We start from the raw sequence: 144,179 nt of genomic DNA on the forward strand, positions 1-144,179 counted from the left end.
CCTTCTCTAATTATCTTGTTTAAATTCGGTTCTTCTAAGGGACTCTAATATCCCACATTCCAAGAACCTCGTTTTTTTTGTACCATGAAGCTTTTTCTGTCCACTTTGGTATCTGCGTGCTTACCTGCAGTATAAATGGTAGGGGCTTGGCTTTGCAGGGTTACTGTGCCTTCAGTGCCTGTGCACAACAGCGCGTGAAAGGAAAACTGCCATAGGTCACAATAACACTGACACTGGACGGTCTCCCACAGGTGGCCGCCACAAACCCCGGGGAGGGGCAGTAACAGGACCTCACCGAGTTCTGCGACGGGGGGAATGGTTACTTTCACGTGAAAGCGTCTGTCTACCCGTCGCGGCGGTAAAGAAGCGAAGAATTCCACCTGAGAATAAGGCACGAATTTCTTCGCGAGGCTCAGGCCCCTTGGGGGCCAGGTGAGCTGAGCCACCGCCCAGACTCCCTCACGTGACCGCCGGCGGCGCGCCCAGGGCGCCTGCGCGGGAGCTCCCGGAAGTGGCCGGACCGAAGCTCAAGCCGAGCGCTCGTCCGTCCGCTGGTGGGTCCGCCGGTAAGCCTGCCCGGTACCCCTGCGGTCCCCGGCCTCGTCGCTGTCCTGCAGTTTGTTGGGCCGGAACGGCGACCGAGGTGCTCGCCATGTCTTCGTTCATCTCGGTACAGCTGAAAAAGACCTCGGAGGTGGACCTGGCCAAGCCGCTGGTGAAGTTCATCCAGCAGACCTACCCGAGCGGCGGGGAGGAGCAGGCCCAGTACTGCCGGGCGGCGGAGGAGCTCAGCAAGCTGCGCCGCGCCGCCCTCGGCCGCCCGCTGGACAAACATGAGGGCGCGCTGGAGACGCTGCTGAGGTGGGCCGGGGCGGGCGCGGGGCCGGAGTCTGCAGCCTGCCGACTCCTTCCTTCCCTCGCCTTTCCTGCTTCCCTCCCTCACAGCCAAGGCCGGGTCCTGGCCGCCCCGCCCTGGCCCGGCCGGGTGCGTAGGTGCGGTCTGCATTCCTTCCTCGTGAGCAGAAGCGGCCTCGCTGGCTGCCGCTGACTGCCCGCGGGTCCTGCCGGCTTGCAGTAGCCGGTGGTCCGCCCGGCTCGGTGGACCGGATACCAGGGATGGGCCGTCTGAACGTTACTGATCTCTTTTTGCCACATTTCTTTTTTGGGGGGGTGGGGGGATCTTTAACTGAGACTTCCCTCCCCTGTGTTTTGTATTTCTTGGCCAGATTTAGATTTTAACTTAGTAGTTGCTTAAGGGAAGTGGGAGAATTGGGACACTGGAACAAACGCTGTTACTTATTATATTGTCCAGTTGAAATTAGCCATCTTCCTAAGTTCATCATAATTTAATGACAGAGAATTCCGAGGGTTAGGAACTTCAGTGATCTGAAATGAAATTTGAGGGACATAATAGAAGGTTCAGAACAAATGGCCTAAAGTCATTTTGGAGTACATTTGTTATTTTACAAATGTTTATTGAGCTCATGCTGGTACTTTCCGTTTAGAAAGACAGAACATTTTTATAGCACTTCATAATGTAAAAATTTTATTTTGCCTACCTTGTCGATGATTTCGTTTCCTGCATGTAACTAATTCTCCTTGTTTAACAGGAGAGACATAGCTGTTTTAGGACGTAAGTAGGAGAAACCCACGTTAAGCTAGCTTATTTGTCCCGGTAACTGAAAAGTTTAGGTAATAACTGCTGCTTCAGATTTTGGCGTCCCTGGATATCCTCTTGCCTCGATGTTGTTCCCTCTTAGTTTTGTATTGGGAGAGATGGCCACCGGCAGGTCGTCTACAATTACAGTGGTCATAACCCTCATAAGTAAGAGAGTGCTGCTTTCCACGTAGCTCATGGCAGGCCTCTGATTGGGTTGGCTGGTGCCCATTTATGATGGTGGAAAATGTGCTAATGTAGTTGCCCTTGTCTGAGTCACTCAGCTGGTTTTTCTGCATCCCCGGTGGATCGAGGCAATGTGGATGGATTGTGAAAGATCTGGTTCCCCAAAAGGAGGATATTGAATAGGTTGCTTAGAGAGATTAAGATCTCTTTGGTATCAGTTTTAAAGATAAGACTGTTGGGTTGTAAAAATCGATTGAGCATTTTTTAAAAAGTTAACCTAGGAATGCGTAGGCATTCTTTAGAATTAACACACTTGACAGAAATCTCCAAAGCAGTTTTTATGTAAACACGAATAGTGTTCAGTGAGGATTTCTCACTAGTGGTACTAAGAAAGCATGGTATAATGAACACTATGATACATGATAACAATCTTGCTGACTAGGGTGTTTGTTTTGGTTCCAACCCTCAAGGTGCTTGGGCTCTTCATTGACATTTGGTGCATGGGTTTAAGGCTAACAAACGAGAGAGAATAGTGGATGGTGGTGCTGTTAGGGCTTTGCTGTGAACTTTGACATTTCATTCATTTGTTCATCCCTTTAATCTGTGCTACAGAGGTCAATTCTGTATTATCATCTCCTAGATCATTATCAACTACATCCCCCCCCCCCCTTCCTACCCTTCTAGTGGAGTTAGGGTAAGCTAACAGATGTACTATAGTCTATTAAATTTTATAATGGGTATATGTGCTGTAAAAATGAAATATTTGTGAGATGTTTGTTCCATTCAAGCAAAATATTTCTTTTTTTTTTTAAACTTAGATTTTTAATATTGAAAAGACTGGTTTTTTCTTTTTTTTTTTTTATTTTATTTATTTTTCTTAGAGGGGAAGGGAAGGAGAGAGAGAGAAATATCAATGTATGGTTGCCTCTCATTCGTTCCCTGCAGGGAACCGGGAACTGGCCTGCAACCCAGGCATGTGCCCTGACTGGGAATCGAACCGCGATCGTGTGGTTCGCAGGCCCGCGCTCAATCCACTGAGCTACACCAGCCAGGGCATAATATTTCTTTTTAAAGGATTCCATTTATTTATTTTTAGAGAGAGGGGAAGGGAGGGAGAAAGGGAGAGAAACGTTGATAAGGTGCCTCTCGTGTGCCCCTTAACTGGGGACAAACTCACAACTGCGGCTGTGCCCTGACCCAGAATCAAACTGACTACTCTTGGCCTTGTGGGATGACTTCCAACCAACTGACCCACACTGGTGGGGGCAAGCAGAATATCTTTAATAATTATGTTGAATAATTGTGTAAACTGAATGTTAATTTAGATATTTTCAACTTAATGAACTGTTAAATAAAATTTCAAAAAGGGGAGGTTAGATAATTCCTAATGAATAGAAGTTAGTGCCTGAGCTGAGTAGCTCAGTTGGTTAGAGCGTCTTCCCTACATGGCAAGGGTGTGGGTTGAATCTCTGTTCAGGGCAAATGGAAGAGTCAGCCAGTGAATGTGCAAATGAGTGGAATGACACAGCCAATATTTCTTTCAAAGCAATAAATAAAGTTTTTCCTAATACCTGTTGATTAATAACTCCAATTACTGCTTTTTGTTAAACTGATGGATGAGAGATAGTACCTTATTTTAGGTTGCAGTGCCTTGATTTCTTCATTCACTTGTCACTTAGCTTCTTTTTTTCTGTGAGTTGTTTGTTCTTTTTCTTTGCCCATTTTCCAGGTTGCTAGTTTTTTCCTTACTGATTTTTAGGAGTTAATTTACCTTTCCTGGCATTATCCCTTTTTCTTATGTATATTGCAAGTATCATCTTTAAATCTGTTTCTTGTCTCTCAGTTGTGTTTATGGTGTTTGTTGCACAGAAGTCCTAGTGAAATGTTTTATTCTTGAAATCTGTATTTACAATTTTTTTCTTATTCCTAATGTTGTGCATGTGTTATGTATGGCTTTCCCCTTTGATCAGATTTGCTAAAGGTTTGCAGCCACCTCTTTCTGTTTTTCTTTCTTAAAATATCTATTTATTTTTTAGAGCAAGGGGAAGGGAGGGAGAAAGAGGGAAAGAAAGATGAATGTAAGAGAGAAACATGGATAGGTTGCCTCTTGTACGTGTCCTGGTCTGGAGGAACACCTGTTATCTAGGCTTGTGCCCTGACTGGGAATTGAACTGGCATCCTTTGGCTTTGTGGGAGGACGCCCAACCAACTGAGCCTCATCAGTCAGGGTGCTACCGCTTTCTTTTTAGAAACTAGGTCTAGTTTTATTTTAGGGTTTTAGGACTGTATGTTTTTCTGAGTCTGCTTTTGGCTGCATGCAGGTGGTGTATTGGGGTGACACTCTAACCAATTGAGCGACCGGGCTAGGGCCACAAGGGCACACATATTTTAAAGTGTTTGTTTACTGCTGAACTCCTATGTCTTACAACTGTGTTTTTTGCACAGTAAGCTATCAGTATATATTTGTTGAATGGATGAATGCATGAATGAATGAGGAGAGGCTTATTTGATGACTTGTTAGCCTAGACAAGAAAGGTGGGAAATAGTGATGAGAAAAATTTCCAGGTACCGATAAAAAAATGTGTGCAGGCCAAGGCTAGGAGAGAGCATACTTTAGACTAGAATATGTAGAGAATATTCTGAGATGAGGCTTGGAGAGTTAATTAATGGCCAGGTAATGCCAGATTTTGTCAACATTTTTAGATATGGTTTAAAGAATCATGGGAATCCGTTATAGGTTTTGAGCACTTAATACTTCAGTGTTTGTTTCCTAAATACAAGAATACTCTCCTACATAACTACAGTACAACTTTGAAAATCATGACATTAACATTGATTGAATCCATTTAATCCATAGAGTTCATTAAAGTTTTGTTGATTCTCCTAGTAATGCTTATAGACTTGGGATCCATTCCAGGATCCTGTGTTGCCTTTAATTGTTATCTTTTTAGTTTCCTTCAATCTGGAATAGTTTCTTATTCCTCATCTTTCACGACCTTGACATATTTGAAGAGTACAGGGTAGTTACTTTGTAGAATGTTTTTCAATAAGGATTTGTTTCATATTTTCTTGTGATTTATGCATTTTGGGGCAGTAGTACCACTAAAGCAGGGTGTCGAACTCATTTTCATCGGGGACCACATCAGCCTCGTGGTTGCCTTCAAAGGGCTGAATGTAATTTTAGGACTGTATAAATGTAACTGTTCCTTAAGTAGGGGCGAGAAGCTTGGAGCTGCTGCTGGGTAGAAACAAGGTGCTGGGTGGATAAAATAAGGTGGGGGCCAGATTTGGCCTCTGGGCCTAATGTTTGCCACCTGTGCTCTGAAGTGGTGCTGTGTTCTTTTTAGTGCATATCAAGAACATTTGATTTGCTCCGTTGCTGGTAAGGTTAACTTTTACCACTTGATTAAGATGGCGTCTCCCAGGTTTCCTAACTTCACAGTTAATTAATATGTTATACTAATTAGCAGTTATTTTGTGGGAGTATACTTAGAGATTATGTGTAATCCCGTTTCCATCAGACTTTTATGTTTTGTTATCCATTGATGAATCTCACCTGAATCAGCTGTTATACTCTAAAAGGTGCCAAATGCTGATCTTTCTACGTTCTTCTAGATTTATTAGTTGACATTGTAACAGTAGGGTGGAGCTTTCCTTATTCACCTGTTTGTTTTATTTACTTCAGGATGATGTTCTTATTTTCCCAACTGGGTTATGATTTATCTTATTTAAATTTTTCTAGGCTTGGTTAGTGGGAGCTCCTTAAAGCTAGTTCCTGTGTCCTTTTGATATATTCTCATCAATTTTTGAATACTTCCTTAACTTTCTGGTGTAGCAAGATGTTTTAGGCTTGAAATCTTCATTTTTCTCAGTCTGAGCCATGAGGTTACTCATATCTGTAAGGAGCACTGGCTCCTTTTAATGCAGAGGGTCATTTATCTGGATACAAGGTTCACTTTTTGCTACCTAGGTGTTACTGCTTCTGGAGCCTTTCAACAGACACATTTATGACACACAGACACACCCCTATATCTGTTTTTGTAACTTTCTACTATATTAAAACATGAGTTCACATTGATACCTCTAATTCCAAAGGTCCAAAGCCACAGAATTTATTCTTCCCTGATTAGTAATTCCTTTCTCTGCCGGTTCCCATTGTCTTCAGTGTATTTACTTATCTGCTGAGTTCTTCCTGTTTGTAACCAAACTCATGGCCGTGCCAGCAGAAACTGGATCTCAGGCATGTTGCCCCTTCCCCAGGAACTTGGCCTCAGACATCACCATTGGGAAGATAGCCCTGATGAGGGAGTGGGGCGCTGGGAGATGATGAGGGAAGGAGGAAATAGTAGAGGCCAGTTGGAAAGCTTGGCCTTGGATGGATACCTCCTCTCCCCTTGCTAGCTCAAAGGTCATCCTGGTGAGGGGGAAGACTGCTTCATGTTTGAAGGTCATTCTGGCTGCTCTGTGAAAAACATATGGGAAGAATGAGAAAGGAGAAAGTAGGGCAGGCTGACCAGGAAACTTGGGTTAGTTTACCTTAGAGGGAGGATAGTAGCTTTGGTGACCGCTGTGGCAGTGGTGACTGACAGAAGTGGGGGTACCCAAAACGTATCTGAAAGTTGGCAGACCTGTTTCAATGAGCAGTTTCCCAGAAATACTAATTTACTCAATGGATCAACCGTTACTCTAATAAGAAATAGTATTTTAAGAAATATTTTGGTTTTCTTGGGTAGATCCTTGCATTTAAGTAATAATAGTTGACAGATATTTTTTTTTTCAGTGAGAGCATGTATTTTTGTGTGACAGTTTTTTTATTGCATGCATTTTGTTTCTGGTGTACACATTCAACATGTATGTTCACTAACTTCAAAATGGCTAGTTGATTTGAGGGTCACTCAAAGAAAGCACGCATGATTTTAGTGTGTTCTCTTTAACCAGTTGTATTTACATAAATGTGTATAGTGTTTAGCTCTGTTAATTTTTACTTTTGCTCTTTGTTTTAGATACTATGATCAGGTCTGCTCCATTGAACCCAAGTTCCCATTTTCTGAAAATCAAGTAAGTCATTTATTTAATTTGTGTAGTTATATGACAATGGCAAGTCATCCATTTCCTCCTGCTCGTGGTATCATTTTATGAAAATAAATGGTGCCTCTTCTTCAGGTTTTTATGAGACTTTTTTAAAAAAAGATTTTATTTATTTATCTTTAGATAAGAAGGGAAGGAGAGAGGGGGAGAAACATCAATATGTGGTTGCTTTTCATGTGTCCCCTGCTGGGAACTGGCCTGCAACCCAGGCATGTGCCCTGACTGGGAATCAAACTGCGATCCTTTGGTTCGCAGGCCCGTGCTCAATCCACTGAGCTACACCAGCCAGGGCATTTTATGAGACTTTTTAATACAAATTAGAAGCTTTAAGCCCATCTGATATGAATCTTTGTCTGTTTGAAGGATGTCTCCTGTAATTCTGTTCCTGTTGTTCCTCAGGAGCTTCTGGGCTCATGTAGAGCACTGGACTGCATGCATATATACAAACACAATTTTTTAAAATAGCATTGTATATATTGATAGGGCTTATTGATTGATTAATCTATACTGTTCTACCATTTGGCTTTACAGATTAAGAAGGAAACTTTATAATTCAGGAAGTATGTTCTGGTTTGTGTACTTTATAAAAATTTTCACAAGTTATGTTGCATGTATTGCAGATGCTGTTATGATTGGATGTTATACTTTTGAATGTCAACTTTACTTTTTATAAAAGGCTGATGATTTCTTACAGTTTTATTTACTGGACTTTTTGACAGTTTTTAATTTTTGTGACATTTCTACATTTTAAAATAGTTAATGAAAAATACTCGAAACATTCCTGTACTAAAGCTTTTACAGTATGTTGAGATTTACTTTAAAATACTTTAGGAAAAAAAGTATGTGAGTGTTTAGGGTGGGAGGTGGGCAAAAGGCTAAAAACTGGTGATTAGGTATCTGTGGGTTCCTTATGATATTCTCCCTGGTTTTGTGCCTATTGAAAATTTCTCTAGAGTTAAAAAATTTGATTGCAACACATGATTTAAAAAAGACTAAGTTCTTTTAAGTCTTCATGTATGGAATATTTTGGAAGTAAAAGATTCGATTTATTAAAATTAAACCTTTTATTCATGTATAGAATACGCAAAACTGAATGTATGTGTATAGCTTGAATCTTCATAAAACAAGTATGCGAGTATAACCACGACCCAAATCAAGAAATAAACCATCTTATTCTGTTCACCAAGATAAGCATTCTTTTACTTTTGTCTTCATGGAATAGTTTTTATTTCATCTTCTGGGGAAACCTGGAGTGCTTCATTTTCTACTACAAAGTGCTTCTCTTGGCTTATTTGACAATTAAGTTCCTAGTCTGTTCAGTTCATTGTATGTTTATAAAGATGAATAAGATCATGTGTTCTGAAGAAGACAGAATATGTACAATTACTGAAGCAGAGTGACCAATCTGAATTAACTTAGTGCCAGTATTTTACTTTAAAAAAAGAGAAAAGAAACAAAATGTGTGGCCAGGAAAAGAATTGGATTGGTTGGTTGGAGAAGAGAATGTTTTAAATAGGTTGAAGCTTTTGTCTGTTTTAGCATTGGGAATTTTTTTTTTGAAAGAGACTTAATATTTAATGAGATCCAAGAAGGTAACGTAACTTGTTATTTTTTCTCTACTCAAGATCTGCTTGACATTTACCTGGAAGGATGCTTTTGATAAAGGCTCCCTTTTTGGAGGATCTGTAAAGTTGGGTATGTAATTTTTAAATAAAAATGGTAGGAAACTTGGTCTAAGCACTTTATTTTAGTTCGGTTTTTTAGAATTGCTCTCCATGCCTCTTTTTAAATAGTGAAGTTCTTTACATTTTATTTTCTTTTTAACTTCAACTTTAATGCCATTTCCAAATATTCGTAGAGAGCCGATGCCTTGCCAGGCACTGTCCTAGTTGTAAACGTGAGTAAGACAGCTTTATTTAGGCTGGTTGGGGAGGAGGTGGGTCAGTGGATGGATGGACTGAGGGGAGCATGGGTGATCGAATGCAAGCAGTGTCTGAGTTAGCCCTTGAAGGAAGAATTTTGTTTTTCCCAGTAGAAAATAACATTAAAGGCAGAACACTATGACCAGAGGTCAAAAGATTGAAGCTCTTTTTAGCTACTAGCTTGGCACGTGACTTCTCTGTGCCTTATTTTCTTATCTGTGTGAAGTGGGGAATAGTACTGTGAGGTACTATTTACCTTCTGGGTTCTTGTGTGTATTAAGTGAGTGAATACATGTACGGTCCTTAGAATAGTACTTGGTAAATATTAGCTGCAATGAATAATATTAGTATTATAAATAACCATATTTGTTATATGTGCTCCATATGTATTATAGAATATATTACATACTGTTACATTACAATATTCAGTATAAATTATATATAGTACATGTTCAAATAATATTAATTATTGTTAAGGCTTGAAACCATAGGTCGAATTGGTGGTTATGGAGGGTGAATACAGTGGGAAGTAGTTTGTGAAGAGTTGTAAATAGTGTATTCATGACTTTTGTCCCCTTCCCTCGTACATGTTAATAGCTGACATTTATTGAGTACGTATTCCATCCAGGTACTGTGGAAGGGGCTTTACCCATACCGTCTTACTGAACTCCCCAATAGCCTGATGCACAAAGGCACTGTTTTTGACAGCTGAGCAAACTGATTTAGAAAGATTAGTGACTATATAGGCCATGTGGAAGGGATTTAATGAAGCCAGGTATGAATCCAGAGAGCCCAACTCCAGAGACTAGGGAGAAGCAGGCCAGTCAGGAGATGTGTGAGATTTATGGATGAAATTAGACAAGGAGCATTGTGGGTCGGAGGAGAAGGGGCGGGACTGAGACGTTTCAGAGGTGAAACTGGTCAGTTCTGCTGTCAGTCAGAGGGAAGAGAAGAGTTGAGGGTGGACTTCAAGGTTTATGACGTGGTTTGACCTGTTGGATATTTATTCCTTTCAATAGACAGGTTGAGTTTGAGTTTTCTGTGGTACATCTGGGTAGAAATGTTTCTTTGGCATTTGGAAATAATGGATTTATAGTTCAAAAGAGGTAGAGACATAGATTTGGGAACAGTTATCATTAAATGATAATAAATTTATGTCTTCTGGTGGAGTAGATTGGGAGAAGTGTGAAAGCCAGAGCTAAAGAATACAACATTTGGGGAAACAGTGGAAGAGATTCCTGGGAATGAGGCTGAGAAAAAGCTTTCAGATCTCTGAGGAACCAGGGGAAAATAGAGACATGATATTGAATGCAGGAAGAGTTTCAGAGACCACGTGGCCCAGTCGTTCCTGAACCTGGCTCCATATTAGAATTACCTGGGGAAGTGTTAAAGGTACAGCTCTATCTTGAAGGTAAATTTACAGAATGCCAGATGCGATAGGAAGAAACTTCAGGACGATGCACTGGTATTAGTGTCTCTGAAAATATCTCCAGGTGACTCTGATGTTCATCCAGGTTGGAACATTATTGACAGAGTCATTAGGGCAGAGGACAGGTCATGTAAAGTAGCAGAGGTCACTGGATTTGGTAATGAAAGAGGTTTCACTAGGGGCATGCTGAAGAAGCCAGATTGCATCAGGTTAAGGAGTGGACCAGAAGTAATGAAATGGAAACAGCCAATGTGGATTGTTTATTTTGGAAAACTTGAAGTAAAGATTTGGGGGTAAAGGGCACATTATGATGAGAGAAAGGCAAGGTCAAGAAAAGGATTTGTAGTGCTGTTGTGACAAGCAGATGTAGGCTGGAATAAGGAGCAGGTGGCAGCAGAACTAAATGACACTTACGTGAGATGGGTTAGAGGATGAAGCTCCGGGAAGAGGTGGGCAAGAGGTGGGCGGCAAACAAACAAAAAAAACTTGAAGAAGGAGGTAGTTTATCAACACATTTCTAGTAGCAAATTTTGGGAATTAAATGTCCTTTAGTAATGTCTTACTTAATGCATGAGCTACTCATTCATTAGAATATTGTGTAATTTTAGAATACTAAGAAGGATAATGTAAATATATATTTGGCATTTAAAGCTGTCTCTGTAGAATATTGAATAAAAGGCCTATTGCAAGCCAGAGCTGTTGCATTATTATTAACAGTGAACAACTCTGGGAGGTGTAGCCTGTTGGGTGATTTCGGCTTTCTTTTGTAGTTTTTTTAAACAATTATTTAAATTCTAGAAAAACTATATAATCAAGCTATTTTCATTTTGAAAAGCTTACTGTTAAAAAGAAGAGCTCAGGTAGCAATAGGGAGGAGTTAAATATTAAGAAAAGAGTCTGTTGAAAGGAGAATTGAATATTTGTTTTATTATTTTTAAAAAATTTTGATATGAGAGAGTAAGAGGGAAGGAGGAGGGGAGGGAGAGGGAGAGAGATATTGATTTGTTGTTCCACTTTTTTATGCATTAATTGGTTGCTACTTGTATGCCCTGACTGGTAATCGAACCTGCAACCTTGTGTACCGGGACAATACTCTAAACAATTGAGCTACCAGGCCAGGGCAAATATTTACTTTTTTAAGAAAACTGTTTAAGTTTAGATCTGATAGAAGAGATCATAAAGGAAAAGAGGTAAGATTTAATTGTATGAAAAAAAGTTTCCGCACAGTCTTTTGTAAATGAGAAATTTCAATAAAAATCCAGACTATAGCCTGAGTTGATAATGTTTATGGGAAATACAGTGTTTATGGAAATATAATAATAGATCTGGTTCTTGCATCTAAAAGGTTTACCCTTATCTGTTGCTTGGAATAGATTTCATTCATCCTGAAGTTCGCAGACTCCTTGTTAATACAGTGGGACCAGTTGCTTTGTATTTAACCATGACTTTCTTATATTGCCCTGTGTGTGTGGAAGTTGATCCACCACCTTAGACATTCTGTGCTTTTATCATATTCTCGAGATTTTTCCAAACTCTCAGTCTCATTATTTATTTCTCTGTCATTCCTTTCCTGAGAGTCTCACTTACGGCCTCTTTTATTTTCTTTTTCTTTTTTTTTTAAAAATATTTTATTTATTTATTTTTAGAGAGAGGGGAAGGGAAGGAGAAACAGAGAGAGAGAAACATCAATGTGTGGTTGCCTCTCATGCTTCCCCTACTGGGGACCTGGCCTGCAACCCAGGCATGTGCCCTGACTGGGAATCAAACCAGTGAACCTTTGCTTCACAGGCCCGTGCTCAATCCACTGAGCTACACCAGCCAGGGCGGCTCTTTTATTTTCTTACTTGAGTCTAGATGTGATAGGAAGTCACATCCAGTCACATCCATCAGTTCCATAGGAAGTCTGGACTCTTTGTCCTCCAGATTTGCTCCATAACTAGCATCCTGTATGGTTACTGCTTCCTGAGTGAGAGCTTTTGTTTTCTGGATAGAAAATATGTTCTCAGGTAGCTTTTGGAGAAAAGGTCAGAAGATCCCTCTCAGCACATCTGCTCCTGCCTTCCTAGTTGGAGACACCGCCCCCTCCGCACCTGACTGCAGAGGTTCCTCCCTCCTTTCACCAGCGTGGCTTCCTGGGCGGTCCGCTGCCCACGGGTGGGCTGAGTGAATCTCCGTTCAAAACTCGGTTGACGTCACATTGCACTCAGGGAAAGCTAAAAGCTTGACAGCACGAGTTGTCTCTCTTCTACCTCCTTGACATGATTGACTGCGTTTTGTCCCCCGCTCTCTTTTTTCTAGCCACGCTGGCCTTAATATATATTTGTTGAATTGGAATGATGTCTATTCAGAATTTGAAGTCATTGTTTCTTTGCCTTTTACTATCGGGTGTTACTGGTGAAAAGTCTGATTCTTCTTTTGTACACAACCTGTTTCTGTTTTCTTGGGGAGATTTTTACAATTTTTTCTTTATCATTTGTGTTTAGAAATCTCAAAAGATCTAGTAATTCTCATTTTGTTCCTTCTGTACGGCATTGTTGCCCCTTTCAATTTGAAGACTCATAACTTCCTTTATCCCTGGAAAATTTCTGTTCTTTTCTTTGAGAATTTCCTCTTCTTTGGAATGCTGAGTTGGCTGTCATTCTGAGCAGCTCATAACTCTGACATTGTCCAGTTCTTTGACTTTGTGGGCTACCTAGATGTTGCTTTCCAACATTTCTTTTGAAAAATTTTGAGCAGTCAGGTTTTTAATTTTACTAGCTTTTTCTTATTTATGGATTTTCCTTTCTAAGTAACATCCTGTTCTTGTTTTATGGAGGTACCACCTTTGACTCTCTTGGAGGATGCTAATTAGGATGTTTGAAGTGTTTTTTATTACTGGAATCATCTTTGTTTGCACTGGGCACAATTTTTCAGTTTACTTTCATCTTTATTTTCTTGCAGGGTTTCCTCACATCCTGGTTATTTTGGGTTTTTCATATGTTCAAGAAAGTAGGTTAGAGTAACTGGTGTGTAACTGCTTTACTGTAGGGTGAGGAGGCTAGAACAGGGTTGGAGGTTAGGTGGGAATTGGCGCTTCTCTGTGGCACAGGCAGCTATAGTGTTGTGATTCTTCTTGGTGGTTTCTTCAGAGGGTTTTTTTTTTTTTTTGGTAAGGAGACTTCTCATTTTGCTTGGTGCTCAGTGTCTGGCACATTCCTTGAAATATCACTGTGATTGAATTTTCTTTTTATTATGGTAAAAAAACACATGAAATTTACTATCTTAACCAATTTTAAGTTCAGTAGTGTTAAGTATATCCACATTGTTGTGAAACAGATCTCTAGAACTATTGATCTGACAAAACTAAGCCTCTGTACTTTTTAATAACAACTCTTCACCTTTTCCTCTAGTTTTTGGTAATCGCCAGTCTGTTTCTGCTTTTTATGAATTTGACTTTAAGTACCTCATATAAGTGGAACCATTTAGAATTTGTTTTATTTCACTTAGCATAATGTCTTCAAGGTCCATCCATGCATGTGGCAGCATGTGACAGGGTTTCCTTCCTTTTTAATGCCGAATAATAGTCCATTGTGTGTATGTATCGCCTGGGTTCTGTCTTTGGACTATTGTGAATGATACTGCAATTAACAAGGGTGTACAGATACTGCTGTGAGACCATACTTGCAGTTCTTTGGGGTGGATACCTAGAAGTGGAATTATTGTATCACATGGCATTTTATTTCTGATTTGGGGGGAACTGCCGTACTGTTTTCCACGGCAGCTAACCCACCAGCATTGTACAATGGTTCCAGCTTCTCCACATGCTTGCCAACAATTATTCTTTTTTCTTCTTCTTTTTTTAAAATAGCAGTTCTCTGAGTAGATGTGAGGTGTGTAGATTCTTGACCAGAGTTGTATTTTAAGCAAACAAATAATTTGTTAGCTCCTGAGAGGTGTATTGGCATAAGCGAGTGAGGCATGGAAGGCCATCTTGGAGCTTCCGGCATTGGTTTAGGATTGTAGTAGTGAGGAATTGGTTTAAATGTGGTGGGAGGATATAATTTTGAGAGAAGTGATGGAAAAATAGAAATAATTTATTTGAAATTAAGTGAAATATGATGTGAGAATGACTTTTCATTTTGAACCTGATTAATAACAGTGTGGATATAAAGGGAAGGAAAGAGTAATATATTAATCTGCTGAATTTTAGATGACGGGACTGTCACTTTGGCAGTAAATGCCTGCTAGTGGGGCTAGAAATACGGAAGCGTGTTATGGGTGAGAAAACGGGTCTGGAAACTTGTTTTTGTGAGAGGCAGTGGTATAGTGGTTATAGTATTTCTCTTTGAAAAATTAATTTTTTTTAGAAAAAATAATCTGATCAATTTTTTCTTCTCAATTTTTTACAGCTCTTGCAAGCTTAGGATATGAAAAGAGCTGTGTGTTGTTCAATTGTGCAGCCTTAGCTAGCCAGATTGCAGCAGAGCAGAACCTGGATAATGATGAAGGATTGAAAATCGCTGCTAAGCATTACCAGGTATGCAGAACAGTGGCTACTACATAATTATCAACACCAAGTTGGATTGAATTGAAAATAATTTGCATTTAGGTTTATAGATGTTTCTGTACACACAGATATTTTCTTGAAAAGTAATATACTTTTTAATGAGTTGATTTATATTTTTGAGACCCTTAGGTAAACCAGTTACCTGTAAACCAGCTCTGTTTTTCCTCACCATTGTGTACCCAGCACCTAGCACAGTGCCTGGCACATAGTAAAGGCTCAGCAAACGTTGGGAGAAATTACGGAGTGTGTGAGATGAAATCTTTGGTAAATCCCTTTTAAATGAATGACTTCATTAAAAAATGTGTACATTATTTTCATATATGTTTTTCCTTACAGTGAGATACACATAAAATTTCATCAGAGTCATAAAAATTAAGACTTCTTAGCAACGAAAGTTTAACTCTGACACATTTTGAGAGGCCATATTTAAATATGGTCAGATATGTAACGTTATACTGTCACTTACTAGTATGGCATATGCTTTTTGTGACAGTTCTATTATTCAGCTTTCAGTTTTTGTTTCAGTTTAAAGAACAGTGATTTTTGTTCAGTGATAACATCTATAGTCATGTTTTTATATTTTATGCTGCCTTATAATTTACAGAGTTCTTTCGTATACATTATTTGACTCTCAGATAAGCCTTGCGATGCCTGTTATATAATGTCATTCTCATGTTATAGACAAGGAGACTTAAGGCAGAAGTGTTAATAAAGTGGTCCATTAGGGTTTTAGGTGCCTTGATTCCAAATTTAATGGAATTCCAAATGGACCTACCACTCTCTCCAATGGCTCTGGAATCTGATTGTCTCAGAGGTGGAGTCTGATTTTTCCCATTGTGTAGGGGAGGGGTGAGGAATACTGTTTCAGGAAAGTGGGAGGAAAACATACTCGAAGACTAAGCAGACAATGTACTGCATGTTGTTGCTTGCTATACAATCAGATGACAAACATGATGCATATATGCCTTTTCAAGACCACAAATAGCACATATTTTAAAATGTGGTGAAGTAGACTTTTATTTAGTTGTCTGTTAACTGTAATTGTTAATTGGCATGTGAGATCTTAGCAGGCATTCTGAATTATTGAGGACACATTCTAGTCTGTGAGTCATCGCTGTGATTCACAGCAGGTTGTCTGCTGTGGTAGAGAGAGAACTTGGTGGTTTTACAAGACATAGATGCTTGTCTGGGCTGTTTGCCACCCAGAAGCCACGTGCCCCTGTGTAAGGTCCTTGAGCCTCTGTAGGCCTTCAGCTTCACTTCTGTGATCGAGAGGCTGGATCCCTTGCTTCATTCTTTTATGATACTTCACAACTGCAGAAAACATTCTGTTCACTGTGTAATTTTTTTTATCCTCATCTGAGGCTATTTTTTCATTGCTTTTAGAGAGAGAGTAAGGGAGAGGTGGAGGGAGGGAGGGAGGAAATAAGAGAGGGAGAGAGAAACATGGATTGGTTGCCCCTGTACGCATCCCAAATGGGGACCGAACCAACCACCTAGGTATGTGCCCTGAGGGAGGAGTGAACCCACAACTTTTTGTTTTGAGGGATGACACTCCTGTCAACTGAGCCACACCAGCCAGGGCATCACATGTTCGTTTTAAATAGTTAACGTTGTGTTAACTCTGCGTAGCTTATCTGTATAACCCACAACACCTTTTAACCCCAGGCAGACTGCTTTCTTTTTTCTAGTGTCGTTTGTTTCACAAAAGCCAAGTTATTTTAAGGCTAATCTTAGAAAACTGTAATTGGGAAGGCAGATCTGATGGGTAACGTTTCATTAAGGAGCTCTGAAAGTCAAATTGAAGTCATTAGCGATGGATGGTAATGTTGTTCTTAGAGAACTAGGTATCTGTACTGTGGTATTTGAGGTTCCCCTGGTATGGTGTATTTAATTATTTGAGAGACCATTTTCTGGAACCAAACCAGGATCATTTTAGAACTAAAAACATTGAATATTTTATCCCTGCCTCTGTTCTCATGTTAGTTTTGAGGAAGTATATCTAAAAATGAGCTATCTCTAGACTTATGCCAAGATGGAGGCATAGGTGGAAACACTGTGCCTTCTCCCACAACCAAGTTTGAGTACAACTAAGGTTTGGAGAACAAAGACACAGCCAAAGGACAGAAAATTGAATTATACGGAAGTCCGACTACATCTAACCATTCAACGGGGACGGTAAGAGGGACGGAGCCAGCAGCGGAGCAGGGTCAGGCAGGACAGGTCCCCCGACCTAGGCGCGCAGGCAGCCTGGAACCAGTCGGGGTGCGGGGTAGACTGACCACGGTCGCACATTCGCGCACAGTGAGACAGACCACGCAGGCCCCAGGGGGCAAGGGCTGACAGCAGTGGCGCACTCCCGTGCAGTGGGACGGAACGCGTGGGCCCAGTGACGGTGGCAGCTACGGCTCCAGTGGGGGCCGTGGCGGCAGGCGGCAGACGGAACGCCATTGCTACTCTTTGACCCCGCCCCCACATACAACATCACAACCCAGTGACTTAGTTGCCCTGCTCTAGTGAACACCTTAGGACTGCGATCCTGCTACAGAACAGGCACGAACAGCCCAAAAGATGGCGTAAGAAGAACTCAAAGTCCCAGAGCCAATAACTCTAAGCATCCGAGAAATTGCCAGCCTCTCAGAAGCACAATTTAAGGCACTGTTTATCAGGATGCTCACAGAACTGGTTGATTATAGTCACAAATTAGAGGAACATATGAAGGCTAAACTAATTGAAATGAAGGGAGATGCACAGGAAACCAATAGTGATGGAAAGGAAACTGGGACTCAGATCAATGGAATGGACCAGAAGGAAGAACAAAACATCCTACCAGAAAGGAATGAAGAAATGAGAATTCAAAAAAACTACGAGAGGCTTAGGAACCTCCAGGACATCTTTAAATGTTCCAACATCCGGATTATAGGGGTACCAGGAGGGGGAAAGAAACAGCCACAAGTGGAAAACTTATTTGAACAAATAATAAAGGAGAACTTCCCCAGTCTGGCAAAGGAAATAGACTTCCAGGAAATCCAGGAAGCTCAGAGAGTGCCAAAGAAGTTGGACCAAGAAGGAACACACCAAGGCACATCATAATTACATTAGCCAAGACTAAAATGAAGGAGAGAATCCTAGAAGCAGCAAGAGATAAGGGGACAGTCACCTACAAAGGAGTACCCATCAGACTGTCAGCAGATTTCTCAAAAGAGTCCTTACAGGCAAGAAGGGGCTGGAAAGAAGTATTCCAAGTCATGAAATCCAAAGACCTACAGCCAAGATTGCTTTATCCAGCAAAACTTTCATTTAGAATGGAAGGACAGATAAAGTGCTTCTCAGATAAGGTCAAGTTCAAGGAGTTCATCATCACCAAGACTTTTATTATATGAAATGCTAAAGGGACTTATATAAGAAAAAGAAGATGAAAAATATTAACAGTGAAAGGACAGCAAACACACAGTTATTAACAACCACACCTAAAACAAAAGCAAACCAAGAGGACAGCTAGATCAGGAGTGGAACCATAGAAATGAAGAACACATGGAGGGTTAGCAACAGGGGAGTGGGAGGAGGAGAAGTGGGGAGAAGGTACAGAAAATAGCATAGATGGTAGGTAGAAAATAGATAGGGGGAGGGCGAGAATAGTGGGGGAAACACAGAATCTAAAGAACTTGAGACACGTGGTTATAAACTAAGGTGGGGGAGAATGGTGGGGAGGGAGTGTGCGGGTGGAGGGGAATGAAGAGGGGGAATAGAACAACTGTAATGGTATAATCAATAAAATATATTAAAAAAATAAAAGTAAGCTTTCTCAGTTTGTCTCATTAATATACTTTTTTGTTGCAACTGACTTTTAATCTTTGTTAAATTTCCTATTACTCTATAGTGTTTTAGAAAAATACCTTTACTGTCTATATGTCAGATGTTTTAGATCTGTTTTTGCACAATATAAAATTTTAAATATAACTGTTCAATTAAGTTAGCAGTTGGAGTGATTGTGTGTGTACCAGTAGAAAATTAAGTCTTTCTGAGTTCCTATAAATTTTAAAGAAATTCTTTTTTCCCCCCTCTAGTTTGCTAGTGGTGCCTTTTTGCATATTAAAGAGACGGTTTTATCTGCCTTAAATCGAGAGCCGACTGTGGACATATCTCCAGACACTGTTGGGACCCTCAGCCTTGTCATGCTGGCACAGGCCCAAGAAGTATTTTTTTTAAAGGCCACAAGAGGTAATTTCAGTTTGTCCTCCATTTTGTTGCATGTGAAAAGAAGTGATAGGTTTTTAAAATTAGAAGGTGATTAGAATGTAACATGTTTGGTGTAGAGCTTTTCTCTTTGAACTTGACACATGCGTTATTGAAAATTTTCAGCTTTCCTTTTCTGAACTTAAGGTGGTACAAATGCCCATTTAAGAATGTAAGCTGTATTTGAAGTCTTTTATAAAATGGATACTTAGCTATTTCTTGAAACACTGAACTCTGGAATAATATTTACATAGGTTTGTAATATGTCAGAAATACATTCAGTTAGCAAATATTTATTGGGTACTTTCTGTGTTCTAGTCACTGTTCTAGGCTCTAGATAAATAGACTTTGGAGACAAACAAGTGTTCTTATTTCTGGAGGCTTGTATTTTAGTGTGGGGAGGCAGTAAGAAAGAAATTAAATAGCTAAGGTAATTTTAGAGAGAGATTATTTCTATAAAGAAAATAAGATGGGTTGTGTGATAATGGCTGGGGGTCTGGTCTGGCTGAGGGATAAGGATACAGGGGGAGTCACGCCAACTTAGATTCATTAGTCAGGGTGAGTATTTTTGAGAAACTCTCATTTCATCCAGACCTAACTGACAAGACTGAGCCGTCTAGGCAGAGTCTCTGGCTCTGTGAACGAGGAGAAAGATCAATTCTGTAAGTCATGTAAGTTAGTGTGACAGATTAGAATATGGGCTGAATATGTAAGTGCAGAGAAGTTGGAAATAAGGGAACAGTCATCGTGTGGGAGCAGTAGGAACTGGAGTAATTTTTTCTTTCAAAGTAACACATATTGAGATAGAATGCCTATACAGTAAAATGCACCCTTTATAGTATACACTTCATTGTTTTAATATATCCAGAGTTGTTTTAACCATTACTACTATCTTAGTTTAGAACATTATCATCATCTCAGAAAGAAACCTCATACCTATTGGCGGTTACCCTCTGCTCCCCTGTTTCCTGGCTCCTGGCAACGCTAAGCTATTTTCTGACTCTTTGTGTTTGCCTGAGGAATAATTAAGTTTCATGCAGATGAACTGATTTCATTGATAAGGATTTTTTAAAGACAGATGGACAATCATGATGTATCAGATTAATTACATTTATTTTAATTATAATGGTCAATTTACTATTTCATTTCAGACAAAATGAAAGATGCCATCATAGCTAAATTGGCTAATCAAGCTGCAGATTATTTTGGTGATGCTTTCAAGCAGTGTCAGTATAAAGATATTTTCCCCAAGGTCAGTTATTGTTTTCATATACACTTGACTGTTTTGCATGTGGAAATACTTGGATATTTTGGTGCACAAGAAGCAAGTTGAAAGTTATGTTTCATAAAGATTTTTGGAATTTTAGGAGAGGCATTTGAAGAATATATATGTAGAATTTTTTTTTTTTAAATATAAGATGCATGAAAATTTACTTTATATTTAGGGGATGCCTTTGCCTCTGCCCTTCACTAAACCTGTTTTTCCAAGCTAAATCTCTTTCTGGAAATTTTTGAGTATTTGTCTCTAGTGACTTTATCAAGTCAAGGTACTATGTAGTTCTGAATCATTGGTGATTTGGTACAAGCATGAATACTTGAGCATGTTGATTATTCACACTTTTAATTATTGTCCTGTTTTCTTAAAGATGAGTCTTAAAGCGCCAGAACAGACTTAAAGAAAAAGGAAAAGGAAACTTAACAAATTCATCCAGTACTTTGATTAGAATTAAATTTTGTCAGCAGGAATTAAAAATTGGGCTGCCATTGGACAGCTAAGGAAACAACCATCTTTAACTCACATATCACAGGAAGTATTAATTATTTTAATGTAAACTTTTCTGAAGTGGCATTTGAAATGACTAGTCAGTGACGATTATTTATAAATGGCAAAGCAAAGGATTAGACTAATAAGTACATTTAGAATGATTAGAAAGGGAAACAGTGATTGAATGGAAAGTAGTACAGGTCAGCTACTCTTTCAGAAATGTTTGAGGAATGATTTTCATCTGTATGATAGCAGGTGGTGTTTGTCACATGATCTTTTGTAGGGGCATTTATCGATTAAGTCATTCAGGAATTTTTTTAAAATTACGAAATTGCAGACAGTTTTGTGGTGGACTAAAAAAACATGTCAGTGTAGCAACAGAACATGTTAGTTTAGTCAGAAAATGTACAATGTGAAGATTCCTGGAGATTTAGAATACACCTAGAGATTAGTTGATATTTGCCAAGGACTCTTGAGTGTATTAATAGTGTAACTTTTTAAAAAGAGACTTGGAATTTCCTCTCTGCTCTTTCATCTGAAAGGCCTCACGGTCAGCGGCACCGTGTGCTGTTCCATACCGTTGGCCCATTAGTTCAGTCTTGTCACGGAGAGAAGGATGTCACCTGCGAAGACCTGGAAGCCCCCTCTGCAGCATTCCTTGAACACCTCCTGTTTAAGCACCAGGTTGCTTCAGCCTTAACTTGAGAACTTGCATGAGTGCAGTTTGAGATTTGGGGGTCTTTTATTTTTGCCTTTTTGCTATAAGCTCATAAGATATTTTCATATTTTAGTTATAAAACTGAAATTTCTGCAAGTAGTGATCCAGGAAGCTAGGATATTATTCACTGGGAGACATGAAAGCACACAGGTAGTAATTTAGTTTTTGATTCTCTCTCTCTCTTTTTTTTGTCTGGACAGTGATTTCATGGTGTATTTCTTGGATTTCATATGACATATACTTCCTAAAAACAATGAGGTTGCAGGCCAGGATTTGACATTTTGAAAGAGCCTCTACCCATATAACTGCTTTCCTGGTTCATGTTTTTGGGTCTTTTAAAATTAATTTTGACTGGGATTTTTATCGAAACAGATTAGGGCAAAATAACACTGAATCATATTAGTTATTCAGTGCATTTGTTTGCTATGTGCTTTTGAGTATTTGATATGATGTGTTTTTATATGTTACTTAATTTTTATGTGGCTAAACATCATCTTTATTAAAAAGTCTCAGGATGTGAATGTCAGTGGGACTTACTTTGCTGTCTTTTGTCTTTTACACGTGATGAAACAGTCAGCTCTAGAGCAGTTTCTTTAGTGTCTGTGAGTAATGGCTCCAGTTAACTCGAAGGGCTGGATAAGGGCTCATAAGAAAGCTGCTAAAGACTTGTGCTTGGTATTCCTCCGTGTCCTTTCTACTTCTCGTTCTAATGCATGCTTTCCTTTCTTCTTTGTAAACAAAACGTTGACTTCATGGCCCAATTAAGAGAATCATAGACATTTTAATTGACTTCACTTAAAAGTTAAAAAAAAAACCCTTTAATTGGAAGGAAAAAATGGAAATTATTCAGTTCCACCCATGCAAAATCATGTGGTCTTCTCTGTTTACACTTAATCACTAACCTCTCTCTAAACCATTAATGGGGTAATTCTAATTTCTGTCTTTTTTCCTTTTCCTTCCTGCATCCCGTGTTGTCTGTGGTGGTTTGTGTCATTGGACTCCCCCCTGGTCAGTATTTTTATTTCCAGGAGGTGTTCCCAATCCTGGCTGCGAAGCACTGTATCATGCAGGCCTATGCCGAGTACCATCAGTCTATCCTGGCAAAACAGCAAAAGAAATTTGGAGAAGAGATTGCAAGGCTACAGGTGGGTATCTGAGAAATAAATGCTAAGTCACTTAGATCTCCTTTTTTTTTTGTTGTTCTTAGTGAGGTTCCCAGGCTTACTTATGAAGGCCTTTCTTACTCGCTGCCTCATCAGTGGAGATGAGTGATTGCTTTTATCTTTAGGTTTTACCTGCTGCATGCTTTTTAAGTCTCGTATTTTATTTAAACAGTCTTTGCAAAATTTACATTCAGTTTTCTTTTATTTAGCCATATTCATTTTAATATAAAATATTCTAAATTACCAAGCTCCTGAAAGGATGTACAGTGTTTAATATGTGGCTTAGGCTTGGTCTGAATTGGAGCATATAAGTCTAGCTTGAGAAGGACAGTGGTAAAATATTAGGTACATCTGTATACAGCAGAGTGAGAACTTTCTGTGCAGTTGTATCTGTACAGTAGGCATTGAGGTTGTCAGAGACTTACTGTGACTTCCAGTGCAACTCTGCAGCAGGGTAAGGGCTGTTTCTGAGTTGTTTATATGTTTGAGTATTGGTAAGCAGAGGGGAGGAGGAAGACTGTTAAAATTTTAAAATGGCCTGGATACTAGAAGATACTATGAGAGTTTCATTTAGGAAGTTCACATTAATTAGTCTTTTCATGAGAAAAGAAACCCAAGTCTTGTAAAAGTAAAATGTATGCTGGTATTACACCCCAGCCTGACATAATCAGAGGAAAGCATACTTTTTCATATTTCATAATTCCCAGATTATTAAATCTCTCTCTTTTGTCCAGGGATTCACTTTGATCACAGTAGCTTATATTCTTAAGTGAAAATGCTTCTAAGAACAAGGTTTCTGGGGAAAGATTTTTTTAGGCTAGCATATTTAAAGTATTAAAGTTTAGATTCTTTATTTTCTGGTGATTCTGGGACTATTCGATTCAGGCAGGCCCTTATTTAGTCTCTCTAAACCAGTCAGAGAGGAGATCCTTTTGAAATTTTAATGTGATTTTAAAAGTCCTCTGTGGTGAAAGGAAACTCCTTTGGACTCCCACAGTGAAAGGCGAGGACTGTGTGACAGTTGTAGACACATAAGGGTTTGTGGCTTCAGTTTTACAGCTTTAATCACAGGCCCAAAGTTGATGTAGAACATAAACATTTACTAATGTACATCTCAAGGGGCTGTTCCTCTGTCTAGTAGGCATGAAATATATTTTTAATTGACTTAGAAATTATTAGAAAGAGGTAAACAGACTGAAAAAGGTGACCAACAAATCATACGCTTTGTAGCCTCTTACTCAGTAGTGAAGAGTACCCCGTGAATCTGATAGAGATCATTTGATGACCAAACCACTAAACCAGCTTTCCAGTCCTTACTGTCAGCAGTGGGGAAAAAAACTTACGTTATGAGCAAACCAGAAACAAAAACAAAATCAGAGTCAGGAAAATCAAAACAGTGGGAAAAATAGTAGCAAAGGTAAAATTCTTGCTTGGAATTCACTTCTGGAGCCATAGCTCATGAATTGTGCTTCTGGGACAGTGCAGTTTACTTGGCTGTAGAGGGTGGGTCCACCTCATCTTGGTGGAATTTCTAAAGCTGCCAAAGTACAATTTTCAAAAAGACCTAAGAATACTTAGATGTAAAAATGTGACTTCTAAGGAATGAATACATGTCAGGTTTATTTAACTCATTAATGATGGGCCTTATGAGATAAGAAAACTGATTCTGTGAAAGTATTGTTTCCTCAGTTATGATAGTAGCTTGTAGGTATTAAAGAAATTGTTCTTGTTTTAAAAAAAAGATTGTATTTATTTTTTAGAGAGACAGGAAGGGGGGAGGGAGGAGGAGAGGGAGAGAAACGTTGGTGCGCGAGAGGAGCATCAGTGGGTTGCCTCTAATATGTGCCCTAGCGGGGGATGGAACCCACAACCCAGGCATGTTCCTTGACCGGAAATGGCGCTGGAGACCTTTTGCTTTGTGGAATGGTGCTGGACCAACTGAGCCACACTAGTCAGGAATAAAGAAATTGTTCTTATTAGGGCATACATGCTGAGGTGTTTAGGGATGCAAGGTCTTGATGTGTGAACTTAATACTTTGAAACAGTTCTGTAAGGGATGGGGGAAGCCAAAACAAAAAAAACATGTATATGTGTGTATTTGAGGAAGGGAATGATAAAACAGACATGGCAAAATGGTTACAAGTGTTGAACCTAGGTAGAGGGTCTGTTTTGTTCATTTTTCTGTGGGCCTGAAAATTTTCAAAATAAAAATTGGGAAACATACGTATATATAAAAGTGTATATTCCCTCTACCTTTTCCTGTTGTCTGGTTCCTTCCATCCTTTTTACCCACTGCACCATAGGTAATTTCTATTAGTTTCTTCTTTAATCCTTTCAAAGTTATTTTTCTTTGAAATATAAGCAAATATATACAATGCATACACACAAACAGTACACATTCTTAGCTCTCCCCATTCTTATATAAGAAGGAAGTATGAAAGCAAGTTGTGTTTCTTGCTTTTCTCATAATTTATCCTGAAGATCTCTTCATTTTAATATAGCAACAGGGAGATCTTTCTCATCTTCCTCCCTCCCTTTCCCTCTCCCTCCCTCCCTCCTTCCTTTCCTTCCTTCCTCTTCTTTCCTTCCTTCCTTCCCTTTCTTCCTTCCTTCCTTCCCTTCCTTCCTTCCTCCGTTCCTTTCCCTCTCCCTCCCTCCCTCCCTCCCTCCCTCCTTCCTTCCTTTCCTTCCTTCCTTCCTTTATCCTGATCTGACAATATGTCTTTATTGATTTTAGAGAGAGAGGAGTGGGGAGAGAGAGAGGGAAGCATTGATGTGAGAGAGCACCATTGGTTGGATGGCTCCTGTATATACCCTGACCTGGGGATTGAACCTGCAACCTAGGTATGTGCCCTGACTGGGAACTGCACCACAACCTTTTGGTGTGGATGATGCTCTAACCAACTGAGCCACCTGGCCAGGGCTCTCATTCATTCATTCATTTTTTTAGAGCTGCATTGTACTCATATAAACCAGTTGCTGAATACTTACATGTTTCCAAGATTCACTACTGCAAACAGTATGCAGTGAGTAATTATGTACACTTGGCGTTTTGTATCTTAGCAGGTGTCTCAGCTTGGGCTTTCATAACAAAATACTACAGACTGGGTGGTTTAAACAACAGAAATTTGTTTTTTCACAATTCTGGAGTGTTGAAGGCTGAGACCAGGGTGCCAACACGGTCAGGTTCTGATGATAGTTCTCCTCTGCCTGAGTCTTCACATGGTGGGGGACTGAGAGCAAGCTGTCTGGTGTCTGTTTTTACAAGGGCCCTGTCCTCATAACCTCAGCTGAGCATAATCTCTCTCAGAAGCCCTGTCTCCATGTCCCATCGCTTTGGGAGTTAGAGTGTCAGCTTTTGAATTTTGGGGAGGACACTGTTTAGTCCACAATGGTTGGTGTATCTTAAATTCCTAGAAATAGGATTGCTGATATCAAAGTATAAATATATCTATAATTTATTATATATTCTACTTTGATATACTATATCAAAAATCCACTTGGAGCTTATCCTGATATGCGATGGGAAGTATGGATCTAATTTTTGTTTTTCTAGATGGCTACCTGGTTGTCCCCAACCATTCATTATGGTTTTCTTTCCTCCACTGATTTGAGATTCTGACATTATCACATCCTAAATTTTTCATAAATATTGGGGTCTGTTTCTGAACCCTTTGTTCTCTCTCTCTGACCTCTTTATCTCTTCATGTTTCAGTTTCACACCATTTAGGCCAGACACATTGGAATCTTTTAATGCCTGATAGGTATTGTCATCATTTTATGAACTTTCCTGATTGTTGTTGCTTGTTTAGGATTCTAGATGAAATTTATTTTATTAAACCATTTATTATGAAAATTTTTTAACATTTATGTATGAATTACTAAATATCCATTACCCAGCTTAAATTATTATTAATATTGTACTACCTGCTTTTCATTGATTCCCCCTTCCCTTCTTATGCTTTTAGAGTATATTATAACTATTGCATATCATTTTATCCTTAAGTATGTGAGTATGTGTCTCTAATAGGCAAGGATTAAAAAAATTTGAAATGATAGTGCCATCATATCCAGCAAAATTAATACTAGTTAATACAAATTAATAATTAGTACCAGTAAGTTAATATTCAGACCTAGTTTAGTTTTTCCTTATTATTCCTAAAGTGTCCTTTTATAGTTTGTTCAAATCAGGATTCTTACAAGATCCTCACATTTCATGTGGTTGGTATGTCTCATAAATTTTTAATTCCTAATGGCCTCCCCTTCCCCAACTGCTTTGCTGAATTGTCCTCACTTTTTCTTGTTTTGTGTTTCTTACAATGATTTATTTCTCTGACGTCTATTCCTTTTCTGTTCCTCGTATAAATATTCCAGTCTTTTTTTTCTTAAATGATTTCATCTTTCACTTTCCTGAGTTCTGTCAGTTTTTGTTCCATATTCCTTTACTGTCTGGTCATCACTCACTGTTATCTGGGCCAGTTGGTACTCTGTTCACATTTTGTAGTTTTTTTGGTTCTGTGATTGTGCCTTTAGGTTTTTTTAGTGTGTCCACCCCCCCCCCCCGCCCCCCATGCTATTTTCATCTGCTTTGTGGCTGCATTTCTTGGAGAGTTTTCATGATCTATTGGAAAGTTACATTGCCCATTTTCATCCTTTTCCTTATGGTTTCTCTGTGTTCAGTCAGATGGGGTGCCCTTACAGTTACTTGTGTTTGAATGAGATTGATTTTAGTAGGGAAAGAGCAAGAGGCGTTTGAGTGTGGTTTTGCAGCTGTCTAAGAAAGAGGTTTCTCCCTTTACTTCCCAAAGCCTAGCCTGGGCTTAGGAAGGATTCCACTCCTACACCTCTATTTCCCTGACTTCCTCACAGAGTTTGCTTGGATCTTTGTTGCTCTTGGAGTTTGTACCTTGAGAAGGTGATGCCTCTGCTTTTAGAATTTGTATTTTTCAGACCTTATCTGAGTGCTGCCCCACTTCTTTCTTCCCGCTTTTCAGTCCTCCTCTTTTCTGCTTCTCCCAGCATCCCTGCCCTTGTAATGAATTTGCCTTCTGCTCTCAGCAGCTCCCTCTTGGGATAAGCCCCTCAGCACTCCGTTTTTTTAAAAATTTTTTTTATTTTAGTGACCCCTTGGTGGCTCAGCATATGGGCCATTTGGCTTTGCCTTTGTCATCAGCTGGCAGTTGGTACCTTGTTCCATTTCATGGCTTTCGGGTTGCTTAGAGTGCTTCCCACTCCAGGTGGGGCCCTTAGCAGTCCCCTTTTTCTCCTGATGTATTTAGTGTATTTTATGGTTCTAGCACTAATTTGGCTATTTGGGGGAGTGTTTGATCACATTTACAAATCAAAGTTGACTTACAGATTTTAAAGGTGATTTAAATTTGTACATTTTTCCATTTTCTAGTTTGCACTGAAGATGTAGCTTTTGTTGTTTGTCCTTACTCCTCTCCATAGTTTCACATTGACCTTGCGTGTGTGGGTACTTTGTCTTCGTGTTGCTGGTAACAGTGGATTTATTTCTTTAGTTATCTCTTCAAATTGTTGGTTGTTTATCTGCATTGCACTGTTGGTTTTATATCTAAGCTGCCTTTCTCATTTCTTAGAATAGTGGAGTTGATTCTTTTAGGTTTTCCAGGTATATAAATATGACACTTGTTAAGGATAAATTTTTCTTTCTCTTTTCTAAATTTAATAACTGATTCCATTCTTTTGTCTAGTTGTTTTCACATGTTCTTTGGTTGTGATGATACTGCTGGTCTTTGTTTTATTTTGATCCTAGGGGTGTTTTTCTTTTCTTAAAAATATTTTTATTATTATTTATCTTTGGAGGGGAAGGGAAGGAGAGAGGGAGAGAAATGTCAATGTATGGTTGCCTGTCGTGCGTCCCCTGCTGGGAATTGGCCTGCAACCCAGGCATGTGCCTTGACTGGGAGTCGAACCACGATCCTCTGGTTTACAGGCCTGTGCTCAATCCATTGAGCTGTACTAGCCAGGGCAGGATGTTTCTTATATTTTTCTATTAAGCATATCAGCTTTGGAGGTTAGGATTTTATTTTGTTAAGGAACTGGATATCTATTTCTGTTTTATGAGTAAGGATTTAAAAAATCAAGAATGAATATTGAATTTTTCATACTTTTAAAATTGATTTTTGGGGAGCAGAGAAAGAAATATTGCTGAATTGTCACACTTATTTACATATTCATTGACTGACTCTTGTAGGTGCCCTGACTGGGGATCAAACCCCCAACCTTGGCACATCTGGTTGATGCTCTGAGCAGCTGAGCTATTTGGCCAAGGGCTCAAAATTTTTTTAATCCCTATGGAGATAATTTGATTGTTGAAAACTCAGATCCATTAGTTGAAGAACTACATAAGTAGATTTGTTAATACTGCATTACACCATTCTTGTATTTCTATAATTTTGGTGTTTTAAATTTGCTTTCTCTCCTCATGTGATCCCTTTATATAGATGTTCTTTGAATGCCTGAGAATATTATGTATTCTCTAATGGTGGAGTTCAGGGTTTTCCATGTCTGGTGAGTTAAACTCATTAATTACGTTATTCAAGTCTTCTGTAATCTTAAAATCTTTTACTTGGTCCAGACATCACTGAGACAGGAGGATTAAAATCTTCCACTCTGATGATGGGTAGATTTATTAAATTTCTTAGTTTAGAGACTGTTGACTATTAAATGCAAGATTTAAGAAGTTTTGTATCTTTCTGGTAAGTTGGAACATGTTAAACATTATGTACTGAATTTATTTTGACTGATGCTTTTGGCTTTATTGTGTATTTTATGTGATGTTATTATACCTGATTCCACCTAAGTAATATAATTTGAGCTCTAAGTTTATGTGCATATGCTCATCTTATGAATTATAATGGCAAACACCTTCTTAAAAAATTTCTATTGATGCTGAGTCACTTATTTCTTTGGTGATTTCTGTGCCACTGGGTAATTTTTTTCTCATTCGCTCTTTTCTCTGTGAGTGTAGTGCTTTGCGGTTCCTGCTTTCATGTGAGGTGATAAAGGGGGTGTTTCTCAGTTCTCTGTTTTACATAGTTTTTAGACCACATCTCAGGTCACTGTGAGGGTTTTTAGTGAATTTTATTGACAGTCATTTTTAGGTTATAGAAATACTGGACTTTTAGCCTTCCTCAATGTCAGTTTGTATTTATTAGCCCATGGATTTCTTTTATTTTCTGGGTAATTCACACATGTGTTTAAAGGGATGCCTGCTATGTGTTATTCTTCATTTTGGGGGTAGTTTGTGATGGGAAAATTTCCAGGTTATTCTGTTGACCACATCGGTGGAAATGCAAATCAAATTAGAGATTTTTTTTTAATTTACAAAAACCAATGCTTGCTTGAGAAAAAGAAATACTTTTTTTTTTCACATTTTCTTTTTAGCATGCAGCAGAACTGATTAAAACAGTGGCAGCCCGCTATGATGAGTATGTCAATGTGAAGGATTTTTCCGACAAAATCAACCGTGCCCTTACTGCAGCAAAGAAGGATAATGACTTCATATACCATGATCGAGTTCCAGACCTCAAAGACCTGGACCCTATTGGCAAAGCCACACTTGTGAAATCTACCCCAATCAATGTACCCATCAGCCAGAAATTCACTGGTATGTCAAGTATTCAGATGCAGTTTATCTTACTCATCTTTTCTCCAGTTTAATGGTTTTTTTTTGTAGCCCCAAATCTATGCTTTGAATATAATTTGCATTCATACTGTTCAAAATGATTATGAGAATAAAAATTGTTAAATCTACAGTGAAATTTCAAGGTGGGAAGTAAATGGCAATAAAGGACGTGCAAAGTATATAACACTCAGAAAACTTGGAACTGCTTTTGAATAATGGTAAAGACTAAGCAGCTGTCATTTTGTTAACATACGTTGTTTAAGGTTCTGCCGTTGAAAATGAGTGTTCATAAATATGCCTTCAAACCTATCAAGTTCTGGAATCATGATTGAATTAGATAAATACAAGTTATAATATCCTTGGATATTGTAGATACGTGCAATATATGGTAGCCTGTAGCTGAGATCCCAGAGATAGTTAATGTGCTAAGTTACTGGGAAAGGGTGATTATTTTACTTATTTCTATTTATCAAACACAAAGTGTTTACCATGTGCCACAAACTCTTCTGAGCACTCTACAAGTACCAGTTCACTTACCTTTCACAACAGTCCCATAACGGAACCCGGTGCTGTTCTCATCCCCACGTGGAGGACGAGGATACTGATGCACCGTGGTTGAGTGATTTGCTTGTCCAAGGTCACAGAGTTAGGGAGTTGAAACCATGGCATTGAAGTCTGAAACAATGAACAGTGTTTTCTTATGTCTAACTCTTCTTCACCAAAGACTCCTTAAACTTAATGACAGACACACCTAAAAGGTAAAGCATTTCAGTATGGAGAAGACTCTGCATCATCATTGTCCGTGACTACAGTGATCTGAAAATTCTCTTCCTCGTTGTGCTTCCCATAGCGATTTAGTTTTACCTTTGAGTATTTGTAGACTGTTTCTATGCATACTGGGAAGGGAATACGAACAGTCACTTTCTGATTTGAGTTTTTGTCCCCAAATGTTGACATTTCCGTCCCCAACTGCAGATCTGTTTGAGAAGATGGTGCCTGTGTCGGTGCAGCAGTCCCTGGCTGCCTGCAGTCAGAGGAAAGCTGAGTTAGTGAACAGACTGATTGCCCAGATGAGAGAAGCTACCACTTTGGCAAATGGGTAGGTGGAGCTTCCCTTTCATAAATCTACCTCTCAAGCTTAATGTTTTATGTGTGATTGTTCTTTAATGAAGCAGTTTATGAACATTTTCCTTTCTGAGCTTGGAGATGAGTGTCAAAGGTATGTGAAATAGCAAATATTGGCGCACACACATACATGCATATCTTGGGGACGCTGTATTTATTAAGGCCTACCAAATGTCTTTGGAAGAAATTTAATTATTGAAACAAAGTGAAACTGATCACTAATTTATAAATTAGGGGATATTTATTTGAGGGAAATGAGAAGTAAAAGTAAACTTTTTAAGTAAGATACATGATACATTCAGTATTCTGAATCTGTTTTGTGTCTGGTAGATTCATTGGTTTTAAAAATATCTTAAGTATAATTTTCATGTAATACACTCATTCTAAATGTATAGTTCAGTTCCATTGATAAATGTGAGTACCCTTGTCGTCGCCACCACCACCAAGACAGACTATAGTTCCATCAGCCTAAGACACTCCCTCATGCCTGTTTCCCTTCAGTTTCTCCTCCCCTGGTCCCCAGCTACTGCTGATCTGCCTCCTGTCTCTATAGGTTAATTTTCCTTCTTATACAATTTAATGTAAATGTAATCATTATAACATGTGCACTATGTATTATAATACATTGTGCAGTATGGTATTATAGTATACAATACTTGTGGTATGTATAAGTACCTACAGCATATACTCAAAATGTACTGGATATGTTTATTTAGCATAATGTTTTTGAGATTTAGCATAATGTTTTTGAGATTCATATGTATATTGTGGGTGTTAGTTTGATTCTTTGTATTTCTCAGCAGTATTTTATGGTTAAATACCAGTGTGTTTATTCTTTCACCTGTTGGTGGATGTTTCAGAATGTTGATGCTGGGAACATTCATGCACAAGCTTTTGTTGACATGTTTTCTTTCTCTTGGGTAAATAATGAGGATTAGAATTGCCGAGTGGTGTGCTTGGTGTGTGTTGAACGTCATGTGAAATGGACAGATTGTTTTCCACAGTGGTCGTTCCAGTTTATATTCCTACCTGCACCGTTTGAGAAATGTAGTTGCTCTGCATGGTCACCAGCACTTAGTATTGTGAATCTTTTTTTTTCAATTGAGTCTTTAATTTTGGCCATTTTTGTGTGTGTCCCATTATCTTATTGTGGTTAATTTGCATTCCCCTGATTATACTAAAGATGTTGAGCAACTCTTCAGGTGCTTATTAGCCATTCATAGATCTTTTGTAAAGTGTCTGTTGAAATCTTTTTTTAAAATTAAAAAAAAATTTTAAACTGATTTTTCTTCTTATTATTTGAAGAACTCTGTGTGTTGTGGAGGCAAGTCTTTTGCCAGGTAATGTGTAATTGAGAATATTTTCTCATAGTCTGGTTTGCTTTCCCATCTTTCTAATTTTGATGAATGCCTGGATTTTGACCTCATTTTTTTTTTAGCAAGAAAGCAACATAAGTGTAACATTGCCTTTATTATATAAATGAGATAACAGAATAATTGTTCCTGTGCCGCAAAACTGAGAACAGATGAAGATTCTATAATTAATACTTAGATCAACCATGTTTTCTTGACATTTTGCCTCTGTGATACAAAATTATAACTATTTTATGTATTTTGATTGTCAGTGACAGTATAACAGTCAGAAGTATAATAAAAAGATTGCAGTTTTAAGATAAGCATTTTGACTTTTGATTACTTAGATTGGAAGAAGTTAAGTTTGAACTGTCAGCCAAAGGTATTTATTTTATTTTAATGTATATTTCTAACTTTGGCTTTTAATTCTGAACTGTGAACTTAAATAACTTGATTTTTTAATGATTTTTATTACAATTTTATCAATCACTGAATTTTTTCCCTTTCTTTTTGCTTTATTTTTCTGTTGATTGAGCTTACCCACTTTTGGCATGGTAACTTCATTGCTGTTGGTTTGGATATAGATTCATGTTTTAAATGTGGTGTAGACCTATGTATAACATAGTATGTTCTTTTTTCAGGGTGCTAGCTTCCCTTAATCTTCCAGCAGCGATTGAAGACATATCTGGAGACACCGTACCTCAGTCTATATTGACTAAGTCTGCGTCTGTGATAGGACAGGGAGGCATCCAGACTGTAGATCAGTTGATCAAAGAGCTACCCGAGCTGCTCCAGAGAAATAGAGAAATCCTCGATGAGGTACGTTTTAAGAAATTTGCTTTTCAAGTGAAGACGGTTTGATTCCTTGGTGTCCAGCAGGGTTTAGTCCTGGGGGCTTCCTCCTATTGGATTTCACAGGGCAGTGCTCATCTTAGTGAATTACTATGGTCCAGAGCCTGACCTTCAGCTTTAAGAAGAATTTCAGTTGAGTGAGAATAGATTCATACATGTCCGTAAGGGTATGTAAATGGACATTAATTAAACTCATATGACCATTGTGTAATACTACTGTACTGTGATAAACTGTCACACAAACTGTTAAAAGTGTTCATAATTCGTTATTTCCTCATATTAAAGATTGGGTTTCTTGGTGAACATGGACTCAAACAAAGGAGGTTAGACCAATCAAATGTTTCATGAGCCCGCTAAACCCATCTTCCAGTAGAGAGGGTATTTTATCAATAGGAACGGAACACCAGAGTTTTTTGGCCAAAGCCAACTGTTCGTTGTCGTTTTCCTGAGTGACACGTATCTTTCTTCAACTATAAATATAGTCAAGCAAGGGCCAGTTTAGGAGTCACGTCTCTCTTAGGTGACTTTCATTGTCAATGCTTTCATCCCTATGTTCTGACTTTTCTTTTTCTTTTTTTTTTTAAATATATTTTATTGATTATACCATTATAGTTGTTCTGTTCCCCCCCTTCATTCCTCTCTACCCGCACACTCCCTCCCCCACCATTCTCCCCCCCCCGTTGTTTATAACCACGTGTCTCAAGTTCTTTAGATTCTATGTTTTCCCCACTATTCTCGCCCTCCCCCCTATTTTCTACCTACCATCTGTGCTATTTTCTGTGCCTTCTCCCCCCTTCTCCTCCTCCCACCCCCCTGTTTCTAACCCTCCATGTGTTCTTCATTTCTATGGTTCCACTCCAGATCTAGCTGTCCTCTTGGTTTGCTTTTGTTTTAGGTGTGGTTGTTAATAACTGTGTGTTTGCTGTCCTTTCACTGTTCATATTTTTCATCTTCTTTTTCTTATATAAGTCCCTTTAGCATTTCATATAATAAGGGCTTGGTGATGATGAACTCCTTGAACTTGACCTTATCTGAGAAGCACTTTATCTGTCCTTCCATTCTAAATGAAAGTTTTGCTGGATAAAGCAATCTTGGCTGTAGGTCTTTGGATTTCATGACTTGGAATACTTCTTTCCAGCCCCTTCTTGCCTGTAAGGTCTCTTTTGAGAAATCCGCTGACAGTCTGATGGGTACTCCTTTGTAGGTGACTGTCCCCTTATCCCTTGCTGCTTCTAGGATTCTCTCCTTCATTTTAGTCTTGGCTAATGTAATTATGATGTGCCTTGGTGTGTTCCTTCTTGGGTCCAACTTCTTTGGCACTCTCTGAGCTTCCTGGATTTCCTGGAAGTCTATTTCCTTTGCCAGACTGGGGAAGTTCTCCTTTATTATTTGTTCAAATAAGTTTTCCACTCGTGGCTGTTTCTTTCCCCCTTCTGGTACCCCTATAATCCGGATGTTGGAACGTTTAAAGATGTCCTGGAGGTTCCTAAGCCTCTCCTCATTTTTTTGAATTCTCATTTCTTCATTCCTTTCTGGTTGGATGTTTTGTTCTTCCTTCTGGTCCATTCCATTGATTTGAGTCCCAGTTTCCTTTCCATCGCTATTGGTTTCCTGGACATCTCCCTTCATTTCAATTAGTTTAGCCTTCATATGTTCCTCTAATTTGTGACTGTACTCTACCAATTCTGTGAGCATCCTGATAAACAGTGCCTTAAATTGTGCTTCTGAGAGGCTGGCAATTTCTCGGATGCTTAGAGTTATTGGCTCTGGGACTTTGAGTTCTTCTTGCGCCATCTTTTGGGCTGTTCGTGCCTGTTCTGTAGCAGGATCGCAGTCCTAAGGTGTTCACTAGAGCAGGGCAACTAAGTCACTGGGTTGTGATGTTGTATGTGGGGGCGGGGTCAAAGAGTAGCAATGGCGTTCCATCTGCCGCCTGCTGCCGCGACCCCCACCGGCACCGTAGCCACCACTGTTACCGGGCCCACGCGTTTCATTCCACTGCACTCGAGTGTGCCACCGCTGTCGGCCCTCCACCACTGGGTTCGTCCCCTGGGGCCTGCGTGGTCCGTCTCACTGTGCGCGAATGTGCGACTGCGGTCAGTCTGCCCCACACAGCGACTGGTTCCGGGCTGCCTCCGAACCTAGGTCCGGGGATCTGTCCTGCCCGACCCAGCTCCGTTGCTGGTTCCGCCTCTCTTACCGTCCCCGTTGAATGGTTCATAGCTGTCGGACTTCCGTATAATTCCGTGTTCTGGTCTTTGGGTGTGTTCTAGTTCTCCAAAACTTTTGTTGTAGTCAAACTTGGTTGTGGGAGAAGGCACAGTGTTTCCACCTATGCCTCCATCTTGGCGGAAGTCTCCCTGACTTTTCATTTAACTTTCAGAAGATACTGTAAGTACATCATTTCCAAGTACCTGGGGTGGGGGTAGAGCACTTAGAAACTTACAGTGTGGTGTGGACCCTGGGGATAAGAATATTTACCCCCCAGGGTTATTTGGAGGGTGAACGAAACTAAAGCAGTGAAATAAATGCCTAGCCAATGGGACGCACAGTATATGCTTAATAAATTATAGCTATTATTACTATGACTGTTATATTACTGTGGTGATAACATTGTAGCTATTAAAACTGATACAATATTGATACTGAACAGGGAGGCATCTGGACTGTTGAGCAGTTCATGGTAGTTATTCACCTTTCTGTGCAAATCAGCTATTGAAAACAGTTAGGAAACCTAAATAGAAACTTACTGCATTATTGGCCTGGGAAAACTGGTGAGGGGTTCTACATCCATTATACAGTCAACATTAATAGCCCTTCCTGTGTAGGGATAGTCAATAATCAGAAAAACGAGAGCAAACAGAATTGACGTCACATAGTTCAGTATAGGCCTTCCTGTGCTGAACTTGTTTGAAATGCAGAATCTCAAACTCTACCCTGACCTACTGAATCAGGATTGCATTTAGTGAGACCCAAGGGTGATTTGGGTGCACATTAATGTTTGACAAACACTGCTGTTAGGTCATAGTAGACTTTGTGAGTTTACCTTGTAGTCCTTTAAAATGTGTTCATTTGTGGGTTCAGTAAGCTTGTTATCTGGTGTCGCAATTGAAAGAGCACTGGACTAGTAGTTAGACACAGGGAGAAAAAGTGGAGAGTGCTGTTTGAGGTCGCACCCAAGTGCGAGCAGCAAGAAGCGATTGACAGTGAGGGAGAAGATGAACACTGGAAAAGGCGGGCATCGCAAGTCAATTGAGAATCAGTGTGGAGCATTTACTCCCAATCAGTGTGGAGTAAGTAGAAGTTACAATAATAAATCATTATTTAAGATTTGATATTTTATACATAATTTAGTTGTTAAAGTTTCCAAATGTGGAGTATTTGTATTTGGACTTGATTTCCAGTTCATTCTTTCTTTAAACTGATCCTGGGCAAATGGCTTAACATCTTTATGTCTCGGTTTATTCATCCAAAAAATGGAGACAATAGTGTTCAAGCATGTAAGATAGTTGTGAAGTGGGACCATACATGTGCCTGTTAGTTGTTAGTTAAATATTAAATATTACTGTATTTCTTTGATTTTTAAGATCTTACTGATTGGAAGATGCATGTTTGATTTTGAAACAAGTTTTATGGAAAAACGTTGCCTAATGAAACACTGTACATCAGTTGTGAGGAGCACCTTTATTAGAAATACTGTGAAAAAGCTCATGTTATAATTAAGGAAAACCTGGCATTATTATACACATTAATAATGTATATTATTAAAGATACACATTAATATGTGTTATTAATGATACACATTATCATGATATGTCTGTTGTCTGCCTCTCTTAATATGAGGTGCTTTTATTTATCTTATTTGATGTTCTTATAACAGCCTTGCGAGTCAGAGTCACTGTTATCAGCTGCACTTGGAGAGCCTCATTTTAAGTAGGTTGTGAAGTAAATAGGTCGTGAAGCTGGTATTCTTTTTGAGCATTCATTTGTCTGGTGGATCTTAGAAGTTTAGATTCTGTATTTTAGAAAGTCGTGATTGTTCAGCAGTTTTGAAGTGTCCTCTAACTTATTTTTTCAATAATAAGTTTATCCTGCCTGAGACCTGTTGGGCCCTTTTAATCTTAGATTCCTGTTCATGGATTCTTTTTCTTCAGTATTCCCTTTTCTCTGTTTTTTCTATTATGTCCTAATGAATTTCTGTTAGATTGATGGTGGTACTTTTGGAACAGTTTGTATCTCTTAATATTTCTTTTCCTTTCTGTGCTCTTGTTTTTCTGGGAGAATGTCTCAGGCTAGCCTTCCAGCTCATTAATTGGTTCTTCAGCCCTGCTGTTTGTGTTCTTTGGCCATTCTGATGAGTTTTAAAAATGATTTCTTTGATATTTTTTGTTCCTAAGATATGTAATTAGTTGTTAAAAATCATGTATGTTTATCTCACAATTAACGTGTGGGGCTTTTTAAAGGTAAAATTCATAGTTTTCCATTTTTCAAAGAAAATACTGTTTATTTATTTATTTATTTATTTAGAAGGGAGGGGAGGGAGAAAATCATCAATGTGTGAGAGAAACATCAATTGGTTGCCTCTCACACGCCCCCAACTGGGGACTTGGCCCACACCCCAGGCATGTGCTCTGACTCGGGAATCACACTGGTCCTTTCACTTGGTGGGATGATGCTCAACCAACTGAGCCACGCCCGTCTGGGCACCGTTTTTAACCTTTTTAATGTGTCCATTCAGGGGCATTTAGTACTTTCACTGTGTGAGCATGAACACTTTCTAAAATCAGAACACTTTTACCACCCCAGAAGGAAACCGTGTACCATCAGCATCATCTTTTATTCCCCCTTCCCCCTGCTCTCAACAACCACTGATCTGATTTCTGTTTTCATGGATTTGCTTATTCTGGGCGTTTTGTGTAAATGGAATCGTAAACAATATGTGACCTTTTTAGTTTGCCGCCTTTCACATAGCATGTTTTCAGGCTTCATCCATGGCATGTATCAGTACTTCATTTCTTTTTATGCCTAAAATAATGTTCCATTGTAGGGATATACCACATTTTGTTTACCCATTCATTAGTGATAGATATTTGGGATGTTTTCACCTTTTGATTGTTTTGAGTAATACTGCTGTTTGTGTATACATTTTGTTTCAGCCCCCGTTTTTAATTCTTTGTTGGCCATATACAGTGGAGTGGAGGTGATGGGTTATACAGTGTGTTTAATTTTCTGAGGAACTGCTGAACTGTTTTCTAGAATAGCTGCAATATTTTAATTTTTACCAGTGGTGTATGAAGGTTCCAGTTTCTTCACATCCTCATTAATTCTTTATAATTGTTTTTTTTTTAATTAAAAAAAATCATACCCATTCATGTGGGTATGAAGTGGTATCTCACTGTGGTTTTGATTTGATCTTATACATAGAAAATTCCAAAGTTAGTATTATAATTTGATAGGGGTTACATTGACTCTTTAGATTGATTTTGGGAGTACTGCTGATCTTAAAATTAAATCTTCCAGTCCATGAACACAGGGTGATTCTTTCATTTATTTAGTCCTTTAATTTTTTTCAACAGTGTTTTGTAGCTTTTCACGTACAAGTCTTGCACCTCCTTGGTTAAATTTATTTATTAAAATATTTTTTTTTTATCTTCAGAGGGTAAGGGAAGGAGAGAGGGAGAGAAATACCAATGTATGGTTGCCTTTCAAGTGTCCCCTCCTGGGAACTGGCCTGCAACTCAGGCATGTGCCCTGACTGGGAATCGAACTGCAATCTTTTGGTTTGCAGACCCGCGCTCAGTCCACTGAGCTACACCAGCCAAGACTTTGGTTAAATTTATTTTTAAGTATTTTATCCTTTTTGATGCTGTCATAAATGGAATTGTTGATCTAAATTTTTGATTATTCATTCCTAGAGTTTGGAAATACAACTGATTTTGTATTCTTCAACTATACTGAATTTGTTTATTATCTCTAATAGTTATTTTGTGGATTCATTAGGATTTCCTGTGTATAAGGTCACATCATCTGCAAGTAGAGATAGTTTTACCACTTCCTTTCCAGGAAATTTTATACTTCGAATAATTTTAGATTTACAGAAAAGTTGTAAAATAGTGCAGAGTTTCTTCACTCAGCTTCCCTAAAAGTTAAAGCCTTATGTAGCCACAGTATATTTGTGGAAATGAAGAAATAAACATTGGTACAATATTAGTACTCAGATTTTACCGGTTATTCCATTAATGTCCTTTTTCTGCTTTAAGGTCAGTCCAGAATACTGCATTGCATTTACTGTACAACGATTTTGGGAGGGGGGGGTGAATTCACATACCCTGGAACTTTATTTGTAGGAATTCTTTGAGATCTGGGTTTAAAGTGAATTCTTCTAGAGAGGATATTTGTTTGCCTCTGCTATGAAAAGGCATTATAACCTGACACCAATTTAAATTTGAGGGTTTTTTTGTGGTTAATTTTTAAATTAGAAGTGCATCTTGGGGCTTTGTGTCATATAGGTAGTGTAATTTTCAGTCCTAAGTTCATGCTTTTAATTAGGAATCTTAGGTAGTACTTTTCCTTTCTATTTAGAACCAAGGTTTCATACAGGCAATTTTCCTTCTGTTGGGAAGTTCAAAATTGGTCCAGTGAGTGTCACTCATTTGGAAATGTCCCAGTTTGAGGGAGGATAGTGCCTTTGGTCTGTCCTCCTGCTCTTATTAGCCTCACAGATATTTCTGTGTCTACTCATGTCCTTCTTCTTTTCATCCTCACCTGCGGACATGCTTACTGACTGATTTTAGAGAGAGGGGAAGGGAGGGAGAGAAACATTGATTGGTTGCCTCTCGTACGTGCCCCAACCGGGGACTGAACAAACCCAGAGCCTAGGCATGTGCCCTGAACTGGAATTGAACCTGCGACCTTTTGGTTTGTGGGACGACGCTCCAACCGCTCGAGCCACACCAGCCAGGACTCATGTTCTGTTAGTTCACACTGTTCGGCACTAGTTGGCAAACTTAGGATAGTGGGCCAGTCCCGGTTCACTAATGATCACCATTTTAAGAGGGTTGTTAAAAAAAAAACAACACTGTGTGATGGAGACTGTGGCCCCCAAGGCCTAAAACATTCACTGCAGCGTTTGACAGAATAGCGTGCAGCCTCCTGCTCTAGCCGCCAGAGATCAGCAGATAGCAGGGGCTCTGACGTTTGTTTGCACTGGTTTCTACTTCCTTGTGTTTCTGATCCCCACTGCCTGTCTCCTCAGCTGTGCATCACAAGGGCATTTTTTATGTTACTTTTCAGTGCATTGTTGGGATGGAAGTCTAAATCTCTTATTTTCATGTAGTTAATTCATTTCTATTTTGTTTACAGCTTCTAAGGTCCAAAGCTTTCTGTTTATTTTTATTTTTGCTTAAAGTTGTCTTGGTATATAATCTTTTAGTTATTCTACCTTTTTTAATTTTACTGAGTTAAGGTAATGGCTCGCCTATTCCTTAATTTAACAGGACTTCTTGTTAAATACATTATAACATGAATTTCAGAACAAAAATTGTACCAATTTATATTCTAACCAGTAAAGTAAGAGTAGTCCTAGCTCACTAATTCCTACATACTTTGAGTATGAAAATTTAAAAAATTAAAAAAAATTTACCCTAGAAATATCTCATTTTCGCTTTACTTCCTTTTGAAAGTCACTAAGATTGTTGGATGAAGAGGAAGCAACTGACAATGATTTAAGAGCAAAATTCAAAGAACGCTGGCAAAGGACAGCATCCAATGAACTCTACAAGCCTTTAAGAGCAGGTAAAAATGTGCATGAATAACTTTCACATGAATAAGCTTGCAATTTGGATCCATATTTTTGCGTGATTAAATTAGGCTCGACTGTAAACCTGTTTTTACTGCAGCTGTTGCTGTTGTGAAACCCAGGTGTTGTTCCTTGGTTCATTGTAGAATAAAAAAAATAGAACAGAGGTGATTCATGTTTATTACATGAAGTTCAGGTTCTTAAGAAGGATATAAAGTGAAAATTAAAATGATCCTGTAACTCTTCCTTTCCTGTTTCAGCCCTGTGCATATTTTACATAAACAAGATCGTATTACATATATGACTTTATAATTTCATTTTACTTGAATCCTGCGTGGTAAGAGATGATTTTTAATTTGAAGCCAAATTATTATTCTGAAAATCTCGGTGTTTTTAAGTCAAATTGAACCAGTGATCCTGTGAGAGAGGATGCTTTTTAAATAAATTGTAACAAGGGGATGAATGATTTCTTTTGATGCTTATGAGTTGTGGGGGAGGATTAATGTTAATTACCTTTTATTTGGTGAACAGTGACCACAGATGTGTTGTAGGGTGTAACTGTGCTTTTGCTTTATGGTTGGTTTTCCAAAAACAGAAATGTGAGGATGGACAGGAGCAGAGTTTTGTTATCTAGCAAATCGGGGCCTGTGGAAGGGGATGCAAGTCAGATGCTTCTTAAGAGAGGAGCTCCAAAATGCTGAAGTTTAAGTACAAAAAAGTGGGGTGTGTAGGAGGAGCTCAGAACCAGAAGTACAGTCAGTGTGTGAATGTCACCGTTAACGTTGGTGCTGTACTCTGATACCCTTCTTTTCCCCACAGAGGGAGCGAACTTCAGAGCAGTTCTGGATAAAGCTGTGCAAGCGGATGGACAAGTGAGGGAACGTTACCAGTCCCACCGCGACACCATTGCGCTTTTGTGTAAGCCAGAGCCTGAGCTGAATGCTGCCATCCCTTCTGCCAACCCGGCCAAGACCATGCAGGGCAGCGAGGTGAGAAGGTGCATTTTGATGTGGCTGGTCACCTGTTTATGAAAACTAGGTTCAAGCTGTTACAAACAGCATATTGGCAGTTTCTTTCCTATGGGCATCTTTTAAAGAATACACATGTTAATTGAGGTCGTTATATTTAAAGTAACAGGATATATACACCAAGTAATAGATAATTATGCTGATATCATTACCTATAATAATAATTTCCATTTATTGAATGCCTCTTGTGAGCTGGGTACTATATTCTATATACTGTATGTGTTCACAGTGTTTCATTAAGGCTTTATAGAAGGGAGAAAATTTCCTGAAGTGGGAGGACCAGGTTTCGCTAGATGTTCTGACCGCACGGTCTTTGTTCCTGGCGTCACTCTGTACCGCCTTCCCCCATCCATCCCCCTGTTCCACAGGGGCTGCCTCTGAAGGGAACGCTGACACAGTGTGCATGTCAGTAAACGGGCAGCAGCATCAATGTGGCCTTTCTCCTGTCAACAGGAAGGAAGAAATCAGTAGTGGGCCATCTGATTGGGAGAGTCCTAAAAGAGGAGAAAGTGCGAGTGTGGCTTAGCGCCCGAGGAGGAATGTGGTAGGTAAGATAGAGGCCCTGGAGTACGCAGGGGAATAAGCCACAGGGCAAGAAGTGCTGCTGAAAATTTGAAAAAGATGAATTTCCTTGGCTCAGACTTTGTCAGTGTTGTTTCTTATTTGTCTTTTCGCAGAAGCATTTCTTGTATTTGCTCATCCAAGACTCGTACATCTAATCTGTCTGGGGCACTATGCTAGGGACTTTGAAAAATTCACAGAGGAATCGTACAGAGCCTTCACCCTTCATACAGTCCAGTGCTGAGGATCAGACGTGGACAAGGATAACTGCAGTACTGGGTGGAAACCTAGGTAGCATAACCACAGAGCGTACGCTGTGAAGATGTAGGTGACACAGTACTGAGATCCCAGCATTTTGGAGCCCCTTTCTTCAGAGACTTCTTAACAAGTTGGCATGTTATGAGAAGAGTAGAAAGAGAGACAGAAAGAGTGAGCATGTCTAGGATCCAAGGACTGAGTGAGTAGGCGTGCCCAGAGGGGCTACTGGAGGTTCAGTGGAAACCAGCCCCTAAGTTAAGAGAAGACTGCACAGTTGAGTGTGCACAGAACCTGAATCTCTAAAGGGGGACAGGATGCGGAACCTGATGGGGCAAAGTAGTCCCTGCTTTTATCCAGGGGGAATAATGAGGCTTGAGACCAAAAATAACTGAACCCTATATATACTATATATTTTCCTATACAACTTACCAGTGATAAAGTTTAATCTGTAAATTAGGTACAGTACTTTATTAACAACAATAATAAAGAACAATAATAAAAGACAACAATTATAATAAAAGTTATGTGAATGTGCTCTCTCACTCAAAGAGAGGCCTCTTCCCCGCAGAAAGGTGGCACCCCCTTACACGGACAGTGTTGCATTTTCCTGGAGTGATGGAGGTTGGGCAGCATCTCCTCCTCCTCAGAGGTGGTGCACAGAGTGGCACTCTCTGAAGCCGTGTGCCCTCCAGTGGGTGCTTTTTCTGATTCAGACAAAGGCACCTTCTAGACTGACGGATGATCTGCAAACACAACATTCACTCTTAGTTTTAGTAACAGATTGTTCATGGACAGGTGCGGAGACAGCTGGCGTCCATTCATTCATTTGTTCACCAAACATTAGCTGAGGGCCTCCTGGAAGCCAGGAACTGTGCTGGGCACCGTGGTCCTTAGCATAGACAGAAAACCCCTCTGGGTTAGCCTTCGTGTTCGGTACGTGTGGCCAGGTGCCTGCCGTTGTGTTGTGTAGAGGTATTCTCATGCCTGCCTTTTCTGAAAGTACGGGGTTTGAGCAGTAAAGTTGAAAGTTTTATTGAGAGCATTTCTTATTTACTTGGTGGTGTGAAATGCTATGGAGAGTTTTAAATCTAAACAGGCCAACTACAGCCTGTGGGCCAAATCCAGCCTACTTCTTGTTTGGTATGGCCCATGAACCAAAGATCCGTTTTACATTTTTAAATGGTTACAAACAAGTCAAAAGAATAGTGTTTCATGACACATGAACACTGTATGACATTCCAGTTTCAGTGTCCGTAGGTAAATTTTTGTTGGGACACTCCTTCGTTTCTTTTGTCTATGGCCGCGCTCACACTGCAAAGGCAGGTTGAATAGCTGCAGCTGAGACTGGTTCATGGAGCCAAAAGCACTTTCTGTCTGGTCCTTTCCAGGAGAAGCGCGCTCGCCCCTGCTCTGAAAGGTGCAGTGCTGACGCTGTAGGGGATCTCTGTCCTGCCTTTCTGTTGGACCTCATCTCTCTCCGTTTTGTTTTTTGTTTACTTCACTTCAACCAGATTATGCACCCCCGCCCGCCTTTGCACTTTTGAACATGCTGAGCTTGTTCACGCCTCAGGACTTTAACTTTTACTTTGCCTGCTGTTGGAGACTTTCTTCCCTTTGCCTGGTTTCTGCTTCTCCTTTGTGTAATAGAATCTTTGTGTACCACGTGACTCTGTTATTGTGTATTTGTTTAATTTTTTCCTTCTCTGCCCTGCTCTTCCTCCTATGAAGGAAAGAACTCTATTTTAGCACCTAGAACAGTACCCAACACATAATGATTCAAAAGTATTTGATTGACTGATAACCACTGGCACCCCAACATAGTAAAGGAATGTGATTGTAGTTGAAAGGTAATTGGACTGGTTTATAAAACAAATACCACAGGATTCTTCTAATTATTTATATCCTTTAGCTTGATAACATGTTAAGTCGTAAACTGGGGTTTATAAGAAATTTCGGCAGTGGTTTCCTTTTCTTGCTGTTCTGATATTTTATTTGTGGAAGCAGTGTAATTCATTTTTTAGGTTTTATTTACTCTGTTAAAATAAGGCCAGTATCTGAAATGTGGTTAAATTTGTAAATTTGACAGTTAGAAAAAAGGATGTTTGTTACACAATGAATCTTTGTCTCTGTGTAACACTTATATCTTTATCTCATTTATAAATTGGTTGTTTCAAATGGCATTTTTTCCCCCCAGAGACTTAGAACCATAGCATTATGGCACAAGACTTACTAAACAGCTCTTTGGTCCCTTTTTTACCATTCTGATAAGAAAACTCATGAACATAAAAGTTAGGAAGTTAGCTTTTCATTAGAACTTGTGGTTCTTAAAATCCAGATGGGGTTCTCTCCATACATCACCCTCCTGCCCTGTGTACAGTTAGTTCTTCACCGGAGAGGAAGTTGCCTTTATGTGACCAGTGTCTGTCTTCTCATAATGCTTCCTAGCTGACTTGGGGGTGTTATCGCCACAATTTTAGCTCACTGTTTGTTGAGGAGATCTCAGTCTCTATACTGTATAAGATCAAGTTACAGTATTCCTAACTCTTAACTTAATTGGACTATTTTTTAACCAGTTCTGCATATTCCTGTTTTTCTCCCAGTCTTATTTAACCCGGCTGTGTTTTTTTCCCCCTTTTTTGCAGTTACATGTGCTGTGGAAGTGAGCACTGTTTCTCTCTCTTTCTAGCCTTTGTTTGACATAACTTATAGAGGGACTAAAATGACATTTCTTATTTTTCTAATAGCTAAGTAGGGGGCAGTCTTCAAAGTCATAGTTGAGGTTCCATTATCAGTTTAACTGCGCCAACAGGTAATACTGTTGCAACCCTTTAAAATTTTTATCCTGTTACATTCCCCCAGTATAAAAGGTGTCACATAATTACAGAAGTAGTTATGACTCAGCAAAAAGGATACTTTAGTTCTTAATCTTTTCCTCTATCCCTGTCTGAATGCTTAGATGCCTAACTTCTTTAGTCTACAATGTAGCCAAAATAGAGAGTTAAACCATAAAACCTAGCTACCAGTTAATACTAATGGCTAATGTGATTGAACACTTACTCTGTTGGAAATTACATTGTGTACTTTCTATGGATTATTTTAGTTTTCACAGCACTCCTGAGGTAGATGCTATTATTATTCTCATTTTACAGGTAAGAAAATTGAGTTTTCTAGATAGCAAACTGCCCTTGGTTACACAATAACGAAGTCCATTAAGTCCACTAAGGGAATATAGTCAGAGTTGAAATATTTTATATTATGTAATTATGTTTCACTTTGACGAACAGTTCATTTGTTTCTATATTCAAGTTTTGATTTAATTTTAGTTTTGAATGTGAAAGAATGTTTGTGATACAAAAGGCGCGTGCAGAGAAATCTCAGCCCTTTTTTCCCCCCTCTTGTTCCCACCCACTTTCTGTAAGTAATATAGTCACGAGTTTCTGGTTCATCCCTGGTGCTTTTCTTTTTGCAAAAAACATTTGCACATGCATACATATATACTGATTTCTGTTGACCAGAATGCAGGTTTTCTATGTTCTTCTGCATCTTTTTTCCATTTCCTGGGAGTGTTTGGAAATAAGACTTTTACCCAGCATTGTCTAACACCATATTCCGCCAGATTTCCTAACCAGAGTTTGTCCTGTCCGTCCAGTTAGGGTTCATTCTCTCCCTTCCTTTTAGCACGTCTGTAATGGGGTGTTTCTTGGACCTCCGGGAGTAATATTTCTTTCTTCTGCCTACAACTCATTTTCTTTCTCTTCTTTTTTTAATTGACTCTGAATGTTAAGATTAGGACACTTAGGAGATATGGTTGGTAAACAGAGGCCCAAAGGAAGATCATCTAAATTCAGAAGACACTGGAGACTTTCCCTCAGGTCTTGGTCTTCACAAAAGAAGGTTACTTTTCCCGAATGAGGAGCGGGTGGGAGTTCCCGTCAGTGAGCAGTTGGTGAGGAAATCGTTGGAGTGCGAATGCTGCTCTTAAAACACACAGGAATGTCAGGGTTTGTGGATGCCCCCTACTTCCTTCCACTCTTCCCAGCTTTTTTTTCACGAGCATCGTTGGGGCGTGCCGGGAGGGGAATTGGGACTGGTATTATCCTTGGTGGTCCCACAAAAGTGTGAAGAGATGTGAGGGGAAGGGGGCAGTGCGTGGGGGGTGGTAGAGGGCCCATGGGCACCGTAACACTGTGAAGTGCTGGTTTGAATCATGTGGGTTAAGTCAGAGACTGCCTGGATTGAGTAAGAGATAAAATTCCTCATGAAATGAAGAGACAGATGTGTAAGAACCTGCTTTCTCTCCTAGTACTTGAGGCGAACAGTTTGTCTTTTCCTATCTATTGTGCCCTCTCCATATATATCTGAGTTGTTGTCTCCATGACTCTCCATATGTCTCTATTTCTCAGTTTTTCTCTTGGCAAAATAGGGTATTTACTTGTCAAAATTCACTTTCGCATACCTCGGGAGAGGCGGGCAGCATAGCGCAGAAGGGATGAGATTGGTTTGGGAGTTAGGCAGGCTTAGGTCTCAAATTTCACCTCTGCTCCTTAGTGTTTGTGCAACCTTGGGCGCGTTGCATCGATTTTCTGAGACTCACTTTCTTCACCTGGGGAACATTAAATTATGTTTCTCAAGTGCTCAGGACAGTGCCTGGTACATACTGAGTGTTCAGTACATCGTCGCCCTTGTCGGCGCTGCTGCAGCTGCAGTCTGAGCCCCGCAGAGGTGCGGCGTGTGCAGCCCCGTCAGTCCGATGGGCGGCAGTCTGTGCCTGGTGCCGGAAGGGGTCACCTTCCTGACTCTGGACGGGCCTTTGTTGATCCTCTGTCTATAAATCCCTTTACAAAATTGGCTTCTGGTTTTTTGGGGCAATTAAACTAAGGTTGGTTTTTTTTTTAATTTTAAGGTCGTAAACGTATTAAAATCCTTGTTGGCAAATCTTGATGAGGTAAAAAAGGAAAGAGAGAGTCTTGAGAGTGACTTGAAGTCAGTGAATTTTGACATGACGAGCAAATTTTTGACCGCTCTGGCTCAAGATGGTGTGATAAACGAGGAGGCTCTCTCTGTCACCGAACTGGATCGGATCTATGGGGGCCTGAAGACTAAAGTCCAAGAGTCTCTAAAGAAACAAGAAGGGCTTCTTCAGAATATTCAGGTGACGTTTACATACTTCAGTAAGATACGTGTTTTAAAAAAAATTAAAGAGGGGGTAAGCCCGGTGTAAACCTGTGTGCATTTAGGATTGTCTTTCTTTCAAGTGTTATGTATTAATAGAAATCTGTAATTATAGTTGTTTTGACATGCACTGACTTTGTGACATTTTTATTTAAGGAAAGATTTAAAGCCTTGCACTATCCCAAAAGAAATATTAGGTAAATTTCTAGTAATTCCTGCATGTAATCATGTGATTTTCATAGTTGGGAAAATATCAATAAAAACATTAGGAGCTGTGTTAATTTCACAAGTAAATGCAAATAATGTAAGTCTTTTTTTAAAACAAGGTCTCACACCAGGAATTTTCGAAAATGAAACAATCTAACAATGAAGCTAACTTAAGAGAAGAAGTTTTGAAGAATTTGGCCACCGCGTATGACAACTTTGTTGAACTTGTAGCTAATCTGGAGGAGGGCACAAAGGTATAGAAACAACAGCTATCCACTGTAGATGTGAATATGTTGTTCAGGGAGTTAATATTTTTTCCAGTTGGACCAAGTTATTTTTGCCTCAGATTTGTTAGCTTTAATGACTTCGCCTCTGAGAGGTTTGTTATAAGAGCTTAATGGAGGTGGCAGCATTTCGTGGGAACTTTGGTGAGTTGTGTGTTTTCCCAGGTAGGAGGGGAGTCGGGCACTTGGTGTGGCAGAAATGAGCCCAGAGGTATAAAAGCTAATCACACTGTTTGGGGGGGATGGAAAGTTGACCCGTGTGAAGGAGTTGGGAGGAAACAGAGCTGATCTCTGGGGTGGGGTGGGGTGGGGAGGGGAGGTGGGGCTTTCGCATTCTGTGCTGAGGGTTGGGCGACGGCAGACCTGTAAATGCTTTGTGTGTTATTACTTATTCTTTAAAAAGTTAAGGGAAATGCTTGTGCTTGTTTTTTATCAATTACTTGGCTTATGAGGGAACAAGTGCTTTGCACATTTTTCGGAAATGCCACTCCTGTGGCGGTGCAGCTCCGTGATGAGCACCCGATGAGGTCGTCCCGCTGTGAACACGGCAGAGCCCACGGAAGGCCTCTGGAGGGAGGGTGGGGATGCAGCAGAGCCTCTCCACACGGGGCGGTAAAATACTGTTGGAATTGTGTTCAAAAGGCTTTGTTGAAACGGGCAAGCTGAGAGAACTCTCCAGAGAGCCTTTGCAAATCTCCTAAAGGGCTTCTGGAGCGATGCCCGCGTTTGGGCACGGCACACCTAGTCCTTCCAGTGAGACAGGCCTGGCGTCTTTATTCAGTAACTGACTTTTAACGCTCGCCATTTAGTGTTTGGTGACAGTGTTCTCTGAATGTGATTTTATTCTTATTTTCTTTAGGAGTCTTAGCTTTTATTCAGTATTAAGTAGTGTAGTAAGTAGTGTCTTAGGCAGACAATTTTAGTTTTTCAGTTTTAACTGTTATTGACAAATGACGTTTAAATTGTGTATCTCCTCAAATTAAAGAATTGTTCTGGTTTACTAGTTCTATTTGTTCTTTGCTTGTAGTTTTACAATGAGCTGACTGAAATCCTGGTCAGGTTCCAGAACAAATGCAGTGACATCGTGTTTGCACGGAAGACAGAAAGAGACGAACTATTAAAGTAAGTTTGTTTTCTGTATCAAATGGTACTTAAATATTTTTTCTTAAAAAAAAACAAACAGGTCCTGGCTGGTGTAGCTCAGTGGATTGAGTGCGGGCCTGCAAACCAAACAACCACGGTTTGGTTCCCAGTCAGGGCACATGCCTGGGTTGCAGGCCAGTTCCCAGCAGCGGACGCATGAGAGGCAACCATACATTGATATTTTCCTCCCTCTCTCCTTCCCTTCCCCTCTAAAGATAAATAAATAAAATCTTAAACAAAACTTCATGGAGACTTTTGGGATAAACTTGGCAGTGTGAGATAGCAATTTCCTTTTCTCCTGGGTATTTCATAAAACAACAACTAAGCAGCTACACGATCTGGGCCCAAAAGGATGAAAAGGAGCGGAAACTCTAGGTGAAGAACAGTGATGTTGCACGATAATAAAACGGCTCAGGGTGGCAGATCTCAGGAAATGCCGGTAACATCGGCAGTTTACCTTGTGGTGGCAAATAGGTTCCTTACATAAACTAGAGGTACAGAACATGGGAAGACAGGGTGAATAGCTCAAAAAAAATCACCGAAGTCACTTTCTGAAGGAGACTACTGAGAAAGCTGCTCCAGTAACATAGGACTCATTCCATGCTGAGTAATCAGCAGGGGGTTGATATAAAGAGGCTTTATATTTATTAAGGTGAAAAATGGAAAATATTTAACAAAACTTAATGGATGAAGGACATTCACCAGAATAATATTGTCATAGGACAGATGAATATTCTGAGCTTATATTTCACTATGACATTAAAAAAAAAGGGTTAGGAAGCAGTGTCTCTAAGGCACATCAAAAACAGAAGTGCAGGAACTCAAGATGTTAAATAAACAGGAGGGGATAGCGTGGTATCAGAATTCATGAAAGAGGAAGAGGAACAGAACCATCACACGTGTAAGATGAAATGGGGAGGAGCCCCAAAGGAGACTGGGCTGTGCAGAAGACACAGGAGCGTGGAGACTAGCAATGAGGAAATCAAAAGAAAAGGAAACCAAAGTAAAGATGGGATTTAAAGAATTAGAGACAGGTCAGGAAAGTCCGATACACGCAAGGCTGGGTTTCTCTCATAACAGAAAAACCAAAACAGTGAATAAAACAAATATTTAATGATAATGCTCAAGAACTTGTTCTTAAAGTAAGTACAAAATCTTATGGTTGGAAAAAATTAACAAGAACTGCCAGCCAGTACAAAGGCACATGAATTATTAGCCTTAAAATAATGGCAGGATCCTTTATGTAGTCAGGCAAAAACATAAGGAGTTCACAAAAAGGTAAAACAGTTCAGGTGGGCAGCACCGGGGGGAGGGATGTGATTGGTGTAGGGGCTACAGGAGAGCAGGCAGGAGCCAAACTGTCATTCGGGGTGTGCAGAGCCCCGTGTTCATCGGTAACGAACACGCAGACTTCCGAGTCGGCTGTACTCACTAGCCTTTCTTGAGCTCTCAGCCAGCCGCACGCTGCTCACCACGCTGCCCCTGTTTCAACAGCTGTCCGCAGAAGAGACGGGAGAAGACATCACGGAGCTCCCTCCCTCCACTCCTAAGGAGGAGCAGGGCCACTTGATTGCAGAGAGTATTTCTGGTTAACCTTTAAAAAGCAAATAATTAGAATGCTTTTTATTAGGTTCCAGAGCTTTTAAAAAAATCTCCGTGTACATTAGTCTTATTGTTAAGAAAAGCCAACAGAGATTAAAACAGAACACAGTCTTCGGGCCAATTTCATTTATGAATATGGACATAAAAGTCCTAAATAAAATGCTGTTTGATACGCAGCAGTAAGTTAAAAAAGAACCATTACCAAGGGGAAGTGGGGCAGTTATTTCAGTAATGAAATGATTTGATCAGCATTTCTCAATCTAAGAAGAGGAATCTCTTCATAGATGAAGAAAAAGCATTGAGAAAATAATTATTCTGGTACTCAGTAAAATGGGAGTAGATGGTTACTTCCTTCATATGAAAAAAATAGATGCATGTGTCTGTTGCACAAAACTCAGCATCATGGTTAATGGAGAAACACTGGGAACATTCCCCATAAAGCCAGGAAAAGACCATAGATGCCCACCAGCACTGTTATTTAGTAATGTATTGGCAGTACCAGCCCGCATATGTAGATAAGAGGAAGATGTCATAAACAGGAAAGTTGGAAGTGAGGAGGCAAAACTGTCACTACCTACAGATTTTATGATTGTACAACTTGCCAACACAGAGATTCAGCTCCCCAAACTGCAAATAATAAAAATTATTACTGAACATAGCTGATCATAAAAAAATGTGTAGAAATAAAAAACTTTCATATAAATAGACATATGGAAGATGTAATGGCGGAAAAGACCCTACTCATAGCAACAAAATGGTAAAATACATGAGGTCTGTATAATGAAAACTTTCAAACACTATTCAAGGACATGTAAGACTTGAACAAGGTGAAAGACATATATTCTTGGATAGGATGCCTCAGATTCATAAAGATGTTAGCTCTAAGTAAACTTAGGCATTTGACATTATTAATTTTTTATATGATGCTGTAGTGCTTTTTTTAGATTTTTATTATTATTTATCTTTAGAGGGGAAGAGAAGGAGAGAGGGAGAGAAATATCAATGTATGGTTGCATCTCGTGCGCCCCCTGCTGGAAACTGGCCTGCAACACAGGCTTGTGCCCTGACTGGGAATTGGACCATGATCCTTTGGTTTGCAGGCTGGTGCTCAATCCACTGAGCTACACCAGCCAGAGCCTGACATTATTTTGATTTAAAAAAAAAGCCCTGGCTGGTATGGTTTAGTATATTGCGTGCCGACCTATGAACCAAAGGGTTGCTGGTTTGATTCCCAGTCAGGGCACGGCCTGGGTTGGGGGCCAGGTCCCCAGTAGGGGGGCATGAGAAGCAGCCACATGCTGATGTTTCTCTCTCCCTTTCTTTAAAAATAAAAATAAATATATATTTTTAATATTTTATTTATTTATTTATCTTTAGAGGGGAAGGAGAGAGGGAGAGAAACATCAATGTATGGTTGCCTTTTGTGCATCCCCTGCTGGTAGTTGGCCTGCAAGGAACCAGCCTGCAACCCAGGCATGTGCCCTGACTGGGAATCGAACCGCAATCGTCTGGTTCGCAGGCCCGCGCTCAATCCACTGAGCTACACCAGCCAGGGCTAAAAATAAAAAATATTTTTGATTTAAAAAAAATTAACATTGTCATTTGAAACTAGACAAGTGGATCCTAAAGAAAAACAAAGATTAGCCAGGAAAATTGAATAAAAAGAATAATAAGGGGAAACTAATTCTACCAGATATTAAAATATGTAGTATTGTCTCAAAACACAGATAGTACATGTTTAGACAGCCCCAAAACAATAGAAAATAGAAATAGATTCAAATGCGTATATGAATTCAGTGTAAAAATGCTCTTAAACAATCAAATTGAGGTAGAGACAATGGCCCAGCCATTTAGAAAACTTGTGTAATTTTTATATGTGAACATACTTCAAGTTGATCGGACTTGAAATGTGTAAAACGAAATGTAAAGTCTAAAAGAGAATATGGAGGCATTCCTTAATAAAGCTAAAATGGGAAGTCTTTTGCCAACTCTGACCATTAAAAAAAAGGGGTAAGTTAATCATAACAGGATAAGTAGAGTCAAAACGTAACAAATTGGGGCCCTGGCCATTGTGGCTCAGTGGTTGGAACATTGTCCTATAGCTGAAAGTTTACGGGTTTGATTCCCGGTCAGGGCACATGCCTAGGTTTTGGGTTCATCCTTGGTCGGGGAGTGGGCGCATAGGACCCTGGTTCTGGCCCGGATCCCTGGTCTGGGTGTGTGTGGAGGCAACCAATCGATGCTTCTCTCACACTGATGTTCTCTTTCTCTCTTACTTTTTGCCTTTTCTCTCTAAAAAAGCAAGTGAAAATGTCATGAGGTGAGGATTAAAAAAAATGTAACAAACTGGGAAAAACATTTGAAATTTATTATCAGTGAGACTGACATAAGTTGTCAAGTGATTTCAGCTCCATGGTTGAAAGGTGAATGAGTGGTCTGGAAGTGGGCCCAACAGACATCATAAAAATCCGAATTTACTTTGTTAAAGTCACTGTTGACAGGGCCTACATTCTTTAAAACATTTTTGTTGAATGTAAAATAAAAGCACAAGAAAAGTATGTATAGATAAATACATCTTGTTGAGTTCTCACAAACTGAATATACGCACGCAAGGAGCACTTTGAGGCGTCCCGGAAGCGCAGCTCGCGAGTCCCCTGGTCAGCACCTGCTTCCCCCATGGCAGCCACTGTCTTGGCCGGGGAAGAAAACACTGGTTTCTCCTGTTTCTCCCTGTAAAATGGAGTCATGTGTGCTTTTTTATGATGGCTTTCAGAAGTCAACATTCTTTTTGTGAGACTCATCTGTGTGATGTTTCATATATTTCATTGTGTGACTATACTACAAGGTTGTTTATCTGTACTGTTACTATTTGAGTACTTTTTAGTTTGGGGCTATTATACTGTGAATGGTGTGGGCCTGAATGTTCTAAGACACAACTGTCCAGTATTACTGGCCACAATAGCAGAATAGAAATGAATCAAATGTCCGGGGGTTGGTAAAATGAAGCTGCATATGTATGTATGGTGAAATACTGTGCAGTCCCATAACACCATTTAATTTCTGCAGTCACATTACAAAAGCTAAGAGAAGCAGGCAAAATAAAGTTCAGTAATATATTTTATTTAACCCAATAGATCCAAAGTAGTATCCTTTCAAAATGTAGTCCGAGCAAAAATTATGAAGGAGGTATTTTACTTCTTCCCTTCCCCATACTAAATCTTAGATATCTGGTGTAAAATTTTCAATTACAGCACTTCTGTTTTGTTTAGTGAGATTTGGGGGATGGATTTCAATTTATTGTTAGAGGAGATTTTCAAATATTTTCCTGGTTTCTAATATTGTATTTTAGTGGTCTTTCCAACAATTTATCTTTTAAGAACTTACTTTAGTAGTAGATATCGAAGTGTTTTTTTAACATGAAATATTGCAGTGCCACATTTAAAAAATTTCTTCAGATAGTGTTTAGAAATTTACAAAATGGTTTGAGTAGGTTAGCTTTTTCACCTGTTGTTTTTTGGTTTCTACAAACGCAGGTAAAATACAGTGATTAAAATACTAGCTACGTGACTGTAAGCAGTTGTAATTTTCTGGTCACTTTTAGACAGGTCCCTGTGTTAGGAGTTACGTTTCTCCTGCAGGGTGTGACCTCTTAGGAGTGGGTTGTCTTTTAGGGCCACTTGCCCAGTTTGGCATGTTCTTCACTTTGTAGCCATGACTGTGGTCTCTGGAAATGTTTACCTTTTTCTTACGCTTCAGAAGGACTAAGAACTAACTCCATTGTATTAAATAGTGGAAGATTTAAGCTAGTTCTAGTTAAGATCAGAAATGTAGGGTATTTTAACATACCATCATTGTTTTCGGTGTTTCATGTGTGAGGGAAAGAAAAACACCTGGTGTTTTGTGTGTTGGGTTTTCTTATATTGTGTTAATTTCGAACACTTTTGTCTTTAATAAGGGACTTGCAGCAAAGCATTGCCAGAGAACCTAGTGCTCCTTCAATTCCCACACCTGCGTATCAGTCCTCTCCAGCCGGGGGACGTGCCCCCGCACCTCCGACTCCAGCACCGAGGACCATGGCGGTCAGTAAGCACACAGTTTTAAAGTGGGGGTTTCGCCTTAGTGGCAGCTCACTTGCTGTGAAGGGTGAAACAGACTTTTTCCATTGGGGAAATCTGGTGTCACCATTTGCAGCAGGTGACCAGCTCAGTGTTTTGCAAAATGAAGACTTCTTACAAAAAAAAGAAGAATCTTTACCTTGAATCTAACCAGGTCTCTAGAATCAACTTTCATTTGTAGCAAATACAGTGATGAAACAAGTTAAATTGTGCCATTAGGAAACAGTTGGCAAATCTAGAATTGGGACATTTTGTGGGACACCTGGTTTGGCTTTTTTCCTGAAAGTGAATAATATCTTAGAAAGAAGAAAATTAGGCGGAGGGAATGTTTTAGATTACAAAAAAAGGAAGTCATAACAATCAGGAGTAATACATGAAGCTTGATTGGATCTTGGTTCATCAAAATGCCTGTAAGAGCTTTCTTTTGTTTGTTTTGTTTTGACGGAAACTCGAACGTGTGGAGTAGATACTTGAGGATATTCGGAAATATGTGTTAATTTTTGTAGGGTGAAGTGGTATTGTGATTATGTACGAGAATACTAGAACTTCCATGTTTATTATACTGTTCTTTTCAGTTCTCTGGTATTTGAAAATTTTCATAACATGTTGGAACCAGGACGAGATCACAGGAATAAACTGGACTCTGCCCTGCCCTTCCTTCCACCTAAAAGTCCAAGCCAATGGGGGAGCTGTAGTGAGCAGCCAATGGGGGAGCTGTAGTGAGCAGTCAATGGGGGAGCTGTAGTGAGCAGCCAATGGGGGAGCTGTAGTGAGCAGCCAATGGGGGAGCTGTAGTGAGCAGTCAATGGGGGAGCTGTAGTGAGCAGTCAATGGGGGAGCTGTAGTGAGCAGCCAATGGGGGAGCTGTAGTGAGCAGTAAATACGAGGTTTGAGGAAAAAGGCCGCGGGTATGGAGAATCCACAAACTGGAGAATTATTCCTCAAATGTGATACATTTCTAGAGTAGTAAGCCACACTTAAGGATAGGAATTAGAAGTATATCTGGTTGGATTCTAGAGTTGCTCATACACCTTCATTTATTTTAATTGATAGCAATTTGAGAGAAACATGAAATATTTTGTAGTCAGTGCCGATTTTTTCTTACAGACGACTAAGCCCCAGCCCCCAGCCCGGCCTCCACCTCCTGTGCTTCCAGCCAGTCGGGCTGCCTCTGCTATGGCTTCGGCCCCAGCGGGGACCGGAACTGCCTCGCCGGCTCCACCACCGACTCCTGGTTCAGCTCCGCTTCCGCAGGCCCAGGGGCCCCCCTACCCCACCTATCCAGGATATCCCGGGTGAGGCTGATACTGTGTGTATCCCAGAGTTGGCTCAGCTTCTAGCTCTGGCCAGCCTTTTAGAAACAGGGTTGGTGCTTCCCTTCACGGGTGTGTCATGGGTGAATAAGCTGCATTGTCAGCTCGTACACAAATAAAAATAATGGGACAGTCATTTGAGCAGTTGGAGAGCCATTTCCTAAGCATATATATGTTTTTAGTTTTTTCATATTGGGTTTATATTAACTAAATCTGGGATTCAAATGTATTTTTTATCTCGTTTATTTAGATGATAAACAAGGTGTCTTTTTTGAGCTTAGCATAAGCAACACTGATATGGTCTTATTCACCATCCCGTACTTTGAAATCTTGGCATTTTGATAAACTGTTGAGCAGAGATTTATGTAATTATGGAATGTATTTTCTTAAAGATCAACTTTCTTTGTGAGAATTTGCTAATGTTAAAAATCAAGGCATTTGACTGTTTTTTAGGTGTGTTTCAAACTTTACTAAGTCCATTCTGTCTTCCCATTATTAGGACTTTTTAATCGGTGCATTGCAGTGAACTTGATATTCTTTTATGTCAGTTAATAACAGGATTAGGAACACTTTTCACTAACAGGTACCTTGAACAAGCTATTTTTTCTCCCCAGTGTTCTCTAATAGACTGAGAAACGGAGACTAATGCTTTCTTGAAAAAAACTGGGTTTTAGAGTAATTGTTCCTCGTTTCATTGTTTTAGTACTTGATTTACTGATCCAGCTCTTTTGTTTCCTTCTTCCTGTCAGGTATTGCCAAATGCCCATGCCCATGGGCTATAACCCGTACGCGTACGGCCAGTTCAACATGCCATACCCACCACTGTATCACCAGAGCCCTGGACAGGCTCCGTACCCAGGACCCCCGCAGCCTTCATACCCCTTCCCTCAGCCCCCACAGCAGTCTTACTACCCACAGCAGTAATCTGTCAGCCTAGATGCTCAGCTGCTTCAGTCAGAAGGGAGAGAAATGCCAGTCCTGCATACGAGTACTGAACTCCGCCCTCCGGGTCCTAGAACGCCCTCTGCTGTGCTGAGCGCGCTGCACAGTGTTGGTCTGCGGCCAGACGCTGGGTGGCGCTCAGTGCCCCACACCACACGCCACTGCACTCGCTGCCGGTGCAGTGTGGATACCATTAGGCCTAATGGGGCTGGAGATGAGTTATACTCCAGTTCACAAAAGTTGGAAACGAGAAATTAAACCCACAGACGAACCTTTGACATGATTATACTTAAGTCTACATGAGATGTGATCGGGACGTCAGATACTTAGGGTGGTTTAAGTACTGATATTCAAGTAAACCAAGTTTTCTTTTCTTTTTTGGTTATTGATTTGGTTTAATTTCCATTATGCTATTTTGCATAATCAAAGCATTGTAATCTTATAATTTAAAAATAAATTACTTAAGAACAGTTGTTATTGTTATGTTTTGTCATTGATTCTCATTACTGTCTAATTTCTTTCTGGTATTAGTTTCATTTTATATGTACGTGAGTTAACAGGCACTGTGTCTAAGTGCATGATTAGTGCAGGTTAATAGTCAGGTTCAAGTACGTTTTATAGGAAAACCAAAAGAATAGTATCATAATTTATCTTTCGTATGCTGATTAGTAAATTAATTTTGAGAAGTCCTATAATGTGGAAGGAACACAATTGGTACCAAAGATGCTTCAAAGAAATATACAAGTAATCATGTATATTTAATGTTTTATTAATTTCTCCAAGAAGTTGGTACAGTTCTGGTAATTAATTTTTTTTAATAACCTGGTTAAAATACATTATTGACAATACTGCCTAGTATAATGGGATTGTTTAAAGAAAATTTACTGGAAAATTTACCTTCTAATCTTTTTTTCCACCTTACTGTCTTAACTTAGTAACATTTAATGCACAATGTACGTGACTAGATTTAATAAGCCCTTTCATTTTTACGCTCCTAAAGATTGGACTATTTTATGTATCTGGGAGCACAGAAAACAGGTGTTGGGAGCTGGTTCTGGAGTGGGCTGCGTAGTTAGTGTTAGTCTCTGCTGTCAGGGTAGCGATCACTGTGCAGACCTCGGTAAAAATAGACATGCTTCACGGAACGAGCAAATGAGGAAGGAACGAGCTGTTTGCTGTCACAGTGGGGTCTGTTCTGCGTGGGGTGCGTTTCTGAACACACTGGGCAGATGAGCAGTTTTCCAGTGAATCGGTTTTATGTTTATTTTTTAAGTTTTAATGCTGACTTTTTCCTGCATTGTTTCGTTTAAATGATACTGTCACTTGGTCCATTGTTGTTTTCATTGACAGTTTGGGTTTATATTTTAAATGTTGGACTGAAGGTGTGATTGTAAAAAGGAATTGATTGGTTTTAAAATACGTGTATATTTTTTAAAAATCGTACTTTGTTGTATGTAGAAACCATGAAGGCATGTTACTGCAATATGAATGACCTTTACATGGAGTATTGCAATCGGTTAAAAGTCCAATAGTTAAAACCTTGACAAAATATAGTTCTTTACATATCAAAGCTAAGTTTTATTAATGTGGAATCATCAAAATATGACATGGGCTTGTTTGACTCTTATGTAAATGACATTTAAGTTCTGCATTCTTATTACTCAAGCTATCATATGCCAACCTAAGATACTCAGTGAGAGGTGTATTCCAAATTGCTAGTTTATAACTCTTACTAATGCAGAAAAAACCAAGACAAAATTGGCCTGAATATTCTCTTGGGGAAAGATCGCTAAAGAGGAGAGTAAGTGCATTGAGAGCCAAAGGAGAAGTTTCAAGGCATTCAGCCCATTTCCTGTGCTAAGCTAGGCCTGCTCCCTGGGAGCCACTGAAGGTCTAGGAACCGGGCTCCCTGGCCTCTCCAGGCAGCCTCTTCCAGCCGGCCTCACTCGCTCCCGTCTGTCCAGTCTGAAAGGCTTGCGGTCTGGATCCATGCCCTCTTACCCCGTTCGTTCCCCCTTTAGGTGACTGAGGATGCTTTCGGGCGGCTGTCCGTGTCTCTAGGGGCAGATGGACGAGTTCCTGCAGGCCTTCACTGCTGGGTCTGACCGAGTCTGCGGGCCTAATTCCACCGTGATGGCTCGTGGGGAGAAGCTGCACTTATGTCTGTTTTGCATTCTAGCAGACAAGAATGAAGCCTTCACTGGGATTATTTTTATCAAGGTTTTTTTATCCTTTGCTTAACATTCAGTATTTTACAAAATACCCTACGAAGTTGTTCTGGGTAATGCGTTGGTTTTAGAGGTAGGAGAGGGTCACTTGGTTCAGGTGTGTTGTACCTATATTTATGACTAGGGTTTTTGATTATCATCCTATCCTAGAGAAAGGAAACCATTCCCAGGCCATGTACGTTAGAGTTTGGAATACCGTTTTAAAGTAGATTTTACTCTAAGTAATGAAGCTCTGCGTGAAGAGCTCCTCAGAAGTCGGGTGGACACTAACTTCTCTTCTTTTTCCTCGGAGACAGATGGTCTGACTTCTCAGTCTGGTGTGAAGTACTGGGCTACTCCTCCTCTGCCCCTTGGTCTTTATTCTCAGTTAAGAAAAATGCTCATCTGTCACTGCAGAGCATTCGGTCTGCGAGACATCCGTGTACCCATACCCGCCCTTTGCAATTTGTAATCTCTCTCCCCAAATCTAAATAGTTACTGAACAAAACACGGTTTCCCAGCCTTCTGTCCTTGACATTCTATCCCAGTCAGCAGCCTTTCTAGTCCAACACAGATTTTTAAGAAAAGTCTTCCATTAGAGCTTTACTGTTTGCAAAAGCGCTTTGTACAATGCAACTTGTGAAGTAGGTTTTAGTTTGCTAATGGTTTTTAAAAAAGATCAGTATATCTTGAAGAATCTTGCTATTAAACCTAGTTGCATCTCTCTTTTTTTGTTGTTATTGAACACTTTAAATTCTTAGTTGATTCACAGAACAGGATACAAAGTAGGGCCAGAAGACATCAGCACTATAGTGTTGTAATTAGTTTAAAAGTAGACTTTAGAACTAAATGATGATTATAAGATTTACATGGAGAGAAAAGAAGGAAAAATTCTATTTTTAAAGAAAAAGAGAATATTCAGGCTTTATTTCTGGTATGAAGTTTATATTTTTAAAAAAATCCTATATTATCTATCACACCAGAGATTTTAGATTTTTTTCTGGTTAAAAACATTGCTGGTAGTTGGATTATATTTTTACTGTATTCATTTCTTTTAGGGGGAAAATTGTAAAGACATTAAAAGGTTCCAGATGAATGTATCCTGGAAATAAAAGTTAAAAGATTCTTACTTCCTTGGAGTATGAATTCTTATTTAAAGTGCTTATCCTTCAGCTTTATCATTTCTGTAATTTCTTCGACAGACGGTGGGTTGGAACATAAAAAATGCCCATTCGGACTAAATGCATGAGACTGTAAGAGGAAGACAGTGTGTCTGTGTTTTAGTAGTAGCTGTCAGTTACATGATTTACCATGGATGGACCATATTTTCATTGCTTATGATTTGCCCCAGTTCTCAGTGGGGTAATGTCTTCAACTGTCATTTTGGGGGGTTAATTTTGGAAGTGTTTAGCAAGATTCTCTTACTCGGTTCAGCGGAGGAGGGTGGTGAAATGTGTTCATCTTTGAAAACATTTCTATTTTCTAACGAGTTCTTCCATGTGTTAAGGTCAGATGCAACTGTTTTATTATGAAGCTGAGAATACACAATTCATCCGAGAACGGGTGGATTTTTGTATGCCTTTCAGGTTTGTTCAAGGTGGAGAAGCTAGCTCCAGGAATGAACCTGCCTGAATCCCTATAGTGTATGTTTTAAGTGTGCAACAACTGGTCATAGTTAAACCTCTTTTGTCTTCACCTCCCTGGCATCTGGGTTGGAGAGTACAGAGTTCACACCGAGGGGTTGGGAACCTCCGTGTGTCAGGTGGGAGGGTCGGGGATCTAAGGGGCCCTCCCTGGAACTCCCGTGGTGCTCCAACCCCAGGAAGGTGACTGAGGCTCAGCATGGTTGGGCTGCTTTAGCATTTCCTATCACAGGGCAGGACTAGTTTAGGACTATCTGGGAGCAGCCTTGAACTTGCCTCGAGCCTGTGCACTAGAGTCTCTGCCCACTGACCAGGCTTGCCTTTGTGGGTAACCTGGGCTCATGCCCAAGTAGCCGGCCTTAGCACCCCTGCCTGCGAGGGAACTTGCTGTCATTCTGTAGGTCCTAATGGCCTGCCTTTTGCTTAAAAGTTGCTTAAGTCCCTTTGGACTAGTGGCCCTCAAGTGATACAGGTGGACGGGCCTCTCACCGTTGCCTTTATACATCGCCCTGTACTTTCAGCCGAGGCGTCACACATTTTCATTCATACTCCAAACAGAAGAATCGGCTTGCTGAGAAGTCAGGCAGCTTGTCCAGGGTCACACGGCTGCTGAGGAGCTGAGCTGGGGCCCAGGTCTCTCGCACCTGTCACCTCTGAGCTGAACAACTGTAAGGACAAACACGCTTTTCGCCTGTGTGCTGCTGCTGCTAAAGGCGGCAAACATGTTCCTGGGTTCTTGTCACCTACCGGGTCTCCTTGTAAGCATTAAAGCCCCTCAACTCATTTTAGCACAGCAGCTATGGGTGAGGGGGCCGCTGACTTCATCCCGCTTCACAGGAGTGAGCAGCCCAGGCAGAGAGTGGGCGTGGGCTGGCCCGCGGTGGGGCTGGGACCTCACGGGGTCCAGGAGTTAAAGGCTTTCTAAAATGCGTCCCTAGCCCTGGCTGGTGTAGCTCGGTGGATTGAGCACAGGCCTGCGAACCAGAGGATCGCGGTTCGATTCCCAGTCAGGGCACATGCCTGGGTTGCAGGTCAGTTCCCTGCAGGCCAACTCCCAGCAGGGGACGCATGAAAGGCAACCATACATTGATGTTTCTCTTCCTCTCTCCTTCCCCTCTAAAGATAAATAAATAAATAAAAATAAAATGCGTCCTAGTTTCGGAGTATGTGTTTCATGGGGCAATTGCTCTCATTCCACACATCCATGCAGCCATTCCCCCTGCCCCGCCACCCCCACCTCAACGATGTTCAATGTGGAGGGACTACTTAACTATTCTAGATACAGCTGCCCTGAAGGAATGTATTTTTCTGGAGGAGAATCAATTCCTAGGAGCAACAAAATCAGTTTTGTTGGGTAGGACAGGGAGTAAGCTAAGGCAGGGAGGAAGGGAGACCTGTCTCACCCATTGACTCAGCAGCCCTGAGCCTGGTGGGATACGATTACTGGGCGTTCTGAACAAAGACAGCCCAGGAAGAGGGGGGTTCCTTGCAACTCTGTGTCCTGGGAAAGGGAGTCTCTAGCAATTTCTCTAAGACAACGAGTCTTTACTGGCTGAAAAAGACGGCCTTTGCAACTGTACATTGATTCCCAAGGTTTAGAAGGAGGGGTACCTAGAAGCCGACTGAAGAATTTAACCCAAATAGTTGGTGCATTCAGATTACTGGGTGCCCACTTGTTGCCTCATCTCAAGTGTGTAGAACAAACTTACGGACAACTTTATTTCCTCTGTACGTGGGGCATTCAGACTCGCCGGGAGCCTGCTTGCAGCTTTGTGCTCATGTGTGTTCCATAAATAAACTTGCATTCTCATTTCTGTATGTGTTGTCTCTCGATTGAATTTGTCTCTTGGGACTGAGGCAAAACTGAGGAACCAGTTTGGATGGGGGGGGTGGCGCCCGACGTGGGTCTCTCTCCGGTAATAGTTGGAAGGTGGACATTAAGGTGTGAACTTGTGAACTTGTAAACTTGTGGGAGGGAGTTCTCCATGGCTTTCTCCCTGTTTTCGGCTCTGGCCAGGTTAGCTAGACACTTTGCATGTTCTTGCCCTGGGGGGAGGGGGTGGTTGCTGGGTTGGGGAAGCTAGAAGCTAGAGTCTCTGGGTCCAGGGTTTGAAAGAAGTGACCAATCTCAGAGGGTATAGGGATCACAGCATTCCCAGAGGGGGTCATGGTCCCACCAAGGTGGGGCTGCCAGAGCTGAAGGGACCATGAGGCTGGGTGGCATGACATGTTGAGTCTGAATTTTTTATCACCCCGTGAGGGATGGGCTTTATAAAGACTCAAAAGTGGGACTTCTGGCCAAGATGGAGGCATAGTGGAAACACTGTGCCCCCTCCCACAACTAAATTTAAAGACAGCGAAGTTTCAGTAACAAAAACGCAGCCATAACAGTGAAAACTGAACTGTACGGAAGTCCGACAACAACGAACCACTCAGCCAGACCGGTAAGAGGGGCGAAGTCAGCGGCGGAGCAGAGTCGGGCTGGAAAGACCGTTCAGTCCGACCGACCCCGGAGTGGAGGCGGAGGCAGTTGGTGGATCCCAGGTGTGGGGTGGTGACGGGCAGACCCAGTGAGGGCGCAGGGCGGCTGGCTGACTGCGGTCACACATTCCCGCGCAGATAAACCAGGCAAAGGAGCGAACAGTGAGGCAGATGGCTCAGGCCAGGGCCTCAGCAACGGGAATTAGAGCCTGAAAGCACCAACTGGAAAGACTTTCTCGGGGTTGAGGGGCTGGGAGAGGCTCCCAGGCCCACAGAGAGTTTGTTGGAGAGACCCACAGGGTCCTGGAGGGTACACGGGCCCACACACCTGGGAACCAGCACCAGAGGGGCCCAATTTGATTGTGGGAAGCCACAGAGGGGACAGAAATCTGAGAGAGAGCTGAGGGGAGCAAAGTGCCATTTTTCCCCCTCTCTGACCCTGCCCCCACATACAGCGTCACAACCCAGCGACTGGGTCACCCCACCCTGACGAACACCTAAGGCTTCGCCCCTCATACATAACAGGTGCGAACAGACCAAACATTATGACTCAAGAACAGCTCAATGCCCCAAAGCCTATAATTCTAAATGACCAAGAAATAGCCAGCCTTTCAGATGCACAGTTCAAACTACTGGTGATCAGGATGCTCACAGAACTGGTTGATTATAGTCACAAATTAGAGGAACATATGAAGGCTAAACTGATTAAAATGAAGGGAAATGCACAGGAAACCAATAGGGATGGAAAGGAAACTGGGACTCAAATCAAGGGGGTGGACCAGAAGGAAGAACGAAACAACCAAACGGAAAAGAAGGAAGAAACAGGAATTCAAAAAAAAAAAAAAAAAAAAAACGAGGAGAGGCTTAGGAACCTCCAGGACATCTTTAAACGTTCCAACATTCGAATTATAGGGGTACCAGAAGGGGAAAAGCAGCAGCCATGAGTGGAAAACTTATTTGAACAAATAATAAAGGAGAACTTCCCCAGTCTGGCAAAGGAAATAGACTTCCAGGAAACCCAGGAAGCTCAGAGAGTCCCAAAGAAGTTGGACCCAAGAAGGAACACACCAAGGCACATCATCATTACATTAGCCAAGATGAAAATGAAGGAGAGAATCCTAGAAGCAGCAAGAGATAAGGGGACAGTCACCTACAAAGGAGTGCCCATCAGACTGTCAGTGGATTTCTCAAAAGAGACCTTACAGGCAAGAAGGGGCTGGAAAGAAGTATTCCAAGTCATGAAATCCAAAGACCTACATCCAAGATTGCTCTATCCAGCAAAGTTTTCATTTAGGATGGAAGGGCAGATAAAGTGCTTCTCAGATAAGGTCAAATTCAAGGAGTTCATCACCAAGCCCTTATTATATGAAATGTTAAAGGGACTTATATAAGAAAAAGAAGATGAAAAATATGAACAGTGAAAGGACAGCAAACTCACAGTTATTAACAACCACACCTAAAACAAAAGCAAACCAAGAGGACAGCTAGATAGGAAGCGGAAACATAGCCATGGAGATCACATGGAGGGTTAGCAACAGGGGAGTGGGAGGAGGAGAACGGGGGAGAAGGTGCAGAGAATAAGTAGCATAGATGGTAGGTAGAAAATAGATGGGGGAGGGCAAGAATACAATGGGAAATACAGAATCTAAAGTACTTGTGATACATGGACATGAACAAAAGGGGGGAATGGTTGGAGAGGGGTGTGCAGGGTAGAGGGGAGTGAAGGGGGGAATGGGACAACTGTAATGGCATAATTAATAACATATTTTTAAAAAAGAGTCAGAAGCGAGGGACTTCCCTAAAGGGAGGGATGGATACTTCCTGTGTGCATGGTGGGTCAGCTCCTGTTCACAGCCACCTCCTGCACTGGGTCCTGTCTCGGATAGCAAAGGAGATTCCCGCGGGCACATCGGCAGCCCTGGTCTGACGACAGCGTTGCCTTCACGCTCTCCCACTCTGCGCGTTGTCTCTCCTGTGCCTGCGTTGCTGCTGCGGCGTCTGCCTTTACGCAGAGGGAACCCTCGCTGGCGCTCAGGCCACACTGTGGGGGAGGGAGGATTGCCAGATTATATAACCTGCCCCCAAGGCGTGCAGAGTCGGAGAAGGTCAGCGACAGGACCTGACCTTTTACTCCCCGGTGGGTATCGGAGGCCCCTCCCCCACCCCTGTCCTTGGAGTATAGTTCCGTCCACCACTCTAACACAAAAAACTGGTTTCGAGGATGGCACCTGGAGGGAGGAGGTGCTGTTGAGAACATCTAGACCGAACACCTCGCTGAACCATGTTACGGTCTCTCTAGAAACTTTGAAGATTCTGGCGGGCGGTGCGGAGACCCACTCCTGCGGCGTGTCCCGGAGACAAGCCTGGTCACTAAATCCCCCGGCTTGTTAAACCGCCACCTACCCACCTGAAGTGGCCTCTTCATTCGGTCCTTAGCAGGGGCCTGACCTGGGCCTCAGTCCTGGCCTCACCCGCGGCCGCTGTGTGATTCTGAGCAAGGCGTCCCTCCCGTGAGCCTCCTCTCGCACGCTGATGAAACAGGGAATTAATTATCACCTTCCCGCAGGATGGAGGAATGCCCGAAGGGCTGGCCCCGGGTCCGAGCCGCAACACTGTTGGCTGTCTCAGCAGCTACTGGCACGGGCAAGTATGCCCTGCGCTGTGGGGAACTGATGGACGGTGGGTCCTTCTGTGTCTTCAGGCTCATCTGGACCATCCGTTGCTGAAAGTTCGCCTATTTCTGGCGTATTCGGCCAGGATGGGTCAGAAGCGAGTGCTCCTGATTTTTAGACCGGCATTATTTCAGATACATTCAGTGTGTTTAATTTAACTCAGATCTTCCAGTTCTCACATACCCTGGAGAGATAACTAACATTTCTGCCCTTGCCCCCTGCCCCTCCCCCTTACCCCGCAATGAAATACTACAAAACCAGTGACCTCCTCACCTTATTAGAGGAGAAACCAATCAATGAATAGATTAAGCTAGATTAGAATACCCGGGCGCCATCAACACCAGGATGTGTGGATGGAGTTCAGGAGATTCAGGCTCCAGAATGGGAAAAGACTGCGTTTACCAGCCTCTGACTAAATGTAGGATTTCCTTCCATCACAACTGGCAACAAAAGGTCAAATATTGACCTTATCAGTATTACCAGAACCTATGACTTTGCCACTTCTAGAAATCCTGGCTATTTGCATATTTCATTACAGTTGCCACTAACTTCTCAAAATGTCACTTTCACTACTTCACACCGATGGTTAATTAGACCGGGCACTGGGTCTTGTTATCCACTGCGTTAAAAAAGCACCTGTGTTTGGATGGCCCCCGTTTGGTTAATAATTGGATACATAAGTCTAATGTAATTGGGTTTCTTTATAAAATGCACAGGTTTTACCTGATTGCCCACATGGTTCATGGCACAAAAAGTTTTATTAACCTTTGGACATTAGAAAAGTTTCTGGGTAAGGGCGGCAATTCCCAGTTCCACCACAAGAGGGAACTATTTCCCAATGAATGTTAAAAAAAGAGGATCACAGCAGGGATTTTTCTCATTCCCTCTTAACTCTTGTGCTAAAATTGGTTCAACTTTTCTTCTTTACTGTTAGCAATGTAATTGGGGTCCTGTGAGGAAGCTCTGTAGCTGATTCCCTGCCAAGAGCTGAGGCGGCCTTGAGTTGTGAATCCAGGAAGCCGTGAAACAAAACAGTGAGTCTCCCAGGCGCTAGATGAGACCTCTTAGTGCCCACAGCGTGTTTGCTGTTTACCGCCGCCCACCCCCCTCCCACCCCCGCCAAACAAAAATACACCTTGTAAAGCAGAGCGTAGACTTGATTTGTTATTCTGATAGGAACAGACCCCCTATTAGGGTAGAAACAGCTGAAGGTTTTCCATTAATTAAAGGCTGTTAGAAGAAGGTGTTGTGTCTGTGAGTGGGAGGGGGCAGGGGCCAGAGGCTGATGGCGGAGGAGGGAGGGAGAGCAGAACTTTATAGGCAGAGAAAGGCAGTGATCCAATAATAAAAACCTGAGGGCCTAGCCAGGCCTTCCACTCGGTGATGCGGTGGTTGCCCCCGGGGCTGATTTTAATGGGAACAATTTCACATGTTCCTTGTCCTTTGGCCACATCAGCACATAGGTCACTGTATATACTTAAGGGCCCCGAATAGAGGTCGTATAAGAGTGTCTAATTGCAAACGGCAGCAGCCGTTTTTACGAGTCAGCATCCAACCCAGGCACAGCTCGGCAGCCCTCCCTGGCCCTGAAGTAGGTCAGGCTGCGGGGAGTGCGGAGGGTGCTTGGCACACGTTGGGTAAATGTGACTCCTCTGCAGAGGGCCTTTTCAGGCACGCCCACTGCCTGACCATCAGCCAGCCAGTCGTTGATCCTCTCTGAGCCTCCGCTTCCTCATCTGTAAAATAGGAGTCACATTCCCTGCCTCATGAGATTATGGTGAGGATTCAGAACGCTCAGCGAGTCCAGGGCACCACTCGTGGCTGTTATAACTGAGGATCACAGCCTTGTTCTTGGAGCGCGTGGTGTCCACCGGGCAGGCAGCTAACAGTAACTGAGCCTCCCATTCGTGTCATGGCCTTGGGGCCCCAATACCCCGGTGAATATGCGCATGCTCTGCATTAAAGTGCCTGAGAAAGTGGTCAAGCAGCATGGGCTCCGAATGGCCTGGGCTAAGTCCCAGGTCTGACGCTTAATGGCTCTGAGGCTTGATGCTAATTACTTTAGCCTCTCTGTGCTTCAGCTGCCGCATAGTTAAAACAGGTGCAGCAATGGTACTTTCTGCGTGAGGTTGTTATGAGTTAATACTTGAGAAGCATTAGGAGTGGTCCCTGGCACACTGCAAGCACTCAAAGTATGAGCTTTTATTATTGTTGTTATTACCCTAGGCAAGTTGCTAACTGTTCTCAGATGACAGGTTTAAATCTACTAGACAGTCTAGACCACTGGCCTCGTGTCCTGGGACCCTGTTTCCTCAACATGCTAATATGGGAATGGCATGGGTGTGGACAGGAGGGGGTGATGTGGGGTTGGGGAAAGCCACTGAGAGGAGGTGACTCTGCTGAGTCCTCCAGAAGCCGGACCCCAGCAACTGGAGGCTCCTCACCCCCTCCCTGGTGCTGGGAATGTACATTCGGCGCCCCCATTCCCATGGTGGGAGCCAGTTGCAAGGACGCAGCCTAGAGAAAGCACTGAGTTGCTGAGACCTCTGCAGGGAATACAGGCCTGAGTCCAGGTAAGGCCTCTGAGAAACTGTTAAGATTCTGGGAGGCGGTGTGGATGCCTACTTGTCTCAGACTGCCCAAGACAAGCCTCTTAGGTAAGTCCCATGCTTGTGAAGTGCGCCACCTACCGATCTGGAGTGCCTGTACTCTTTGGTCTCTTCCTCCCTCCTGTGTAGGGGGCCAGTTTTTGAACCAACATGTGTCAGTGGGGGTGGTGGAATTGTGGTGGGGGTGATGGTGGGGGGGTGATGGACGGTGCTGGTGGGCTGATGGCAGGTAGTTGCTGGTAGTCTAGGTGGGGGAGTGATGATGGGGTCCTTGGCGATGACCGTGTACCCCTGGGAGCAGAGGCAGTGGTGGGGTAGGAAGACGGGCCCCTCTCCCTGGCTCCTGGGAGGCCATCCTGGCTGTGACTAACCTCCGGAACCAGGTGGGTGTGTCCCTGATGCAGAACTCGGAAGGACCCCCAACAACGCCCCCTCAGCCAGGGTCAGTCCTGCAATTTAAGCTGCAAGGTCGGTTGTGGCATGTGGGCTAGAAACTCGGTTCATTCATTTTTGGACATTTCTGCACTTTTTTTTTCATAGTCTCATCTCACATTCCATTTTGAGAAACCACAAGTTCTTTAAAGATATTGTACAAATGTTTCTTATAATGTCCCTTTGATGTTGGGGTCAGACAAAAGAACCCCGCTTTATGGGTGACAAAATTGAGGTGATTCTCCAGGTCACATGTTTCTTAAGCTGTTGAGAGGCGGCGTCTGGTTTACCGCCCTTACTGTGGCCGGCAGGATTAATTTTTGCTGGGGAAAAAAAAGGACCATTGTGTGATATTTCAACCTCCCCTCAACTATGGAAAAAGAGACGACAAGAAAAGCTCTTTCTTTTTTTACGGAGAGCCATGCTGGGCGCCTTCTCTCCTGTGTATGTGTCTGTGACCCTAATTCCTTTCTGACGGAGAGCGAGGGCCCGGGGGGTGGGGCTGATTCTGCAGGAAAGAGCAAAGAAGAGGAACCGGGAGTAGAAGTGAGGTTGGCATTTTAAACGTGGGTGAGTGAGTGCTGTTTGTCCTGTTCTTGCCATCCAGGGAACCATTTTATTTATTGATTTATGTATTTGTTGATTTTAAAAGATATGCATATACTTATTCGTTTAGTACAGGGGGAAAAGGAAGGGAAAAGAGAGGAAGAGAAACATAGATTGGTTGCCTCTCACATGCTCCCAACTTTGGAACCTGGCCTGCAACCTAGGAAAGTGTCCTGACCTGGAATTGAACCGGTGACCATTCAGCTTGCAGGCTGGCACTCAATCCACTGAACCACACCAGCCAGGGCCAGGGAACCATTTTAGAGGGGGTTGGGGGGGGGGAACACAACCTGTTGTTTCAACCACTTAAAAAAAACTGCTCCACATTCAAGGAAGCTGAGAAACATCCTATTTTCTTTGGCAGAAGCAGGAGCCGCTTCTTCTAGAATACCTGTGGGGATGGGCTCTGCGGTGGTCCTGGGTCTTGTGGCAGGTGGTGCCCTGTGGCGCCAGAGCCCAGACAAATGCAGCTTGCTTGAAAGCTGACCACTGCAAAAGAGACAAAGGGTTGCACCGCAGGCCGTGCTGATCCCCAAAAGGCTGCTTCCTTAAAGCTGCTAACTGTGCAGGTTGGTCAGGAACCACGGGCTCCCAGCGGCCTCTTCGGCTCCTATTTGCAGATGTTTTATGGAGGTGATTTAAACCTTACAACTCTTCCTTTCTTCCCTCCGGTGAAAGATTTTGATGTTCTCAACTCATTAACTTGTGTCCCTGTTATGTGCCTGCAGTTGCAGTCATCTGCTTCCAATAACGTGGTGTTGCACCGTCAGGGGGTGGGAGAGTCACAGAGGTGGCCTCTGAGGACGGTCACCAGCAAGGGCAGCTTTGCAAATTTAAGAACGGCACATAAGGCACAAATGAGAAGCGCTGTCTGAAGTGCTGATGAAAAGCAACTTTCTCCTATTCCCGTTCTGTGGCTCCCCATGAGACCTGAGCTGTGAGGGAGGAAGACTTATGACTGGCTTGGAGCTTGGTACCAAGATGCTCAGAGGCCTACCTAGGCTGCTTTGTTCAACAGATACCCTAGGGACCAGCCTAGGGCTGAGGAAGACATGTCCTGTGTCATCGGGGAGTAAACAGTCTTATGGGAGAGAGATGGAGAGACAATTTTACCAAGAAGTACAATAGAGAGGAAGCAATATTGCACCCGAGTGTTGTTCCAAGTAGGATTCAAGGAAGCCGGAAGTTTGCACAGGTTCCTTGGAAACAGGTGAGAGGAGTATTGCTCTGCTGGATTGGAGAAAGTCAGAGAGGGAGCAACTGTCAGCGATCACCTGCCGAAGCCCACCGAGGCTGTGCCAGTAGTTCAAGGGTTGTGAGCTGCTGTGCACCCCAGCCATCCCCCCTTTAGTTTATGACCATGTGTCTCAAGTTCTTTAGATTCTATATTTCCCCCACTATTCTTGCCCTCCCCTATCTATTTTCTACCTACTGTCTATGCTATTTTCTGTACCTTCTCCCCCCTTCTCCTCCCACTCCCCTGTTGCTAACCCTCCATGTGTTCTTCATTTCTATGGTTCTGCTCCTGATCTGGCTGTCCTCTTGGTTTGCTTTTGTTTTAGGTGTGGTTGTTAATAACTGAGTTTGCTCTCATTTCACTGTTCATATTTTTCATCTTCTTTTTCTTATATAAGTCCCTTTAGCATTTCATATAATAAGGGCTTGGTGATGATGAACTCCTTGAATTTGATCTTATCTGAGAAGCACTTTATCTGTCCTTCCATTCTAAATGAAAGCTTTGCTGGATAGAGCAGTCTTGGCTGTAGGTCTTTGGATTTCATGACTTGGAATACTTCTTTCCAGCCCCTTCTTGCCTGTAAGGTCTCTTTTGAGAAATCCGCTGACAGTCTGATGGGAACTCCTTTGTAGGTGACTGTCCCCTTGTCTCTTGCTGCTTTTAGGATTCTCTCCTTCATTTTAATCTTGGCTAATGTAATTATGATGTGCCTTGGTGTGTTCCTTCTTGGTCCAACTTCTTTGGGACTCTCTGAGCTTCCTGGACTTGCATGTCTAGTTCTTTCACCAGATTGGGGACATTCTCCTTTATTATTTGTTCAGATAACTTTTCAGTTTCTTGCTTTTCCTCTTCTCCTTCTGGTACCCCTATTATTTGGTTGTTGGAACATTTAAAGTTGTCTCAGAGGTTCCTAAGCCTGTCCTCATTTGTTCTGAATTCCTTCATTCTGTTCTGGTTGGATGTTTATTTCTCCCTTTTGTTCCAAATTGTTGATTTGAGTCCCAGTGCCCTTCTCTCCACTCTTGGTTCCTTATATGTTTTCCTTTATTTCACTTCGTATAAGCCTTCACTTTTTCCTTTCTTTTGCTACCATACTCAATCATTTCTGTGAGCATCCTGATTACTAGTGTTGTGGACTGTGCATCTGAGAGGTTGGCTATCTCCTTGTTGCTTCGTTGCTTTTCTGGAGCTTTGCTCTGTTCTTTCATTTGGGCCGTATTTCTTTGTCTCAGAGTACCAGTGTGGATGAATATATCTTCCTTAACTCCTTGGTTGTCAGACTTCCATGCAGTTTGATTTTCTGGCAGTTCTGGTTGATTTTCCATTTATAAATTGGTTGTTATCCTTCTTTGGTTGTATGAGGAAGCAGAGCATATCTACCTACACCTCCATCTCGGCCAGAACTTAGGTTTCCTAATACTTTTAATCTAGGAGGCAGGCGGGATGGAGCGGGGTTAGAGGTATTAGAAAAGGAGCAATCGTGACTCACTGAGCCTAGGGTCAGGATGTTTGGTCATTCCCGTGGTTGCACAGGGTCTTTGTTTTGATGTCTGTTTCGGTATGACTGTGGAGTGGCGTTGTCATCTTGTTGGAGCTCCTGCAGGATATAGATACTCGATGAAATGGTTCATTTCATCAGGGGAAAGTCAGAGACTAGGCAGCAGCAACTAGGCCAACTGTTAGCTGAAAGTTCTCAGGGATGCTTTTGTGTTTCCTTAAATGCTTGGTTGGGGCACAGAAGGATGAGTAGAGGTTTTCCAGATGAGAAAGGGAAGGCATCCCTGGCAGGGAGAAGGGACACCTGGAGTGGAGAGAAGGAGGCATTGAGTATGACTAGAGGCTGAGGACACTGAGTAGCTCAAGATGCCAGAAATGAGAGTGTGAGTGGGGAACAGCGAAGAAAGGCCAGAGAGTCAGATGGGGCTGGCTGAGGAGGTTAGACTATATCCCTTGGCCATCTTCAGCTGAGTGCTCAGCTCAAAGCATCTGATACAGCCCTGGCTGGTGTGGCTTAGTTGGTTGGATGTCATCATGCAGACCGAAGGGTCGCTGGTTTGATTCCCGGTCAGGGCCCATGCCTGGGTTGCAGGTTCAGTCCCTGCAAGTCGGGGTATGTGCAGGAGGCAGCTGATTGATGTTTCTCCCTCACATTGATGTTTCTTTCCCTCTCTTTCTCTCTCTCTTAAATCAATGAAAAGAAAAAAATTTTTAAAAAGCATCTGATCCACAGATGTTTGTTGAGTTGGAATGTTTTTCTTGTATACCCTTTTCTCTTCCAAACCATATCTTTCTATCAAAGCCAAAGAGGAAGGCTGCCTGAGGGGGGGTACCCCTCTATGAGTCCTGATACACTTCTCTTACAGTAACTCAGAATAATACAGTCACCGAGCTGGAGGGGTTCTTGTGGCACTTGGGTTTGCCACCCTCCTTTCTCAAAGGGGGACCTGGAGCCAGATGGTAGCAAGTGCTTGCACGAGGCTCCACAGCCAATTGTGAAAGGGTGAAAACTTGACCTCACATTTCCTTTTCTCTGCTCTTTTCTCTGCTCTTTTAATTCCAGCAATCCTTATACTAGTCATTCAGAAGTTTCCTAAATGAACACTTATATAACCCTAGTAAATCATGGGGCTCCACGTGGCTCAGTCACTGTGGAGAACCACCCTACATACACAAAAGCACAATTCAGCAGCCCAGGGTAATTGAGAAGGAATTCCATGGGGTACACGACTGGATTGAGGAACTTTAAGGGGATATGATTCATGAGCTATAGTAACAGTTCTCAAAGGCCCTTTCTGCCATTCCTCTCTCAGCGTGTCCGGATGTTCTCTTGTGCCAACACCCAAACTGCTTCTCTGATCACACTCTGCAGCTGAGCCTTCTCTTGCCCCTTGTGCCTCTTGTCTAGTTCTTTTTTTAAAATTAAAGATTTTATTTATTTATCTTTAGAGGGGAAGGGAAGGAGAGAGGGAGAGAAATATCAATGTATGGTCGCCTCTTGTGCATCTGCTGCTGGGAACTGGCCTGCAACCCAGGCATGTGCCCTGATTGGGAATTGAACCGCGATCCTCTGGTTCACAGGCTCGCGCTCAATCCACTGAGCTACACCAGCCAGGTTGTCTAGTTCTTTATGACATAGATCGGCCTGGCCTCTCTGCCCTTACCCTCCCTCCCTTCTTCCCATCTCTTGGACCTATTCCCCCTCTTATATCAGTCGGGTTGTGTCTGGTTGCGTGTTAGAGAAACCTCACTACAGTGGCTAGATAAAGAGGTTTCTTTTTCTTCCTCAAACAAGAAGTCCATAAGGATGTGCTCTGTGGCTGTTGCAGCAGCTCCCTCGGATTTTCTGCTCGGCCATGCATGCTGTCTACCCTTCTCCTTCATTCTCACAGATGCTAGTGAACTTGTAGACCTCATGGTTCCACTCCAGGCCAGAAGATGGGGAATGGCCAAAGGCAAAAGACATGTGCTGGCCGAACGGTTTCTTTATATCAGGAAATCAACTGCTTTCCTCGAAAACCCATTCTGTGGATTTCTCCTTTCGTGTCACATGGTCCCTCGTAGGTATGTACGAGTATAACCCAGTTACCTTGCAACCCTGAAAAAAAGTCAAGAGTCCTGGTAATGAAGAAAAGAAGAATATATACATATTGGGCAAGACACTGGTAATATCTGGCATACGTATCCTCTAGATTTTGCATCAAAAGAATCTTGGGGGTTGATTTGGCCAAAACAGGGCTCTTCTCCATATTGGGATGAGGAAGAGAGGTGGTTAAGAAAAGTTATTCACATGCGGGTAAATATTCACTTAAATAAGTATGACCCATTCTCAAACACACTGGTTTTATTTTCATTTGGTAAATTTTTAGATATTAAAAATAGATTAGAAATGTAAACAGAAATTTAGAGACATCATCTTTAGGAAACAATGTATTTTTTAATGCTTTATATCCAACATCAGGACTTTGCTCTGAGATGTCTCCTTTTTTCTGTTTTTTCAAAAATATATTTTATTGATTATGCTATTACAGTTGGCCAAATTTTTCCCCCTTTTCTCTCCACCACTTGGTACCCCATTCCCTCCAGCATTCTCACCCCTTAGTTCATGTCCATGGGTCAAGCATATACATTCTTTGGCTACTTCATTTCCTATACTGTTCTTACCACCCTCCTGTCTATTCTGTACCTACCAATTTGTACTTCTTAATCTCCGCATCTTTCCCCCCATTCTTCCTCTTCCCTCTCCCCAATGGTAACCCTTCAAATGATCTCCATATCTATGATTCTGTTTTTGTTCTGCTTGTTTGCTTAGTTTGTTTTTTAGATTCAATTGTTGATAGTTGTGAATTTTAATAGTTGCCATTTTAATATTCGTAGTTTTGATCTTCTTTTTCTTAAATAAGTCCCTTTAGCATTTCATATACTAAAGGATGAACTCATATAAGGGATGAACTTCCCTTGTCCAGGAAGCACTTTATCTGCCCTTCAATTCTAAATGATAGATTTGCTGATAGAGTAATCTAGGTTGTAGGTCCTTGCTTTTTATCGCTTTGAACTTCTTACCATTCCATCTAGCTTACAAAATTTCTTTGGAAAAATCAGCTGATAGGCAACTGATTTGTAGGCAACTATCTGCTTTTTGTAGGCAACTATCTGCTTTTTTCTTGTTTTCTTTCTCTCTTTATCTTTAACCTTTGATATTTTAGTTACGTCGTCTTTGGGTCCATCTTGTTTGGGATTGTCTATGCTTTCTGGACTTGTATGTCTGTTTCCTTCACTAAATTAAGGAAGTTCTCCTTATATTTTCAAATGTTTTCAAGTTTTTGCTCTTTCACTTCTCTTTCCAGCACCCCTATGATTCAAATGTTGGTACACTTGAAGTTGTTCCAGAGGCTCCCTACTCTGCCCTCATTTTTTGGATTCTTTTTTCTTCTTGCTGTTCTGATTGAAAGTTTTTTTCTTCCTTCTGTTCCAAATCATTGATTTGATTCTCAGCTTCATCCACTCCACTGTTGATTCCCTGTAAATTTTTCTTTATTTCACGTAGTGTAAGCTTCATTTCTGCCTGGGTCTTTTTTATGATGTTGAAGTACCCAATGAGTTTCTTGAGCATCCTAAAAACTGGTGTTTTGAACTCTGCATCTTCGTTTTGTTTAGTTCTGTTTCTGGAGTTTTGTTCTGTTCTTTCATTTGGGCTATGTTTCTTTGTCTCCTCATTTTGGCAGGGCAGCCTCCCTGTGTTTGTTTCTGTATGTTAGGTAGATCTGATTTGACTCCCTGTCTTAGTAGCATGGGCTATTGTAGAAAGATGCATCCATAAGTTGGATGGGACAGAGCCTTAGGTAATCACCAGGGTGGGGTGACCCATGTGAACTAGGTTGATGGAGTCTCAGACATGGTGTGGCTGCTCTGTGGCTCGGTGTCGGGGAGGGCTCAGAAGAGGGATGATGGTCACTGCCTGGCCTTTGGAGTTTTTTTCTGGGAGGAAGCTGTCCCCCAGCACTTGCCCCTGTGCCAGACACTTTAGTTTCTCCCCGTATGTCACTGGTGCTCTTCCAGCTACTGCCGCAGTGCTGGAGCCCAGAGGGGGTGAGTCTACGTTAAGTCCTAAGTTCTTTGTGGGTTCTTTAACAGAAGATAAGTGAGAATCCTGAAGTTTCTTCTGCTTCCCCAACCCCTACTGGTTTTTATAGCTAGAAGTTATGGGGCCTTACCTTCCTGGAACTGGAACCCTGGGCTCAGTGGTTTGGTGTGGGGCTGGGATCCCTTGCTCCCGGGGTATCCCTCCTGATTTTTAGCCACAACACATGGGTGTGGGACCACCCATTCCATGTCACCAGGTCTCCACCCATCTGCCCCTTCTCCCCTCCTGGATGAATGTGACTCCTTTAATTCCTTGATTGTCAGACTTTTATGCAGCTCGATTTTCTAGCAGCTCTGGGTGATAATTGCTTTGTAATTGAGTTGTAATTCTTGCTGCGGTCATGCGAGGAGGTGAGCTGTGTTCACCTATACCTTCATCTTGACCAGAAGTCTCTGCTCTGAGATATCTCAATTTCAAGAAGACAAATTTCCAGATACATTATACTTAGAAGGATTATAATTGTTTTTCCCTTATTGTGCACAAATAATTACAGAGAACAAAAACACCAAGCTCGTGGTACTATAATTTCAATTCTCATATTTGTCAATGTGCATGTAGACATCTTTAGGTTATTACAGTGGACATATTCCAATTGGTAGTGATCTGTTCATTACATTTAACATTATTTTATAGATATGATTTTATGGATTGCCAGCATACATAGTATTTTTTAGTGACAATATGATATTCTGATATGCTAGAAGCCATTCTGCCTTGAGTGGAGGTATTTTAAAAATATTTAACAACTGGTATATCATTAACATCAGTCAATCAGAAGAGACCAAGCTACAGTCATAGAGCATGTCCTGGGTGCCCTTGTTGACCTGGGCATTAACTCTTCTGTTGCTGGGCTGTAGAGTGGTCCAGGAGTCCGTTTGTTTGTTTGATGTTTTAGATGGAGGGTAAGGGAGGGAGAGAGAGAGGGAGAGAAACATCGATGTGAGAGAGGAACATCAGCCAGTTGCCTCTTGCATGTCCCTAACCAGGGACCTAGCCCACAACCCAGGCATGTGTCCCGACTGAGAATGAAACCTGTGACCTTTCAGTTTGTGGGATGACACCCAGCCCACTGAGCCACACCAGTCATGTCTGGGAGTTCATGTGTTGGTGGTGGAGGATTGGGTAGTGAGCGGATAGTTACTAACTGATATGGAAGAATGGCAATAACTTAATAACCAGCTTTATCAATTAGCTTTTCTGTGTAACAAATCATTGCAAACTTAGTGACTTAAAAAACACAATGCATTTAGCTCATGGTTCTGTGGGTTGGCAGTTTATGCTGGGGTCAGGTGGCTGATTCTCCTGGTCAATCGTGTGTGTGCAGTCTCCTGCTTGTCAGTTAGACAGTTGGCTTCTGGGGCTGCAGGGTCACCTGGGGTGAGGGGGGTGACTTGGCCATGTGTATTTCATCCTCTGGAAGGCTAGCCCAGGCTTTTGACATGGCTGGATGCAGTTCTATGAAAACAAGCAGAAACCTGCAAGGAATCCTGAGGCCTGAACTTGGAACAAGCCTCAAGGACAGAGAGGAAAACTTTACCTCTGATTGGGAGGGACTGCAAAATCATCTCGAGAAGAGTACGGATACAGGGATGAGAAGACTTTGGGCCATTTTTGCAAACAAACTACCATGTTGTTGTATATCATGATAGCTGGCTAAGTATCAGCTCTGTTAGTAATTAAGCATTGATACTTTGCATTTTCTTTGGACATATACCACTGCTATGACTGTTTCGTGAGGATTTTCCTATTCTTGGCATGGGAAAAATACGAATGGAGCAAGGTCGGAAGGTCTTCACTCACTATGGAGTCATTTTCCCAGCATCCTTTGCTCTAGGTAGTGGGTAACAGAAGCAGCAGACACAATTGTTTGGTCCAGCAGGGAAGATACACGCCAGTGAACAGCACAACATGGTATGTGGTTTCTACTTTGGTAGTGGTTGTGTGGAGGGGTCTGAGGACCTGTAAGGGTGGCCCAGAGGGAGGGATGTGGTTGGGGAATGTGTGTGTGGTGTGTGTGTGTGTGTGTGTGTGTGTGTGTGTGTGTTGTATAAGGCAAGGCAACCCAGGAGTGGTGGCTGGGTTTAGATTTGAGAAATGAGTGAGCCAGGCAGCGAATGTGGTAAAGGGTGAATTCCAGTCAGCACAGGCATTTCATCCCAGATAATGAAGGTGCTCTGGGAAGGGAACAAGCCAGAGGGAGACTGGGGTGGAAATCACAACAGGGTCCTTACTGCCTTTCGCCTGCCTTTGACCTTCGTTGTGGAGGCAGTGCCGGGCCTCCACATATTTTTGGCCAGAGCATGGCTTTGACTAGTGTAGGCTGCTTGGTTCCCTGCTGGTGGGAGCAGGATCTTGTCCTTCAACCAGAGGAAGAGTCGCTTTTGTTCTCTGAATGCACCTTGGTGCATTTCCCACCATAGAAAAAAAATAAACTTGGCCTTACCTCACACCTTTCATTAAAATCAGGTCCAGATGGATCAAAGGTTTGCGTATTAAAAAGTAAAGTCATAAAATATTAGTAGAGAGTGTGAGAATTGTTTTAATCTCAAAATGGGCAAGACTTCTAAGACTGATACAAACCCAGAAATCATAGTAAAAGAGATCAATATATTTGACTACATAAAACAAAAACAGAAATAAAAAACACCTGCCTTGTAAAAAAAAAAAACTCCACCATATGTAAAGTAAGAAAATAACAAATTAGAAAAAAATATTTGGAATTGGCAGCCCCATTTGGTTATTTAGTTTTTCCAACATTATTTTGTTAAAGAAATCTTTTCCTTAGTGATCCAACATATCATCTTTATCATATGTTAAATGTATATCTGTTTATATACACTCACATTTATTCTCTTTTGGGGGCTTTGAATTCTGTTCCTTTGATCTGCCTGTCCTTCCCTGTGTCAGCACCTTTTTATTTTAATAACTATAATGTTGTAACATGTTAGTATCTGGCAGTCCTCTCATATTGCTTAAAAAAGACTTTTCTTAAAAATTTTTTCTTGCTATTTTTTCCATATGAGGGATTTCCTACTTAATATTATACACCTTCCCATTTAAGTCTTTTTTTTTTAAGGATTTTATTTATTTTTAGAGAGGGGGGAAGGGAGGGAGAAAGAAAGGGAGAGAAACATCAATGTTTGGGAGAGACATCGATCAGTTGCCTCTTGTATATGTCCCGAGTGGGGAAAAAGCCCACGACCCAGGCATGTGCCCTGATTGAGAATCGAACTGGTGACCTTTCAGTTTTCTGGATGACACCCAACCAACTGAGCCACAGTGGTCAGGGCTTTAAGTCTTTTTTTTTTTTTGCATGCATCGGGGGCAATTTAAATTTTCTTCACAGAGATTTTTGCATGTCTTAGGTTATTTCTATATATTTTACCTTTTTTGGTTATTACAAATAAGATATTTTCTTCCCTGATACCTTTTAACTTGCTGTTAAATTCTTTGTTAATTTTGTATCCATCCAACTATAAATTTTTTTATTGCTGCAATAGATTTTATTTAATCCTCTTGGACTTTTCTCGTTGATCATTATACCAACTACAAATACTGATAACCCATACTTTAAAATTGTGTGTACTTGCTATTTTGGTTTATTGTTGATTGCATTGGTTAGTGTTTCCAGGATGATCTTAAGTAATAAAGGTGGTGGTAGATATTCTGGTGTTGTTCCTGATTTTAATGGGAGTGTTTCTTGTGTTTTCCTGATAAACACGAGGCAGCTTTAAAAAAACAGATAGATATACCTACCACATTAGGGTCATTGGCAGCTGTGCTGTAAAACAGCTCCTGGGGCTAGCCAGATAGCTGCGTGTGCCTCTTCCTCATCTAGAACACATTTCCCCCCTGTCCCCTGCCCCCCCCCCCAACACACACACACTGGGGACAGAGTCCCATTTGGGTCCTGCATCTGGGGCAAAGGCCTGGATCTCTGGGTGATGTGCAGTTTTGTCCATCAGACTGAGGAGTGCCCGGCTATCTCTCTTTAAGATGGCTAGGATATGGTCAGATTTGAGATCTGAACCTGCGTCTGATTAAACTTCTTTTTCTGCTTTTTTATTGTGGTGTAATGTGCATAAAGTGTGTGCACTGCACCAATTGTAAGTGTGCAGCTCAATGAGCTTTATACCCAGTGTAATCACCGCCCATCCCAGGAGCCTCTGGGGCCCTCTCCCCGACTGTTTTAACTTCCGTCACATTGGACTAGTTTTGCTTGTTCTTGAGTTTCCTATGGATAGAATCGTACACTGTGTTCTCTTTCGTGTCTGCCTTTTTTCACGCGTGACATCTGTGAAATTCATCCACGTTGTGTTACGTTTTTCCAGGTGGCACGTTTTCATGGCTGTATGGAATAGTGTGGATTCTATATGGGAACAGAATGCTGGTGACCCCAATATTATAAATACCCAATAAATATTGGCTGAATGAGTGAATGAATGAAATCTCCTCTCTACCCTGCCCTTCTGAAAGAAGACTTTATCACTGAGACTTTATCCATATCCCTGGATGCTTGTTTTAAAGAAAAATTTTTGTAGGCGACTATTGTTTGTGCCATTGCTGTTTGCAGAAGCGGAATTTAGGGAGGTGTCACTCTCTGGTGCACCCAACTCATCCAGGAGACTTGAGTTTTTCAGACCTCCTGGGTGGGGTCTTCTGGCCTGACCTGATTGAAACCCCGTGTCTCAGCATCCTGGCTTTCCCGGAGCTGTCATCAGGCACATTCCTATGTGTCCTCTCTACACTCTTGAGGCCTGTTCCTGACCTTGTCGGGCACAGTGGCAGGTCTCACAGAAGGGGGTGGCTGCTCAGAACCTGACTGGCCTCACTACTAGTTCCTTTCCCAGGGGACTGGCCTGCAGCCAGCCTCAGGGTTCTCAGATTCCCTTTTGGCTGACTTAGGTCTGTGAAGGAGGAGGCTGGCATGTGTACACATGTGCCTACCCATATGCATGCATGGTTATGCCCAGGGGTACCGGGAAAAGCTCTAGGACCCACATAGAATGGTCTCTGCTGACCCTGCACCCCTGCCTGGAATCACCAGATCCTCCAGGTTTTGTGTGACAGTGTCTTGGCCTGTGCTGGAGTGCGGGGTGCAAGGACACTGCTGGCGGGGGGCTGCATCCTGTACATTCCTCTTTATATTCATTTTTCTCATATGCTGAGAGCTACTGCTATACGAGGACTCTGTGACACAATCTACCTTCCCAGCCTCAGCTGGGGACTACCCCTGCCCTCCTGGGGCTCGCTCCCTCTCCGCACAGGGCCTTTGCACATGCCGTTTTCTGTCAGATGCTCTGAATCCTCCCCCTTTCTCGCTACCCTCCCTTTTTGCCTGGTGTTGTTACCTTTTGTTTCTGCATCAGGTGCGTTCCATTGCTGACTGCAGAAGGACTCCCCAAGAATCCTGAAGAGGCGAACCCCTAGCCCCTGACTCAGTCTGGGGCTTCTGTCCTATAGTGTGGAACATACACGGTCACTCTGAACTTTGCAGCAGCTTTTGCAGAACCCAGTTACGCTTTCATGTATGTGGTTCCCCAATTCACATCTGGCCCCACTCCCAGTGCCTGAACCCAACTACCTAACAGAACAGGGACTGTGCCTCTTGTTGAGCAGGGTGAGTCCAGCACTAATATAGAACTCGGTATCTCATGGGTGCTCAGTAAATTTCTAAAGAACAGATGAATGAGTGAGCAGTTCCCATTTTGTGTTTCTACAGGAAAATAGCAACCACTTTCTGCCCCCTGCCAGCAAGTCCACCCCCCCGCCCAACCTGCAGCAGTTCCTACAGAGCGAGGCGGTTAACAGGATAGGTGGGTAGCTGCTGGTGTGCAGGCTGTAGCTTCCAGGCCCCTCTCCCTCCTGGGCTTTGTGTGGACAGGAGGAACTTTGAATTAACGGTGGAGGAGAGCTCCGAGAGCCTTTGCGGACAGCACTGGGTGATGTGCTGACGCCATCGGTGGTGCCAGGCTGGGAGGCCATTAGCACACAAAGCAGGGCCTGCTTGGAGAGACCTGACCAATTACCAGGAGTGCAGGTGGCAGGAAGGTGCCCCCTGGTTCACACAGGTCCCGGCCTGCTGGAGTGTTATCTAGCAGGGCAGGCCCAGCACGAGACCCTCCTTCCTTACAGAGCAGAGAGGTGCCACTTAGCATTTTTTTTTCCACTCTGGTGGGAGCAGCAAACTAGGCTGAGAAATCTTTCCTTGCCAACTCGTTAAGGACTGGGCTGGCGCCTCAGGAAACGTACAAAGGAGGGTCGCTTTGCAGGAGAGATGTCCCAAAGGCATTTATTTCCTCAGCAGGAGCCGCTCTCGCTTCCTTGGGCTCTCCTGGGGACGGCTACAGGAGAGGCTGGTGGAAAGAGGGAAGGGGGAGGGGAGATTAACTAATTATTATTGACTAAGGCGTTAAAGAGGAGTGGACCAGGTTCGTTGGACTTTGAAAGTCTACAGTAATGATAAAGGTAAGAGCAATAATCTGGTAATAGCAGTTAATACCTAACTGCAAACTCACTAAGTGCAGGCACAGTGCTGAGCATTATCTCAGTTACTTTGTACGGCCTGCAAACCTGTCCTGCTTTGTCACCTCCACCCCTCAGATGGGGAAGCTGGGGAGTGGTTAAGCGACTTACCTGAGGAGAAGATCATGACTGGGGGTGCAGAGATTCGCTCCCAGGCAGCCTTAAGACTAAGCCCATGTTCTTTAACCGTTGTCTTTTGCCTGCTGTCCATTCCTGGAAGTGTGGAGTAGGGAAAGGTGAGCCTGGAGAGGTAGGCAGATGGGCCCCAGGCCTCCAAGGTCCTTATATGAGTAATAGTGCATGGGCTATGACAGTGTCCATCATGTGCTGCAAAACTCCTGTGGTTGCCGTGGGAGGCTGCATTGAAGGGCAGCCCCAGGGTCTCCTCCGTTGGTCCAGAGGGGTTCATTGTTCTTGAATTCCATTTTTCTCCAATTAATTAAATGATCACGATCTTTTGGGGTGGGGGCGGTGCCACCCCTCTGCTTCTTCTTGGTCTCTGCCCTGGTATTCAGTTCACGCAGGATCTGATGAAGGACTGACTGCCGGGATGGAAGAAGAAACCAAGCCTCACTACTCAGGACTCCCTGGGCAGCCTTGGGTCTGATTGAACGAATGCCCTCTGTTCACGGAGCCTCGTTTTTCCTGCCCAGCTCGTCACCCCTGCCCACAAGCATGCTTCTGCCAGCACCCCCATCTCAGTAATCTGCAGCGCCATTGTGATGGGTAATTTTATGTGCCAACTTGCCTGGGCTATGGGGTTCCCCCCGATTATTCTGGGTGTGCCTGCCAGGTTGTTTTTTTGATGACATTAACATTTTAATTGGCGGAGCAAAGCAGATTGCTCTCCCTAATGTGGATTTTGGATGGGCCTCATCCAACCAACTGAGGGCCTGTTAAGCATAAAAAGCTTAAAGATGGTCCCTCCTGCAAGTACAGAATTCTCTAGCAGATGCCTTTGGACTTGACGTGCACCGTCGGCTGTCTGGGTCTGGAGCCTGCAGCCCACAGTGCAGATTTGCACTTGCTGGCCTTAATCATCATGTGAGCCAATTCCTCGTAAATCTCTCTCTCTCCACACACACGCACACACACGCATCCCCTTTGTTCTGTGTTTCTGGAAAACCCTACTCACACAGTCATGCTCTGAGGTGCCCAAGAAGAAACTGAGGGGTCATTAGTGACACCTCCTTCTCTTACCTCCGGCACCCAGTTAGTCACCGAGTCCTGTTGACATCACTTGCTGAAGCACTCCCATGTCCATCTGCTTCTCATCACATGCACTGCCACCTCCTGGGCCGGGTGGCCACCACCTCCCCCTGGATGACAGGTATACTTAGTAACTGGTCTCTGAGCTAGTCCTGTCCCTTCTCCACACATTGTTCACTCGGCAGCCTAGATTTAAATCCTTCAATAGCAACCTGTGGATCTCAGGATAAGAACACGGTAATCGTTTTTGCTGCATTACAGACCATAGGAAACTTAGTGGCCTAAACACTGCTTATGATTGGTGACTTGGTGTGGACTCCCCTGGGGGGTTCTTGTGGACTTACTTAGTTGGGCCCACTCATGAATCTGGGGTGAGGAGGGAACGCGTTTGGATGCCTGGGCTTTGCTCCACGTTGTCTCTCATGCTCCAGGATCTGGGGAGTGTTCTCGGTAGAGGCCGCAAGACACCGAGAAGCCCAGGCTCACAAACTGGCCCCTCACTTCCTCTGCATCCTTTTGGCCCAGGCAAGAGGAGAGGTCAGCGGAGATTCAAGAGATGAGGACGTGGACTCCATGTCTTGGGGGGGGGGGCTGCGAAGTCACGTTGCAAAGAGAACTAGATCTGGGTAGGAGGAATAATCATAGCCACTTTTGCAATCTACCGCAGCCCCAAACTCCTATCCTGGCCTATGAAATTCTTTGCAATTGAGTTCCTGGCTTCCTCTCCAGTCTCACCGTGTCCTTTCTTTCTGGCGTTTCTGGCCCAGAGGCCTTCTTTCTGTCCCTTGAAACTACCGAGATTTCCCTGCACTGGAGACTGCTCATATGCTGATTCTTTTGCCTAAAACGCTGGTCCTTCACACAGCTGGACAGTTGCTCCTCACCTTTCAGGTCTCAGCATCAATGTTGCTTCTTTGGTGAAATCTTTGTTGCCTAATCTGGATGAAGTGGATCAGGCTCTCCAGTTACACATTCTCAGGGCATGTTGCTCTTTTTTCAGTAGCATTTATATGAGTTGGAATTAAATAATTATTTTGAATGTTTGTTTAATAATATCTGTCTCCTCCCAGGCTGTAGACACCATGGACTTGAAGTAATTAAGTCACCTATTTAACAAATGTTTATTTATTTATTTTTTTCAAAATTTTTAAAGTTTTTATTTTAATTGCATTATTTTGTAAAAGATTTTATTTATTTATTTATAGAGAGACGGGAAGGGAGGGAGGAAGAGAAGGAGAGAAACATCAGTGTGTGGTTGCCTCTCTTGCACCCCCTACTGGGGACCTGGTTTGCAACCTAGGCACGTGCCTTGACTGGGAATTGAACTGATGACACTTTGGTTTGTAGCCCGTGCTCAATCCACTGAGCTCTACCAGCCAGGGTGTTTATTAAATGCCAGGTATGTGACAGGCATTGTCCTAAGGTGCTGGGGCTAGGCTGGTGATGAGAGGGGACCTAGTTCCTTTCCTCAGCGGATACGTAATCAGCTGAGAGCACCAGCATTAAGGAACCATTACCAGAACAAAACTAAAATTGCAGCTGAGGGGGTTCTACTGAAGGAGGGGTCCATGATACACCAGGGAGTCTCTGTAGTGGAACAATTTGATAGGGAAATCGGGTCAGGGCTGAGATGTGGGGGGCACATGTTAACTAGGCAAAGGCTGAGGGTGGAGTGGGTAGAGTGAGGCCAGGAGCTGTGACCAGACTCCCGGTGGGAGGGAGAATGTTGGGTACGCAGGACTGAAAGGGGAGCTGGAGGGCAGAGAGTGATGGGATGAACTGCCTGAGGCCAAGGAGTGAGGGCTAGATCCTGCAAAGCAGCGTTCTCAGCCAGGCCAAGGAATGTAGAGGGAACACCACTATGAATCTGTCTTTGACCCTGTTGAGTCTGAGGTGACTTTGAGACAGTCAAAGGTTGCTCTTGAGTAGGCTGCAGATACAAGGTTTGGAGTTCCGAGGAGGGGTCTAATCTGTGAGCTGATGATAGTCATGCATACGTAAAGCCCACTAGGGAGGCAGCTCTTCATTTTTGTGTGTGTGTGTGTGTGCACGTTTCAGATTTTTTTGGCAGTCTGGGAATGCCTATGTTTCCAAATGTGTGAAATAAAATGCATTGATAATAATGGAAAGCAATCACATTGAAATATAGTGATCAAAATATTAAAATGAATGTGTGATAGACTACTAGAAGTCTATTTGCTTCTTCATTAACTCTTCAAATAGCAATACCCTGTGGTAATTCTAAAAATCACTATAATTCCAGAGTAGTGGTAAGTACTGGAGTTTGAGACCCGTGGGATTCAGATGCCTGGTATTCTTACTGGGGACAAAGTCATAGGCCCTACTAATACTGCTGTGGTTTGTCGCTTGTATTCATAATAGAAGGAATTGCTAGGTTTTAGCAGGTTCTAGGTTTCACTCACCTGCTAGGTGAGTGAAAATAAAGATGCAGGGTTTTGTTTTTTTTTTCATATCGAAGTTACTGCCCCTCAAGAGGCTGGGGGATCTGGATTAAAGCCATTGGTCTATAGCGAGAGGAAAAGCATGCTTAGATGGCTAGGATGGAGCCTCGAACTGCGAAGAGGAGGATAACATCGCAAAGGGGCTGAAGAGAGATGTGAGAGATGGTAGAACAATGAGAAGTTTGTTCATAGAAGCTGGGGGAAGCAAATGATCCAAGAAGAAGATGGTCAGTTGTGTCAAATGCTGCAAAGCTGTGCATCATGAAGACTGGTAAATGTCTGTTGGATTTCGTGATTTTGCAGGGCATATATTTGTCTTGGTTATTGCTTAATTTCTGATTCATTTCAAGGCCCATGGTAGGCATTCACGATCTGTTGAAGGAGAGGGTAAATTGTTCCTTTTCCTCATTAGATCTGGTGGGAGAGGGCCTGGTAGGACAGTCAATGGAGCTCGCAGACTCTTCTTAAAGTGATTTCTTGACTGAGGGCTCTAGGAGCTGTAGAGACTCTGCAAAGATTAAGGAGTCCCCCCACTCCCACCCCGCCAGAGCTTCAGAAGCTTTCATTTGTGCACCAGGACCCTGGGATGGAAGTCAAAGTGACCCCTCCCTGTCCAGCTGTGAGGTTCTCCTATTGGGTTATTCAAACCAGAGTTGAATGTCTCCCAGCAGAAATGACTTCCCCTGGGGGTCTACCTTCATCATGCATTCTCTTCCAGAGGCCGGACCCATGTACCTGAGAAATACGCTGTTACGCACTGGGAAATCTGTATGACCATTTTTCTCAGTGTCTCCCTGGTAGGTCCCGAGCCTTGGTCCGATCTGCTCACTCTACGGTATCCCCTGTGAAGTGGAGTCTCTTCTTCTGAATGGGTAGGAGCACTGAATCATGTGTGATTACGCCAAGTAAAGTGACCATTTTGTCATGAAGCTTCCTCTATTATAAATTTGAGCTGTTTAAGAGATGATGGTTAAACTAATAGAGGCAAGAACTTGACAATGAGAATAGCAAAGCTTGGAATTTGGTGAGGATTTTAAAACTCATTTGGTTCAAGGGGTTTCAACCTGGGCCCCAGGGATCTCAAAGGGTCCCATGAGATGCCCTGGGGACTCCAGGATGGAGATGAGAGGGGCTGATCAGTGGGACCCACGGGGGCCACTCAGGCATTGCCATTATATATTGGAGCATCTCTTTGATATTGGGGGCTCCTCTACAATATTGTTTGAAGAAAGAATTATGGGACTCAAAATTTTTGAAATCACTGATTTAGTCCAGTTTCTTTATTTTACACAAGAGGTAACTTGAGCCTAAAGAGATGGAAAGCTGTGCCCAAGGTCACATGGATGGTTGGTAGCAGAGCTACGACCAGAATTCACATCACATATATACTCTTTAAAAATGATTTGATTAAGTAAATACTTATAAAGGCATTATGTATATATGTAAGAGGCCATGCTTATATTTGGATCATGGATAATTTCTTTTAACAGCACGACCCTATGTGAGTTTGTTTCCTCTGAGTGGTTTTGGGGAAGGGTGCTTGGCATTCCTGCAACGCAGGGACTCTTTCTCACTGTTCTGGCTTAGGAAGTACAAGGTAAGTTGAGCCTATGAAGATGTTGAGTGTTTTACACACACAGGGGAATGAAACCCAAAAGTAAATGGTCAAATGGGGTTAATAAAGGTCAGCGTTGCTGGGGGAATTGGGGGATTTATTTGAGGGCTAAAACCTCCCAGGGGTTAATGGAAATTGTAAAGCAAGAGCTCTGCATATTGAAACGTCTATAAATAGCTCAAAGTCCTGAACCTCCCTCCTCCCAAAGCTGTGATACCGTCCATATTAACTTCAGTGGCTTTGTGCCAGGCTAGGATACAGCCTGAATTTATTCCAGCTGCATCCAGAGAACTCCTGCAATACCTTTGAGCCATGACCAGAATGAGGGGAGTAGATGAAATGCTGGCTGGTTAGAATCCCCTCTGAGTGGATGGTGAAGGGGTTGCATGTATGAATGAGAGACAGACAGAGAGAATGGCAATAAGAACGAATTTCTGTGTGGCCTCTCAATTTGACCAGAGTACGAAGGCCTCCTGAGGCTTAGAACCTTTTTATTTTTTTTAATATTTATTTATTTATTTTTAGAGGGGAAGGGAAGGAGAGAGGAAGAGAAACATCAATGTATGGTTGCTTTCTCATGCATCCCCTGCTGGCCCCTGCAGGGGCTTTCCCAAGAGGCCTGCAACCCAGGCATGTGCCCTGACTGGGAATCAAACTGCGATCGTCTGGTTTGCAGGCCCGCGCTCAATCCACTGAGCTACATCAGCCAGGGCCTAGAACCTTTTTAAAGCATCTTCAGTGTATTTTTTATCATTGGATTTTAGGTAGCAGGAGGTGGTATACTCATTTATGAGCCTTAGGGCTGGTCTACTTCAAGCTCCTTAGTTTTCACATGAGGGGCCCTTTGAGGCCCAGGGCAGGAAGCCGAGGAAGTGTGGGCACCATCTTCCCTGATCTCCCTGACGGAGTTGACCCCCCAACCCGTGTTTCTGAGGCCTGTCCCAGTCTATCAGAGCCCATCTCACCTGGTGTTTTTTCCCCCCACTAGCCTGGGACTGTCTTCCTAGCAGGGACTGTCTTATTCAGCACCTGGCAGAGGGTCTTGGCACATTGCAGGTGCTCAAGAGGTTTTTGTTGATGGATTAGATGAATGAATCAATGAATGAGATTTCTTAGGAGAAATCTAAGAGACAAATTGTCCTGTGAAAAGAGACAGAAGGTCATGGGGGAAAAATATGAACAGAAGCCAAGCACTGTTCTCCCTTCTCCAAATCAAGGAATAATAATGCCTTTTATTTCTATAAAATTTACGATTACCGAAAAGTGTTCATTTGATCCTCCTGATTTTCAAGCAAGACTGGGCAGGGGGTTGTCACCCTGCTTCATGGATGAGAAAAGCTGAGGCCCTGGGAGGCTGAACCCTTGCTCAAGGCCACATGGCGGTTGTGAGGCCGGGACTCAAGCTCTCTGGGGCCATCGGGGCTGTCTTCCTTATTCTGGGTGCCGCTGCCCTGTTGGATTGTCTTTGGAAAACCCTGCAGAAAATGTCTGAGTGAGAAACCGCAGTCCCGCATCTGGTCAAAGAAAAGCAGAGCTGGCATTTGTCAGGTGCTTTCCAGACCCTTTGCTGTGGTTTCTGATCAGTCACCTCATTGGTCCTCACTACCTGCCTGAGGTGTTGCTGCTGCCATTACTCACTGCCTAGAAGCAAAGCAGCAGAATCAAAGACATCGGTCAGCTGCTATCACATAATTGATAAAACGGTGGCCTTGCTGTTGGCCCCAGGTCTATAGTCACCTGAGCCCCAGCTCCAACGACTGTGCCACCAGGCATCAACCCCTAAAGTGGTGGGACAGGTGTGAGAGCTGGAAGAAAGACCCCTTTGTCTAAGGAAACTGGATCCTGTGTACAAGGTCATGGGCATTCTTGGGATCAAGGCTGCACTGGGCACAGGGCTGCTGGAAAGACAGGTGGACAGGGTTAGAACCTGGAGGAAGGAGGGGGGTTGAGAGAAGAAAAGTCTTGCAGAAGATGGGAAAGTGGGCAAAACCAGAGGGACAGGAAAGAAGTCGGTGACTTTATCGGCAGAACATAGATGGGGAAAGCATGACGTCAGCTAAACAAATGTACAGAAGCAGAACTTCCAGTTCTCCCTGTGAAATGCCTTTCAGCTGCAAAATGTAAAGAGATGTTATTTTTGTATCTGTGACATTTTTGTCTTCTGCTACTTGCAATTTAAAATGAAAAAAGAAAATCCCATGTCAACCTAACTTATTTGTTACTGAGTTAAGGAAATGAACAGAGGAAGAATATGATACTTAGCTGCTAATGGCCATTCGTTGACAAGCCATAAGCTATCCTCAGCTTATTTAAAGTAAGCACATTCTCAGCTCCTCACTTCTCCTAATTGACATTTCTGTTCTTGGAAAGTGGAGGGGAGGCAAGCCCAGGAAAATACATCAGAAACCTTGAGTCAGAGCAAGTTTAGGAGTGTTGACCTTATCCTGAAGAGAAGGCCCTGGGACCCGAAGGACAGCCTGGGGCATCTCTTTTCAAGCCAGGGGATGGGGTCACCTGGTGGGCTTTCCTGACCTTGGAGTGCCCCCTGCCCGATGTCCCCTCTCTGCTGAAGGGTAGCAGGCCTATCACTGGGCCTTAGCCCTGCCATCTGGTTCTGTGTCTGAGGTTTGGACTGATCTCAGATTTAATTTTGTCTTCTAGGATTCCTGATAAATCTCCAAGCAGGAAACAATATAATTTTTCCTTTCTCCTCAGTGAAAAGAGGGCAGGACCTTACTTTAAGTTTTCTCTGTGAAAGAGGATCAATAGTAATGTTTGCCGGGTTGGAAGAAATAAAGAAAAGGATCGTAAATAAAAGGAGCGCTGCCAGGACCTGAGAGTGAATCCCAAACTCTGCCGAGTAGCTGCTCCAGTCAGGGGGTCCTGCCGCCAGCCAGCTGTCAGCAGCATGGCCGCTGGCTCCTGCTCCTCTGAAAAATGTGCCCACACCTTCACATGAGTGGGTTCGCACCTGAACTGGGACTTACATGCTGTCCGATGCTATTGCATTTGTCAACATATGATTGTTAGAACATTAAAAACACTACTCTTACAAATGTAGAAGGAAAATGTGCCAAAGATTTATTTAACTCATTAAATTAATGAGGGAATTGGCAGGATACTCAGGCTGTTCCTTAGAGGGGCTCATGACCTTGAAGTCTAACTCTTCCTTGGAAAGGACCTTCCGTGACTCTACAAGGCCCCACAGTGTGGTCGCGGCTGTTGTCTTTTGATGTCTTGACTCCCTGAGGAGGGGGCACCTGGCTGGGGGTGCAACTTCCATTCCCCAAGAATGCAAAGAGCTACCACAGTGCCCCAGTTTTCTGATGTTAGATTTGGAAGGAACACTCTCTTCGCCTCACAGCTCTGTGTCAATCCATGTAGTAGATTCTTCCAAGGGGTGAATGAGGCTGTTCTGTTTGGACTCTAAGTTGCCTAGAATTGATATTTAGATGGCAGCTCTTTCTCCATCAGTTTTAAGATAAAAACGATCAAGAGATGAGATTGTGAATAGGGATTTTGAGGCTAGACTTGAGTACCTTTGCAGACCGAACACCTTTGTTTTAGATGCTTACTGAGTTCATTTGAACATACAGCCAGGCACATAATAGGTGTGCTGAAAATGGCTGCTGAGTGGATCATCTCAAAAAATTTTTTGTATTACACTTAATCTTTTAAAAATATTTTATTTGTTTATTTTTAGAGAGGGAGGAAGGAAAGGAGAAAGAAAGAAACATCAATGTGTGGTTGCCTCTTGTTCGCTCCTGACAGGGGACTTGGCTCTCAACCCAGGCATGTGCCTTGACTGGGAATTGAACTGGTGACCCTTTGGTTTGCAGGCTGGTGCTCAATCCACTGAGCAGCATTAACCATGCTAGTCACACTAATATTTTGTTTAATCTTCATTGTATTTTTTCCGTTACCCTTTAATCACCTTATATACCCCTGCCCCCAGCAATCACCACACTGTTGTCCATGTCCCTCAAGAGATCCCTCCATCCCCTAACCTACCCCCAACCAAACTAGCTGTCACCGTGCTCTTCATGTACGAGTCTGTCCCCATTTTACTTGTTTAGTTTGTTAGATTTCACATGTAAGTGAATTACTATGGTATTTGTATTTCTCTGATGGGCTTATTTTACTTAGCATAATATTCTCCAGGTCCATTCATACTGTTGCAAAAGGTAAAATTTTGTTTTTTATAGCTGAGTAGTATTCCATTGTGTGAATGTCCCATAGCTGTTTTATCCACTCATCTATTGATGGACACTCGGGCTGCTTCCATATCTTGGCGATTGTAAATAATGCTGTAATGAGCATAGGGTGCTTATGTTCTTTCGAATTAGTGTTTTGGGTTTCTTCGGATAAATTCCCAGAAGTGGGGTTGCTGGGGCAAAAGTCAGATCCATTTTTAATTGCTTGAGGTATCTCCACGCTGCTCTCCACAGTGGCTGCACCAATCTGCATTCCCACCAACAGTCCACATCCTGGCCAGCACTTGCTGTTTGTTGATTTCCTGATGATAGCCATTCTGACAGGTGTGAGGTGGTATCTCATTGTGGTTTTCAGTTGCATTTCTCTGATGATTAGTGATGTTGAGCATGTTTTCATGTGTCTATTGGCCGTCTGTATGTCCTCCTTGGAGAAGTGTCTATTGAGGTCCTTTGCCTAGTTTTTTTAAAATTTAAAAAAAAAATTTATTTATTTATCTTTAGAGAGGAAGGGATAGAGAGGAGAGAAATATCAATGTATGGTTGCCGCTCATGAGTCCCCAGCTGGGAACTGGCCTGCAACCCAGGCATGTGCCCCGACTGGGAATCGAACTGTGATTGTGTGGTTCGCAGGCCCGCGCTCAATCCACTGAGCTACACCAGCCAGGGCCTTTGCCTAGTTTTAATTGGGTTGTTTGTTCTTTTGGAGTTGACCTTTGTAAGTACTTTATAATTTTTGGATATTAACCCCTTATCAGATGTATCGGCAAATATGTTCTCCTGTTCTATAGATTGTCTTTTTATTTTGTGGATGATTTTCTTTGTTGTGCAAAAACTTTTTAGTTTGATATAGTCACATTTGTTTATTTTTAATTTTGTTTCCCTTGCCTGGGGAGGTATATCTGATAAAAAAATTGCTACAAGCAATGTCTGAGATTTTGCTGCCTATGCTTTCTTCTAGGATTTTTTTAAAACCATAAACTACTTAAATTATTTTATTGGTTTTCCATTACAGTTGTCTGTATTTTCTCCCCACCCCTCCCCCCACCACCTCCAAACCTCCCTCCTTCCCTTGCTTCCACCCTCCCCCTTGGTTTTGTCCATGTGTCCTTTATAGTAGTTTCTGAAAACCCTTTTCCCTACTGTTCCCTCCCCCTTCCCCTCTGGTTGTTGTTTGATTTTTATGGTTTGGGGTCTAACATCTAAGTCTTTGGTCCATTTTGAATTTATTCTTGTGTGTGGTGTAAGAAGGTGGTCTAGTTTCTTTTTTCTGCACATATCTGTCTAATTTTCCCAACACCATTTATTGAATAAAGTATCTTTAGCTCACTGTATGTGCTTGTTTCCTCTGTCAAATATTAATCTACATTAATATTTGGTGTGGGTTTATTTCTGGGCTCTCTATTCTGTTCCATTGACCTATGTGTCTGTTTTTATTCAAGTACCATGCTGTTTTGATCACTATGGCCTATAGCATAGTTTCATATTAGAGTGATTCCTCCAACTTTGTTCCTCTTTCTCAGGATCAGTGTTGCTATGCAGGGCCTTTTGTGGTTCCATATAAGTTTTTGAAATATTTGTTCTAGTTCTGTGAAATATGTCATTGGGATCATGATAGGAATTGTGTTGAATCAAAGATTGGTTTGGGTGGTATGGACATTTTACTGATGTTAATTCTTCCTATCTGTGAACACGGTATATGCTTTGATTTATTTGTGTCTTCTTCAGTGTCTTATAATTTTCTGAGTACAGGTCTTTTACATCTTTGGTTAGATTTATTACTAGGTATTTTATTCTTTTTGGAGCAGTTGTGAATGGGATTGTTTTCCTAATTTCCCTTTCTGTTAGTTTGTTATTGGCATATAAAAATGTGACTGATTTCTGGATCTTAATTCTATATCCTGCTACTTTGCCGAATTCATTGATCAGTTCTGATAGTTTCTCAGTGGAATCTTTGGGGTTCTCCATCTCAAGAATTCCCCTGAGTGACCCCCTCTTCCCAGAGTGGGAGTGTTGAAGGGCTGTTATGTTCTACTGAGTAAGCTTCATTTCTGGGAGCGAATTCTTGTGCTCTCACCCTCATTTCATATTACAACTCTTTTAGGGAGAAGATGAATTTGACAATATTTTTTTTATTGCTCCTCATTTTGCAGTGCCATCATTGTCATGATCCGCATGGCATTTTTTTTTGATGACTCACCACTGTGCTATTTTGGTGGCTGTACATTTCGGGAGATAAATGCCCTCCCCCTTCCCCCTGAGCATGACACCTGCTCAAATCTGGAGATTTCCAACACAACAGAGCCTTGCCAAGTAGCGACTCATTGAGCCTGGTAGTGCGGGTGAGAGTCACTTATGAATGAAAGCTGGTAAGTGAAGCTGTGGGTGAAAAGACGGGCCTGCTCCACCAGCAACGAGCTGTAAGTTAGTCCTAGAAGTCATCGGAGACTCAGCTTTTCTTTAGCATAAGGACAAGAGGGAAATCTGGGAAGTGAAAGCTGTTGTCCTGAAACCAAGCCTGGCGTTCCAAGTGGGTTGAAATTCTTAGGATGTGTCAGTGGGATGGTCCTGAGAGAGAGGGGGGCTTCTCAGAGGAAGCTTCCAGAGCATGATGTTCTGAGGTTTAGTGATACCTTTAAGGGTCAGAGAGTTCCTTCCATCTCTGGGAAACCCCTCCCATTTCTTTGCAGGGAGCCCAGGTCTCTCCATAGGCAGTATTCATAGGTGTTTCCTCTCTAACCGTCCTGTTTTAAGTAGCCTGAAGTGATCCCTGCTGCCACTGGCTCTCAGTAATAATCTTCTGTGGAGTTCACAGGGTGACTTTGGACATACCTGCTTGTGGTATATCTTTTATGGGGATTTAGAATTCTTATTTAACCATTGATACCTTGAGCTTTTGCGTAGCTTCCTTTCGCTGTGTTGGCAGCTCCACTGGTGCATTAGTCCTATCCCGTCTCTACGACGGCCTTGTATGTGCATTCAGGGGCTTCTGTCATTTGGTGAGGACGGAGGACTCTTCAGTGAGTGCGAGATCACTAATTTCTTAAGCTAGAAGTTCAACATCCAAGACCATTAGGATTCTGTCTTAGAGAGACCAAAAAAATTCTGATAGGTCACAAAGGATGAAATCATTTATTATTTAACTGTCCTGACATTTATGACTTACCTTCCAAATAAGGCAGCATGCATTTTGAAACAGGGATGATGCATTATTGGTCATCGAATTCCTCATGGTACCCAGCACAAGGCTTTGCGGGCAGTGAAGGCTCCATGGCTACCTCATATGACCTGAGGGTTTAGGCTTAATCATGAACCCAGATTCGCTGATTCATTCATACATTTCACAGAAACTTATCGAGCATCTGTCATATGCTGGGCTCTGTTCTAGGACTTGGGATCCAATAGTCCCTGCCCTTATGGAGTTCATATTATATTTAAGTAGGGGAGAAAAACAATAAACAAGACAACTCAGTAAAATATACCGAGGTCTATCCAGAAAAAGTCCAGCCCCTGTTAATATAACAAGAATGGTTGGCGCAACATAGATGTAACCTGGCAGCCAAGGAGAGTGGACTGGAATGCACATGCATGAACAATGATGACTTCACTGTACTAGTCAGTCGGGGTGGTAGATGCCCTTGAGTGAGCATGTGTGCTGTGCGGCCCTTGCATTCAAAATGGCTGAGTGAGTAGAGCAATGAGTCTGCATCAGATTTTTTGCTGAGCTTGAACATTCCTTCATAGAAACTATTTGGATGATTCAGAAGGCCGCAGCTACGGGCCACTGGTGATTGACAGCTTCATCACAACAACACGCCTGCTCATGCATCGCGTCTTGTGCAGAGTTTTTTTTGTAAAACATCAAATCACCCAGGTGACTTGGCCCTCCTGCAGCCCAGATTTGGTGCTCTGTGACTTCTGGCTTTTTCTAAAACTAAAATCATCTTTGAAAGGGAAGAGATCTCAGACCACCGGTGAGATTCAGGGAAAAATGACAGGGCAGCTGATGGTGATTGGGGGAACTGTGTGAGGCCCCAAGGTGCCTACTTTGAAGGGCACTGAAGCATCATTGTCCTATGTGCAATGTTTCTTGTATCTTCTTCAATAAATGTCTCTATTTTCTGTATTCTATGGCTGGGTACCTTCTGGACAGACCTCGTATATTGACAGTGTGGTGGGTAAGCATAAACGCTCAGAAGGAACAATAAAGAAAGGTGGGTAGGAGGGATTGCCGGAAGATCAAGGAAGGCCTCACTGAGAAGGAGACTTCTGAGCGAGGAGCAAGAAAGTGAAGGAGTGAGCTGCACGGGTATTTGAGGGAAGAGCTTTCAGAGCAAAAAGGCCTCAGGGCAGACGTGTGTCTGACCTGTTCAGTCATCCCCGCTCTGGCCTCCTGCGTGTGGGGAAGAGCATGCCTCTCTGACTTCTTTTCTTCCCCTTTCACCAGAAGGGCAATGAAGAAGGCAGTAGGCTCCTGGGACCTGGCCCTTCCGTGCATGGGGCTTGACCTGTCTGTTGCCCCTGAAGCCTCAGGTAGGGGCCACTTTTGTAGGGACAGTTGGTGGTGTCTTCCAGTACAGTGTCTTCAGATGACTGTGAGTGGTAGAAGACGGGCATATTACAACATAAAGGAACATGCAGAGCATAGTAGGAATATAGTGTAAGTTCAGTTGTTACCAGATAGGGGCTTGGTCCTGATTGGGTCTGTCCATGGCTATCTATAATGTGTGGGTTCTTGAATTCATGTAGGAAAGGTTCCACAAGTCCAGGTGACTATGACGGCACATTTATTAAAGTTAGAGACAATAACACAAAGAAGGGCTTAGCACAGAAAAAGCAACAGGAGAGCCTAGGCTGGGCTGCCTTAGCCCACTGGGAAGTCAGAGAGAAGGGGGCTTTCGGGATAGATTCAGGGGATTAGCTTGGGTCAAGGGGCCAGCTGCCCATCGCCTTAGAGTTTAGGAGACACATGACTGTGGGACAAGAAGTGACAGCTGGAGAAGGGAAAGGAAATGGCTTGGGTTGAGCGTTGAGTGTGTTGGGTGCTTTGTCTTGAGGCTTTTATCTCTTTCTTGTAAGCAGGAATCGTAGGGAGGTCGCGGGGAAGGGTTCAGTAGAAAATTCATCAGTTTTCCAGGTGTGCTCTTTTAGAGTCGTGGTCTTCTCTGAGTGGCCAATCACAGGGCAGAGGCTCCTTTGTCATTGTAGTGGGTCCTGGTGTTGCTCACCTAGTTTTGCTGCTTTTCTGGGCCTGGAGCTGAAACACAACTGTGGCCTAGATATTATCTCCAGGGAGGAAAGGCCAGGGAAGAAGAGGCTACCCTCAGGGTGAGGTCCTTGGTTTCCCAATTTTTCCCCCTCCCAGGCACTTGGGGCCTTCCCTCCTGGTGACCATCTGCACCTGGCTGCGCATTGCTCGGTCACTGTGTTCTGCTCCCTGTCTCGTGTTTCCCCACTCCACTATTCCACTCACCAAGGAATTTTCTTTGCTTCCTATCATCCTGTCTCACGATGACTGGAAGGAGGACAGGGAGGGAAGTCAGGGGAGGCTCTAGGCATCTCGGAAGATCATCGGTGGGGGACCACTCTTTGGCATCTTCCTGAAATGCGATGAGATGCCTGCTCTGAGCTCGCCTCGGCTGGAAGTTCTGACACCAGGGCTTGAAGGACTTGCTTCATGTCCCCTCTGTGACCCAAAAGTCATGTGTCCTGTGGCTTTCCTGGAGACTTACTGTAGAATGCTTCTGGCCCTCTAAAGATTTGCTGCCTTTTTTAAAAAACATTTTATCTAGAATTGCTATTCAAGTATAGAAAAAAGAATGGAAAGGGCCTTGGGAAAAATTAGAACAATGCAAATGTATTCACCTCTCAGTGCTTCTGAAGCTCCAGCTTCTGGCTTCTTCCCAGGGCCAATCGTAGCTCCAGATAACAAAGGGGGTTGTTAAAAGGATAAGGGAACACTTTCCAGCTGTCAGACTGAGGAAGTTGGAATTAGGAATGAACTTGACAAAGAAAAGTTTGTAATTTTGATTCCTTTATGTAGGAGTTTTGATACAGGTTAGGCTGGTCAAAAGGACTGTCTTGAGCAAACAAAATGATCGCTTTCCTTCATGACTCCTCACACTGTCGGCTCTTTGGGGCCTCAACTTGGGAATGGGGCAGGACTGCCCATGGCCCACCTGTGTCCTGGCGGCACCCACTCCCCATGGTGCCAACCTGCTGCTGTTCAGCAGAGGGCACAGAGCTCCCTGGGCTGGGAGCAAAAACGGGTGTGCAGGAGATAAGCCATTGCCACCAAGGAGAAGGGCAGGCAGGGGGGTGCGTGTGTGTGGCCTGATGACAGCTCGCCCTCTGTCGTGGTGTTCCCTTGGAGAGCCGTGGACAGCCCAGGAACTGGCTTCCAGAGGCTTCAGCAGAAGTTCAAAGGCAGCAGCAGTTATTCGCTGTCTACTCCTCACAGCCCTCTCTGCCTCCCAGCTTTTCTTAACATAAGGTTTGCTCTTCTGGCCTCCAGAAGCTCTCCTCTCTATTTAAACACTCGTCACCTTCATAGACAAAGTAACAGTTAAGGGCAACAGGATGGGGGAACGTGGTGCTTTCCTAACAACGAATAAGAAAAATATTGAGCCATTTAGCACCAACAGTGGGGTTATTTATTGCTTTGTGTGTGTTATCCCTGAGTACTAGTATTTTCCTCGTGTTAAAGAGAAGAAAAGACGATGAAAGAGGTTCAGTGTGTTTCCCAAGGCCACAGTATAAGTGATTGAGTCAGATTTGAAACCCCAGGCTCAAGCAGGGAACCACTCCCCACACTGCCCACCAGGGCCAGCCTCCCTCATGTGGAGAAGCTGAAGCAGGCCGAAGCAGGTGGGTCCCACAGACTGTAGTGTGGGACAACCATTGTGCAACTTAGAGGTAGAGCGGGCCCTGCCTCTGAGTATCCAGCCGCTGATTATGGCCTGATGAGACGCAGTGCCCCTCTGGCTGCCTGATACTCTGTGTGGTCTCTGGACCAGCAGCGTTGGCATGGGCTGGGAGCTCCTTAGAAATGCAGAGTCTCGGGCCCGCTCCAAGCCTGCCGCACCAGAAGCTACATTTTAACAAGGTCCTCTTATGACTCGAATCCCTGCTCTAGAGGTGCCTTTCCAAAACAAAAAGCCCGAGAAAGCTAGTTCAGGGGGCTTCTTTCAGAATGAAGCCCAGGACAGGCTTACTACCAAGAAGCCCCATGCTGGTGTGTCCCCAGTGGCAGAAATCTCCTTGCAAATGCTGGACAAAGCCAAACCCACTCCTGGTATTTATTTCCAGAGGAATGAGCAAAATAGCTCAAGAAAATGCTCTGAGCAGTCGCCTGAGTTAGGCAGACCTGACAGTGTGCGAACGCTAGATGGCAATGGATGGACAGGCACTGGCAGAAAACATGCGAGGATCTGTCACTGAGAAGGGTCAAGTCGAAGTGATAAAGGCGTGGGGTGAGGGAAGGCTGAGCACAGTTTGGTCGTGAAAAGAGATTGTTGGGAAGATATTAAAGAAACTGAGACTTCACCAGCAAGTCTGGGAAGGCTGTTTTGTGGAATGAGAGATTTGGGCAAGAGTAATTGCTTCTTTTTTCCTTGCCTCCAGCTATGTTAAACACACACAGTCTTCCCACAGGGGAGGGATGTCAGCAGCTGGGTGTGGTGCAGCTGAAGGGAATTAAGTGGGGGTAAAAAGTTCCCCATCTACTTCGGTTCATTCTGCTCCCTGAGGTTCGGGGAGTCAGCGGCAGGCAGTTGGCAGCATGTGGCAGTCAAAGGCAGGGGAAGGAGAGCATCCTTTCCCATCATGCACTGGGCTGGCAAGCTATGCCCACACTCTGCCCATAAACTCAGCTCTGAAGGGGACAAGGCAAGACTTCCTTCCTGTGTTCAGCTATTTGGCTGAATCCAGACTGGGAAAAGAAAATGCAGAATTATCTTGGCTCCTAAGGTTTTCTCCTCATTCTCCATGGACTCCTGGGGTTTAATATTGGAGAGGCTGATATTGGAGAGGCTGGAATCCATCTTGAGACTTGAGAAACTTGTCTTCTACGAAAAAAACAAAACAAAGGAAGGTTTTCTAAAATCCCCCAAACTGTGAAGTCACCTGGTAGAGCCTGGTCTCTTTCATCGTATAATGGTCGGTTCCAAAGGGACTCTCTCATTTGGTCAGCGGACCCCAAAGTTGGAGAACTCTGTTGGAAATCCATCCAAGGAAGAGTCATGTTTTCCCTGACTCTTTGCTGAGAGTGCTGTCTGCAAACATCTTGGAGTTGTGTCAGGTGGGTGGAGACACATTATTTGTAAAGATTTTAGTGTTGAAGTTTGGGGTCTGGACTTTTTCAAGTTACTCTCTATCTCTACCCAGAATTTAGGCTTGCTGGACAGCTGACCTGTGCAGAAGTCTGCAAGGCTATTGGTAAGAAGGTTATAGAATTATAGAATGGATGTTAGCATTTGTCTTGCCCTCTCCCATCCTGTTCATTTGGGAAAACTGAGCCCCAGAGAGTCCCATTTGGTTTCTTTTAGCAAACCATGAAGGAGTGCCCCTCTGTGCCAGGTGCTGTGACAGAACCCGAGGCCACATAGGAGCATGAAACTGTCTCCATCCGTTTATGGATCAGTGCTCAGCTCATGCATCCAGTTTATCAACCTGTTGATAGCCCATGTCACCCTGCTGGTGCGTGGTGACTATTGGTACTGGAGAAGAATGGCTCCCTCCCTCCCTCCCTCCCTCCCTGTCTTCCTTCCTTCTTCTCTCTCTCTCTTTCCCTTCCCTCCCTCCTTTCTTCTTTCCTTTCCTTTTTATTTTTTCACACATATTGGTTTCCCTCTCTCTTTTTCTCCCCTGTTTTTCTCCTGTTTTTAAATCCCAATGATCTTTAAGCCCAGGGGCTTTGTATTTACCATGTGGAAGTGAGTAAGCAGTGACATTAATAGTTCCAAGGCTGCATTTGATCACTCTGTCCTTCCTCAAAGGCCTCATATAAGAGGTAGTGATTTCAGACAGACCTGAGGAAGCACATTTTATTTTTTTATTTGTAGGAACTTGCCTTGAATTCTGAGAGGGGGAAATAAACTAAGCTGGTAGAGTCCAAGGCTTTTTCTTTTTGCCTCAGGAAACACCTTCTGTGATACACTCAAAAATACCCTCTGGATGATGCTGTCCAGACTGTGACCCCATCACACTTTATGGTACAAAGAAAACGGTGAATTCAAAATAAAGATGTTACCAACCATAACCGCGAAAGTGCTGGGGACTGTCGGCATATGTTATTTTTGATGATATTGAAATCGAATGTGTATAGGCCACCAGCCCTCCTCACTGTGGCCAAATTTGGTAAAGGACACTGGCTGGGCCTTGGTGTCCTTGCTGACACACAGGAAGAATTAGAGGCCTGAACATCAGGCACCTGAAGTTTGCATAGAACTGAGCTTCCAGGTCTCTAAAAATCTTCCATTGTATTCACAAACACAGGCATCTGCTCCTAATTAAAGTATCAGGGTATAATTATACCCTTTCTTATTAGTAGATATGGAATCTGACAGTTGCTTAGATACAAAATAAGCAAGTGCAGATTGCGTTCTGCGCCCTTCACAGGCTGGGGAGGCAGAACAACAGAATTTTTCAACGCTCTGCGTCAGTGAGCCTGACCCCACAGAAAATGTAAAGTTCTGAGTTGTCATTGGTAAATGTGCCTGCGAACAGATGTGAATCCCATCGTGAATGAGTCTGTGGTTTGAGCTTTACCCTCATTCAATTAGTTCCCTGTCTCAGTGCCCTCACCTCTGCACTGCACTCCACCCAACCTGCAAACAGAAAGTGCCCAGAGGGGAGAGGGGAGGGAATTTCAGGGGAAGGGGGGCAGGGCTGGAAGGAACTAATATAAAGGACACGTGGACAAAAACAAGGGCTGGGTGGGGACAGGAGGGAGGTGGGGAGGGCTGTGGGGGTGGGCTAGGGTGGGGGGTAAAGGGCTAAAAGCTGTACTTGAACAACAATTAAAATTTTTTAAAAAAGTGCTGTCTTCCCAAGGTATTGACCATCCATGCCATCCTGAAGTCTAGCAGTGTTGCAGGGAGAAAGCAGACATGGCTTCCTCAGGGAATTCTAAAGCCATAAGACACTGGTCTGAAAGGGCAAGGCTGTTTGGTGGCCAAATCAGCCTTTGGGCTGGTCCCCGGTTCACATGGAGCTCGGGGGTGTGGATTTGTCATCCTAGGGAGCCTCCCTGTCCTTCTAAGATACCCCCTCCTCCTGCTCAGATATTCTCCCCGTGATATAGCTAAGGAAGTTTCCTGCTAACCCATCAGCTACAGGAATTCAGCGACTAGGCTGCTTCTGGGTCACCCAGTATCTCTTCAGTGTCCAGCATGGCAGCTGGCACTTAGAAGGTATTCAGTGACTAGGTATTGAAAGAATAGGTTCTGTTGACTCTCTGACAAGCAAGTCGTCCTGGAGAGATGATGCTTTCACCCTCAGTAGTCATTTAGTCCCCAGTGTGTGTGAATGGATTAGATCAAGGCCCATCGACCTGCTGCTCCAGGGCCAAATTCTGCCCGCCCACCTGTTTTTGAGAGCTCAGGATGGTTTGGACATTTTTAAATGTTTGGAAAAAAATAAAAAATAAGAAGAGCATTTTATGAAAGATGAAAATGGTATGAAACTCAAATTTCTGTGTCCATAAATAAACGTGTTATCGGAACACACTTATTCATTTCATTTCCATATTGTTGTTGATTACTTTTGCACTAGAGTGGCAGGACTGAGCAGAGACCACATGACCTATAAAACCTAAAATATTTACCGTCTGGCCCTTTGTAGGGAAAGCTAGTTGGCCTGGATTAAGGCGTTCCCCGGGGTTAGCTTTGGTGTTGCGAAGGAGGGCAGAGGCAGGGTAGAGGGCCGGCTGGGCGGAGGAGGGAACAGTGGGTTGGCTCTCTTCTCGCTTCCACCAGCCTGGGCCCTTCCTCGATGGAAGTGTCCCATTTCTCATTGTAATTTTTCAAAAATAATTTATTTATTTTAACTGTTGCTCAAGTACAGTTTTCTGTCTTATTTCTGTCTCATTGTAATTCCGACGAGTGACCTCAAGGAATGCAGCAACAATGTTTTTTCCAACCACTGAACTGCTTGGATTCAGGATCTTTCTCTTGTTTCTCGATCATTGTAAATCCCTCTTTCAAAATGCTCTTTCTTTGTCAAATACATAAAAGTTTGCTTCTCAGACAGTGTTTGGCTCATAAATATGTGTGTGTGTGAGCAAGTGTGAGCTGGAGCTCGTCTGGGGAAAGCAATTGTCATCAGCCTTCAGCCACGTTTTAGCTCCCCAGGGGGCGTTGACCCCACCAGCTGGGTGCCATCAGCTTTGTTTCTGAGCTCCTAGCAAACAGAGAGCCCTACCTTTCCGGAGAAGTACCTTTGTGATTAAGCCAGCAAGGATGCAATCAGCCTAGTTAAAGCCTTCATAATCCACTTGATCCATCCTAGCTATTCTTCTAAATCCGAGGAGGCATCTTGTCAACCTGAGATTCATTCTCTGGGGTTTACTGGAGCACCCCCTGGAGCAGAGGGCAGCACACTGTTTTCTTAGTAGCTGTCTAAGTTCCGAATTAGACTCTAATTTTCTGCACACCCCACACTTTATCTAGAAACAGGTCATTTCTCTGTGGGTTCCTGGAACCCTAACTCATCTTGAGGTCTAGAAAATGCCCAGTGTCTTTTGATGGTGCAGTTAATTGATTGAGGGATACATTTGCTTTCTGAGTGACAGTGATTAACATTGGTATTATTTACAAGGACACCTGGGCTTTCACAATCATAACCAGTAAGAAGATTGTCACATCTTTTCTTAAGGGTTGACTAGCAGGATTTCCTGTGGGAACACTAGCCAGTTATCTGATCAGAAAGGGATTATTTGGAGGCAACGTAGGAAATGATTTGTGGGAATAAAATACACGTTTCTCCTTTCTCAATAACAGCATTTGTTGCATCTATTATGTGCTACACATTTTTCTAGGTATTCTGTATATTTCCTCTAGTTTTTACCCAAATCCTACAGAATAGGTGTTACAATCTCCACTTGACAGAGAAGCAAATTGGGACTTAAACAGAATGAATGCGTTGCCTGAGGTTCCATGGACAGGAATGGCAGGACTAGGATTTGAACCCATGAGGTATAACCTCAGAGCACATGCACATAATATCACATGATATCCCCTCTAGAATGACACTTCAGCCACCTGGGTCTTTACAGAGTTTTTAGAGAGAACCAAAATACCAAGAAGTTAACAAAGTGGGCTGTTGGAATTGCAGACCCGGCTTCCATGCTATAATCCATCTGAACTCCTATGGGGATCGTGAAGTCTCGTGTTTTTTAAAAGATTTTATTTATGTATTTTTAGAGAGGGGGAAGAGAAGGAGAAAGAGAGGGAGAGAAACATCAATGTGTGGTTGCATCTCATGTGCCCCTCACCGGGGCCCTGGCCTGCAACCCAGGCATGTGCCCTGACTGGGAATTGAGTTGGTGACCCTTTGGTTCACAGATTGGCACTCAGTCCACTGAGCCACACCAGCCAGGGCAAGACCCATATTTTCTTTAGCTAAAGTCTTCATCATCTTCCTTAGTACACAATTAAAAAAGGTTTAGTTGAATTTACTTTTACTCATTTAGTTTTTAATGGTTTTAAACCCCAGAAGGGATAAGAAGGCATATAAGGAAAAGTTCCTCTCTAACCCCTGGGAGATTTCTCAAGAGGCCTCCTTCGAAGGACACAAAGATAATATGATGGATTACAAAAATGGCCAGGGTGCCTGTCTCTTCCTTCTTTGCTCTGTGACCTTGAAGCTTCTCATTAGGAGGTAGAGTCTGTCCCTTGAATCTTGCCTTGCCCTCTGACCTGCTTGGCCAGTGGAATGCGGCAGATGTGACTGAGTGCCACTTCTTGAAGTGGAGGCTGGATCATGAACCAGCCCCCAGAGAGCAGCTCCTTGGCTGGATGACGGCTCTGACTTCTGCTTCCACTTTGTTTGTCCTTGGAAACTTGCTACACACCCTGCTCTCAGGACCCTCTGCTTTTCCCTGTGGGTTTAGGGGTCTGTGAATGCCTGATGGATACTTGGCTTGCCTTACCCCCTGGACTTGGCCTGGGGTTCTGGGCCAGCTCCCAGCTCTCTCCTTCTCCAGAGACCCTGGGTCAAGAAGGAAAGTGTCACATACTATATGGCGTACTCCCTTAGGGCTTAGTGCTGGCATTTATAATCAGGTCACAGGGGTGAAACCATGTATGCCTCTAGGGTTCAGAAGGTTGCAGAAATATGTGAATGAGGTCGGGTGCCATATTGCCAGGTGTGGTGGGACCTAGGGAGAAATGGCGATGGCATGTTTTAGCTAAAGGCCTTTAAAGTCCAATTTTTGACACTACCATGAACAAAAGCTGCTTTTGGTTAGGTCAATAGGCTACTGCTTTTAAGTGTCTTAAGGAGTAGAATGAGTTTCCCATGAAGCCTGTCTGCCTTGATGGAAGACAGCCATCAGGTTTTCATCTCAGTCACCCCATGGCTTATCTTAACTGGGTCCCTCGACTCCCTTCTCATTCTGTTTTAAATGGAGCTTTTGATTGTCTGCTCCCCACCTTGAGTGACTTTCAGGGACAAATTCAAGCAAATCCCCTGAATGGATGTTGAGCCCCAATGCCTCCATATTTGTGGTGATGGGTTGAGCCAGTTTCTGGGACATGGGGTGGACTTGACATTCTGTGACGTCAAGTGTCCCCACAAGGATGTCACGCCTTTCTTCCCAGGGTGCAGAGGGGCCTCCTCCCTTCCTTGGCCTCATTTCCTCTTCCTCACAGATGTCAATAAGCTCAAGGAAATGAGAGTGGCTGAGGGTGTTGGCAGTGGGACTGGTATGTTGGATGGAATTGAGAGATGTTTAAGAACTAAAATGGACTGCATTGGAAGTGGAGGTGGTGGAGGGGGTGCTTTGTGGGCTGGTGCCCGGGCTCGTTTTGAGTAATAACATGGCTGATGGTGTCATTTTGGGAGATGGGGACTGCTGTAAAAATAGTGGATGACCACGACAGCCTTGAGCGTCTGTCCTTTAGTCACGAACCGTCCTGATGCACTGTTTCCTCAAGAATAATCACCTCAAATGGTTCTTGACAGCAACACGCAGAGAAGGCTGGCAGCTCTAAGTGTTCACAAACAGGAAATCATTTGCAGCCTACAAAGGACCCCCCCCTGGAATGCCAAGGATGGTTGCTGCTCCCGGCCCAGGATGCTGAGCTCAAACCATTGAGACAACATTGATGTGGACAAAGGAAGAACAAATTAACATGCTTTGGAATTGACTGATTGGATCTCCCTCAGACTTGATTGCTTGCGTTTCCTGAAAACTCAATTTGTTTTTAGTCTGAGAGAGTGCTCTGCTCTGCCGTACACGTCCTCTCTAATGGCCGGTACCTGGAGGGTGAGGGGAAAACCCACAACCTCCAGGAAGAGACACATGTGTTCTGAGCCCAAATGTCAGAACCCAAATCCAGCTCAGCCCCTCTCCAGGTAACATAGACAGCCAGCTACAGGTGGAAATCCAGGGCTCCAGGCACCTGTGGGCTACCTGGGAGGGTGCTTCTCCTCAGGTGGAATCTGGCAGAAGGCTCAGCATCTTCATTTCCCATGCTCCCATGGCTCGTCTCAGAGCTGCCTGGTCTGTGTGGAGAGAGAGGTTATCAGTGGAGGAAGAGCATATTTGGCCTCTGGCAGAGAGAGAGAGAAAGAGAGAGAGAGAGAGAGAGAGAGAGAGAGAGAGGGGGGGAGACATGGACATAAACACACTTCTCCCTCTCCACATAAAGAAATTACTGCCAAGAAATGAGCTGTTTTTAGGTAAACGTGTGTTTTTTACAGAATAGCCTTGAAAGTACCTTCTATTTTAGTTGAATTGTTTTTTGAAAGAAATGGTTTTAAAATGTATGATATGATTTCCACCTTTCGAAAGCAGAATACCCTAAGATCAATTCAGCCTTAAATATCTTTTTTTTTAATCATGGAAAATCTCAAGCATATACAAAACATGAGGGAATCACATAATAAACCTTACTCTCCCTCAGCAACGATCGATTCATGACCAGCTTTGTTTCTTCTATATTCTTCACTTCCTGAGACCCCAGATCACTTAAACCCGCCCTGTTTATGCTGTCCTCGGGCCGTTGCTGTGATGTATTAGTGCGATACTCGAAGATCCATGCCCCCTTCAGTGTCTCTCTCTATTCTTGCCTGTAGGAGGACTCTCTCTCATTTGTTGCCTCTAATTTTGCCTGGGAGGGTAGATGGCTAAGACAGATAAAATTCTGTGTCAAGCACACAGGATTTGGGCGCGCCTCTCCTACCTGGATCCTAATCCTGGGCTTATCTCCGGTCCTCCCAGGCAGTTTCAGGAGGGCTGAGGTTTGGGACTCCTGTCCTCTTAGACATGGGAGTGTTCGTGCTCTCCCTTTTTCCTTGACAATGAAGTCATTATTAATTGATGCAAACAAGTGGGGAAATATTCATTCCGGAGAAAGATTTTGAGACATCAGGGAGGAAATCCAAGTATGCTTGGTACGTCATTTGTAGTGTGAAAATGATGCAGCTTGTCTTGTTCGAGGTTCGGCGCTGTCTCCGGTGGCTCCACTTGGGAGCTGTGTTGCGGGAATCACACTCAGTTTTGCACCAGATGCCTCCGGGTTGTCATGTTTTTCGGTTGTTCATTGGCTCTGATGTTTGCAATGCCTCTGCCTTTATAACACAGCGAGGAGCTGTAGGTAGCTGGGTCAGCTAGATAACCACACCCGTTACTGTCAGTGTGTGAGAAATTGAACCCATAAACCCCCGTTTTCTAAAAAAGTGCACAGATGTGCATGCCCTGTGATCGCTTTGAAGACAGAAGTGCAGACGAGATTTATATGCCTGCGGTGTTGTGGGGTGGTGGTGTAAGTGGAATCACGACGATAAGAAGGGAGAAACTTGAGCATCTGCCCGCAACTCTCAGTGCCCTTTAGTCAATAAGGGCTACCACTACCTTCGAGCACCTTCTAGCACCTTCTAGCACCTTCCGGTACCCTCTGCGCGGGCTGTCACTTCCTGGAATGTACGGAGGTTAAGCATGTGGATCCTAAGGAACCAGCATTCCTGGCATTTGGGGGAAGTTTCCACCATCTCAACTTTAATTGAAGAAACTAGGATGTAGAAGCTGTTTTATTCCCTCACCTTCACTTCTTTATTCGTTAATCTTCGCCTCCAGTGTTTTCCCTTTTATGTTATCTGCCTATCGCAAATGCTTGGCAAAAACACATCCTTCAGGATGAAATCCCGAAGGCATGCCATCAATCCTGGAACGGTGAGAGTACTCAAAATGGGCTTTTCTGGGGAACAAAGCCAGTCTTATCTTATGTAATCAGCTGCGGTTCTTGAAGAAGGGAGCAAGGTGAGGCGGAGGCCTGGCGAAAGGCGGGGGGAGCACTCTAACCAGAACCTCCAGAGAATGGCGTGTTTATATGTTGGGAGACTGGGAGGAGGGTGGCAGGTCCACGCTTTTTTTTTTTTTTTTTTTCAGACAAGGAATACGAGGTAGAGATTCAGGAGTTTAGTCTGGGCTTTTTCCATCTTAACATTTCTCTCTGTGTCTTCCTTCCCTGGCCTGCCTTGGGCCCCCAGACTTCTTATACTTCATCTCCCCCTCCCCCCTGTTCCTTTTCCCTCTACTATCCCTATCTAGACTTCTATTTCCCTTGCTAGACTCAGCTTCCTGCCACAAATCTGCCAAATGAAGTTATTTCTTTCTCTCCTCCTTTCTATCTTCTTTAGATCTCTCAGATCCATAAACCTTCATGTTCCAACACTATGACTTTTCAGGTTGAGAAAAAGTTCCCCTTCCCCGCTCCCCTAGTTAAAAACCTTATTCGGAAGAAAGAGGTGAGCTGGGGGATTTCTTAGCTCCCTTTGCTCTGCCTTGACTTAGAGCTGATCTTATCAAAAGGTGCTGACTGAGGGCCTGGAAACCACGAGGTGTCCTGACTACAGAGGCATCCCCTTCCTGGGCTGTGCATGTCCAGGGACCTGGAGGAAGAGCCTGTGGTGGTGGTGGTGGTGGTGGTGGTGTGTGGGTGGGTGGGCAGAGACTGCCTCTGAGAGCAGACTTGAACTTGGGACTTTCCCTGGGAAGGAGAGTGAGTCCTGGGCCCTCAATGACCAGCCACTAGGCACCAGTGAGTGAGAATGTGGTAATGGCGTAGCAGTCCCTCCTTTCCTCCCTTTTTCCTGTTCTCAGTCCTCTTACCTGGAAGAAAAGGTAGATATTGATAATGGAGACCCAGCGAACCCCCCAGCCAGCTCTGAGACTGAGGAGGATCCTTGTGCGGCCCTTAGGAGGTGATAACACAAGAGTCCATGGCTGGGAGTAATTCCTTTTCTCTTGGAAGTAATATTATTGGTGGTGGTTATGGGCCAAGTGCTGCCCCCCAAACCCTGTTCAACTCCTTATTTGTCTTAGTATTCTGTAAAGTACTTTTGAAGACTTCTGTGCTAGGCACGATGCTCTGGGCCTTATGTACATTGCCTATTTAATCCTCAAGACAAGCCTATTGTAGGGACAATTGGAATCTGTACTTTATAGGTGGGTAAACTGAGGCCCAGAGCTCTTCTGTCTCCGAAGAGTTGTCCAGCTGCTGAAAGCCAGAGCTGAGGTTCCAGCTTCTTGGCCTGTGATCTGGAGCAGCTCTTAGGCTGGGCCAAGGACAGTCTGGAAGCTGGGATTGAGGTTGAAGGTCAATTTGATGGTGTTGACCCCATGTCCCCACTCTGTGGAGGGTCAGCTCTCCTGTGGGCCCCTGATTTCTCAGTTCATTTGGGAGGCGAGTGCCTCTTCTCGGGCCAGATTGCCCCTCCACCCCCAGTTTGGCTCTGTCCCTTCCTCTCACCAGCTCATGCTGGCAAAACTGTGGTGATGTCAGCCACAAGCTGTGGATTGTGTCCTCAGACCCCCTGTGGGAACAGGGCATGTGGGAGAGGGTGGGACTTTATTTTTAAGGAAACAGGTGCAAAGCGTGCTGTGCAGACATTCTGCAGCTTGCTCGTCAGAAGCCTGTTAAACTCCGAAAAAGGAATGGGGGGATGCCTGTGGCACTTGTGGCCACACTCCCACTGACAGCTCCAGGGTGAGCTCGGGACAAAGCAGAGGACGGGCTTTTCCACGTGCAGGCAGAGGAAGGCTTTGTGGGAAACGGTTTGTGTATTGGAGCTCTGTGGTGCCAGCTTCAGAGGTCTTCACCTAAACCCTCTGTGGGCTACTTCTGTCTGAGGGGGATAGCTAAAGCCGGTCACCTGACCCGTGTCTGTACCTGCAGGCTGTGAGCCCCTGGGTGTTTGCAGGTAGCACCCTGCATAGGGTGGTGTTGTAATACAGGCAGCGGCCCGCCAGGGTCAGGGCTCTGCAGCCTGTATAATCCATTACGGCTTTGTGCTCTCTTGGTTTCCAGAACATCATCTTCATTTTGAAAGACTGGTTGTATCTCAAATGTCACCAAGTTACAGAGAATGGGGTGGCACATTTGGTTCAGTAATTATCTTTAAAAAAATACCCTCCGTTACCACAACACGTTTAACTACAAGTCTTTGAACATGTTCATACCTGTAAACTTGTTTGCTTCTGCTCACATACTGGCTTCAACTTCACCCCAAAGGGTTAAAAGAACACCTCTGTCAAGCCAGGCAGTATTGCTCTTCTCTCCTTTGTTCCTGCTTGCAGGATTCGAAGTCCCTCACAACTTTCTCTTTGTGAAGTAATTAAGAATGCACTTTATAGCCAAGATTTCTTTTCTTGTTTCTCTGAGGGAAAAATCCTTTATGTACGTTGAGTTAGGAGGATAAAGACTTCATTCAGCATCTGGTACCATGCAGAAACATGGATCCTGGTAGGGGCTGTTTGCAGTCTAAACAAGATACAGGTCCCCCATAACGGGGACCCAAAGATGTACTGCATTTGTGCTGGAACTAGTTTCTCAGATGTTAATTGCCTATAAAAGTTTTGTCCCCAGTCGGCCATCTCCTCGGCTAATTTGGTGTACTTCCTGCCCGTTGTAGCCATTTAGCAGATAAGAAAATCTCAAAGTAAACCATTAGGCAACAGTAACAACTTTTGAGAAACGTAGAAATCATTTTGGGGTTAAGTTTGCATGATCCACGTTAGTGCTTCTTCTTCGTCACAGTTTCTGAACATGGTGTTTGTACTCGGATGAATGGAACGAGTTCTGTTTTTGTTACTTTGTGTCCTCCTTAACTTAAGCCAGTCATCTGATCTCACAGTCTAACTCTGACTGGTCATCTCCCAGGTGGCTGTGTTGACACCTGGGACCAGGGGAGGGTGACTGATTGAGTGGGCACAGATTCATCCCCTCTTCTGAAGGAGCAGTTCAGCATTGGGGGATCATCTACAACCTTTCTGTATATTGGAGGGAATGATCCGTCCGTCCGTCCGTCCATCCATCCATCCATCCATCCACTCACTCGCCTCTCCAGCAAACATCTGAGGGCCCCACAGTGAGCTGGGAGTTCACAGTCTGGCGGAGAAGCCAACAGTCCCAGAGTGTTGAAAGAAGTTTATTTTGAGCAGATTGCTGGAGGCTTGGGACAGTCTGGTTGGTTGGAGGGGAGGATGTAATTTCAGTTAAATGACATCATGAGTGAATTTTAGAAGTTCTTTATTGAGGTTTAACTTTTATATACAGTAAAATGAAATCTTCAGTGGAAGCTTGATGACTTTTTACAAGTGCATACACCCATGTGATCCCCAGAACATTTCTATCATCCCAGAAAATACCCCACCTTCTGGTCCATACTCACTCTTGGACAGAACCACTATTCTGACTTGGTACCAATTTCAGTTTTGCCTGATCTCATACTTCATGGAAATGGTATCACACAGTATGCACTTTTTGGGGTGTGACTTCTTCCCCTCAACATGACGTCTGTGAGATTCATCCACACTCGTACGTCAGTGGCTTGTCCTGTTTCATTGATAAGTAGTATTCTATCGCATGAATGTGCCTTCTCCTGTTGACCAGCACTTGGGTTGTTTCTACTTGTGAGCTATTTAAAATAAAGCTGCAATGAACATTCATGAGTCAGTCTTTTTGTCGACACAAGAACTCATTTAAAAATGGACGAGACATAGAAGATAAAGAGAGTCAACGGATTTTCAGTTATTCAACGTGAAGAAACTTTTTGTGACGGAGAGAAATCCAAGGCTTCCTGGGTTTTGAGACAGGCTAAATGTGTCCTCTCTGAGATGAGTGATCTCATTGGAACATGTTCATCAGATGAGGCTGTGTGAGGAAACAGCTTAACCCTGGTGCGTTTGGCTCAGTCACAAGTTCCCCTGCAGAAAGGGAGGCTCCCAATGGATGCCAATTTTGATTTGTTGGGGAACCAGAGACCCCTGGGAATAAAGTTAAGGGATCTCATCTTCTTTTGAAGAGGGGGACCACAGGCCACCCAGTCCTAGTGTGTAAGGGGCCCTGAATCTTCCTCTTGGTCCTGATTCCAGTTTCCAAGCAACAGTGAAGGCAGATAAGGAGGTGGTGTGCCCGGCTCCCAGTGGTTGAAGTTGGAAAATCTTTGCAAGTCAGCAGATTTTCCAGTACCCCAGGCTCTCATGTCCCTGGCTGTGTGCATGTAGCAACATGGAAGGCTAGTGCTTCATGACAGACAGTTTAATCTTACCTGCCTGCTGTGAGGTACACTCACCATTCCAGAGAATTACACAGTATAAATTGTCTCTTGACACTGATAAACAGTAATGAGGAGGAAAAAGCCCTGACAAAATATTACAACTTAATTGTACTTCTCAGTGAAGCTTAGGAAATCTGCCTCCTAAGTCTCATAACAAGGGTTTCTTTAACCCTTGGTGGGACAGCACCTTATTAGGGGAAGGGACTGCACTGTCAGGGAAGCTTAATGAGGCCGTCCCGGGTGCTTAGTTTGGGGGGGTTTGTCATCATCGGGCACATGAATCACCGTGGCTTCTGGCTTCCAGCTGGACGGGGGGCAGGAGGGTAGGCTGCCCCTGAGAAGAGCGGCTGCTGGGGAGGTGGGCGGGAGTGAGGGGGCCGGCTCTCCGCTGGTCTGGGTTCCTAGTGCACAGACAGGTGTCTGCAATTCTAAATAAATGTGCAGTGTCAGCACTCGGCGGCTTATCAGCTGAGACTTAAAATGACGCTGAGCAGGGAAATGAGATTGGCCTTCTCTGGGCACTTGTCATTATGTTGGATGGACTCAAATTCACACCTAAATACAAAAAATGATAGCCTGGAAGGACTGAGTTTGGGGGGGGGGTGCAATAAACAAGGNAATGATAGCCTGGAAGGACTGAGTTTGGGGGGGGGGGTGCAATAAACAAGGGGGGGGGGTGGCCCCTGTCTGAAATATTGTGGGCTCCAAAAATAGCCCTCTGTGGATTCTGGAAGCTCACTGCTGTGGTCATTGTGGCTTTTCCACTTTGAGAGGTCTCCGTGCTCTTTGGAAAGTTTAAAAAAAAACAGTGTTGAATTTCCATTCAGAAGAGGCCAGAAACCCAAGGTAGCATTTCTCTGTTTATTCGGTCATTCCTTCATTCACTGCTATCACATACTCAGACTAGACCCTAAGTGCTAATTGTACTGGGTTCAATAGCGTCCTCCCAAAATCGATGTGCTTCGCTGAAGCTCAGAATGTGGTCTTATTTGGAAATAGGGTCATTGCAGATGTAATTAGTAAGGTTAAGATGAGGTCAGACTGGAGTAGGGTGGGCCCTTCATCCAACATGACCGATGCCTTCTAAGAAGAGGAGAAACTCACAGGAAGACGCATACAGAGGAAAGACATCCGCGTGGTGATAGAGGCAGAGACTGGACTCATGCAGCTACGAGCCAAAGAATGACAGGGACGGCTGGCAACGACTGGGAGCCAGGAGAGTCATGAAACAGCTTCTGCTTCTGAGCCCTCAAGAAGGAGCCAACCCTGCTGAACTTCTGGCCTCCTGACCTTTTGAAGAATCGATTTCCCCTGTTTTTAAGCCACCAAGTTGTTGGGGCTTTGTTGTGGCAGCCCTGGGAAAGAAACACACTCATCGCAGCTGGCAAGGCTCCTGGCTCTTTCTCCAGCCTCAATTTCTTACCCTCTCCCCTCAGCTTCTTGACTGTTTATCATGCATGTTGAACACACTTGGTGCTCAGGGCTCTTGCACTTGCTGTCCCCTTTGCCTGGAACATTCTTTCCAGATGGTCCCAGGGCTTGCTCCACTAGTTTATCCAGTTCTCTGCTCAAAGTTCTCCGCGAAGTTCTCTCTCACCTCTTTAGAGAGGGGAGTATCTTATCTAAAACAGCATCTCTTCTGTCAGTCTCTGTTCCCTTACTCTGCTTTCATTTTCTACCTCGCATCAGTGGATGTATGTGTATTTGTAAGCTCTGGGAGGGCAGGGACTCTGTCTTATTTGCTTATGTATTCCTCAACAGTACTCGGCGGATGGTAAGTGCTCCCTAAATATCTGTTGTTAATGTCACCCTGTGCTAGGTAACCAAAACCAAAGCCAGTCCCTGGGTTCATGGGGCTCATGTTCTAGTAACCGACACGCAGAGACACAGAGAACACCTGAGTGCAGTTAAGTGGGATTTTTTACCTGGTTTAGGAGGCAGGGGAGGATTTCCTGAGATTTGATTGTGGAATTGGAGTTGCTGAGGTGTGTGCAAAGGCCGTGTGGTAGGAGGGAGTAAAGTGAGAAGGCTAGTGTGGGAGAGAGTGAGGGGGAGAGTGACCGAGAGGTGGGGGAACCAGAACATCAGGGTCTTGTAGGTCATGAGGGGACCCTGGTCCCTATATTGAGTGATGGGAAGACTTTGAAGGGGGTAGGCTTGTAGAGAGGTGGGAGGGTGTGATAGGACCTGATTTATGTTTTGAAAAGTTCATGGTGAATGCCTTGGTGGTGACCAGTTAGGAAGCTGTTGGGATTGTCTGGGTATGGTCTAGAAGCTGTCTAGGTATGGTCGTAAGTGGTCAGATTAAAATGCTATTCAGGATTCAAAAGGGACCAGACTCAGAGGTCCTAGCCCCAACCGAGGTCACACCTAAATGCAGCCACACAAGTGACAACAGCTGTACCACCTGGAGCAGAAGCCAGTCCACCCACAGAATCATGATGAACAGCTTGTTGTTTTAAACCCCTGGCTTTGGGTGCTCTGTGAGGCAGCATGTGACCCTTGACATACCTCTTCAGACAGATTGAAATGAGGGGGGGGTTGGGATATTGCTGGGCGTAGTCTCTGGAACGGACATCTCTGAGGCCCCTCTGCCTACAAGGTTTCTTTGCTCACCTCTTCCTTTACTTTGACTTCAGTTATGGCCTTGTGGAGGGCAGTCTGTCTTGGCCATGCAGATGGGACCCAAGGGTAAGGACTGGTGGGATGGTTTTCTTTCTCCCGGTTTCTCTTCTGTCCAATTTTCCCCTTTATCGTCCCTCCCATAGCCAGTATCTATGCCTGGTTTTCCTCGATTCCTGATTCTTCCACTTCTGTAGCTGTGGGGCACCCCCAAGGTTACAGGAACTTCCGAAGCCTGGTTCAGAATATGCATCATTGCCCAGCCCCCCGTTCCTTTGTCCCCTACCCTAACCTAGCACTGGAGCAAAATTAGGTTTCCTTTGTCTTTTTTTAATGAACAGGTTTAGCCACTGTAAGCTGGCTATTATATTGGACTGAAAATGCTGTTTGTGGGCCATTGTCAACAGAGACCTGGGACCCACAATGACACCTCCTTAATTATGTGCCATTAATGATGTACATGCTGCAGTTAGGGGAACATTGTGGATCCATTTCCCACTTTAATTCTGTGCTGTGTTATATGAAATGCTAATGAGTCCAGAATTCTCAAAGGTCATAATCTGAATACATTTCCTTTTCTTCTTTTGGGGGGAATGGAGATAGGATTCAAAGCAATTAAAATGAAATTTACTTCATCATTTGGCTAACAATGTCCTCGACTCTACTAATTATACTGAGATATGTATTCATTTGCTGGCCATTTGGACAGATGTGAGTGTGTCTGATTTCTTGTAAGGCCCCCATCTCTGAATTCTACATAAGGTGTTTTTTCCCCCAGCTCACATCATTGATTATGAGAAATAACTGGGGGGGAAAAAGTCTACCCAAACCCTTACAATATGGAAAGTGCAAATTTAGCACAACCAGCATTGAATTTTCCAGGGAGTCATTTATCATCCTTAGAAAGTTTTGGTTCTTTGCAAATAAAAAAGAGAAAGGAATGGTAATTGCTCTGCTCAGCTAATTGACAGAATTGTGTCAGAAAAAGGAGGCATTTCGACACTGCTTCCGATGATGACATTTGAAGGTTGTTCCTATTCTCTCTCACTGCTAAATTAGGTAATCATTATTTCCCTGTGAATCTTATTAATCGGATGCATGCATCCCCCCCCCCACCCTCAGTTGGATTTGAGATTCAGACAGAAATGTGAAAATGAAATGCCGAAGGTCGGATAATAGTTTGGCCAGTTCAGGTTGTATTCTCTAGTTTTGTGGTTCAGTGCATAAGTGGGAGAGGACAAGAAGGAATAAGTTTAAATTGCAGACAGGGGAATTCAAGCCGTCTGTTAAAAAGGACCTTCTCATTATAATGAGAACCCAGAAGATCTGAAATCTCGGTGGGTTTTAAGAACACACTGGTTCACTGATGTGCTGAAAGAAGTCAAGAAGCTAGAATAAGAGCCCAAGACAGCTCTTCTCAATCTTATTCTCTCTTCAGATGGCTTCGGGGGGGGGGGGAGCAAAAGTCTCCACTGGGTACTCGGGGGTAATGGCAGTCTCCATTTTTTTTGCTATAAAAATGTATGCTCATCAGATGTATGACATGGCTTCTGATGAGACATTAATGAGATAATGGCTGGTTTAAAAAATCATGCTTGGTTTTCATTAGGTATTATAACCAAAATGCAGTTTATGGTGGAAACATAATATAGACATTCTGGTGGCAAAACCAGCAATTCCTCAGTAGGAAAGATGGTTAACACCCAGGATGACACTTGCAGAATAGCTGGATCCCTGGGTGTGATGACAAAGGCAAAATGGGAAGGTAATTCCAACTGATGGTGGCATGTTGATTACAAATCTTACCCACTGTAGTCTCGGACTGAGTTTGGGCAAGACCTCCACTGTCTGCCTTGGTGATCTTTCTGCTCCTGGAAATGTTCTCAGGCCACCCCAACCTCAAGTCATCGTGTCCTCCCCTACCTCTCTGGTCAGTGCTCCTTATGGTGGCTAGCAGAAACAGCAGCTGCTCCTGAGATGATGAAGCTGGAGGTATTTGGCAAATGCATTTGGACAGTTTCTGCTAACCTATTCTTTCTAGTTACCTACATTCTACATATCAAAGAGAAATAGAGTAGACGGTGAGTAAGTCTCTGTAAAATCGAAACAAATCTGGAAGATACTGTTTTGAAGTAAATTATTTGGATTGACCTTTGAGGTGTTCCAAATTCTTTGAACCAGCCATTCTGGAAACTCAAAATCTTTCTTTTAAGAGCCATCTAACTCAATTTAGTTATGAATACTTAATATTTTAAACAAAAGGCTTTTAAAATTATATTTTATTGATTATGCTATTACAGTGGTCCTAATTTTTCCCCCTTTGCCCCCTTCCACCCAGCACCTCCTGCTCTCTCAAGCAATCCCCCCACCATTGTCCATGTCCATGGGTCATGTGTAGGTTCTTTGGCTACTCCATTTCCTACACTGTACTTTACATCACCATGGCTATTTGGTAACTACCTATTTGTTCTTCTTAATCCCCTCATTTGCTCACCCTTCCCGCACATCCCTCTCTCATTTGGCAACCATCAAAAGGTTCTCTGTATCCATGATTCTGTCTTTATTCTTCTTGTTGGCCTAGTTCAATTTTTAAATTCAATTGTTGACAGATATGCATTTATTGCCATTTTATTGTTCATAATTTTGATCTTCTTCTTAAATAAGTCCCTTTAACTTTTCATATTATAATGGTTTGGTATTGATGAATTCCTTTAGTTTTTTTCATGTCTGGGAAGCTCTTTATCTGCCCTTTGATCCTAAATGATAGCTTTGCTTGGTAGAGCAATTTTGGCTATAGGTCCCTGCTTTTCATGACTTTGAATACTTCTTGCCAATCCCTTCTAGCCTGCAAAGTTCCTTTTGAGAAATCAGCTGACAATCTTATGGGAACTCCCCTGTAGGTAACTAACTGCTTTTCTCTTGCTGCTTTAAAAATTCTCTCTATCTTAGAATAGGCTGACAGTGACCAGAGGGAAGAGGGGAGGGAATTTCAGGGGGAAAAGGGAAGGATTTGCAAGGATAAGTATAAAGGACACATGGATGAAAACAAGGCGGGGGTGGAAATGGGAGGGAGATGGGGAGGTCTGGGGGGTGGGCTGGAATGGGAGTAAAAGGCAGAAAACTGTACTTGAACAGCAATTAAAATAAAAAAATAAAATTCTATTTATCTTTAACCTTTAGCATTTTACCTATGATATGTTCTGGAGTAGGCCTCTTTGCATCCATCTTGTTTGGGAGCCTCTGAGCTTTCTGGACTTGCATGTGTATTTCCTTCACCAAATTAGGGAAGATTTTTTTCATTACTTTTTCATATAGATTTCCAGTTTCTTGCTCTTACTCTTTTCCTTCTGGCACCCTTATGATATGAATGTTGGACCTCTTGTCCTAGAGGCTGCTTACACTATCCTCATTTTAAAAAATATTTGTTTCCTTCTTGTTGTTTTGATTGGTTCTTTTTTCCTTCCTTATATTCGAAATCATGGATTTGATTCTCAGCTTCATCCATTCTACTATTGTTTTCCTATAAATTGTTCTTTATTTCAATTAATGTATCCTTTGTTTCTATTGGAACTTTTTCTTGCGGTGAGGTCCTCTCTAAGTTCCTTATAACCTCACTAAGCATCCTTATAACCAGTGTTTTGAACTCTGCCTCTGATATATGGCACATGTCAATTTTAAGTATTTCTTTTTTTTTTTGGAGTTTTGATCTGTTCTTTTATTTGGGCCATGTTTGTCTCCTCATTTTGGCAGCCTCCCAGTGTGTGTTTCTGTGTATTAGGTAGAGCTTCTATGACTCCTTGTCTTGGTAGCATGGTCTAATGTAGTAGGCGTCCTGTAGGGTCCAGTGGCACAGCCTCCCCTATCACCTAAGCTGAGCACTTGAGGTGTGCCCTTTGTGTGGGCTGAGTACACCCTCCTCTTGCAGTTGAGCCTTGGTTGCTGTTGGCAGGTCAATGAGAGGGATTTACCCAGGCCAGTCAGCAGCGAGGACTGGCTGTGACCACTGACCACCAACTTCTGCCCTCCATGGAGGATCAGCTGTGTGGGGGCAGGGTGATGGTGCTCCATCGTGGTCTGTAACTGTCCACTGGCTGTGTAGGCCCTGGGGTTTCCTGGGGGGTGCAGGCCAAATTCAGCCCTCAATTGTGTTTTATCTGGGACCACTCTGCCTGAGCTATAAAGCAATCTGAGTTGGCTGCTACATGTGTTGGACTTGGAGGTTCCTGGGTGAAGCCAACCTGTGAATCTAGGCTGGCTACTGCTAGTGCCAGGCCTGGGGCCACTTAGCAAGAGGTGTAGGGGCTGGAGGCTCACTGAGGCTGGCTGTTGCTTGTTTGAGAAGATTTAAGAAGTTATAAACCATGAGCTCAGATCAGTGATTCATATGGAAAAGCAGCTTGAACGAGACTGTGATTGGGTTGGCTGGAGACCCTGGGGAACTCTAGGGCCGGGCAAATAATGTTAGCCAGGATGATGGGGACTCAGATATGGTACCAGCCTGCTGGCTCTGTGACTCTGTTGTGGGAGGGCTCAGAAAAGGAACAATGGTCTCTGCCCACCTTTCTGTCTGGGAGAGAGCTGTCTTGCCCTGTTGCCAGATACTTCATTTCCTCCCTGCATGCCACTGGTGCCTTTCATGCTGCTGCCCTGGTCCTGGAGTTCAGATGGAGTGAGCCTGAGTAAGTCCATGTGTGGGTTTTAAGAGGAACTGCTTGGGACTCTAGTAGTTTCTTCTATTGACTCAATTCCCACTGGTTTTTGCAGCCAGAAGTTATGGGGACTTATCTTCCTGTTACTGGAACCCTGGGCTACGGGGCCTGGTATGGGGCTGGGACTCCTCGTTACCAAAATATCCCTCCTGAATTTAAATTTTTTTTTTTACTTATTTATCTTTAGAGGGGAAGGGAAGGAGAGAGGGAAAGAAACATCAATGTATGGTTGCCTCTCATGCATCCCCTGCTGGGAACTGGCCTGCAATCCAGGTATGTGCCCTGACTGGGAATAGAACCACAATCTTCTGGTTTGCAGGCCCACACTCAATCCACTGAGCCACACCAGCCAGGGCTCCCTCCTGAATTTTTATCCACCACACATGGATGTGGGACCAGCCTGTTCTGTGTCTGTGTCCCTCCTACCAGTCTGGATGGATGTGGTTTCCTTACTTCCGTAGTTTTCAGACTTCCATTCAACTCTATTTCTGCCAGTTCTGAGTGATGGTGGTTCTGTATTTTAGCTGTAATTTTGATGTGGTTGTATGAGGTGGTGAGCCATGTTTACCTGTGCTGCCATCGTGACCAGAAGTCACAAAATCCTTTATGAAAGAGTCTTGTCCTTTCCCTCCGTGGACTTAGAGAGAGAACTGTTTCATGTTTTCATCTGGCAAGTCAGTCAAAATCACCTACTGCATCAGTAAATAGGTTTCAGAGCCTCTGGTCCCCACTTAAGAGGAAGTGATCTATGATACTGTTCTTGTTCAGAAACAAGATAAAATGATTCATGTTTATATGAAACAATCTAGTAAATAGTATGGATATTTTTTTTCATTTTGTTTTATGATGTAAACAAGTAATTTTTCTCCCCTTCCTAAGACATTTCTTTTAGTGACTTTAATCTTCGTAGAAAAGTTCAGTAAACAACATAAAAAATGGTAGAAAATGTCATTGTTTGAAGATGTTTATTAGTCAACCTATTGTTTCAAGAAAACAATGCAGCTATATATTTTTTCTTTCTTTTCCCTTTTCTCTTTTTTCTCTCCAAAATTACTTTTGTGTTCTTTGGCGTGGGTTCCGAATTTGGTGAACCCTTGTCACCTTCTAAAGTGACCATAGGCCCTAGCTGGTGTAGCTCAGTGGATTGAGCGTGGGCCTGTGAAGCAAAGGATCGCGGTTCGATTCCCAGTCAGGGCACATGCCTAGGTTGCAGGCCAGTTCCCAGTGGGGGACACATGAGAGGCAACCACACACTGATATTTCTCTCTCCCTCTCCTTCCCTTCCCCTCTCTCTAAAAAATAAATAAATAAAATATAAAAAAAAAATAAAGTGACCACAGAATAAAAAGCCAGCAGGGTGTGTGAGGTTGAGCAGTGGGTGGTGGTACCCGCTGTGCTTTCCTTGGGTGAGAGTTAGTCCAGCCTCCGTCATCTTTGTGGTGGGAAAACCTCACCTCAGAGGACCCTGTGCCAGAGGCAGAAGATGGAGGAAAATGTCTTGATTTCTATTTTTATTCCCTCTCGCTGCCTTTTATTTTAACTTTCACAGTTATGGACCATGGCCGCTAGGGACCTGGTGTACATTAATCACATGGTGAGTCCCTTAGTGAGCACGACTGTGCATGAGGCCACCGTAAATGACAGGGATCACATTTCAGCTCTGTGCCCGGTTTCAGTAGCATGGGACTCCCTTTCATGGCCCGAGAATGACAACGTGGTAGTTAAATCAGTGAAGTAATATGTAGAGGGTCATTTTGATCAAACCTATCATAATTTTCTTTCCTGGCTAAGTCTGTATGTCCTTTGTCACTGCTCTAATTACACTGCCAACTTTTCACAGGGAATGTTAGGTTAGAGGTTATTCAAATATGATACTGAAAGTTTGACACCAGCTAAGAGTGAATGATTTTTATTTCCTAACATATACTTTAATGTAACATAAACTTCCTGGCCTATTTTCCTCCCCGAATGCTATCGTTATTTTTATTTCATTTTATCATTTATGTTCCTTACTGTGTCATTGAGGCAGCAGGAGAATTGTGTCAGTCTCCCGTCCTGCCTCCCACCCGGGCAAGGAGCAGCCGGAAACGGTAGTCCTCAGTGGAGGTTTGAGCCGATGGTGTGCACTATTCCCGGAGGTCTCCTTCACGAAGCCCTGTAGCTGCAGGTTACGGATTTAGCAGCCCTCCTCCAGTGACTTTCCTTTTGCCACATCACTCCAGGGATCTTTATTAACTTAATGCACTAAAAATAACACTGCAGAGCTGCTGAATGGGTGAGGGCAGCCGGCAGGGCTGGGGGGAGACGAAATATTGCTCGCATTGATCAGAATCCGGGGCCCTGCTCCCAGGACGCTGGCTGTTTGACACCAAGCTCATTAAGACTATGTTTGCGAGTCTGTGGGCTTGAGACGGGAGTGAGTTAGGCCTTAGGGCTTGAGGAAGTGAGGACGCTATTGCCAGCCACAGAGGTCATTTCGTACTGGTCTAAGCTCCCTTTTTGTCTGAATTAATGCTGCTATTGCATGAGCCTGGACTCGACCTGTCTTCCCTCTTGGCACGAGTCTGTAGCTGAGAATAAAGACAACTTGTACCCTGACTTTAATCCCAGCAACAGTGGTAACATTTTTTTCTTGCACGAAGTGTGATGGTCTCATCAAGTAGTAGTAGATGGCAGTGCGCTCTACTTACTTAGGGTTAAACAGCTGGTGGGAAAATTTAGGGTCAGAAGTCTTAACTTCTGTGTTTGGGTTCTAGTTCTGCTGTGTGTTAGTAGTGCTGTGTTGGACTAGTTTTTGAATCTCTCCCAGACTCAGTTTCCTCACTTATAAAAGGAGAACGTTAATTGAAATCAGTGTCTTTCTCACTGGGTGGCTGGAATTCAGATGAGATAGAACTGAGTCTTTAGGGAGATGTAAAGACTCATTCTATTTCTCCGCGTATCTGTAGTATTAGTGTGATGGTTGTGTGTCAACTTAACTGGGTTAAGGGATGCCTGCAGAGCTGGTGAACATTATTTCTGGGGGTGTTCGTGAGGGGGTTCCTGGTGGGGATTAGCATTTGAATGGCTAAACTGAGTAAAGAAGGTCACCCTCACTGATGGTTCAGATAGAGCAAGAAGGTGGAGGTAGGGCAAATTCGCTCTCTCTCCCGGAGCTGGGACATCTACCTCGTCCTGCCCTTGGACATCAAAGCTCCTGGTTCTCAGGCCTTTAGACTGGGAATGGGACTTACATCATCGAGTCACCTTTTCTCAGGCCTTTGTGCTTAGACGGGAACTAAATCGCTGGCTTTCTTGGGCCTCCAGCTTGCGGATGGCGGTTCATGGGACTTTTCAGCCTCCATAGTCTTATGAGCCAATTTCTCATAGTAAATCTCTTTCTTTGAATCTCCTATCGGATCTGTTTCTTTGACATCATTGGGGTGAACCGCATGAAAATGCCACTAGTCAACCAACTTCGTCCGATACCAACGGGCATCTTGTGCAGTCTAACCTAAGATATTAACATGAGGTTTTGAAAAGTTTCTCTTCATGTCTCTGAATGGTCCCCACGAGACAGAGAGATTATAAGCAACCTTATTTTAGCACCTAGGGACATCTGGGTTTCAAAGGTCCCTTGTACCAAGTTGTAGAAAGACCCCTGAGTGTAACCCATTGTTCCATCACTCAGGTTGTGATTTCTTGCTCTTGCCCTGCTCTTGAGGGGTCTGAGCTGAACTCAAGGAGCCAGAAGTTGAATTGAGTATTTCGGGGAGGACGCAGCTCCCATGTCAATACCACTATGAGGAGTGGCCTTCACATTAGGCACACTGTCTTGAGCTGATGCCAGTTCTCCCACCTCCAATGATGACTTTTTTAGGGTCTGTGTGAGCTTCTGTCAGGCCACTGCATGATGGTCACTTGTGCTTCTAGTCTGCCACATTCCCCAAAGGGCACAGCCCAGGGCTGACCTGGAACCTGAGCATCTGAGTCCCCAGGGAGGGGCTTAGCTGGTCTGCATCAGAAATGTCCCCACTCTGAGCTTACCTTTGGCCGGAGCAGCCCTTTTTAACATCGGCACTGTTCACATTTTGGGTCAGATTCTTTGCTGGGGAGGGGTGTGTCCTTGCATGGTAGATGTTGAGCAGCATCCTAGCCTCTACCCATTAGGTGCCAGCAGGACGCTCTCCAGCTGCCACAACACAAAATGTCTCCAGACCTTGGCAATTGTCTCCGAAGGGGACAAAATCAGCCCTGGTTGAGAACGACTGGGTGCAGAAAACTTCAGCATGGGAGTGAGGGGCTGGGCTGGGCTGATGGTAATATATTTTAGGGCATTTGCTGACTGGTCTGATGAGCTTCAATATAGCTGAAGGAGCTATATTTCCTTTTCTTCTTCTTCCTTATGAAAAGTGAAGATGATTAGACAAGAGATGAGTCATGTTTGGGGATGTTGTTTTGGTTTTACATGAATAGGGAGGTGTATATTTGCTTAGGGCCTTAGGTAGAAAGAAAAAGCAGTCAAACAGAAGACCAGGTTCTTTTGATGTCCTGACTAAAACATCTGTCTTCTTGTTTTTCTAGTTAATTATGGATTTTCATGAGCTCACTCAGCTAATCAAGTTTAATGACCCTAGACCTAAATCACATTATTGTTATTTTCCAAGGCTGGGTTGGACTTGTGCTGCATTAACCCGCCAGCAGCCTGGAGATGACGGCCGTCACTCCAACACGGGAGAAGCAATGCTTTTATTAGCAATGCAACCAGCCCTTTGGTAACATGTCACCACTGAGATTATGAAGACGAAATAAAAGCAACAGAACAAGGAAATTTTTTGTAAAGAACACTTGTTATTATAGGCAGAAACTTTATTGCCAGATGGGTGAGGAGACATTTGACCTACATTTACTACTGTTGGCAAAGAAACTTTTGGTTTGGAGAGACAAAGAAAGGATGAGTATGAAGCTGCTATTATGCCTTCATTTCCATGTTCCCTGAGGACAACTGGATTCAAGGATTGCCCAGTGGGTTGATTGTGGCCTACCTTTGATTTTGATGCTGTGTGTAACTCTGTTTCTACCCTCTTTTCTTGTCCCCTGGGATTCCTTGTGAAGAAGGGACACACATGCTAGTCTCAGACAGTGCCTCCTGGTCCTATCCTTGCCTTCCCTCAGAGGATTAAAAAATATTGTGTATTCAGCAAAGAGTTGGGTTCTTTTGCCTTAGGAGTTTACATTGCCTGGAGAAAAACTCCTGATATTTGTCACATAGCATTTTGTTTGGTCTGGATCACAAACCCACAGTGTATTATTTTTTTGGAAGGGGTATTTTAAAAAGTAATGAAAAAAATTGTCTGGATTCTTCTGTCTTTGCGTTAGTTTCAAGACATCATATGGAGTGTTTACATTTCACAATCTAATCCCTGTCTTCTGACGGCAGTCTGTAATTCATTTCTAAGCCCGTCAAGTTGCTTTGTAGACTTGTACTTAATAAACTATGGACAACTTGTTTTCTCTGTAAGTGAGAGGCTAATAGTTTAACAACTACAGTGTTAAATAGAGGTCCATGAAATTCCTGAATGTTATTATACAAAGATTGGGTTATTTTGGATACCTAAAAGCATTGGGTTTGAGGTCTCAAGTTTTGGACTCAGGTTGCTCTAGATTTGAATCCTGGATCCTTTGTTTACTAGTTGTGTGACACTACTTTGCCTTATAAAACTTTAGTTTCCTTACCTGTAAAAGTGATGTAATAATGATCATTTTAAAGTAAAGCTTTTGTGAAGCTAGAATGAGGTAGTGCAGGTGAAATACAAAGTAGGATGCCCAGGCACAGGAAACACTCATTTGACATTGGGGAATGGGGGTGTAATTATTTCTAGGTTGGGATTAGTCCAATGACATTTGCCTGACTTAGTAAATGAAGCTGTCCTCTTCAATTAGTTTTTCTCTATAACTATCATAATCTCTCCTTCAAATCATAATTCTCAGGTCCCCTTGAATATATTTTGGGATATTTAATGGCCAGAAGACTTTCCTTAGTTATTCTGTTGCTCATCTTGTAGGGAAGCAAAAGAGGATTATAAATAACCAGCAGTAAAGACAGTAAGAACATATTTCAGAAGTGAGAAAAATCTGTCCTGGGGGAAGTCATCTAAACTTTCCTGTAAAAAACATAGGAAAGAATCAATTGCAGGTGTGGGAATAATCATGGAGCTTAAAAAACCCATTGTCACTGCAGAACTGTTGGAATTCATTATGGTGAAAATAGATTCCTGGTTGTATTTGCTTAAAGATGGTGAGTGGGAGCAAGGAGGAAGCAAGAGTATTTTTAATAAGGAACCCAGGCTCTGAATTTCCTTGAAAACCAAACCAAACCAAACCAAACCCAAACAAAACACAACAAAACAAAAACATAACTGCAATGAATAGGTTTCACTCCTGCAGGGTGGTTTGAGGGTGGTGGCGCCAGGACCAAAGCAAGTTCCCTAGGGAACTAAAGAATGGTGAGGGCAGAGCAAGGATCTTTTAGGGCAATGCCTGGACCATCTTTTTTTCACAGTCTTGGGTTGCCACATGTTCTGTTAGTGATAAAGTCATTGAGACATTCTGGGGCTTGGAAGGTTTCAGGTCTCGAGATGTTGTTTGGTGGCAGACAGACTGGAGAGGTGGTGGCTGGATAAAGGTTTTCTGGAGGTTTCTAGAAGGATTCTTTGCTGCCTCGGAGTGAGAATTTGGGGATGAAGTGGAGGTGTGGGAGGTGTGTGCAGTCGAGGAACAGAAGATGGAATGGGATTAAGAGAAGGTAAACGTGAAGTACCTACTGTGTTCTAAGGACTTTCACATAAGTCACCTCATCTAATTCAGACCATCCTGGAGGGGTGATGGTGATCTCCCTGTGTCACAGGTGACATTAGGGCTTTGAGGGGCAAAGTACAGACATCGGTCAGCTACTAGGTGGTAGGGCTGAGATTTGGACAAAGGTCTAATTCCAAAGCTCATGAAAAACAAAATTCTGATGATATTTCCTCTTTCTCCTCAAGGAAAAATTAAGGAAAGAAATGGAAGAAATGAAATAAGTGAGTATATTAGAATGTCTAATCACTAAGCTTCATCCTGCTACGTACATTATATGAAGAAGACAAAAAGGAAACTTGAACAAGGGGACAATGCTTCCCCTAAGAGCAACAAATAAAAACCAATAAAACAAAACAAAACAAAACAGCAGCAACAACACAACAAGAAAATGTTGTCCCAGAGTCCTGTGGACATGGCTGAGAAGGTGTGGAGTGGGCGTTGGGTCCATCTCTGGCCAGTTCCGGTTTCTCTGGGTCTAGTTCAACTCCTTCCATCGTTGGGGAAGCAGTTATGCAATGAAGACGATGCTGGAAGATGCAATCGTGATAGATGTAATGAGTTTGTGAAAAATGAGAAGGGTGCTGAGACCTGAGAGAGTGTCAGTTGGAATAGATTTTCATTTCTTTGTAAAATAATGGAACAAATGGAAAGAGGAAAGAAATCTGGAGGAAAGAAATCTGTTGTCATAGAGAGGATGATAGAATCATCAGCAGTTCAGGTCTCTAAACAATCATGTTCAGAAAACCTGGTAGATTCTCACTACCAGGTTTTTGTCTATGATGGAATTATAAAACTAGTGAAGAGGGAAAAATAAATTTGAATACATTTGAATTTTTCATAATATTATGTGTTACGTGGAGACAAGTGGAGGAGACATTATGGAGACATGTGGAGAAAAGATGAATTGAATAAAACATTTTGACAAATTATTGGTCACTTGGTCAAATCCTAGAATTGGTTCTTTTTTTCAAAGTTACTTTTGTTAGATTAGATTTTCCTAAAGTTGCCATGAACATGCTTACTGGTGGCTGTTCCAACAATTTTGGATATAATAAAGGATCATGCTATTGAAAAAGAGAAAGCCAAAAAACTACTTTAGGATTACTGAAAACAAAAAAGAAAATATTCCCCTTTTGGTTTAATTAAAGCCTAAATGTATTGTTTCCTGCTTAAAAGAGGTTGTATGTAAGGCATCTTTATCTTTGAACTCCTGTAACAATATGGTAATGCCTTTCTTGTTCCTATTTCCTGGGAAACACTCAAGGATCCTTCTGGTCTTCCAGAAAACCCGTATGAAGAAATTATAGACACCTTGGACAGCACACTGAGAACTCAGACTGCAGTGTTGAAACAAAATGGGGACTGATGGGTTTTCAAAAGTAACTTTTAGAGAGTATCACTGAATTTTGATGCAAGAAGGAGTAAGAGACATAAATGAGTTAAATGGAAAACAATTGTCCTGTTCGCTATCATAAAACAGAATGAAGAGTTAGCACATTGGTTGGGGGTATATAATCTTTGTTGAGTACTTAATATGTGATTGGTGCTTACAGAATTTTAGGGAAGCATATTAATTTATGATGCTTTTGTCTATCATGGGAGAAGACTTGAGAGAGCTGAAGTCCAGTTCCAAGAAACACACTTGAAAATATTTTTTAAAGGGGAAGTATTTTTTAAATTAGATATAAGACAAATAAATATTAATTTTAGGTATATAACAGTGATTTGATACTTGGATGCATTGCAAAATGATCATCACTATAAGTCTAGTAGTACCCATCACCATGCATAGTTACAATTTTTTTCTTGTGATGAAGAGTTTCCTGCATTTCTTGTGTTTTCTGCGTACAGCAAAGGATAAAGCCTGTGTATTTGGAGCAGTCCCTGGATTTTAGGTCTGGGAAACCTAAGCTGAGTTTACCTTTGGACAGGAGTGGCACTAGTCAAGGAAAATCTTGTGCACACTTAAAAAAATTATTTTATTGTTATTCTATTACAGTTGTCCCGATTTTTTTCCCTTCACCCTCCTCCATCCAGCCCACCCCCCACTCCCACAGTCAGTTCCCCACCATTGTCCATGTCCATGGGCTGTTCATACAAGTTCTTTGACTAGTCCCTTCTCTTCTTTCCACCATTATCAGCCCTCCCCCTCCCCTGTGGTCACTGTCAGTCTGTTCCATGTTTCCATGCCTCTGGTCCTATTTTGCTCATTAGTTTATTTTCATTTGTTTCCTCTTATAGGTGAGATCATATGGTATATGTCTTTCGCCAGCTGGCTTGTTTCACTTATCATAATCTTTTCCAGTTCCACCCATGCTGTTGTAAAAGGCAGGAGTTTATCTTTCTTCTGTGCAGTATTCTACTGTGTAAATGTACCACAGTTTTTTCATCCACTTACTTACTGATGGGCACTTAGGCTGTTTCCAGTGCTTGGCCATTGTAAATCGTGTTGTTGTGAACATAAAGGAGCATAAGCTCTTTTGAATTGGTGATTTGGGATTGTTAGGGTGCGTTCCCACAAGTGCTGGCGAGGACGTGGAGAAAGGGACCCCAGTGCACTGTTGGTGGGAATGCAGACTGGTGCAGCCACTGTGGAGAACAGTATGGAATTTCCTCAAAAAACAAAAAAGGGAACTGCCTTTTGACCCAGCAATTCTATTGGATACTTTTTATATTTTTCTTATTGTGGTAAAATACACCTAACATAAAACTTACCATTTAAAACATTTCCAATGTACAATTCCGTGGCATTAAGCACCTCCGTGTTGTACAACCGTCACCACCAGCCAGTTCTGGAACTTTTCCATCGTCCCACACTGAAGCTGTGTAACCACTTAACGATTGCTCCCCACTCCATTCTCCCTCCCGGTCCTGATAGCCACTATCCCACTTCATGTCTTTTATGAATTTGACTATTTGGTATATCTCACAAGAGTGGAATTCCATGATATTTGTTCTTTCGGTTTATTTTACTTAGCAGCATAATGTTTTCAGGGCCCATGCATGTCGTGGCATATGTGAAATATCACTGCCTTTTCTTTTTAATTGTGGTAAAATAGCCACAACACAAAATTTACCATTTGAACTATTTTTAAGGGCATTGGTTCAGTCGTGTCAAGTACATTGACATGGCTGTGCAACCGATCCTCCCTCTCCCTGCCCCTGGCAACCATCATTGTACTTTCTGTCTCTGAATTTGACCACTCTAGGGGCCTCCTGTATGTGGAATCATACAGTCTATGTCTTTTTGTGACTGGTTTATTTCACTTAGCAGTACCGTGTGCATAAGGGACATCCACGTGGTACCATATGTCAGAATTTCATTCATTAAGGCTAATATTTCATTGTATGTGTATGCCCCACTTTATTTATTCATTCATCAATGGACATTTATGTTCTTTCTACTTTTGACTATTGTGAATAATGCTGCTTTGAACATTGGTATACAAATATCTGTTTGAGTCCCTAGTTTGAATTTTTGGGGGTAAATTTCCAGAAGTGAAATTGCTGGATCATATAGTAATTCTATGTTTAATTTTTGGAGAAACTGTCGTACTGTTTTTCACAGTGGTTGGTGAGCAATGCACAAGGGTTCCAACTGTTCTACATCCTTATTAACAACTGTTGTTTTTTGTCATTTATTTATTATTATTTTATAATAGCCATTCTAATGGGCATGAAGTAGTACCTCATTATGGTTTTGGTTTGCATTTCCCTAGTGATTACTGATGTTGAAAAACATTTCATGTGCTTATTGACCATTTGTATATCTTCTTTGGAGAAATGTCTGTTCAATTCTTTTGCCTTAAAAATTTTTTTGTTTAGTTGTAGGATTTTTTTATATTCTAGATATTATTCCCTTATAAAATATATAATTTGCAAGAATTTCCTTTTAGTTTGTGAGTTGCCTTTTTTCCTCTGTTGATAGTGCATTTTAAAGCATAAGTTTTTAACTTTGATGAAGTCCAACTTCTCTAATTTTTCTTTTTTTTTCTGTGCTTTTGGTGTCATATCCAAGAAATCACTGCCAAATTCAATGTCATGAAGATTTTCCCCAGTGTTTTCCTCTAACAGTTTATGGTTTTAGCTATATATTTTTAGGTTTTTGATCAATTTTGAGCTAATTTGTTTATGGTCTAAGGGTCCAATTTCATTCATTTGCATGTAGATATCCAGTTTTCCTAGCACCATTTGTTGAAAAGAGTGTCTATTCCCCACTGACTAGCCTTGACACCCTTGTTGAAAATCACTGTATATGCTGAGTTTATTTCTGGGCTCTCTGTTCTATTCTATTTGTCCATATATGTCCATCTTTATGCCAAGACCACATAATTTTGATTACTATAGCTTTGTGGTAAGTTTTGATATTAGGATATGTGAGATCTCCTACTTGTTCTTTTTCCTCTTCCTGTTTCTTTTTTATAGTGGAAAAAATATTTAACATGAGATCTACCCTGTTAATAAGTTTTAAGTGTTCAGCACATTATTGTATAGGCACAATATTGTACAGCAGATCACTAGAACTTATACATCTTAATGTTCTTTTTCAAGATTGTTTTGGCAATTCAGCTTCCCATGAAGTTCCTTGTGAATTTTAGGATTATGTTTTCTGGTTCTGCAAAAGAAATGCTATTGGAATTTTGATAGGGGTTGCATTGAATCTGCAGATTTCTTTGGGTAGTACTGACATTTTAATAATATTTGATCTTCTAATTCATGAACATAGTATATTTTTTCATTTATTTATGTCTTCTTTAATTTCAGTAATGTTTTTTATTTTTAAGTGTACAGATCTTTTGCTTCCTTGGTTAAAAATATTCCTAAGTATTTCATTTTTTTTGATGCTGTTAGAAATAAAATTGTTTTCTTAATTTTTATTTTTGATTGTTAGTATATAGAAATTTTTGTGTATTAGGGAGCACATTTTACCCAGGGCATCTCTCCATCATTTTTTTCAGTTTGTTCTCCACTCCCTTTATCCCCTATCAGCATAAAAACTCATCTCTCAATATGAGTGATAGGGCTGTTGGGAGGAGTGAGTCTACAAAAGCATATTGAAAGATATTATTTTTGTAGGTGTCATTGGTGATCATATCTTCATGGCGTGAGCTCTTGGCAGATTGCAGTCCATAGCTTTGAGTTATAATGGCTGGCTATAACCTGTGAGTTGCAATGATTTTAGCTGGTGAATTCCTTTCCTTGGATATGTTATATTAGAGACTGGATAACCACTTATTAGAGGAACCAAAGAAAAGATTGTTCACTGGATAGAAAGCTATGTGCAAAGAAATGTAGGACTTTATCATCTCTTCCAGAATTCAGGGTCTTTCACTTCTCATACAACTTTTGGGGGGAAAAGCATTGAGTCTGGGAAAGCTGGTATTGAGTGACCCATCTTTATGAGACATTCAGAACAGAGGGTCCCTAAACCAGTCCCCTGGTAACCATTGATGAGCAATTACTATGGACAAAGCATTGTGCCATGCATGCGGGTCACACAGAATTGAATAAGACATAGACCTAGTTTTTAAGGAGCTTTCCTCTATGTTAGACAAAGATGAGCTTAGTGTATTCAATATATCTTACAAAGCCTCACACCAGCAGTGATAAAACTTTTCTGCACTCAGAACAAGTGACTTGATAGTGTTTACTTTTGGTCATCTTCACATCTGCAGCTGGAAGCTACAAAGGCAGGGGACAGATGTTTTCACATAGCTTGTCAGTCCGACCTTACCTCTTTTTTTTTTGCCTCTGATCATGCTCACCCAGAGCCATCTTATTCCAGCTTGCATGTGCATCTCCTCTCACTCCTTGTTTGGGGACATCACATGGATAGTTTGTACTTGGCTATAATGAAAGTATTTATACCACAGTAGTCAGCAAACACTGCAAATCAGAGTTTTTTCCCTCTTCTCCTGGCCTGGTTTACTGGCACAACACTGGTTGAGCATCCCTGTAAGAATTAAGTGAAACTGAAGGCTCAGTAGTTGTTTTCTCAATGAAAGGGAGTTGTAGTTCTTGGTTTCTTAAAGATGATGCCATGGCATTAGGACCCCTCAGACAGCTTCCCAGATTGCTCGTGGAAGTTGTTCTCATTTCTCAGGGAAACTCTTTCATTAATGTCATAATTTCATTTGTCCCGTCTTCAATGCCTCCAGCCACCCCAGTGATCAGGGATTCTGATGCCCTGTAAACAGTGATAAACTTTGCTCACATTTTCAAATCTTAGATTCTGTTGAATTTTCTACATCACATATACACAAGAACTTGTATAAAGATTATGTGGGAATTTACCAGACCTATTTAAAATACGCAGAATGACTCTTATAATGAAATTCTTAGTAGACAAGTGCAGTACTTTAGCAGGAAGAGTTGGGTGGACAAATATGTAAATAACAATTGCCCCTCCTCCTCCTCAATAAGCTAAAATTTCCCTTCATCATTACCATCATTAACTTCTAAATACTCTGGTTTCTCTTCAGATCGTATAAATCTTTAGCCTTTTTTAAACTTCTATGCATGTATAGTTTGGATAATATGACATTTTCTCTGGAGGGCTGCCTAATAGGAAGAGGTCTGGTTAGGTAACTGTTTCTGTAGCCTCTTTTATGCACACACACCCCACACAAGTGTGGGTGGTGGCAGAGACAATGTAGTGGGTCCCAGAGGCAGCCTTACCTTAGTAATTTTCTGGAAACACTCAGCTCACAGACACGGAACTGCAGTTTACAGGAAGCTATCCATCTTCCTCAAAACAGTTCAGAAAAAGAATCCATTTTCTTTAATATAAATCCTCTTTGTCTTGTGATGTATAAATCATCCCTTCGAAGGAAGCCCTCTGAGGTATCAATTCAAGGCATTCTCTCAAAATATCATCCCTCAGCGCAGCCCTGCAGTGGAAGCTAATCCTCTGTGGCTGCCCAGAGGTGAAATTCATCCCCCTTCTCAGTGCATTTCCCATCTATAGCTCTCTGCTGTCATCCTTGCAATTAGAGTGGAGTATCAGGGTCAGAATGGCCTTAGCCAGGTGTAGCTGTGTGGCTACGAAGAACATCTGAGGAGAGAGTGCATCTGATACAGAGATTTCAAATCAGTGGCTGTTAATAAGGTACCTACTTATTAAGGATCAATTTATAGGAAGTGAAGCTGTTGCACCTTTACCCCATGGTTGGGTCACTCACCCTGGTGTGCCTCTGGAGGTGAAGGATAATGTTCAGGCTGCTCTGGTTTTCAGGACACAGCAGACAATGATGGTGTCCTCGCCATATTCCCCGGGTTCCATGTTGCTAGCTGGGTGTGCCAATTTCCGGCTGCTGTGGGGGTTTCTGCTAATGGGTCACAGTGGCAGTCTTCTCCTGAGGATTGCTCTTGGATGACTGGAGCCACCTCACCTGGAGATGCCTTGGAACCATATGCCCCTTCCTTACACTGGAGCAGCGTGTGATGATGGCCGGTCTCAAAGTAGGGCAGACTCCCAGGTACAGTTCATGTTCCAGAGCTCTCTGTGGGACTGCGTTCAGGCTACGCTTCATTGAAAATCTTTCTTGCTTGGTTTCTGCCTCATCTCTATCCTGCTCTCTTACTCCCTTACACATGTCTTCTGAGAGCACTCCCTCAAGAAATCACTTGGATGTAAATCCTTGTCTCAGTCTCTGCATTTAGGAAAGCCAACTTCACCAGGTTCACCCCAAGCTGATTCCCAGATCTTGGAGGGGAGGTGGTTTATTTTATGCAGTCCTCAAGTTCAGTTTAAATGTGTTCTTGAGGCTAATTACAACCTGTCTGGTCTTGATGATCATTAATTCTGTGCACAATATACTTAATGGAAACTTTGGTCTAGATACTATGGTTGTCTGAATTAGTGGTGAATGGGCTATTTCCAAGGAGCTATACCTCCCACTGGTCCCCCACGCTGCAACCCACTATCTCTGTTCTGTGGATGGCTTTCTCATAAGAAGGCATCTTGCACCCAAGGAGCTTGCTGTCTAATTAGGCAGTGGGACAAACTCACTGAAATCAGGTCGTTCACAGAAACTACCTGATGAAAGTGCCCACAGTATATACACTTGGTTTAGAGGCTTGAAAATTACTTAGGGTTAAGTGTAGCAAAGAATAAGTTTTGGTGAGTGGATTTGAATTGGGCTTAGGAGACTGAGTGGAAGACTTCAGGTAAGAAGAGACTGTTGGTTCAAGGCTGGAAAAGACTTTGGACCCTTCTGCCAGTAGCATTTGCTACTACTCACAGCAATTACAAGGTGAAGTTCAATATCATCCCCTTCATTGCAGAGGACCCACAAAGAAGGGCACATGGTAAAACTCAACTTTCCCATTCTCTTTGAAGTTGGTTCAGCCATGTGACTTGTTTTGGCCATGAAATGTGAGGTGACATGTCACTGGCAGGCACACACTTTCAGAGCTGGTGACACTCCATCTTCCTTCCTCTTCACCATCATGGACACGCATGTGGAGATGGAGCCTCTGTTTGAAGCATGCCCCTCTTTTCAGGAAAAACTTTGCAAGAAAATATGTATTATTTCTGGGTATGTCATGTGGCCTGTGACTTACAAAATGATGTGATGATGTAATTACAAAATGATGCAAATTGGGTTGCAATGCTCAGATTTTTTTCTAGCTTCTTTGATTCTTTGATGAAAGGCCCATGGTCAGTTTTAGTGCTGTTCTTGTTCTTCCTGGAAACACGAAGCCATGGGGGCACACAAGTGTCTTCCACTGAAAACCAAAAGTTCCTTGTAACATCAACAGACTAAAGCTTTGATCAGAAATAGGAAACATGAAGTTCAATGTCCTTCGCTTCTGTTGCAAAACTCTGAAAGTTAGACCCTGATCACACAGAAATGTGTTTTCTCCCCCCAAACAAGACGTGAATGTTCCCTAGGGACTGTGAAAAGTTTTCGTTAATGAACATGTTTGCAGCTCAGATGAGTGTTTCAGGAAAGTCAGGGATCTTGTTCCCCCCAGCGGATGTCGTCGTGTGTTAGGGATCGTGTGAAGTTCAATTTCTTCACTTTATTTATTGTGCAGAGGAACATCTGTTGTTCAGACTCATTTCTCTAGGGTTGTTGTGCACATGCTTCGCCAAGCCCATTTTGCTTCCTGTCATCTCAAAGCCAGCCATAAATCCCTTCCTACTCGTTTTGGGCATCATTAGAAGCCATTTTGCGTGTGGTAGTGCTACTTGTATGTTGAGCTCTTGTTGCTTGTATGCTGTGTTTGTTGTCCCCTTCTCAGCCCACCAGGAAATTACCTTCTGTTCAAATGATCCCTTTTCCTTCCTTTGCCACATCATAATTTTATTATAATTTTCTCTTTCCAGACGATTTGATGGAGTCCTTATGCTCTCTGTTCATGGCAGGGTCTCATGTCCTCATAGAAATGGAATTCTCATCGAGAGTTAAAGAAAGGGAATGCAAGCTTTCTGAAATCATCTGCTATTTAATTATAGAGAACAGGCTTCTGTTACTCAATTTATACCCAGGTTTTATAGAATTTACACTTCTGTTAACAGAGTGTTAAAATAGGACTCTTTCTTTTTTAGTTGCTGTAGAGGCTGCAAAAATCTTATCACAAAATAATAGATGGCACATCTACTTTCTTAAAGGAGGTGCTAGACCACCTAATGCAGGGCTGAGAAGGAGGAAATTGGGAACCAGTTTTGTGGTCCTTAATCAGCCTCCGGTTTGAGNTATAGAGAACAGGCTTCTGTTACTCAATTTATACCCAGGTTTTATAGAATTTACACTTCTGTTAACAGAGTGTTAAAATAGGACTCTTTCTTTTTTAGTTGCTGTAGAGGCTGCAAAAATCTTATCACAAAATAATAGATGGTACATCTACTTTCTTAAAGGAGGTGCTAGACCACCTATGCAGGGCTGAGAAGGAGGAAATTGGGAACCAGTGTTGTGGTCCTTAATCAGCCTCCGGTTTGAGGATAAAACATGACTGAGTTGAAAAAGAGAGAGTGGGAGGGTATCTTGGAACAAATGTGATGGAGTGCTCTGACATTTTTCTACTACCTCCCCATGGGCAAAAGGGAGAAGATGATTTTTTTGGACATGACACAAAAGCAGAGGCAACAAAAGCAAAAAAAAAAAACAAAAACAAAAAAAACAAAACCAAGTGGGACTATATTGAACTAAAAAACCTTCTGTACAATGAAAGAAATAATCAAGAGAATGCAATGGCAGTCTACAAAATGAGAGAAAATATTGGCAAATGATTTGTCTGATAAGGAGTTAATATCCAAAATACAAGGGTGGGTAAAAGTAGGCTTACAGTTGTCATACAAATCAATAATACAATAATTGATGAGTAATAATACAAGAACAAACTGTGCTTCATGTACTCACAATTGTAAACCTACTTTTGCCCATGCTTGTATATAAGGAACCCACATAACTCAATAACAGAACCCCAAACAATATGATTATAAAATGGTCAGAGGATCTGAATAGAAATTTTTCCAAAGATGGCATACAAATGGCCAACAAGCACATGAAAAGATACTCAACATAACTAATCATCAAGGAAATGTAAATCAAAGTAACAAGGAAATATTATCTCACATGTGTTCAGATGGCTGTTATAAAAGAGACAAGCGATAATAAGTGTTGATGAGGCTGTGGAGAAAAATGGAACCCTTGTATATTGTTGGTGGGAATGTAAATTGGTACTGCCACTATGGAAAACAGTATGGGAGTTTCTCAAAAAGTTCAAAGTAAAACTATCATGTGATCCAACAATCCGTCTTCCAGGTGTATATCGAAGAAAATGAAGGCAGGACCTTGTAGAGATATCTGCACTCCCACGTTCATTGCAGCATTCTTATAGCAGCCAAGAGATGATAACAATGTAAGTGACTTCAAGGGATGAATGAATAGAGACGAGGTGGTATACATACACAGTGGAATATGATTCGGCCATGAGAAAGAAGAACATCCTGCCGTTTGCAACAACGTGGATGATGAACCTGTGGGCACTATGCTAAGTGAAATAAGCCAGATAGAGAAAGACAAATACCCATGATATCACTTGTATGTGGACTCTGAAATTGGGCTTCCCAGACTATGTGAAGTGTGGGTCTACAGCTTGGATACTTACAGGAGACTTCACCTGAGCCTGAGCGGAAGCAAGCTTCCTTATTGTCCTAGGAAGGACAATAAGTGTTTTTGTCCTTCTTTTTTCCTTCTTTCCACTGTGTCTGAAGCAATTTGAGGACCTTGGGTCTTCAGAGTCTCTGTCCCCAACTCCATGCCTTGCACAGGTCTTGTCTGCCCCTCTCCTTGAATGAAAAAGTTGAGATCCCTATTTTCCACTTGAGTGACTGATGACATTCTCCCTCTTTATCTTTTGGTAGAAAAATTCTTAAAACGTCCTACGGTTGACTTTAATGATTTCTTTGTATTTTTACCTGAGTTCATACAACTGTAAAACCAGGCTTTGTGTCATGGTATTTATAGGTCTTATGCAACTAGGGAACCAAAGCACATTTATAAATTGTATTTAAGTAAAACTGCAAAGTAAACTGAAAATGAAATAAAAAATGAACTCAATGTGTCAGATCCAGTTGTTTTGGGAAGCAAAATTGCCACTCTCAATGTGACAAGACCCTGCCTGGGAAATTAAATAGCACTACCTGGAGCGCAGGTGGTTGGTAGTGAGTACAAATGTGGGCACTACAATTTCAGGTTGGCACTTGGTTTTAAAGTGAAAATCCAGTTCATCCAAAATATAATCATATTTAAGAATCTTAAATATCATTGCAATGAAAAGAAGAAAAACATTCTAATACAGGTTTTGAAGTCCTACCTTCATATGTCTGGAGACTTTCACAGTCTTCAGCTGGGGACTCTGGTGTTTCTCCAAAGATGATTCAAGTATTGAGGGTACTTCGCATGAAAAACTGGAGGATCACAGGAGGGGGGGGAACAATCTGAAGGCAGAGAAGAGTGTGAGACAAGGCATCCTCAACACTGACAGTGACTGTGCTCAGGTTGGTGGGGATGGATGGGGGATATTGCTGTGGATGCTGTGTGCTCCACGCAGATCCCCTGACTAGGCCAATGTAGCTATTGGGAAATTCTGGTGTTCGTGGCTCTCAGCTGTGTCCTCTGGGATTGCCCTTAGTGACAGGGAGCTGCTTTGCCTAGGGTTACACCCCTTCCTGGGAATCCATGCATGGCTAGTGACCATCTGATATAAGAATACAAACACTTCAATTAGGGACAGCATTGAAGGGCCATTTGAGCTCCAGAGCTCCATGTAGGGCCAGCTGAGGTCTTGGCTGCAACTGGATTGTGGGTGAGCTTTTCCTCTGCCCAATCCTGTCAATCGTCCGTCCATTGTGGTGGGTCTCCTGAGAGTTCTCCCTAATGAACCTTCCAGGTAGAATTTTTTATTCAAGAATCTTGTTTTAGACAGCACAGAGACAGATATCAATGGGACCTGTGGACAGGACAGAGGGGAGTGGTGAGCACAGTGCCTGGCATATAACAAGTGATCAGTAAATATTTATTGAGCGAAAGTGATGGATTTGAAGTCAAGGATGACTTCTTCAGTTCTGGCTTTAGATATTGATTAGGTAATGGGTCATTGAGAGGAAGATGATGGATTTAGATATTTCAAGTTCTCTGATTGCTGGTTCTATGCTTTCTTCTTAGTCCTGATTCCATGTCCCGTCTTCTTCCTCTGCTACACATTGGACCCCCTCCTACCCCCCCAACCAAGTTCACATTGTGTGGGTTTCTTGCCGTGGCCAGTGTTTCAGGGAGTTTCAAATGAGTTATGAGACAGTGGCAGTGGGGATGAGATCTGCGGACTACTCCTGACATGCCAATCTAATAACCTATAGTTGAGATTCTAGGTCTTTTGTTTTCCTGCAGGTGTCTTTGAAGTATGGCACACACTCAGGAGAGATGAGTCAGATTTAATGGGCCTCACTGCACATCAATACATCAAATGACAATAATTAGATGGGATGAGGGGAGGAAATGCTTGGTTCTCTGATTGTTCCAAATTTCATTTCTGGAGGTGTCCAGGGAGTGCTTTCATGGTGGAGACAGGAGCATTACCATTTTAACGAGCCCAGTCTCCCTGTAGTTTATGACTTCCTTCCACTCACAGCAAATTGGATGGGCAATTGCTTTCCCTCTCTCTTAAGGTGGACTTTCTTGGATCCAAGATGAGGTCAGACACTCCTCTTCACTGTCAGGCAGCTTCATAAAGCTCTTTGCTTTAATTGGAATTCCAGGCCATTAAGTAGTGGCTTAATTTGCCATGAAAGGTTTCTTTTATTACTTTGCCAAAAGTAAGAAGTAAACCAGATTTGGGTATGGGTCTTCTCCTTTGCTACATTCCTTCAAGGGCCAGATTTACATTCCTAGAAGAGAGAATAGTTGAATAAACTTTGAGGAGGAGGAGCATAAGGAGTGGAGGCGGAGACATGGAACGTTTTTCCAAAATGTTATGGAAACATGGAAGTGGCTGAGCCCCTGTAGGGAATCAGGTATCCCCTACTCAGTGCTTCATACATTATAATCCAGGGAGGTGGATGGCTGACCTAAAGTTACAGAGGTGATTTAGGGCAGACAGGTGGGCAGAACCTGGGCCAACTGGGGTTGCCTTATAGGAAGGCTTTGTTTGTAGTTGTGAGGCTTTCTATCATTACGTGCCCGACACCCTGTTTCCTTTGGCTGCAGAAAAGTTGGCCAAGGGACCAGGCGTGGGGTGGGNGAGGTCAGACACTCCTCTTCACTGTCAGGCAGCTTCATAAAGCTCTTTGCTTTAATTGGAATTCCAGGCCATTAAGTAGTGGCTTAATTTGCTGCCATGAAAGGTTTCTTTTATTACTTTGCCAAAAGTAAGAAGTAAACCAGATTTGGGTATGGGTCTTCTCCTTTGCTACATTCCTTCAAGGGCCAGATTTACATTCCTAGAAGAGAGAATAGTTGAATAAACTTTGAGGAGGAGGAGCATAAGGAGTGGAGGCGGAGACATGGAACGTTTTTCCAAAATGTTATGGAAACATGGAAGTGGCTGAGCCCCTGTAGGGAATCAGGTATCCCCTACTCAGTGCTTCATACATTATAATCCAGGGAAGTGGATGGCTGACCTAAAGTTACAGAGGTGATTTAGGGCAGACAGGTGGGCAGAACCTGGGCCAACTGGGGTTGCCTTATAGGAAGGCTTTGTAGTTGTGAGGCTTTCTATCATTACGTGCAGGACAGCCTGTTTCCTTTGGTGCAGAACAGTTGGCCAAGGGACCAGGTGTGGGGTGGGGGGCGGCAGAAATTCTGCTGCTGGTTCAAGTTCCCTAGTTCTGATTATGGGTCACTTGACCAAGACTGTCACCTTTCCCATACTTAGTTAGAGATGCCAGTGGATTGCATCTGCCAACAAAATCTTAATCAGGAAATAAACTTCCCAGCTTATAGGACTAGTTTGAGAAATGTCTTGGGCCAGTGGCATTGGAGTTTCTGATCAAATTCTGGATGAATGCTAAGCTTTCCAAATACAAGGGGCTCACAGAGGACCCAGCTGACTCTCATCAGTGATTGTGGCCATTACTGATGTTCAGGCTGCCCGCTGCAGGTTTCTCCCTGGAGCCGGCTTTTAAAATAGCAAGAGCTCTAGATGGCATTTGGTACCAGCCACTGCCTGCAAACTGTCACTCTGTGTAAATCCCTCAGTCCTGCTGGGTCTCTGGAACAAAGCTAATCTGCCATCTGACACCTGGGCTTGTCACCTTTAATTCCAGATTTCTGAGCTGCTGTCTCCAGGGAAATAAAGAGAAGGATTTCTCTTCTGCTCTCATGTACTCTTGACATCTATTATTTGACTCAGGGACTTCTACCTCCAGGGGCACAGAGGTGCACCTTCCTACTCTTCTGTTTATCAGTGTAAAGCCATTTCTGCCCATTTTGCAGTTTTAATTCTGGGGGAGGGCAAAGGATCCCTGTGGCAACAAATCAGCTCCGTTTTAGAAGCTGTTTCTGTTAGAAAGTTTATGAACAAAGAGAGACTTTGAAAAAGAATCTGTTTTCTAATATATGAACTTCAAATATTATGAGGGCTACATGAGTATTTTAAGGCAGAAAACCTATTTCCAAGGTGTCCTCAGTCTCTCTCATCACCCCACATAATTAGCCTGGACAGGGTGGATTTGCCCCATCCTTCCCTCACCCTTCCCATGATTGGGCAGTTGGGTTATCTGGGCGATGGAGCCAGGTGACGCGGGGGGAATAGCATTGCTGTTACGTGATGGGGCAGGAAGGAACGTGTCTGTAAATTAGGGGTAACTTGAAGCCCTTGTGGTACTTTGGCTTAGAGGCTAACCAATCAATGCATTAAAATATGTACATAATAGAGAAAGGAAAAGATGTATGACTGTAATATGCATAGTCGAGGGTACGTATGTGTGTGTATTATATATACATGCACACACATACGGGAGGGCAAAAGCAGGTTTACAGTTGTCCTTGTAGAACATAATACAATTATTCATGAATAATATAAGAAAAACTCTGTTTCACACACTCACAACTGTAA

General features: G+C 42.8%; 1 protein-coding gene across 2 annotated transcripts; it reads left to right on the forward strand.

Moving 5' to 3' along the window:
- The first annotated feature begins 498 nt into the window (after nucleotides 1–498).
- Nucleotides 499–61,445, forward strand: PDCD6IP (programmed cell death 6 interacting protein). 2 transcript variants are annotated; one of them, XM_037070834.1, is made up of 18 exons: nucleotides 499–861; nucleotides 6,847–6,901; nucleotides 8,557–8,626; nucleotides 14,671–14,798; nucleotides 18,896–19,049; nucleotides 20,216–20,316; nucleotides 22,561–22,692; nucleotides 30,121–30,343; nucleotides 31,337–31,460; nucleotides 33,480–33,657; nucleotides 41,373–41,484; nucleotides 42,308–42,477; nucleotides 48,239–48,487; nucleotides 48,834–48,968; nucleotides 50,026–50,120; nucleotides 55,699–55,822; nucleotides 56,966–57,153; nucleotides 57,921–61,445. In XM_037070834.1, exons 1-18 carry the CDS (start codon nucleotides 653–655, stop codon nucleotides 58,093–58,095), a joined length of 2,622 nt encoding a protein of 873 aa, XP_036926729.1. In that variant the 5' UTR covers nucleotides 499–652; the 3' UTR covers nucleotides 58,096–61,445. The 2 variants fall into 2 exon arrangements, with proteins under 2 accessions (XP_036926729.1, XP_036926730.1); XM_037070835.1 differs by having other exon boundaries at nucleotides 500–861; nucleotides 22,576–22,692.
- Nucleotides 61,446–144,179: the final 82,734 nt, after the last annotated feature.

This window comes from Sturnira hondurensis, unplaced genomic scaffold (assembly GCF_014824575.4).
Source record: "Sturnira hondurensis isolate 20B ecotype Veracruz unplaced genomic scaffold, ASM1482457v3 Scaffold0019006, whole genome shotgun sequence".
Taxonomy (NCBI): Eukaryota; Metazoa; Chordata; class Mammalia; order Chiroptera; family Phyllostomidae; genus Sturnira; species Sturnira hondurensis.

Coding starts and splice junctions, on each gene's coding strand:
- PDCD6IP (XM_037070834.1), top strand. CDS start 653: ATGTCTTCGTTCATCTCGGTACAGCTGAAAAAGACCTCGGAGGTGGAC. Junction 14,799..18,895: donor TCGCTGCTAAGCATTACCAG/GTATGCAGAACA, acceptor TCCCCCCTCTAG/TTTGCTAGTGGTGCCTTTTT. Junction 33,658..41,372: donor ATAGAGAAATCCTCGATGAG/GTACGTTTTAAG, acceptor TCCTTTTGAAAG/TCACTAAGATTGTTGGATGA.